The 144,179-nt window shown below is 38.8% G+C and overlaps 3 protein-coding genes across 6 annotated transcripts; 2 read left to right on the top strand and 1 right to left on the bottom strand.

The window, feature by feature from the left end:
- Positions 1-39,012: 39,012 nt before the first annotated feature.
- Positions 39,013-73,236, top strand: CCDC80 (coiled-coil domain containing 80). Its single transcript, XM_044251388.1, has 8 exons — positions 39,013-39,813; positions 40,258-42,161; positions 50,279-50,435; positions 60,185-60,321; positions 62,241-62,389; positions 68,621-68,724; positions 71,634-71,714; positions 72,733-73,236. Exons 2-8 carry the CDS (start codon positions 40,269-40,271, stop codon positions 73,077-73,079), a joined length of 2,868 nt encoding a protein of 955 aa, XP_044107323.1. The 5' UTR covers positions 39,013-39,813; positions 40,258-40,268; the 3' UTR covers positions 73,080-73,236.
- Positions 73,237-78,302: 5,066 nt separating this feature from the next.
- SLC35A5 (solute carrier family 35 member A5) lies at positions 78,303-105,118 on the bottom strand. Of its 4 annotated transcripts, none has more exons than XR_006384973.1 (9): positions 104,904-105,118; positions 103,686-103,834; positions 99,020-99,118; positions 97,565-97,695; positions 95,288-95,355; positions 87,290-88,070; positions 85,694-85,995; positions 84,279-84,385; positions 78,303-78,390 (listed from the first exon to the last, which is right to left on the bottom strand). XR_006384973.1 is itself a non-coding variant. In XM_044251385.1 (7 exons), exons 2-7 carry the CDS (start codon positions 103,813-103,815, stop codon positions 85,927-85,929), a joined length of 1,278 nt encoding a protein of 425 aa, XP_044107320.1. In that variant the 5' UTR covers positions 103,816-103,834; positions 104,904-105,118; the 3' UTR covers positions 84,503-85,926. The 4 variants fall into 4 exon arrangements, 2 of the variants coding, with proteins under 2 accessions (XP_044107320.1, XP_044107322.1); XR_006384972.1 differs by lacking the exon at positions 78,303-78,390 and adding an exon at positions 83,806-83,876; XM_044251385.1 differs by lacking the exons at positions 78,303-78,390; positions 84,279-84,385 and having other exon boundaries at positions 84,503-85,995.
- Positions 105,119-105,233: 115 nt separating this feature from the next.
- ATG3 (autophagy related 3) lies at positions 105,234-130,964 on the top strand. Its single transcript, XM_044251384.1, has 12 exons — positions 105,234-105,722; positions 108,019-108,060; positions 111,838-111,887; positions 114,611-114,681; positions 116,199-116,306; positions 120,134-120,183; positions 122,360-122,441; positions 125,426-125,460; positions 125,750-125,905; positions 126,674-126,801; positions 128,965-129,033; positions 130,694-130,964. Exons 1-12 carry the CDS (start codon positions 105,651-105,653, stop codon positions 130,773-130,775), a joined length of 945 nt encoding a protein of 314 aa, XP_044107319.1. The 5' UTR covers positions 105,234-105,650; the 3' UTR covers positions 130,776-130,964.
- Positions 130,965-144,179: the final 13,215 nt, after the last annotated feature.

The following is a 144,179-nucleotide window of genomic DNA, read 5'->3' as shown; positions in this document are numbered from 1 at the left end:
AAATTATTACCTGGACTAAACTGTTAATTTGTTCCTCCCCATCTTCATTGAAGAGCTACTTGTGCCGGATGTATGTTATGTCACTGCTATTCTGAATAACCTAGAGTCCCTCATAGAACAATCTGTATACAGAATTAAAACTATATTTACCTTGACTTTATTGCTGCCTCTTGTGCAAGATCCATTTTTCCATAGATTGGTCCTGAGGCCACTGACCTACATTCTTCTCCTGCTGTACCTTGACCTTTCTGAGAGAGAGGCACTGCTTAACATTACTGCAAGAAAACAGAGAGAAGATGGTAACTACTTCCCAGCGTGACCCTTCCTGCTCTAGTCTGAGCAGGGTCTCTAAAATTAGCTAGCCTCATTCAACACCAGTAGAAATCAAGACTATGGTCATTTGTCTACAATTGTCTGTAAGGCAGACAAGAAAGTAACAGGTGCTGAGGTTCCACTCCTGGAAACTGGGGTCCATAAGTCTAATGTGCTCCCAGGGTTGAGACTGCTGATGTAGACCCTTGTTTATAAATATAAATAGACAACCTAGAATCATCCAGCATTTGAAAAAACCAACAGCATGAGGGACATTAAAAACGGAAAAACCAAACACTGAGAAAACAGAAAATTTTAGAAAAATGTAAGATCTTAAAAATATATTCAGTACTATTTAAGAATTCTGAGAGGCCATCACATCTGTAAAATAAACAAAGCTGCTATAAAGAAAAGAAAAGCATTTGCATATAGCATCTAGGTGTCTTTTACATTTTTCCCTCTGGGTAAACACCCCACTTTTTCTACCTTAGGGTTTTTCACCTTATCACTAACATTTCAGGTCATATAATTCCATACAATGTAGGATTTTAGAAGTGTCCCTGACCTCTGTTCACTAGATGCCATTAGGAAGGCCCTGTCCCAGCTGACAACTAGAAGTGTCTCCAGACATCCTTGAATATCACTGGCTTTGACCCTGCACCATGAGAACCACCACTCTATTCCAAGCGAAAGGTAATGGCATTTAAAAAAGAGAATCCCAAAGAGAAGGGCCAATAGTTCATTTCACCAAGAAATCTTGCTCTGGATGAGCTTGTAAGCCTGAATGCTGGAGAGACTAGTTTTGTTTTAAGTTGTATTCCTAAGTTATGTGGTTTTAATACAGACACAGAGACTCTTCCTAATAGTGATAACAAGAATGAACATTTAGTGGCTGTCAGGAACTGAACCAGCATTTTCGCTTGGATTGTCTCATTTAATGTTTAAAACAGCAATCAGCCAATAAATTGGATATTATTACTGGCATTACATGTAGAGGGAAACAGGCACAGAACTGTTAAGAAACGTGTCTAAGTTCAGGCAAATACTAAGTGCTAGATCTCCAGTGAAAGACCAGGTGATCTGCTGCAGCGCACACTTCTGCATTACCTTCCTGAAAGAGTAATTTTAATAGAAAGACTATTTGACCCTGAAGGCTGAAGTGAGATTGAGATAGTTGTTCCTCTCTTTGTTCCTCTAACCACATCAGTACGCCATGGCCTAACCTACTCACGTCTTGGGAAGTCCTTCCTATGGAGGGACAGAAGCGCAGAGGGAAAGCCTAGAGAAGCACCCATCCTTATAACCACCACTGGACCATTTTCCCTTTAAGAAGAGTAGCCAGACATAGATCATCAAAAGCTTATCCAGTGGCATGAAAGCCATGGGAAGAGGGTGGCTTACAGTCTCACAGACTGTATGAACCAAAGTACAGTGTGGTCAAGGAGCTTCCATATCCAAGTTTTGGCTTCTTCACCTGCACTTTAGAAATCGTAAAGATGAAACCTTGCAGAGTTTTAATGTGTAGAACGTATCAAGCAGAGTGTCTGGCATGTAGTAGGTGTTCAATTTAATGGTAGTTATTCTAGTGGTTGAAAGGACTTTCCTCGATAATTTACCTCTGAAATTGGACTCATGGTTCTCTGTACTCTTACTTTGAACCCTGTCTTCAGTTTTGATTCTTTTTGCTGTTTGCTGCTGGCTGTCTCATCTGGCCTACATTCTACGTGTCTGGCCTATCACTCGTCTCTTATGCTCAACCCACCTCTGAGACTTTGTGTCTCAGGTCTTCTTGTTCCCATGTGACCTCTTCATTCAGCCTGCCCTACATTTTTAGTTTTGGTTTGGTGTCAGGCTCCCCAAACCTGTCTAAGGCTGCCTGAAAGCTAGAGCAAGTAGAATCAAAGGAACAGAAAAGAGAAGGTATAAGTAATGCTTACTAAAAGAGTTGAAGAAAAAAATAGCTACAGAATTAGAGAGTCACAAAACGGAAGCAGAAAAACCACAATGCAGAAACAACAGAAGTTGAACAACTTGGTATGAAAGAAAGCCGAAGGTCTTTTCCCTCTGACATCGATGTGGTTTCTGCTCTTAGTGCTCATGTCTTAGTGAGACCTACAGAGGTCAGAGAACTTGCACTGCATAAGAACTCAGCTCAAAAGGAATCCTTTGAAGCATGTTGAGTTTCTGCTGCCAAAGAGCAAACTGCTTGCCTCCTGTGGGCAGGAGCCGACAAAGCCCTGCAGACATGTATTCACAAAGCAAATGCTGGGTCTCCTGGATTTGAAAGTTGCCAGCAACAAATTCTTCCCTCTTTTGTACTAGGCTTCTTGCCAATACCAATAAGCAATTTGGGTTCTTAAAAACAAAAACAAAAAACCACCAGTTTCAGGTTGATCTTGCAATCTTCAACCACCACCTGCAGAACCGAAAACATATTTCCATAGGATACTTCCTCTCCCTCCTCAAAGCTGAAGGCTTTGAAATCCAAGGCTAGGAATGTCCCCTGTGATGGAACATTTCTGGTAAGAAGAAGTCAGGACATGTGCATCAAAAAATGTTGACTATAAGAAAGGAAACTTTAAACCTAGGATGATAAGAGATCAACATACTTCCAGCCCCCACGTGTTCGGAAGCAGACCATTTATTTCACTTAGCTGAAACAAACCCAAATCTGTTTAATTTGTGGTAAATCTTCACAGAAACGAGAAGAAAAGACTCTGGGTTTTATCAGTGCTTATAAAGCAGGTTGCCCCCTCAAGTCCCAAAGTGTAAAGAAGCAGGGCTTCTCCGTCCTTTCTGTTCCCATTATGCCTGTGAGCAAAGAAAACTCCAGAGGGAGAGAGAGAGTAAGAAAGGAATCAGGGGGAAAGAGTGAGGGCAATAAACACATAAGCCTAATTGTCTGCTTGTTGAGCATGGTCTTTTACATCCTACCTGGAATGAGTCACAAGAGAGTTCCAGGCAAAACTTGAGAGAAGCCTTTATGTTTCAACTTCAGTGAGTTCAGCTTAGTGGAACCCTGACACAGCTGGCCCTGAGAGAAAGAAGCACACAGAATTCGCATGTCGTGGACTTGGCCCTTCACCTGTCTTGTGCCCATCCTGGTTCCTGGTTGTGACCATCCTAGACGTTTAGCTACTCTTGGCTCTTATTTTCCAGTTGAGCTCTTAACGCCCAGCATTTCTCTTGACCAGCCCTGAAGGCCTGATACTGCAGCCAACTTCACCTACTCTTAATATTCTTTCCTCTGGCTCTGGAAGTTCCCTTGTGTTGTGAGAGCCAGGGTTTGAGGATCAGGGATTGGTGAGTGGACAAAGCAGGGAAAGACTCATAGCTTTATTCATTCAACAGATATTTATTATCTACCCTGTGCCAAGGGCTAAGACTTCTGTGGTCCATGAGGTAGACACCAACTAGGCTTTAAGGATCTTGCTCTTGGGTTCCAGTAAGACCACACGCAGGTTAACATCTCCTGAGGTTAATGATCCATGCCAAGCACTGTGCAAAGACCTTCATCTTACAAAACACCAACAGAAGCACTGTAAGGAGAAAACTTGTCAGTTCTGTTTTTTAAGTTGGGCCATCAGGGGGTGAGTAAATTGCTTAGGTTCATAAAGCCAGTAATGGATGAAGCTAGGATTTTATCCAAGCTCTAACTCCTTCCCCACTGCCCTTAATTTCCATGCTGCACTCTGCTAGTTGGGAATCACAGATCCTTCACATTGCCACAAATCCATTTGTAGAATTGGACCATGTATTCAGGGAAGTGTCGCAGGGTAACGTGAGTGAGGAGAAGGTGACATAGATGAAGATAATGTGATTGATTGCACATAACTTGAAATCCTGGCTTTGGGATTTAGTGTAGCAGGTGACTAATTACCTTCATTTTTAGTTCTTTTCCAAAGACTGCATAGCTCTGGGGTATGATGAAGGCTCACACACAAAGCTGAACATCTTAATGAGAATATTTTTACATCTTTCTTCCCCTCTGGAGCTAGTAAGCAACCTAAGAGAAGGGGATTTTGAAGAGTATTTAGAATGCTTTGATAACCAGTGAGTTTTCCATCACCATTTGAACCCCAGGGCTGTCCCTTGGATCCTTTTATTTAAAACCAACGAGACTTTGTGAGACCTTATATTTGGCAAGAGATTTATCTCAGATCATAGCATATCCCCTGGCCATTAGTCAGCATTTCTGGGAAACTCTCCATCCATCTGAGTTTGTGATAATCTCCTTGTTTGGTGGAATTGCCAATCAAAACAGCATCACCATCCCTGGTCCAACATGTTTTCCCTAGCATAGTGGAGTCAGTTCCCACTGACTTCACACAGGAGTTTTGGAGGGCTGCAATCACAGTCATCCACATTATACAGGAAACATACCTTCACCTGTGTGGGGAATTCTCTACTGTCAAGAGAACACTGTTTCACAGTAAAGCAAGGACCTAGGCAATTGGTTTCAAAGACACAGCCATTTTATTGTCCTGATCTGCAAAAATAAGCATGGTCTCTTCTGGGACAGTGCCCTTCTAATTCAGCTATTGTCTAAACTCCAAAGCCCTAGACATTTTGTTTGGTTAGTGGTTCAGCAGTGACACAGTTGCTATCAGACACAACTCTGTCTGGTTGGCAGGATAAAGCCCATCTTCACTGGGAAACATGGGATAGTTTCCCTAACATTATTTGAGCCAGGAAAACTCTATAAGAGAATGAAAATGTTAATTTCAGAACTCTAAGTTGTTTTCACCTGCTAAAGAAGCAGGTAGCTGTATCCAATGAAGTTCAGGTGGTAAAAAGATTAAAAATTCTCCAAGGAAATAAATTATAAAGTCTGACAATCTTTCAAATAATCTATCCAAGACATTTTATATCTTACCAACAAATTCTTCCTTTTGAAGGTTTAGCATAATAATAATTGATATTTACATAGTGCTTATTTTAGACCAGGCCCTAGTAGAAGTGCTTTTTAAAAAAATTATATTATATTATATCTTTGAATTCTCATAGCAACTCTATAAAGTGGGTCCTATTTTTACTCCTATTTTAAAAACCAGGCAACCAAGGCACAGAGAGGATCAGTAACTTGCCTGAGTCTTCACAGCGAGTCAGGGCAGAGTCAGGGGTTGAATTCAGACAGCCTAGCTCAGAGGGTTAAAATACTCCAAATGCTTTCATCAGAAAAAAAGAGAGATAGATATCAAAGGCAGATAAAGTGGTTTCTGTCATTTCTTTCCTTTGACTTAGGTGGTCATGCTTGTCTCAGTGACCAAAATCAATCCACACTGTTCTAGCCAGCACTAATACCCCATGGCTCTGGAGTCCACTTCTCTATCCCTTTATTCTTATTACTCCCTCCTTGATCTGACAGCCCACCAGAGTGTGCCAGCTGGTATATGTGGGCTGATTATATTTGAAATGATGCTGGAGAGTATGGCATATGTCCACTCATAAGAAAGCCACTCCACCAGAGTAGAACCCTCGTTGGGATTTCTGGGTGGGTTGGAGCAAATCATTTTCCTTTTAGGTCTGTTACAAGAGCCCACACATCAACTCTGGTTAGACAGTATGTCATTTTCCACAACTCAGCACGTGATTGCCAAACTTCTATTCAAAGGTGACATTTTATGAAACACCAGATGTTCTTTGGTCTCTGACTAAAGTTAAGGGTAAAAACAGCCATGAATCCATAAGAATCAAATAATAATCTCTGAAATTACTGACTAAAAACAGAGTTAACCAGAGGTGCCTGGGTGGCTCAGTCAGTTAAGTATCTGCCTTTGGCTGAGGTCATGATCCCAAGGTCCTGGGATCAAACCTGGCATCCGGCTCCCTGCTACGCTGGTAACCTGCTTCTCCCTCTTCCTCTGCTGAACCCCCTGCTTATGTTCTCTCTCTCTCTTTTTAATAAATAAATAAAATCTTAAAAAAAATAAAGTTGACCAGTTCAACTAGATGATAGTGTCACAGAGTGACGAGAATAGGCTAAAATGGGAAGAGATGTTAGCTAGCTGGACTCAACAAGGTTACAAAACAAGTCTTTGTCATTAGTTTATTTTCTCTTCCATTTTATGACTCCTTTTCCTACAATTTTAATAGTTTCTGTTTTATATTCATTACTTAATATTTTATATCATAGATTCATGGTAATTGTCTCTAGTTCTAGGATCTTTGAGTCTAAGAGTTTGGGCCAATCATCTTTTTTTGTGAATGAAAGGGCTGAGACCAAATCAGGTTAAGGGATTTTCAGGGGCAGTGAGTGAGATGGTTGGAGATGATGCCACCACCAGCTGATGGTGGTGAGAGCTCAGCTTCCCCCAACCAAAATTGGTGCTGGGGCAAAGACAGAGGAGAATAGCAGCAATTTGACCCTGGCTTTATCCCTTATTAAGTCCATGTGGTAGGTTACCCAGTTATGAACACCAGGAGCCATACTGTTGACTTTAGAAGTACAAGTGTGGGACAGGGTGGTACATGGGTGTGTTTGTTACAGAAGGACTACCTCCTGATACCATCTGTATCCTCACAGTATTCAGATCTTCCCTTCGGGTCATTTTTTTACCTAATGCTTTTAGCTGCTGGGATACCTACACTATGTCTTCCTCAGAGACAAGAGAAGATGTAGGGGCTTAAAACCTTCACTGTCTTGATCGTGGGCACAACAGATGATTAATCTTTTCCTTATCATTTTTGTGAAGAACGGCTTATTTTTTTATTCAGAAGCAATTAAGGGATCTAAATGACATCTATAATTGCATAGATCCTGTAATTTTCTTGTTCTATGTAAGAAACAGCCATAAGTGCATGTGTATATTTGTTTATTTGTATTTATAAAACTGAATCTAGGATAGCAGTTTCTGCATCTGGAAAGAAAATAGGATGAGACTGATTTTTAGGTTGCAGAGTTTGAATTAAAGTTATATTGAATTAAATGTTTTTTTGCAACAGTTGAATTTAGTGATAAGCAACAGTCTCTATGTAGTTGTAGAAATTCGTGTTTCTTCAAAGTCCTATTCCACTTTATACCACTCTTTCTGATGTGTAGTGTATACCTAGATATTAATTTCCCTCACTTTATATTTAACATGAAGTTAACTTTAAGGAAATATTTAATTGCATGTTCTTGCTTCATGAATTCAGGGAAGTATTATGGATCAAACATAATCATAACTATGCTGGGTGGCAGCTGCTAAGGAAACACCCTGAAAGAAAAATGGGATTTTTGTTTTTTTTTGTTTGTTTGTTTGTTTGTTTTTTAATTTTTATTATTTTTTTAAAGATCTTATTTATTTGACAGAGAGAGATCAGAAGAAGGCAGGGCAGCAGGCAGAGAGAAGGGGAAGCAGGCTCCCCGCTGAGCAGACAGCCCGATGTGGGTCTCCATCCCAGGACCCTGATATCATGACCTGAGACGAAGGCAGAGGCTTAACCCACTGAGCCACCCAGGTGCCCCTGGGATTTTTTTTTTTTAATCTGTAGCAAATACCATAAGACCCTTAAAAGCTGGATTTAATTTTATTGTTTCCAAGCGGTGAAAACAGAACCTCTAAGAGTTTCTTTGAACTATGATCATGTGACTTGCCAAAGGAGGAACATGCAGACTATTCTTGATATCAATGTATTCTCTTTACCTAGTTTACTTCCCTTCTATTTGTCAAACTTCACTAGCTTAGATTATTTCCTCAGATAAATAACCTAAATGTACTTGCCTCAGCATACTTGAGTGCACTATTCTATGAACTCCTGTATCTAAGATCATCAAATAAGGAAAAAACACCCCCAAACAGCTTCATGAGTTGGCAGAAGCCAGGAAGTATGGCCCTGTTATGGGGGGGAATCTCACCAAGATTTCTTAAGGAAGGGAATGTTTTATTGTTTTAATTTCAACACAGTCAGTGAAGGGGATGTTGGCTGGCTTCCAGATAAGGAAATGAAACCTGTAATGAAAAAAAAAAAAAAAAAACCCACCATCAGAAAAAAAACCACATCTATCCAAACACTCATTTGAATTTTATAAAACAAGTCTAACAAAGTAACCTGGTAAGTTTAAACATTACATTCATATGCACCTAGTGCTCAATATGTCTGGACTGGGGATGCCCTTCAACTCCACCAACCAGAGAAAAAAGGACATTCCTAACTGTATCCCAGCAAAATAATTTGTGGTCTGAGCCAGATGGAAACCCAAATAGGAAAGCTGAGCTCCAACCCTCATAGGCTACATGCTGCCTGCACAAGCCTACTTCACTTCAAAAGAAATTCCAAACAGCCAACAGAAAAACTTGATATCAAGTCCTGAAGGTTATTGCAATAATCTTAACTTAAATCTGGCTTAGTGTGTGTACCTAGATCAGTAAATTTAAAATGATTGAAATCATATGCAATATAGTCTTTGACTCTAATGGAATAAAATTAGAAATCAATAATACTAAGAAATTTGGGAAATTCATAAATATGTGAAAATTAAACAACACACTCATAATTAACCAAAGGACCAAAAAACTACCAGAACTTACTCAAGAAGAAACACAAAATCTGAATAAATCTATAACAAATAAAGAGATTGACTCAGTAATTAAAAACTTCCCAACAAAGAACAGTTCAGGACTTAGATGCCTTCACAAGTGAATTCTACCAAATATTTAAAGAAAAAATAATACCAAACCTTCTCAAACTCTTGCAAAATCTAGAAGAGGAAGGAATACTTCTTAACTCATTCTATAAGGCCAGCATTACCCTAATTCAACAACCAGAGAAAAACATTACAAAAAGAAAAAATGAAAAGAAAACCATAGAACAATATCTCTAATGAATATATATGCAAAAATTCTAAACAAAACGTTACCAATTTGATTCCAACAATATGTTAAAGAAATAATATATTATAACCAAATTATGTTTATCCCATGACTATAGTAGTGGCTTAATATTTGGAAATAAATCAATGTAACTAACTGTAGTAACAAATTAAAAAGAAAAACAAACCATGCTGTAACAATTGCAAAACAAAACAAAACAAACAGAAAATGAAGCTTGAGCCATATCTTATACCATAAAAAAAAAATTAACTGAAAATGGATCATAGACCCAAATGTAAAACCAAGACTATAGAACTTCTAGATAAAACATAGAAGAAAATCCTTGCTAACTTGGATTAGGCAAAATTTATTTTATTCAACACCATAAAAGAAAAAAATATATAAGAAAAGAAAAAAAATTTCTACATAAAAAAATTTTACACCATAAAAGAAAAAAAAATAATTGGACTTAATAAAAATTTAAAATTTTTGTTCTTTGCAAAACACTGTTCTTTGCAAAATGTTTTCATGTCAAGCCACAGGCTTGGATAAAATATTTGCAAAGCACATATCTGAAAAAAGAAAAACAACAACAAACTTGCATCTGGAATATATAAAGAATTCTCAAGCCAATAATATGAAAGCCAACTATCCCATTTTTTAAAAATTGGCAAAATACTTAGACACTTCACTTTAGCAAAGAATATAGATGACAAGTAAGTAAATGGCAAGATTAACTCAATGTTTTTAGTTATTAGGAAAACGCAAATAAAATCGTAATGAAATAACACTATGTACCTATTAGAATGGCTAAAATTAAAAAGGCTGACTATATCAAGTATTGATGAGGATGTATAAGAACTGCTGGTGGGAATGTAAAAATGACATAACTACTTTAGAAAAGAGTTTGGCAGTTTCTTAAAAAGTTAAAAATGAGGCGCCTGGGTGGCTCAGTGGGTTAAAGCCTCTGCTTCGGCTTGGGTCATGATTCCGGAGTCCTGGGATCAAGCCTCACATCAGGCTTTCTGCTCAGCAGGGAGCCTGCTTCCTCCTCTCTCTCTCTCTGCCTGCTTCTCTGCCTACTTGTGATCTCTGTCTGTCAAATAGATAAATAAAATCTTTTTAAAAAAAGTCAGAAATTCAGTGATCAAAAATATGAAAGTTTTAGTATTGTGTCTAAATATCCTTAATCCAAGGTATACTTGGTGAAAGCTTCCTATGAAGTATGCATAATTTTACGTACTTTACATGTATTCATTTGTTTAATACTCACAACATCCCTGTGAGCTAGACAACCCACTATAACATTTTATAGTTTGGGAAACCGAGGCACGGGTAGCCTTAATCCAAGGGTCACTGCTAAAACCAGGATTTAAATCCAGACTGGCTCTAGTATGTTTACTCTTGACCACTGTACTGTATAACCTTTCAGACAAAACTCTCAAATGGCTGTGAATTGAGCTAACTGGCTGGAAATAGAAATATTAGGACAAGAAGGGAGACTTCCAGGGAGCCAAGGAGGAGGGCTGCATGAGGTCCAGACAGAGTGGCCCCAGTCATCCAGATCTGGCTGTATGCCTGTCCTGCAAGGGTCCACCTGGCCTTGTGCATGATACAGGACCACCTAGGTCACAGGGTTTAGCCTACACCTTGATTCCTTCCCTCATTTGTGCCCGTTGATGGTTTCTGCCCTAGGCCAACCTTGAGCTTTCAGAAGAAATGCAACCACACTGAGAAAAGCCAGAATGTTTTTAGTTGTCATGAAGATCTGGGGATTCATGGGAAAGAGTGACACCTCCCAGAGCACAGCATTTATTTAATTCTTTCACATTATGCAACTTATCCAACTTCTGAGTCTCTCTTCTTCCTTCCCTGGCCAGTTTCCCACCCCACCCCCACTTCTATCTACCCTGCAGTGCTTGGTTCCAGCTTCTGTTTTACTTCCCTTCTCCACTTAAAACCTAGTCCCCAGGTTCTACCCTCCCCCCAAGCCTATCAAAGTCATTCTCTGTCAGTTGCTAAGAAGATAAAGTTGTCTCCATATCCTGATCGAAGCTCTTGGCCAACTTCCCAAGGCTGACCTGACTATGTGTTGCTGTTGTGAGCGTGTCTAAAAGAAATGCCTGGAGCACAGGCAAGGACCTTCCTTCCAGATAGAATCTCAGCCCTTGGGTACTGGAGCAAAAGCCCAAACTCCATACAACCCTCAGGAATCTCACTGAGATTTTCTGAGACTGATACCAGACATCTCCTGTTGGCTAGTGGACTTGTTGGGAAGGAGATAAAAGGGCTTGGTTCTGTTCGGGAGGAAATAAAAAGGCCTGGGTAGTTCTCCCCTCTCCAGGAGCTTTGTATAGCTGATCCCACTTGGGCTTGCAAAACAGCTGGCAGTGTGAAGGCAACATTGCCTGAGGTGGCTTTTATAACTCAGGATCTCGGGTCTCCGAGGGTGGGAAAAACAGAAGGAGCATGATCTCAGCCTCCCCACTGATCTGGATTACCCTGCCACCCCCTCTCTGTGATTGCATGTGAGAGAGTAAGGGGTGAGGGGGAGGGAGAGAAAGCAGATGGAGCCTCCCTCCAACAGTGTGCACAGACTGAGGTGTGGGAGCAGAATAAACTCTGTGAAAGCAAGTGAAATCCCCGATGGGACAGTCATGCTATGCCTCTTCTTTGCTGTGTCGCCCCCTCACTCTAGGGATGACTAAGCTGATTCATTCAGGGCACATCCATTTTCAAATGGAGAGGAACAGTTAGGGCTTGAGAGAAGGAGAGAGGCAGGGCTCGATGTCTTCTCCTGTAAGAGCAGAGAGATGTGTGTGCAGGACAGAAGGATCTGTAGCCCTGTCTTCTGATTAGTAATCACAGTGTTTCACACAGGCCTGAACTGTTGTCAACGTGTAAGAAAGGGAGTTGGGGGTTATTTTTACATAATAAATTAGAATTCATGAATATCAGCGCATCTGGAAATCTCACCATCTCATTTTAATAGTTTCCTAACTGGTTTCCCTGTTTACAGTCTGTTTTAAACCCGGCAGCCAGAGGGCACCTTCTACAGTGTAAATCCCATCATGCCATTCCGTTGACTGAATCTGCCCATTATGTCCCATCTCTTTCAGAGCAAAACCCCCAGCCCTAGAAATGCTCTGCAAGACTCTGCATAGCAGGGCAAGGATTTCCTTAGCTCCCTCCTCTTCCTCTTTCTCCTCTCTTCCTCTTCTCCCCACAGACTACACAAATTCAAGTCCTGACTCTGTTCTCTGTGTGTCTTTGGGTGAATAACTTAACTGGTCTGTGTCTCACTTCCTCATCTATAAAATGAAGCTGGTCATCTTATCTTTCTCACTCGATTCTTCTGAGGACAAAAGAAGTTAATATTTTAAAAGCCCTCAAAACAGCCTCACATGTGGTAAGAAGAATCCTGTTGCTCCTCTGGTCCAGCCATTGGGCTTCCTTGCTTTTCTTCAGATAAGTCCCATTTGTACCTGCCTCAGTACCTTTGCAAATGCTGCTTTCCCTGCATGGCTCTGGCTTCCAGAGATACTCACAAGATTTGCCACTCCCCACCTTCCCTACCACCTTCAAGCTTGCTTACCAGTATTTGGGATGAATCAAATTTTAACAATTCAAAACAAAAATGAACCAAAAAGAAGGGGGGAAAAAGCCAGTTCAGAGGAAATGAAATGGGTATTGACTGAATTAGAAATGAAATGGAAGAAAAAGACAGTTATTTCAAAATGAAGATTCTGTTACAAGGTGGCTAAAGGAGAAGAAATTCATATAAGAATTTAACAAGGAGCATTGAAAAAAAACACTGAAAAATAACAAAGACAATTAAAATATGTGGTAATTTTTTTCCAGAAAATCATAAGGACACCTAAAGGTATAAACTATATATGGATCAGTGTTGTCTCGTTTAGGTTTTACTAAACTGTTGTTCTAGATGTTCTGTCTGAGCATCCAAGACCAGCTTGTCACTGTCCTTGGCTATTGAAAACTTTTTGCCATGACTTCCATTCTGCTTCTTCCCCCAGTCCAAGCTGAACCCTGTGGCCTCCCAGGAAGCAGAGGGCCCTCACTCCCTGTGTCTATCCCTGGCTGAGATGCACCATCAGGCTCCCCAGAGTTTCCAAGCAGCAGATTATGCTGGGCTCAGCTCTTCGACCCCCTCTGCATTTTTCTCTCTCCCTCCAATCTCTAGGGTCAGGGTCAGGGTTAAAGTTAGACCCAGGGGCAACCTTTGCTTCTCTGGAGTATCACTGTCTCTCCATTTCTATTTGGCATGCCAGCAATGATTACTTTCATTCATTCATCAACAATATTTATTTTAAGCAATAAGTATCTAGTATTGTCTTTATTTCTAGAGAAAACTGAACAATTTTGTTTTTCTTATTTCCAAAGAACTCTGAACAGTTATAAATGGAAACCACAGTCTGAGTGCCTTAAATTAACATCACCTACTCAGAGACAGTAGAGGATGGAAGGAGGCACTCTCCACATTCCTGCTTTGGTCCCAGGCCACAGAGAGGAGGCTACAGAGAATTGTCTCTTTTAGGCAGTTTGGAAGATTACTTGTATCTCCTGACCCACCCTGCCCTTGGTGATGCCTCTTCTGGGCTCCTTGGCAGCATGGGGGCTTTCTAGGGAAGCCTGGTCCAAACTATAAGAGCAAAAGAGATGTTTTCTTGTGCTCCTGACACAAGCCCCCTTTGCACATTATCCGGAAGGAGTGAGGCTGAGGTCTGGGAGAACCAGAAATACTAGAGTGCATCTAGACATATAGGAGCTGTCAGAAGGGTGCCAGTGAACTTAATATGATTAAAAACTTTCCTAAAATACTAAACAGCTCAGGGTGGGGAAGGGAAACAAAAATAGAGGGAAAAAATGAATCTCCAGACATGTAAAGATTTTGTTTGATGTTCTTGGAATTAGAACTGGAGTTAGAGTAGAGATAGTAGTCACTTTTTCCCACCCCTTCCACCTCTTGCCCCTCACCCCAACACCATAGATTTGTTTTGGGGGAGGGAGGAGGCTTAGGTATCTCAGATGTCCACTAATTTTTTTTTTTCTTTCCAGGAAGCTTGTCTCCTGGTATCATCATCTAAAGGCTCTCTACCTCCTCAAATGAGATCGTTGTTTTGCTAACAAGTTTTGGAGTGGAAAAAAGTCTTGCAGATTTGTTCTAGAATATTGTCATGTTAGTGTTTTCCCTCAACCTGAAACAAAACCAACTTCCCCATTCTGCCATACCCCTCTTTTCTCCTCTCCTTTTCACCAGAAGCAAGGTTCTGTAACCACACTGGGAGGAAGTGAGCTAGTCCAGGGTTCCCACTTCAGCAGAACACTAATGAGCGAGCATGAAATGACTCTGTTCAGGATGCTTGGTGGCATTACCCATTCTCTCTTACCTGTGGCAGAAGGAAGAAGGTCAAAGAAACATGGTGCTGGGGAGAAGGATAAATTAAGAGGCCAAACATAAAGAACATAAAGGGCACTCATGAATGTTCTGTAATTAAAATTTGGGTTTATATATGTATAAGTCCTATAAATACAAATTTTAGGAAAAAAATTCTACATTTGCACATTTTCCCATCTGAAGACCATGTTAATATCATTTCTGTAGCCACATAATATGCTACTTTGCCTAGTTTTCCATTCAACCCTGATATTACTGCAGTCTGAGATTATTTAAAATTTTACCATTTGAGTTTTGACTTTTGAAATTAGATATGTTCGCGAATGTGAAATAAACTGCCTTTTAAAATCCAGAAGTGAGGGATGCCTGTGTGGCTCAGTCAGTTGAGTGGCTAACTCTTGATTTCAGCTCAGGTCATGATGTCAAGATCATGAGACAGAGCCCCCATCAGGCTCCGCATTCAGCGGGGAGTCTACCTGGGATTCTCTCCAGGTAGAGAACAAACTCTCTCCCTCTGCCCCTTCCTCCCCCTACGAAAAATATTAAAGTAAAATAAAATAAAATCCAGAAGTGAATGCCTTTCAGTCTGACACCCACACTGAGCATATCAAGGTTTCTGGGGGCACTTCTGAATATGCTCCCACTCTCATCAGGTTTCACCCCCTGTCACATGGATATACTTGCCCACCTCTGTTCTCACCTGCTGCCCCTGGATGAAGCCTGACTGCTGTTCACAATCTAGGATGTGTTAGTGGTAAGACCACATTCTGAGGGCTGACTGAATGAGATCATGGCATGGCTTTGCCATTTCTTGTCTGTGTGACTTTGGGCAAGTCACTTAGTTTCTCTGTGCACATTGCCTCATCTTTAATATAGGGGGTAATTTAGTCCTTATGTCATAAGGTTATTGTAAAGAATAAAATCATTTTATACGTGTAAAGTAATTAGAACAATGCCTGACAATGTTATGTGAATGTTAGCCATAATTACTCTTCAGTACTTGAGTTCATATTGTCTCTCTGTGAGCTCCTCCTGGGTCATTCCTTTCTGATAATCTGAACCCTTCCTGTTCCTTTTAATCTCAGATAAATCTCCTCTTTCCTATGAAGCCATTGTTAGTACCATGTACTTAATCCATAGCGTATCTGTCTTTATTGTATAATGAATTTTTCCTAATGTACCGTTTATATGCCTCAATTAGACTAAAGTATTTAAGGACAATTTAATGCTCTTATATGAGTTTTTTTTTTATCTCTTATGTCCTGTACAGTCTTTCACCTACATTGATCCTCAAGTAATTTTTGTTACTTGTTCACTGGGACTAGTGAAAACAGTAACAAAGATTTGAAGAGAATATGGCATAAAAAATAAACAAACTCTATTTTGGATGTGCCAGCTCCTATTCTGATACTGAAGAATGCAGAATTTTCATCCTTTCTGAGTTGGAGAGCTGGGATGATCATAGTTCTCTTTGTTGATACCATGTGGGTTTTCTTTGAAATATTATCTCTGAAACCACATAGGAATTTTCGTTTGTCTTCAAATTTATCCAATAAGAAAAAAGATGCTGACATGCATTAGCCAATACCATTCCAGTTTAGCTTTTCTCTCAAAATAGTCTACACATCCCTCTGCAGAAAGTTCTGCCGGGCTTTGGCAGGAGTGTTGCCCACCACTCGTCACCCCCCATGATTATGTAGCAGGGAGGCACTCATCCTGGGCCAGTGTTCCTGCGGCTGGCTTCCTGCTGAGATTCTGGTAGCCAGATGGATGCATGCAGGTAGTGCAGGGAGAGGTCAGAGAGAGAGAGAAGCATGAAGGCGGGCTCATACTTTCTCAGGCTCAGGTGGAAGAGCCTGTCTAGGCTGGCTTAGCTTAAAGGATGTGGGTTTGTCCTGGGGTGAACTTGATGGGAAAAGTTTGCTCTAGTTCTGAACTCAGCTCTTAGAAACTCTTGCCAAATTAATCTCTGCTGAATGAAGAAATGAGTCAGTGAGTGAGGAAGTGGACTTAAGAAAACCAATCTTGGTATAAGCCCTCAAACTGAAAATGTGAAAAAGAGTATGTTGGTCTGTGCAGCTATCCTAGTGGCCCAGGCCATACTTCAATATCCCCTGAGTTCTAGAATAAAATGGCATAAAAAATTATACAATCTTTCCACCCGGGTCTCTAAACCTTATACCATCCTCTCATCCATTTCTAGAGTTGTCTAAGGTGCAAACATGATCATGTGATATTCACACTTTCAGTGGCTTTTTGCCACACTCTGAAAATGTCCAAAGCCCTTGGCCCATCATGCAAAGTGCTCCATGTTTTCCCCTTTGACTTTTTTTGTCATTTTGTCTATTGCTCTTCAATTCAATATTTAAAGCTCCATTTCTTGTCCTTTTTTTTCCAATTTATTTATTTTCAGAAAAACAGTATTCATTATTTTTTCACCACACCCAGTGCTCCATGCAAGCTGTGTCCTCTATAATACCCACCACCTGGTACCCCAACCTCCCACCCCCCCGCCACTTCAAACCCCTCAGATTGTTTTTCAGAGTCCATAGTCTCTCATGGTTCATCTCCCCTTACAATTTACCCAAAAGCACATACCCTCCCCAATGTCCATAACCCTACCCCCCTTCTCCCAACCCCCTTCCCCCCAGCAACCCACAGTGGTGATGCAACATGGGGGCTTAAGTGGGTAGGAGAAGAATCCATGAAACAAGATGGGATAGGGAGGGAGACAAACCATAAGTGACTCTTAATCTCATTTCTTGTCCTTTGACTATGGAAAACTATTTGCTATCCTCCAATGTGTAAGACACTCTCAAACGTCTTCACCTTTTCATAATTTGTTTCTCTGCCAGGCATGTCCACCAGCCTTTTCTCCCCGACTACCATCTACTCATTCTTCAAGGATTAACCCAAGAGTTTCAAGAGTTCCCTCTTGAATGAATCTTTCTCTGATCCCCTTCTAAGTATTTAGGGACTCTCTACATTCTCCCGCAACTTTTACCAATTTCTATTTTAACACATTTTATCTCTTTACACACCTTGACCTACTCAAGGAAAAATATTTCATCGTACACATGAACATAATTCTGGTAGAAAGCTATTGTTGTCCCTAAGTATAATTATGTGATTATAATATAGTATAATGATGATATTATGGGTACTGAAGTTAGTATTGCCTGAGTTTCCATTATAGACACGCCCCATTTTCTGAATTGTGCTGGTTTTGTAAACTCTTTAAGCCTCAATGTCTCCATCTATGAAACAGAGATAATAATCAGCCTCCTGTGAGTATTAAAAAGAAATTTTGACTGTCAGCATCTTATTACAGTGCCCTGAACACAGTGTATATTCAATATTGTAGTACAGACACAAATGAAGATAAAATTTTTGTTTTCTCTGCTTCAGCAAAAAAAGAAGCTAGAAAAGCACTTTGAACTCAGGGAAGCTAACCTTATTTAGAAGGAGGTTGGGGTGAGGGATGTTCCTTAGAATTACTGTGAATGTCTGCCCTCAGAAGGGTAAAGGGATGGAGAAAACGACAGACGAAGACTGTACTGAAGCTGACACCCTGGGCTTAGAAGAAGGAAAAGGAGGATAGGGTTCTGGGTACGAGTAGACGGCTCAGCTAAACCTAACTCTGCGCTCCAGGTCTGACATGCAGTTAGAGTGGGGTGAGTCTGTACAAGGGAGAATCACTGATGTAAAAATGCAGGAATTGAGGGGCGCCTGGTTGGCTCAGTGGGTTAAGCCTCTGCCTTCGGCTCAGATCATGATCCTGGGGTCCTGGGATCAAGCCCCGCATCTGGCTCTCTGCTCAGCAGGGAGCCTGTTTCCCTTCCTCTCTCTCTGCCTGCCCTCTCTGCCTACTTGTGATCTCTCTGTCAAATAAATAAAAATCTTAAAAAAAAAAATGCGGGAATTGAGAACTAGCCCTACAACAGAATGCTGGGCTCAGGTGTCACAGCCAGCTTCTCCTCAGCTCTCAGTGTCTCACTACCCAGAGCTAGTGCAGCCAAGTGGGAGTGCTAGGCTGAAATGTACCTCACAGCCCAAAATACTTTTTTTTTTCTTGAATGAGAGAGAGTGCAAGCCAGGGGAGGGGCAAAGGGAGAGGGAGAGACTCTTAAGAAGGCTCATGCACAGTGCACAGCCCTACATAGGCTTGATCTCACCACCCTGAGATCATGACCTGAGTCAAAATCAAGAGTTCCGTCGGCACTTAACCAGTTAAGCCACCCAGGTGCCCCTCAGGCCAAGATACTACTTTACTGAACAAAAGAGAGTCCCGGTCTTGGATTGACTCCCATTACTGGTAGGTAGAAGGATGGGCTTCCTTATCAGGTCTCTGGATTGAAACTGGATCATATTAGTTGTGTAAGGACACTTAGAAAAGGGATGGGGCCCTCCCATTATGATGTTGCCATTAGTTGTGAAATGAATGGACTCCATAAGGTGGAGCTGATTTTCAGTTCCCTGAGAGTATCCAAAATTGATGGATATACCACAGGCTATGCAGGACAGTCCACTGAAGTGTGGGAAGAAAATATTAGAACTTCTATTTGTAATTTTAAATATATTATAAAAATATATCGTGTTCAGTTTAACATAGAAAAGCCTCACAAAATGAATAAGTAGCATAAAAAAGATTTTTGCAAAAAACCCTCAAATCCCCGAATCTCCACAATACTCCACATCTTAAAGATAATACTAACAGTATAAAAACTAACACATCAGAACTGACACTCTTCTTATTTTTAGTTGTTAGAAGATAAACTGAAGGCATACCAAAAATCTTTAGTTTATTTGAACAGAACTTGATTTGAATCCGGCAGCATCCAATCTAGCAGACAGAAAGGAGCTCTGAAGAGCAATACAAAGTGGAAGACTTTTATAGGGAGAACAGAATAGAAACTAGGAAGTTGTACTGGCAAAAAGAGGATTGGTTATTACAGTTATTTTCCCTCAGGAAATGGTGGGGGTCTATCAGGCAGATGACCGAACTGCAGCTAATCAAGAGATTCCTGATCCACTGGTTTAGATTCCATTCTGGGAGAGCTGAAACTGGAATTAAGTCTCAGTGTACTGATGTAGGGATAAGGATAAGCAACTCCTTTTGGGGTCTGTCTTCTTGTTTTCAACATAGTATAAACTTGTCAACCATGAAATTATATTAAAACGATGATTTAAGGAGATATGACAGTATGCTATATTATAGATATTTATAAATGTAAACTCAATGTCTTCTTTCAAGGTTAAGAAAGTATTTTAACAATGAGTGAGATGATAATTGCTTTTCAAAAGAACCCCATACTCTGAAAAATGCTTTATGAAAATGATGCTTCCATTAACAAGTGATTTTGTTGCTGAAAATGATTTCATCTTATCAGATACTGTTCTTTCTCTACACACCTACAAAATTAGAAAATACTGCTTTCTGAACTATTTTTTAAAGTTGTCCAAAAATGTTTGGTGTTGCTTTAACTCTTTTGCTTAAAATATATAAAAGCACAACACCTTGCAGTTCGTTTGCAAGAATAATTGATATCAGGACAAATGTTAATTTGCTAGTTAATTTCATTTTAGCATAATCTTAATGATTTGACTATCTACTCAATTTCTAGAAAGAAGGAAGAGTGAGCAAAAGTGCCCCCCCACTATCCTTACATTATTAGCTAACTTTTAATGAAGCAAATGGAGTCCATCTCTCAGTTGGAAGATAATTTTGTGTCTACATCAAATAATTTTTTTCCCAACAATTATGAAGCCACATAGGAAGCATGACCATACTGGTTACACTTTTTCTCCCAAATAAGAAATTTGAGCTACAAGTGTGTGAGTATTTTTCTTTCTGGGACTCCTCATTTCTGGTGAATTCGCCTTCAGAAATAAAGAGCTGATCAGCATTCAGTTAAAAGTGAACCCAGGAACTCAGATTCTAGGATTTCCTGTGGGTAAATCACTTAAATGAAAATTATTAAAAGTGACATTTTATTTAATCTTCATGAGAACATCAGAATTTTAATGTACTAAAAATTACAACACACACACCTTTGGAATTAAAAAAAAAGGAAAAATTACACAGATACACTTGACCATGTCTTTTATTTATTAGGGTAACAGGGGCCAACACAGCAGGTAATCCAGAAATTGCTTCAGTTTCTAGGTAAACTACTTCTTGTCCACCTTTTCTCTGTAGCATTATGACTACAGATTGTAGCTCAAATGAACGCCAATTCCTTCTGACTATGGGCTGTCCTGATTACTGCCCCACTCACCTCCAGCTGTCTCCCAGATCCAACATACATTCCAGAAGAGTACTGGGGATGGGAAAGTAAAACATATCAGTTAGGATTAGGTTCATCTGTGAATAAAACAGACCACTTTTCCCCCCTTCCCCCCCCCCACAAAAAGTTACTTAAAAAAGATAGAAGTATCACTCCTTCATGTGAAATAATTTCAGAAAGAGTAAGTCCAGGAATGATGACAACCTCACAATCATCAAGGAACCAATCTTTCTCCAAGGTTCTGCTTCAACATGATTAAGAGGTTGTCCTTGTTCTTGGGGTTCAACATGGCTGCTTGAGCTCCAACCATTGCAGCATGGAGGAAGCATGCAGGATGGAGGAAAGGCAAAGGAGGGCTTTTTAATTAAAGAGAACATCTGAAGTGTCACACAATGCATTTATGTCATATGGCCCCAAATTAATGATGTTGGCAGTCCTAGTTGAAAGGGAGAGTGAACATGTGCATTTTATACTATAATCTAGGCTAAAATATGTATCTCTTATTACTAAAAAAGAGGGGAGTAAATATTAAAAGACAAGCATCAGTATTTGTCATACCCCTATTCCTTTCTTTAATTATTTTAGGTTTTATAAAAACTACAAAGTCCATCTCAATTATATAAACGGGACCTTTTTATACTATGGAGTATTTAATTCCTTTTATTCCATTTCCCATAGAATTTTAAGTTATTGACCCTGAGGCCAAACTCCAGAAGTGTAAATTTCCATATGGCAGTGATCTCTAAATGTGATTCACATCTTTGCTTCCATCCAAAGGTCAATGATTCCCCAAACCATTTTGTTTATTGATCCCACTATTCATCTTTTTATTTACTTATTTGTTTTTAAAGATTTTATTTATATTTCTACTAAAACTTTATATATATATATGTGTGTGTGTGTGTGTTTGTGTGTGTGTGTGTGTGTGTGTAATGGAATATTACCCCCCCATCAAAAATGAAATCTTGCCATTTGTTCTGAAACAGAAGATATATATTTATTCATGGATATGTGGCCTCTATAATCGGGAATTCTTCTGGAAGTTTTGAGAAGAAGGTCTAAGATTTTAGGAAAATATTAAAAATACTAAGAAGATAAGTTAGGAAGTTAGCAATGATGAAGAAGTGGATTTAATAAGTATCAAATGAGAGATGACAGATTTTTTTAAAGATTTTTTATTTATGTATTTGACAGACAGATATCACAAGTAGGCAGAGAGGCAGGCAGAGAGAGAGAGAGAGAGAGAGGAGGAAGCAGCCTCCCCGCTGAGCAGAGAGCCCGATGTGGGGCTCAATCCCAAGACCCTGAGATCATGACCTGAGCCAAAGGCAGAGGCTTTAACTCACTGAGCCACCCAGGTGCCCCAGAGATGGTAGATACTTTAAATAGCTCACAAAATCTTTACAGAAGAACCTGAGATATCAAGATGATTTTTCAAAAATTTGGATTTGGGACAAAAAGAAATTATTTTTAGCCAATACCAAAAGTCAGAAGCTTAACCAACTGTGCTAGCTAGGCGCCCCTACACTAAGAGACTCTTAATGATAGAGAACAAACTGACAGTTGGTGGAGGGAGGCAATGGAGATGAGCTAGATGGATGATGGGTATTAAGGAGGGCACTTGTTGTGATGAGCACTGGGTGTTGTATATAAGTGATGAATCACTGAACTCTACTCCAGAAACCAATCTTGCACTGTATGTTAACTAAGTAAATTTAAAATAATTAATAATTTATTAATCGTTTGGTGCAATTACTTAGAAAACTCTATTTAGAAGGTGTGTTTTTATTGATTAATTTATTTTACAGTTTGCATTTTGGTGTTTCTAACTCCCTTCACAGATGTCTCTTTCAAGGGGGCCTTGGCTGTAAAACTGCCTGGCAACAAATTTGAAGTGAGACCATGAAAACGGTAGGAAGAAGACATGAGATATCTTTCCAATAGTTGTTTTCTTTTAAAAAGTTTGGGTTCTCAAGTAGCCATGAGAACAGAAATTTTTACAAAAGATTCTGTGTGATGTCAGTTTTGGATCACTTTGAGAGTAATGGTTCCATCCATGGATTTTTAGATGTTGCTAATCTGCTATGTTTTTAAAAGATCCATATCACAGTGATAGGAACATGCTGTGGGTAACAAGCAGGGCTCATGGGAATGGTATTAGAGCACAAAACTTTGGCCTTAAGGTCTTTGTTTTGATCCAATGCACTTTGTGAATGACTAACTGCATACCAGTAGTTTGGTAGTTGAGATCTACACAGATATAAAGAAAAACACATTGTCACTAAAGGCACAGTAGATATTAAAAATGCAAATTAGATGATGATTAGATAGATTAGATAGATTAACACAGATTTATAAAGTATTAATAAACTGGACTCCTTAGAAATCATGTTGAAACATGCTACCTTTCAAATAAAGGAGTTTCAGACATGACTTTCTAAATGTATGTTGAGAAAGAGAAGTCAAAGATATATATTGATCTTGCTATAAAAAGAAAACAAACATTTAAAATAATAATAATAATAATAGGCATTATTTAATTCTCATTTTTGCATACACACATTAACCAAATACACCATTTCAAGCCCAATGACTTGACTACTAACCACAGTATGGAAACACTATAAAGAAGACTCAGAAAATTACAAAGTTGAAAGATTCCCTTTTGACTTTAGGCCTGAGGAATATTGTTAAATTAGAAGAAAATCTTTTCCCAAATTTCACATAAAGAAAAAGGAGATTTGGACAATTCAATCATAGATTTTTCTTTTGAAATTCAGAAGATATAAAAATAAACCATTCTTTTTTTTTAGTTAACATATAATGTATTATTTGTTTCAGGGGTACAAGTCTGTGAATCATCAGTCTTACACAATTCACAGCACTCATCATAGCACATACAAGGCACTAACATTTTCCTTTATAAAATAGAGGTAATAATAATGCCTGCCTCATCAGGCTATTCACCTGAGAAGTCCTGGCATGAGGAGATTGCTCAATATAAATTCATTTTCTCTTTTCAAAGACAGTAATTAAAATGTAACTATGAATATTCGTCTGGATCACTTAGGACAAAGTAAATTGTGATGGGAACTTATTTTTTACTTTTAGGTCAAATTTTTTTTATTTCAAAAAAAGCAGAGAACTACAGTAGAGGTAGAGAAATCCTTGGAAAATTATTTCCCTTCCAAGTTCTTCCTTTCCAAGAGTACACCCCCATCTACCTTCACATAACGATACCACTGGACTCTGTAATTGTGACTAATAAACTTACCCACTATTTTACAACTATGATGTCTATAATTAACAGAGATAAATATTTAAGAGTTAAGGTAACCCTTGAAAATGTCTTTCTTCTTCTAGAATTACAGAGCAATTAAATGTAAAAATATAACTAAAGAAAGACTACTTAAAGGCACTTCATAGAAGGCTGATGGTATGAAGGAAAATACATCATATTTATAATCACAAAAACTAGGTTTCCATTTCAGCTGCATCTGTAAGCACTCTGTGCCCCAGAGACTAGATTTCCTTGCCTGTGAAATGGAGATGATACCTGCTGTGAGAATAAAATAGTGTGCATAGAACATTCAGCCTTCTATTTATCTCATAGTATTCACTCCTTCCTTAATTCAGCAATGTTTAATAAATTCTTATATTATGTCTGTCGATGTGCAAGGCACTGGAAATATAGACATGGTTCCTGCTCTTATGGAGCTTATAATATGGTGGAAGAGGCAGCCATTAAGAATGACACAAATCATAGTTTGATAAATAAGTGGAAGTTAATTCTGACTAAAAATTAGTTCTATTTCCCTTCTCCTCATTTATAATAAAGAGAACACTTGTTCTTTGTACTTTCACTTGTAAGAATTAACAGAACTGATGAATGTGAATCCTACTTGGAAATTCTACAGCTTTCTACAAATGTCCATTACTATATTTGCAACAAAACTTGATCATGCAAGGCCCTAGGGCAAGTATGAAGATTAACTGGACACAGGTTCTACCTGCCCCTTCTGGGGGAAGGTAGGACTACTGGGCACTGTGAGCTATAATTCCAGGCAGTACATCCTAAAAAATGTTTTGAGAGAACTTGAGGAAAGTGTTGGGGTCGATTACACGTTAAAACATGTCAACCCCCTAGGGCCTGCCTGGGCCTACTTAGCCATAGTGACTCCATGTTGCCTAGGTAGACATTTTGTTGTCTAGAAAAGTTACTGCTCTTGGTTCCAGGTAACTGTTACTAAAACACAACACATAAAACAAGGTAACTGTTACTAAAACACGCACCTAAAACAAGGCCATTTTATTGTTTAATAAACGCCTCAACAGTTACTAGTATTGGTTCCAGGTAACTGTTACTAAAACACACAGGTAGGAGACATCCAATCAGCCAAAGCCACATATGCAGATGTCTGCGATTGTGCCCTATAAAAACTAGCCTGTAAGACCAAGGGGCGTCGCTCTCTTCGGAGGCGGCCCTGGCCGGTCAGTCTGACTTCTAATGCTTGGCATAGAATAAAGCTTTACATAACTTTCACTTTGTCTCAGCCTCATTTCCCGGGCCGGTCAGTCTAACTTCTAATGCTTGGCATAGAATAAGGCTTTGCGTAACTTTGTCTCAGTCTCGTTCTTTTGATAACGGACCCAACAGAAAGTAATTAGATATTTGGAGGCAGCAAAGATGGGCTTGATTGAGAAGGCTTAGGGAGACTTTAATGGAGCAGGTATATTTGAACTGGCCTTGACAGGAAGCATTTGGATTTGAGGAGATCAGGAAAACAGAATAAGCAAAAGCACAGAAACTGGAGAACAAGGGGCAACAAAGAAACAGTACATGCTGCTTTATGGCTAGACTGAAGAAAGTGTTTTGGAAGTACTTGGCAATTAAGAGTTTTGACAAGTAGTTTGAGATCACAGCATAAAGGACCTTGAATGCCAAGCTATGGAATATGACCTCTATTTTTGACAGCTGCAAGTCATGGAAGGAATTTGAGTAAGACAATAACATGACTGGAGTTGTGAGTCAAGAAAAGTAATCATCCTATAATAGCATGTCAAAAGGAGTGTTACGACTATTGATATAATTTTGCTGAAGGGCCTGGAGAGGAAGATTTTGAAGTCTTATATTTTGTCTTCTTGAAATCCAGGGTCTTGAAGCCATCAGAGTCAGAGTGGTCTAGGGAACTTGAAGTATTCTTATAGTTGTTGGCACTGACACAGGTAGAAAATAGGCTTCCTTTTCCAAAGAGTATGGAACTCATAATATAGATCCAAAGAACATTTTTGTTTGGTGAAAAAAAAGCCCTTTTTGCAACCACATCTCTCATTTGCCTTAGCATGCATCACATTATCTATAATCTCATCTCACAGAAATAGACTAGAGAGACACCAGGAGGTAAAAACAATTGCTCTAAAAACCAAGCTGCGATGACTCACCATTCTAAAAGGTATACACCAGACCCTGTTTCACACCCACTCAGGGCTGTGACTTTAGCATTCAGTAACGGCTGATCAGAGCAGTTTAATGAAATATCCCTGCTTCTGGAATTCCCGTGGGCTGCGGCACAGAACAAGCTGACCCTGACCCTCTCCCTCCACACCCAAGAGCCTCTCAGAGCCAAAACAGCTGTGGGAGATGAGTGGCAGCTGGTCAGCCAATCAACAAACAGCTGGTGGGTTACAGGCTCCATCTGTGACTCTGCAGAGGTGGTGGGGGAAGCCAAGTTGCTCTGCCCAGCTGGGTTCAGAACCTCTTGACTGAAAGAGAATAACAGATGTTCATTTAAAAAGTCCAACTACAAACCTCAAACATAATTTTACTGCACAAATACATGCCAGTGAATATTTGGAGAATAAGAACATTTTTTTGCCAGCCCTCACAGGGCGCTTGGAAGACAGACACAGAGAAAGGTCTACATATTTCTAATCTTTATCACATTTCCATGAAGAACTCCAGAGAATGTGAGACACTGTCTTGGTATGTTCTACAGAGCTTTCAGGGCTTGCACTGGGTCTGTTTAGAGCTGGGGCAAACATGGGACTGGGCTTCTTATTCCCAAGGCAAGGAGAATTGATTAAGTAGGAGCGGGATAGGTAGCTATAGGCTTTGTAGTATTACTTTATATATAAGTTTTCACATTAAATAGACACATTTAGCATGAATTGACCAACATAGAAAAAAATGACACAAAGCCATCTACATAAGCTTTTAAAGAATTCAAAGTTCAAGATTTAAAATTCTCTTTATCCAGATAAGCAACTAGCAACTAGGGTTGTGCCTCATGATGAACAGATTATGTAATAAAGAGAGGCATCCAGAGGTTAAGCCCTTTCTCTCAATGACGAGCAAGAAAGTGGAAATCTCCAAGCCTGGAAAAGATCACCTGAAGGCCTGTTCTCCAGAAGCCTTACCTTGCTGCCTTGGCCCAATGTGTTTATAGCCAATGTGTGAAGTTATGAGTTCTCTAAAGGTCAAGGAAGTTGCCAGAAAGGTCTTAAAAGGTTTTTTTGGCTGGTCTTTGGGCTCTAGTTTGTATTTGTGGCTCTATCTTATCTGAAACTGCCTCCAAAGTCTTTTTAGTTCAATTATGAGAAGGCCTGAACCTCCACTTCCACATCAGGATTTCCTGCTCTCTCCTGGAGGACATTACTCTGTAATGAGGGAAGGAGAATATTGGCTTCGGGTAAACTAGAGGTTTTGGGTATCCAGGACAATATTCCCTAGTCCTTCACTTGAGGTAGAGTTAAATTTACTTTAAGCAGCCAAGTGATACCTGTGAGGATTGTGAGAGTAGAAATGGATTCCAATAGGCACTCAAACTGATGTGCTAGATCCCAAAGCACTAGAGGTAGGTCAGGAGACCAAGATAGGGTTCATGGATTAGAGATCACAGGCAGAGTTGAGACAGACACAGTTCAGGGTAAACACCTGAATCTTTTTTTTTTTTTTAAGATTTTATGTATTTATTCGACAGACAGAGATCACAAGTAGGCAGAGAGGCAGGCAGAGAGAGAGGAGGAAGCAGGCTCCCTGCTGAGCCGAGAGCCCCATGAGGGGCTGGATCCCAGGACCCTGAGATCATGACCTGAGCCGGAGGCAGAGGTTTAACCCACTGAGTCACCCAGGCACCCCATAAACACCTGAATCTTGGTATACTGAATCACCTAAAAAATATCACCCATTGTCACCCACAACTGCATTCAGTGACTGAGGTCCCAGGGCATGCTTCCTGCCTTGTGTTAGTTGTTTTGGGTATAATTGATTAGTGGAATTATCTCAGATTCCTAAAGAAGCTTCTGACACAACAGGCATGGAATTTTTCCTTTTAAATTGACATAACATCTGCTATTTCTACTGTGGTCTTGTGTAGGGTGGGAAAGTTTAAATAACTTCTTAAAAATTATTAATACAGTGCCTCTCATGGTATATGTTTTTTTTCAGGTTGCTTTAAGGACCTCCCTTGGAAAATACACAAAGTCCTTACTTCTCAACAAAAATGTCATTCTGAGAGAAGACCACCAAAACTAATCCATCTCAACAAGTACTAAATGCCATAACAAATAGTTCAAAATTTCTTTGCAACCTTATCTTGAAATCTGAGAGAAAAATATAAAGTTTACTTTATTTTAGGTGTAACATGCAATTGCAAATGTGAGCTACATTCTTAGGATGATGAAAAAATGACTCAGCCCTTGCTTTGGGATAGAGCACAATTTTCCCAACCAAATCTATAACGTGACCCAGCATCCATCACTTCACAGTGGACTTATATAGCACAGTCTCAAAGAGGATCACATTTTTAAGCTTATTCAATGACTTTTCAATGGCTTAACTGATTTTCTGAAAGATCGATTTCCAAATAATTTTCGTGCCCGGTACCAATCATTCTTTTTGCCCTTGTTGATTTTGTCTCCTGCCAGATCCATTGCATGTAACTTTAGCAGTTCTTCACTATTTCTTGTTAGATAAAGATGCTAATTGTTGGGCACAGTTGTCACACAGAGAACTTTCGGGAAATAACTTTGTAAGTAGACAGTCCACTATTTTTGTGTTTTTATGACACTTGCTTCTTTTCTACCTTTTTTCCTTAGATAACAATTCTGATGACAGGTATTTCATTCAATTTTTTTTTTTCTCAAAAGGGAGCCAGGGGGTCACCTGGGTGGCTCAGTGGGTTAAAGCCTCTGCTTTCGGCTCAGGTCATGATCTCAGGGTCCTGGGATCCAGCCCCTCATGGGGCTCTTTGCTCAGCAGGGAGCCTGCTTCCTCCTCTCTCTCTGCCTGCCTCTCTGCCTACTTGTGATCTCTGTCTGTCAAATAAATAAATAAAATCTTTAAAAAAAATAAAAGCGAGCCAAGGAAATTACTTCAAGTCATACACAGTAATTATAGTAACCATAGACTCCAGACTCAAGGCAAACTATTCACCTGGGGTAGCCACTCTCCAAATGTTTGAATTTTCTGTGAGGGAACCTCTATATTAACACTTTCTCCAACAGGATGCTTGCTGTCTCCTCAGGCACCTCGCTTTGCATTTGAACAGCTCTGGTGTTTATAACATTTTCCTTAGAGTAAGCTGAAATCTTATCTAATATTTGGGCATGTAAGAGTACAGCTGTCAGGATGCTGGAAAAAACACAGTGGGGAAAAGGGAGGAAAAAGATCAATAGGGTTATTTTTGCCATGGAGGCAAATTGAGTTTGAATAGTTGGGTGAACATTTAACTGGCTTTACTGCATTTGAAAACACAGAAAAGAAATTGTTCTTTTAAGCATCTGTCAGATTTTCGTGCTCTGAATATCTATAGAAAAAATAGTTTGAAATCTGTCTTTAAGTACTTGTGTATTTTCAATAAACTGCATAAATATTAAACATTTAAACATAATAAAGTATTTGTTTTTCAAAAGAAAAAACTCTAAAAAATAACCTGTGGATTTAAAATCCTTTTTTTCCCCCTCTATGTCCATCTATATTACTTACCGAGTCAGAAATGCTGATAATTTAGACATACTAGCTCACCACGAACAGGTGTACATGTGTCATGTTTTATTGCCTATTTTGAGACAACACTTAAATTAAAATAATTTAAAACTACCATATTTTAAAAATCAAAAGCATTATTTTATTTCTTCTTTTAAACTTTATTCTTTTTTTTTTTTTTGTTAAGGAAATGTTGAAAAAGAAAAACAAGACTGGGGATATCACATTGCCTGATTTCAAGCTTTACTACAAAGTTATGATTACCAAGACGCATGGTACTGGCACAAAAACAGACACATAGACCAGTGGAACAGAGTAGAGAGCCCAGATATGGACCCTCAACTCTATGGTCAAATCATCTTTGACAAAGCAGGAAAAAATATACAGTGGAAAAAATTCTCTTCAATAAATGGTGCTGGGAAAATTGGACAGCTATGCACAGAAGAATGAAACTCGACTATTCTCTTACACAATACACAAAGATAAACTTGAATTGGATAAAAGACCTCAACATGAGGCAGGAATCTATCAAAATCCTAGAGGAGAACAAAGGCAGTAACCTCTTCAACACTGACCACAGCAAATTCTTTTAAGACGTCTCCAAATGCAAAGGAAATAAAAATGAAAATAAACTTTTGGGACTTTATCAAGATCAAAAGCTTCTGCACAGCAAAGGAAACAGTCAACAAAACGAAGAGGCAACCAAAGAATGGGGGAAGATATTTGCAAATGACACTACAGAAATTATTTTATTTCTAAAAATAAAGTTAAAGGCATAATTTTCTTTCCTGCTTTTTTTCTTTTCTTAAGTTTTAAGTTATAGCCAGGTTAATTTAGGTGCAACATGGCAAAAAGAAATGATTTCCATCTTAATCCAAGTTTACACTCAGGAAAACTTTTATAATTACGTTGTTAAAACCCTTAATTAATGGAATCACTGCTCAATCTCCAATGCAACAGCACTGTTCTTTAATTGAAGACGGAAGCTCTGGGGCTCTGCTTTCTCTTCCTACGTGGGGATGTTCACCATTCAGTGGACCCCATAAGATGTGTCTGGGGAGTTTCATAGATCCCTGCATTTTGTGCAGCTCACATTCAAACATCTTCTTCTAAAGACTGTGGACCTGAAGGTCATGCATTTCTCTTGCTTCTCTAGGGTACCTTCACACTCATCTGTTGGTTAAAGTTCAAAACCTTCTTTGCAGGAGGAAATCCCAGGGTCCCAAGCTCCACTCAGGTATTATACTGAGGGCCTACCATCTCATGACCGCTTGCAGCTTGATCCAACTTCACACCATCAGCAGGTTTCCACCATTACTACTAAAATCAGTGCCCATCAGCAGGTTTCCAAGGTTACTGCTAGAATCAGTACCTATTTTTCAGCCCACTTCTAGACCAAGGGAGCCTTGAGTTTTCTCTCTAAAGTTCTTTGCTCACAGTTGAGGAATTTGCAGCAGGAATAAAACATTGATGTTTGAGGAAAATTATAGTGACAACCATTTAGGGGATAGATTAGAAGGATGAGTCTGGTGGCCAGAAGACCAACTGGAAGACATTTGCTGCTGTAGAGGTAAAAGCCAACAGAAGACACAACGTGTGAACACTACTCTGGCTTCTGATTTCACGACAGGTTGGCCCAAAATAGTTAATAGGTGACTCCTCCTCTAGTGTTTAACCATTTCTCTTTGTGTTTGGAGCTTAGCACTTCTGTCTGATCTTTTAGTTCCTTCCCACATCATTCCAGTAAGCTGTCGCCTTAGGCTGGATATTCTTGTGCAGTCACTGTTCCCCTCTGTCCTGATTATCTGAGAGTTAGCACTGTGGTAAGCACATCACATACATAAAAAATAGCCATTTACAGTCCAATCCATAAAGACGGGTCAAATAGTGGTTTCCAGGGACTGAGGAAAGGAAGGCAACAGAGGGAAATCGTTTAATAGGTAGAGTTGCAGTTCGGGAAGATGAAAAAGTTCTGGACATGGATGGTGGTGATGGCCGCAATGGGGATGCACTCATACTGCTCAACTGGATGCTTAAATATCATTAAAATTAAAAAAAATCATTAAAATGTAAATGTTATGCTGTCTATATTTTACCACAATGAACAAAGAAATAAAAGAATGAGAACTTCTGGGGCAAATCAATCCAGAATCTTGCTCTACTTCAAGATACTTTATTTGTGTGAGCTAACAAATTCCCTGTTGTTTTCAGCAGTTAGCTCTGGATTTCCTGTAAGTTGAACCATGAAGCACTCTAATAAAATTATTGTTAGAGAAAAATTTACCCTTTTATATAAAAAATAACCATTCTCATTTTTGGAGATGAAGAAACTGAGAGGTTCAGGGAGATTGACAGCTTGCCCAACCTTGCCCAGCTTCTCACACCATTAGTGAGCACGAACCTCGGATTCCAATCTAAGGCTTGTCCAGCTGAAAATTTTGTGCTGATGAATATATGGAACCTCCAAATATGGGAGCTGGGAACTGCTCCCCAACCAGAAACAGGTTTTTTTTTTTTTTTTTTTTTAAATCTAAGCCCTTTCTCTTGTTTTCGAAGCAGTTACTTACCAACATTTATTTGTACTGACTGAATTTCCTGATAGTTAACGCCAAGACTCCTGCCAAAATCCGTCATCTCAAATTATCTGTAAAGGGGACCACATGCTTTTATTTTCCATGCTTAACTTTTAAATAAAAATAACACTTAAAGCTTTGGAATGTTACCTGTTAACGTATTCAGAATGAATTTTGCTTTGAATTTTTAAACTCTCTTTGAAGACCACATTGTATTTGATCTTTATTCTGGAATTCTTGCAACAGATTTTGGTTAAGAATATTTAAGTTATAACAATATAGTTTTTAAACAGGGATTTCTGGGGTGTGATTACAAACTAATGTGACTTTTTAGAAAAAAGTAGAATCCAAATTCATATCATTGACATCAAAGCAAACATCTCGGGAAACTGTATATAGCGATATTTCAATTATCCATTCACTGAAACACATAAGAAGTACTTATTCTATGTCAGGTGCTCAAGAATCTTTGAAATTCTTTTTTTATATTTCTTCCAAAGCCAGTTAATGAACAATACAGAAAGCTTATTTATGTTTTTACTTGATAGAGAACAAGAAGGAGAACACAGAGGCAGTGGGAGAAGCAGACTCTCTACCAAGCAGGGAGCCTGCTGTGAGACTCAGTCTGAGGACCTAGAGATCATGACTTGAGCTGAAAGCAGATGCTTAACCGACTGAGCCACCCAGGTCCCCCAGAAAACTTATGTCTTTATAGTCATCTATTATTTTGACCACAGCCAGAAATATACAATTTTGTCATCTACTTTATCCAGTTGACTTGTCTTCTAGAGACTTCAGGCTATGACTAAAACCCAACTCCAGCTTCAGAGGCTGAAGAAGTGACAAAGTGGAGGGTATGCTAAGATTCCTCTACAGGTCGCATACAGCTACTCTGGTAAGGCGGGCACTTCGTAATATCTGATCACCCCATCTTAAATAGTACCTTTCTTCCTTCATTTGCTATTACTATTCCCCACGTTGCTTTTCTCTGTAGTGCTTATCTCTCACTGAGAGAATGTGAGTCTCATGAGGGCAGAGACTTTTGTCTGTTGCCATATTTCTGACACCGGAATAAGGCTCAACACACAAAATGTGCTCCATCTTCCGTGGGATTGAAGGAACGAATAAAACGAGGATTTACATTACTTGACACAAATGTTTTGCTTCAATTTCACAATTCCATGACTCAATGCAAGCATAAGATTCCATTTTGATGACTTACAATGCCATGTGCTCTGTTACTATTATGATTATTCAATAAATGGAGATAAAGTGATTGGTTCATTAGCAGTGTAGATTCTTTTCTTCTGTTCTTTCCTACTTTAAGGTGATAAGTCATGGTTGGGTTGTTTTCTGAAACTTTGCTGTCTCTCCTTTTAGCTATATTAGATCAGTACAAATGTCCCATTTTTGTACCATAACTGCATACAGGGTGCTAAGAATGCAAAATAAGTGTAGGGTTACTGAATGTTTTCAGAAGCTTAAAGATGTGCTTGGAAGTACAAAACAATTAGAAGAGTGATGTTCTGCAGAATACCTTCTCAGAGAAAGGAAAACGGTTTGTGCGGGGACTTCTCAGAAAACACTGTGAAAGAGATGGTACAGAGCGTGGACATTGAGAAATGAGCTGAATGTGGGCACATGTGGTTAGGACCTGTAGAGAAAGGGTCAGAGGCAATATGTGATTCAAGCTGTGGAGCAGTGGAAAACAGCACATCCTCTTGCCTTCCTCCTACCACATCAGCTTCTCCTCCTCCACAATCTGGATTCCTCTTCTCATCTTTTAAATATTGTGTTTTAGGCCACAGGACTGTTCCTCTCCATGTGTACTCCTTAAGTGATTTCTTCCAGCCTCATGCATGAAACAGCCTCCCAGATTTATAATTCTGGCCTCAGTCCTCCCTGACAGCCAGAGTCATGTACCAACTGCCAGCTTGACCTCTGTACCAGAGTGTCTAACACAATTTTCAAGCAAGACATTTGTCTGTTTACCAAAAACTAGTATCATCTCTGTCTTTAAAGTATATACCAAAGAGGATGACATTTCCGCACCCATACTCCTGCTAGCAGCCTAATGTAAGCTCCCACATGGTTCATTTGCTCTAGTGCAATGTCTTCCTAACTGGTCTTCCTGCTGCCATTGTCCATTCACCATGTAGTATCCATAGTGATTGCTTCAAATCATGTATCAGTTCTGGCCACCTCCTTGTTTACGATCCTTCAAACGTCACTCGTCCATGACACACTTGTATAACAGAGTCTTCTTCAGTGCCTTGTACCAGCTATTCCCTCCACGTAGAATGTTCTTCCCCTTCCCCAGTACTTGGGTGTATAGCTCTCCCAGCTTCACTTAAGACCATTATCCTTGACATCTGTCTAAGATGTCCATCCTCCCTCCATCGCTTTTTACACCCTTCTCTTTAAAAAAACAATCTCTTCCAAGCACTTATCTGGGTACAGGTGTATTTATTTTTTTATATTCTTATTGTCTGTTTCCTACTATTGGAATATAGTTTTCATGAGGTCAGGGAGTGTTTGTTCATTGCTATATCCCTTGTGACTAGAGCGATGTCTGGCACTCAATACATATCTGTTGAGTGAATGAATTGCCATCTTGTTGGTTAATCCCTGTCTATGTAAGGTAGTATTCTAGCAATGTGATCAAAACCCAGAGGGCAGGCATGGAAACGACAAGTGAAAGATGGGGTAATTCCAGCAGAGAAAGTGCAGAAGACAGAACGAAGATGGGGTGAACTGGGAAAACGAGGATAAAGGACTGTCAGGTAATCAAACACCTCCTGCTGCCCAGATTATCTTGGACTCATGTAGACTTTAGTGGATTCTAGGGCCAATGAAACATACCAAACAGGATTTTCCAGTGCCATGCAGTAGCTGCCATGGGAAGCCTCTTTCTGGGGAAAAGCCTGCTCCAGGGATAAAAGGAGCAGTCTCCAACAGGAGTGGACTCCATGCATATTGGCTGCAGCCATCGTCAGCACTGAATTTTTCATGAGAAAGTTGGCTGTGGAAATATAATTGACAATTGTTCCAGTGGGAACTTCTAAGCGGGAAGAGACTTCCTGGTTCTGTATCATTCCTGATACAAAGTCTGCACTCTTGGCAAAATTTGAGAGAATGGCTTCAGAAAAAAAATGGACCATTGGTCTCTTTTTGGCTATACCCACAGGTGTGCAGAGCAGCATAATTAGAATTTGCCTCTTTAAACCTGATTGATAGGAATCTTTTGCATGCATTGAATGGCCAATGGCTAAGACTTTGAACACAGTACTGTCTATCCCTTGCCAACCTGGAACTAACCCCCACGCAGCAAACTGATAAGCCCACAAATTTAAACTCTTGCACAGATGGAATGACAATCAATACCGATCTAAATTTCAAATCTTTATCATTAAAGATTTAAAATGAGCCATTAAGTTATTTACATAGTTCCTTAATCTCTGCTAGGACAACATCTTTCAATTTGTTCTAATTAGGAGTTCAACATTCTCTTAACTAAGTAACCTTCCACTTGGGGGGAAAAAGTGCCTTTATGCCCTCCTCCCAGCAAATTCTAAAGTAATTAAAAATAAACAAATAAAAAAAGAATATTTATAACTGCTCCCCAAGAGTTTGGGCCATTTTCCTGTCAAATATTTCTTATTTTTATTTATCTTTTTAAATACACACATTTATCAATTTTGGATTAAACATGTGACCCTGTTAACATTCCAGGAACAATTTCAGAGTTTCTTTTTGGGGATTACTCTTTCTCAGAGCTTCTCTGGGCTGACAGCCTCCTGAATTAGCACACCGCTGACTTTCCCCTGGTCCTGTTGTTTATTTCTGTCATTGTTCTGCCCCGTGAATAGTGAGAAAGAGTAGAATTCTTTCTCATGCTGAAGGACGTAATGTGGTCTTCATCCTTAAGACTGAATCTTTGATTAAGGTCTGCAAATGAAAAGGAAAAGCACATAGCAATCCTCAGTGTATAATTCCGTATCTCTGCCAAAAAAAGTGTGATAAAATGGCTCTGCTATTTCCCAGAAGTTTAGTCCCAGGTTGCTGAAGCCTTGGGTCATGTGGGTCTGACCAGTTAGCACACCTCCTTTTGGATGCCTCCTTCCATTTACTCCAACTTCCATCAAATGGCTACTCCCATCCCTGTGTCTCTAATGCCTGTGTCATTCTGTTTTGTGCATTCATTTCCTTTCCTTCCTCAAATCACTGTGCAGCCAGCGTCAGGCAGTTTCAACACAGTGAATTCCCAAGCTAGCATTTCTAAATTCTACTTTCAAATGTTACTCCTTTTACCTTTCTCTGACTTGACATCCATCTCTTCCAAATCTCTCTTCTCCGCTAATGGCTTAATGTCTCTTTTTTAAGTTACAAGGGAAGAAATGGAAAGATCTAAGAGGGAGATTTTTTAATACAGAACTCTTAAATCGTGGACTAGAAATTGAGAATCTTTACAAACCATGATAATGATTTATAGGATTTTCTAAAAAACCCATGCTTCTTAATTGCTCTTATTAAGTAAGTGCTTTATGGACTTCTGAGGTTTCAGGGAAGGCTTTAAGGCATTGAGGTTGGAAAAATTCTGAACAGGCAGAGAGAAACCCCACTTTGCTAGTCTGTCTGAGCAGAGAATGGGGAATGCTGAGAAGACCCGGAGGCGGTGCAGTGGGCTCTCTCCCGCCGATGTGTTTAGCGCGCCATCTAGTGAGGCTCACAGAAGGGAAGAAAGTCTGAGGGCTCCAGGAAGACACAAACAGCTCAAGGTTGGGCTGGCTTCCCCTCTGGGTCAAATTGCCATGGCAAAACTGTTTTCAACTCTACCAGTGCACAGCCGACAAATGTGCACATGGTCAGCAAGTTGGTGGAAGCCATGGGATATTTAAGGAAAAGGATAAAAGATTTTAAGGACCTCTTAAGAAAGGAAAAAAGTACTGTTATACAATTATTCCAGAAAGTGGGACTCTAAAAGTGCTCCTGTTGAACAAACCATTACTACTTCTCTATGAATACTAGAAACACAAAAAAGGAGTTGAAAGAAGAGAAAAAAGAGAAAGCATGGGAAGAAAATGAAAGAAGGGGACAGGAAAGCATAGTGCTTTCTAGGTAGTTTTAAACCTGGACTCAAATTTCAGAGCTTATGATTTGTGTGATGGTAGGCAATTTATTTAAACTTACTAAGCTTCAATATGTTCATCTATAAAATGGATATCATCCCACCTATCTCGTACAGATGATGTGAAGGATAGAGAAAGATATATATGAAAGCACCAAGCCCAGAGATGCATGGGAAAATGCTCAACAAATGGTAGGGTTATTAGTGGGGAAAAGGCAAAAGGAAAAGGGGAGGAAAGAAGTAGGCTCAGTAAAGGATAGCACGGAACACACTATGATGTGAGAAGGGAAATAACATCTACTACTGTCCAACTTAGCCAAAGGCATTATTTATTTGATCAACTGAGCAGATGTATCCCATGAGAGAGGATGTCTTCTCCAACTCTAGCAGACAGAAGTTCTCTGTCTGAAGTCCACCTTTGTTACTATACTCAAAGTGTCAGAAAGAGCTCCATAGGAGTGCCCTTCCTCTTGGCACCCCTTGGTCTCCAAGCTATGGGTTGAAAAGCCTACACTCAACCCCCTAAAGGTCTTTAATTCTGTGCTGGGGTCTTATGTGAAGGAAAGGTAAATGTGGCCAATCAGAGATGGGGCTGGTCAATGGGTAGCAATTAGGAACCAGGTGAGGGTAGCCACTGTCATGGCCTAGCTCGAAGGAGCCTTCTGAAAATCCTGGTTCACCGCTGCTGTAACAATTAATACTGACTGAATGATGCTCTTCAGACACTGGAAGAAATATCTGTATATCCTGAGTCACCTACTGTCACCACCAAAAGCTGATGCCCATGGCAGATCCAGGAGGTGGAGCCACAGAGTTGCCTCAATCTCTTCTTCGGAACTTGATCTGGTGACTTCTAAGGATTGCCTAAAACACTCCAGACTCCTGACATCTCTGGAAAGCACAATCCTGCACTGTTTCCCCATACTCCCTCACACATCCATGGCCTCAAGGAAACTTCTAGCTTACCATCTCTAGCCAGAGCCCAGGGCTGGAGATCGTAATTCTCTTCCCCAGATGTAATGACCAACTACAGTCTCAGGGGAACAGCAGCCATCGCCTGCCATCTCTGACCTTTTCCCAGCTTCCTTCCATGCCAAGGAGAAAACTACGAACAAGAACTCAGTAATATGATCCCCAATTAGCATAAAATAAAAACAACCCAGTCATGTTTTCCATAGGCTTTTCCAACCTCAAACTAAACACATAAAACAGGGAGAAAGAGATAAAATTATACGCACAGAACTATAAATATATATACCATCCGTAGACGTACAGCCAAGCACCCTGACCCAAATGAGTATCTGTCTCTAGGAAAACCAAGCAGCCAGATACAGAAGTCTGAGAATTTTCCCTTCTCGGTGTGCAATGTGAGTCCAGACAGGAAAGGAAAGTATCCTGGTTCCTTGGTATGGAAGGGGTTAAGTCCTCAGCCATCCTATTCTAAAGAGATTTATGATGATGTGTAGTGTTTCAAAACTTTCCCCCACCCCAAAGAACAGCCCTCCCCTTCCCCACCGAGGCCACTCTCAATGTGGCGAAGTGGGAAGGAGGTGGTGTTTTGCTGATCTGTTAAATTCTTAGTGAAGTTTCCTTGATTTCCAGCGGCTGCTGTTGTTTGAGTTTGGTTTGGATCAAAACTGAGGTTGTCCTGGCATTTCTGGGACTGGGTCCAGGAAAGAGGAAGAAGAAAAAGAAGGAGAAGGAAAAGAGGAGGAAAAAAAAAGTGGGGAGAAATAAAGGAGGGGAGAAGCACAGGAAAAGAAGAAAGTCCTTTTTCAACATCACATTCCTGTGTTTTGCCTCAGCCTGGAAAACATATTAATCCCAGGGCTTTCACGCTCGGAAACAAAGGGACTCAGCCAGACTGTGGGGGAAAGGGTGATAAGAAGGATTCTGGAACTCTAAAGAGAGAAAGAGCAAGATTCAAGAATAGCTGGGACTTCACTTTCAGGGGCGCCCTGTGTTGTCGGCACAGGGGACTGCTACGCACAGACACACGCACGCGAGCAGAAACTACAGCCAAATGGAGAGGCAAAGACTCACAAGGACAGCTCCTTTCCCCTCATCCTACTTGTCAAGAAGGTGAAAAGACAGCCAGAGGAAAGAAGAAAGCAGTTCGGCCCTCAGGTCAGGACAGGCTGTGGGTCCGTGGCGCCTTTGGGAGCTGGAGCTGCAGCACACCCCCCTTTGTACTGCTCAGCCGGGCGAAGGAGAAAGAGGCTTGGGAGGAAAAGTATTTCATCTAGGAAACTGTCCTGGGACCACACTTCAGATTGCCTTTTAAACCCTCTGCATTCCATCTCCATGAGCCACAATGTAAGTGTGTAATCCTTTCTGTCTTTGGTGTGTTTGTTTCTTTGTTGCTCCTTTGAAGAAATGAAATGGGAATGTTGTCACAATTAATATGCTCAGTGTGCCTTTTCTCTGGAGCATCAGAGAGCCCGGTGGAAACAGGGCAAGCATGCTGAATGGGGAGCGGACCTGGGTTTCCTACTTAATGTAACTGTCTCTGTTAAGCACTAACAAATTACAGGGGTTTAAAAGCAACAGGATCTCATCCTTTTTTCCATTCCCTGACCTCCTTGCTGCTTCTCTCACCACCCCTTCCCCCACCCTTTGGCCAAGATAGAGAAAAAGAAAATGCCCAGTTCTGTTTGCAATTAAATGATTTTCTTTTTTTTTTTTTTCCTTCTTCTTCTTCTTTTTTTTTCCCCCACTCCCCCGTCCCTTTCTGTCTTTTGACCCTGCTGCCTTTCAAAGTGGATTGCACAATGACATGGAGAATGGGACTCAGTTTCACCATGCTGTTGGCAATGTGGCTGGTGTGTGGATCAGAACCCCACCTCCATGCCATGAATAGAGGGAGCCCTGGAGGGCGGAAAGCACCTCTGGTTTCCCCAGCCAACAGAAGGCCAGCTCGGCTTCTGAGGCACACAGGGAGGTCTCAGGGAATTGAGAGAAGCACTCTGGAAGAACCAAACCTTCCGCCTCTCCAAAGAAGGAGGAGTGTGCCGGTGTTGAGAGTAGCTCCCGCGACAACTGCGCCGCTGGCCCCCCAGCGCATCACTGGGGCCCCAGTGAGACCTAAGCAGAGACCAGTAGCCCCGAGCTCTCCCCGTGACATGATCCGAGATGAGGGGTCCTCCGCTCGCTCAAGAATGTTGCGTTTCCCCTCTGGGTCCAGTTCTCCTAACATCCTCGCCAGCTTTGCGGGGAAGAATAGGGTGTGGGTCATCTCGGCCCCTCACTCCTCCGAGGGCTACTACCGTCTCATGATGAGCCTGCTGAAGGACGACGTGTACTGCGAGCTGGCGGAAAGACACATCCAGCAGATCGTGCTGTTCCACCAGGCAGGCGAGGAAGGAGGCAAAGTGCGGAGGATCACCAGCGAGGGCCGGGTCCTGGAGCAGCCCCTGGACCCCAGCCTCATCCCGAAACTGATGAGCTTCCTGAAGCTGGAGAAGGGGAAGTTCGGCATGGTGCTATTGAAGAAGACGCTGCAGGTTGAGGAGCGCTACCCTTATCCCGTCAGGCTGGAGGCCCTGTATGAGATCATCGACCAAGGCCCCATCCGCAGGATTGAGAAAATCAGGCAGAAGGGTTTTGTCCAAAAATGCAAGGCCTCTGGGGTCGAGGGTCAGGTGGTGGAGGAGGGGAACAATGGTGGAGGGGCAGGAAAGCCGGTGAGCAGTGAGAAGAGAAAGGAGGACCAGAGGAGAGCCCAAGTCCCACCAACCAGAGACACTCGGGTGAAGATGCAGAGAAAGCCAGCCACTACCACGGCCGCCCCTCCCCCGCCTCCTCCAACCCCAAGGGCCACCACCCTGCTTCCTGCTGCAGTCCCAACAGTGACCCGGGCCACCTCTCGGGTAGTAACTGCAGCTGCAAGACTGACCACCACCACGGCCTTTCCCACCACCCAGAGGCCCTGGACTCCCAGGGTGCACCCCTCCTCAGATGCCCACAGGGCCCCGGTGACGGTGGAGGTGGCCCCTGCCAGGGAGCCGGTGGCCTCAGAGAATCTCTACCCTCAGCCCAGGAAGGATCAGCACAGGGAGAGGCTGCAGGCCACCAGGAGGCCTAGCAAGGCCACCAGCTTCGAGAGCTTCACGGCTGCCCCTCCCACCACCGTCTCAGAGCACAGCACAAGGGCGGGCGCCGGACGTTTCCGGGACAACCGCACAGACAGACGGGAGCATGGCCACCAGGACCCAAATGTGGTGCCAGGTCCTCACAAGCCAGCCAAGGGGAAACCTCCCAAAAAGAAAGCCCAGGACAAAATTCTTAGCAATGAGTATGAAAGTAAGTATGACCTCAGCAGGCCTACTGCCTCTCAGCTGGAGGAGGAGTTGCAGGTGGAGAATGTTCCCCCCCAAAAAGCAAAGGAATCGAAAAAGCATGAAAAGCTTGAGAAACCTGAGAAGGAGAAGAAAAAAAAGGTGAAAAATGAGAAAGCAGACAAGTTACTCAAGAGTGAAAAGCAGGTGAAGAAGGAGAAGGCTGAGAAAAAGAGCAGGCAGGAGAAAGAGAAGAGCAAGAAGAAAAAAGCAGGTAAAACAGAGCAGGAGGGGTACCTGAAACCCACCACCAAACACTTCACTCAGAGTCCCAGGAAGTCTGTGACCGATCTGCTGGGGTCCTTTGAAGGCAGACGAAGGCTGCTTGTAAGTAATCTTCTCCCCAGCGTTGTTCTGTGGGCTGAGGTAGGGCATGCTGAAGTTTGCTTTGGTATTTTTCTTAAAATCATGTTGCTGGATGGCAGACTGTGGCTGATTCCGTGCCATGTAAGGGAGATCAGGAGGTTTGTCTAGAAGGGAAGCCAGGCCAGGTGCTTCTTTGGGTTTAGTGCTCTATGAACCTCAGTCCACACAGGTTTGTGACCTAAGGTCCAGACTTAATGGCCAGGAGCTCTTAGACATAAACCCAGGGAAGCACATATGCTCAGCTTCTTCCAAACCTGTCAGTATCCATCCCCTGTCTTTAGCTCTCTTCCAACAGATAGTTCTGGGTAGAGCTCCCTTTTACTAAGTTCAAAGAATAAAAGAAGATCAAAGGAGTTCCTAAAATGGCATGCATTGACTCTTGTCATGACTTAGGAAAAGGACATATCACTTCATGAGCTTAGGAACTAGAACCATGTGTATGGGGAAATGGTAAAATTTCTCCTTTTTCTCCAAATTAATTCTATATCAGGGTGGAAGCCTGAAAGAGGAAAGGAAGAGAGCTGGGGTGGGGAGTGGGTATGACTGGGCATGGGGAAGTGTCCTTGTTGGCGTGACCCTCACCAATGCTTTAAAACGAGGTAGTTGAAATCTTCTTTCCTTAAAGACTGCCTCCCACATCACTGCCCAACTTCCAGTGAGAGGCCAAAAAGACAGCATGGGGAATTGGGCTAATTGTTCCAATTTCCAATGTGCTAGGGAACAGATGTCAATTTCTCCTGAGCCTCTGTCAGAAGTGTCCCTCTGTGAGTGTGTGTGTGCGTGCGTGTATGTGTATGTGTGAAAGGAGACAAACAAACCTTGCTCCCACTTTGCCTGTGTTTCTGAAGCCACTGATACAGAGCAAGTCATAGATCCATCTCAGGAGCTCTCTCTTTTGGCCATTACTAGCCTCCATCCAAAGCATAACTGAAGAATCTAGTCAAGCCAAAGGAAGCCTTTGGACAGAAATAAATTCATCCTAAATGTAAGGGCAGTTCTCATCAGCCATGTAAGAATGGCTTCTTTCTGGGACGCCTGGGTGGCTCAGTTCGTTAGGCGGCTGCCTTCAGCTTGGGTCATGATCCCAGCGTCCTGGGATCGAGTCCCACATCGGGCTCCTTGTTCTGTAGGGAGCCTGCTTCTCCCTCTACCACTCTGCCTGTGCTCTCGCTCGCTCTCTCTCTCTCTCTCTGACAAATAAATAAATAGAATCTTAAAAAAAAAAAAAAAAGAATGGCTTCTTTCCCTCCCCATGTCTCCTTGTGCCCTCTTTTAGGGCCCTTCCAAGATTTCTACCCCTTCTTAATGTTGTCATTTTACTCTAGGCTGTCAAGGAGGAGAAGGTACAGCACAATCACTTCAGAGAAAAAGATCAGTAAATTAATGTCAGGCAATGTGGGTTAAGAAGGATTTTTTTTTCCAATACGTGAGTGAGGAGACACTTCATGCCACTGAGGACAGCATTTGTCCTACTAAAGGCACAGGGTGACTGCACGCTGCATTATTACCACCACCACCATCCACCCTGCCACCCCCCCACCCCCCACCCCACCCCTGCCAAGAGATAGGCACTTTTCTCTCAAGGCATCTTGGGGCTTTTAATTTTTCCAATCTGGTCTAAATTTGGATTAATGATCTGAACAGAGAGGCCCTGATGTCCATTTATCTTTAGTGGTTTCAAAAAGTTTAAATACGCATTTGAAATGTTACTCACAGCAGAGTTCCTAGTGGTGTTTATCGTGGGTAGGGCATATCCCCAAATTCTCTCAGCTGTTTCACAATGGTGCATCTATGCATTAGAACAAAATGTAAGTTTTCATTGATTCTACAGGTTTGTGTGTGTGTATGTGTTGTTATGCATTTTTGGTATATTTCGCTCATTTTTAACCAGAGCTTTAAAGTATATAAATTAGCAGAAGAGAGGCTGTCTGCTAGAGTAGTTTACTTGGTTACTAACCAGCTACTTGGTTATTTTCAGAGTACATAAATCTAAAGGAGAATATTTTAGTCAGAGCCAAAAAAGTCATTCATTTCAGAGGAGAATTCTACCTGGGACTTAAATGTCTGTTACAGACATTAAGGGAACCAACTGCTCTCTTTGAGGTGTGGGCAAGTCTGCACAGTGTGCTCCTCCCGAGGACCCAGGACTTTGTCCAGCCTGCTAAAGCTCATCACCCAACCCTGGTTGTTTAGCCAACAGGGCAGGCAAAGTTCTCTTCATGGGCAGGTTTTTTGCAGGGGGAAAATAATCATGGGTAAAATGTCGGGATTGTAATTGTGCACCCGTCTGGCAAATACTTCCATTGCCCCTGGTTTGTGAGTCCAAAGAAAGAGGTTTTCATACTCTATCCCTGATATTAGTCATGCCTTTCATTTCTCCCCTTTCGTTCAACTCCCTTAGTCAGGGATTTGAAAGCCCAGCTGGGTATTTTCTGCTTTAAACCGTGTCCCTGATCATAAATTTCTAGCAAATGAAAATTCAAACGACAGCCTCTGCTGATGTCATATGAGGCAAACCAGAAACCAACTGAGGTGGCTCATAGCAGCATTGCTCTTTGGAGCTGGTGAGAGAACCAGGTTTGTTATTAGGGAGAAAGTACCAACAGGAGGCTGTTCCATCTCACCATCCCACGTGTGCCCAGTTGATGATCATACAAGAAATGTGTTGTTAGAAGAGCTAATATCTAAAATACGTACTGATTAGAAAAGACAAGATGAAATAAACATGATATAATATCAAAAGATGGAGAGAAAAGGAATCTGTTTCGCCAGGCAGAGGGGAGACTTGGGTTTCTGGGTAAAAGAGCTGGTTGGTGCCATTTATCTTTTTTCCACTTATTTTTCCTATTACACATGCTGTTGTTATTCAGGAAGGGTAGGGAATCAATTAATATTCATTAAGGCTTCTCAGTCTCCGAGCTATAAAAGGAGGTCTGATGAGATACACCTCCAACCGGCCTCAACCGAACCCAGTGTGAGCAAACTGATGTGAGGTTACATTCTAAGAAGTCACACCGGACTTTTAGCTCCTCTTTCCATTTCTCAGTAATCAGCTACAATGTATCATAAACCCCTGGGGCTTTACATGTATTTATATCATTCTTTGGATGTGAAAACATCATGTAACTCCTCCTTAACCCATTTATTTAGAGAAACAATGGTCACCATGGTGAACAGCATCTGAGGGAGCTTCCAAGGAGCTGCAGGTAGAACCAGGTGTCCTATTCTGAGACCAGAGGACAGTCTTTCAAGAGCACATCTTGCAAGGCGCTTTGCCAAAGCTGTGTGGTTTAACTCTCATAACAATCCCATGAGGAAGGACTCATTAACTCTACTGTATAGTCAAGGAAAGAAGCTTAGAGAGTTTGAGAAATTTCCTAAGGTGCGTAGCTAATACATGGCCAAGTCAGAATTAGAACTCAGGTCCCTTTGATTTTAAAATTCATACTCCAGCCACTCCCGCCATTCTGCATCCTATGAGTGTAAGCCTTCAGTGGACATATGCCATAAAGTGAAGGAGAAACTGAGAAACCATCCTGTTAGTTAATCAATTCATATGTTTTAAAATTCACTTTTAACCTTAAATTACTCAGGTAAATGGTAAGGTCTAACAATTGTCAATATTTTGTGCTAAGCAACAGTGTAGAGTTTCCGACCTTATTGCCCAGCTGGGTCTCTGCACCTGAGCCCTCTGGCTTGCCTGGGGGTCAGTCGAGAATAATAGATTGAATCCCAGTTAACCTAACCCCTCAGACTGGTTGGTGTCAGTTTAGAGTTGACAACAGTAAGAATATAGAAACACTGTTTATCATTAAAACATTGGACTATGTGTTGTAGAGCTGAAAAGCCATCATTTTGTACCCTGAGATGTACGTACTTGTCACCTAGCAAGAGGCCTCACACTGTGGAATTACATAGACTCAAGATCAAGTTAAATGCTCTGGACACAATCTCCTGTAATTCAAGTAGCTTCTTCTTTTTTTTTTTTAATTTATTTGACAGAGAGAGGCACAGTGAGAAAGCAAACACAAGCAGGGACAGGGGGAGAGGGAGAAGCAGGCTTCCCACTAATCAGGGAGCCCGATGTGGGGCTCGATCCCAGGACCCTGGGATCATGACCTGAGCTGAAGGCAGAGGCTCAACCCACTGAGCCACCCAGGTGCCCCAAGTAGCTTCTTATTTTTAACACTACCTCAGAAATGTGGATATTGAAACAACAATCTATTTATTTGGTTTAATTTTAGAAAAGTATATAAAGCTCTGCTTTACTAAGGCATACTACTAGCTTGAATGTTATTTTTCAGAAATTTGTAAAAATCTAGTGTTTTGAGCTTAACACAGTGCTTAAAATAAGCTGAGACTTACAATATCTTCCCTTTAGCATCTTCTCATTCTTGTTTTTTCCCTTCACTTATGCAAACTGGCTCCATTATATTCTGAGGATCCTTGTGCCAACATGCCAGTTGGAACAGAAACATAAAATAGAACCACAACACAATTCTGAACCCATGATACATGTCCTGATTTATACCACCAAACTAGAAAGAGGCCAAGTGTCAGACAATAATGTTTAGGAAGAGAGAATTGGACCTGGTTACCATTTTTTTAAGATTTTATTTATTTATTTGACAGAGATAGAGATCACAAGTAGGCAGAGAGGCAGGCAGAAAGAAAGAGGGGGAAGCAGGTTCCCTGCTGAGTGGAGAGCCCGATGCAGGGCTCAATCCCAGGACCCTGGAACCACAACCTGAGCCGAAGGCAGAAGCTTTAACCCACTGAGCCACCCAGGGGCCCCGGACATGGTTACCATTTTAAACACCATTTGAAACACTGTCAAACTTAACAGCGAAGGGGAAGGAGATGTCAGCATACAGGGAAAGAGTGGCTGAAATATGTTCATATGATCAGCCTCTACTACTGTCCCTGATGCTAGCTTGAGCAGCAGATTAAATGCAAGGGGAAAGGGGTCTTTAGCAACTGGTTCTCAGGGGCCATCTAGACATTCTTAAGCAGGGGGACACTACACCTCACCTCTGGCTGAAGTGATCTTTGGAAACTAAGGAACATGGGCCAACATTTGAACAACAATTGAAAGGAGAATGTGACCATTGAGGGCTAGGAAAGATGTTAAGGAAGATGCTGCATTTGAAGACTTCTTACCTGTAGTTAAGGTGGAGGGGAGGGGAGAGCTTTTTGTGTGGAAAGGGTAATAGGGGCCAAGGCAGAGGAAGGAATGAGTCAACTCTTCAGAGGCAACATACCCATATGGCGCTTATGTGCACACAGCCTAACACACACACACACACACATAAAATTTTTTCCCCTTGATTCTCACTCCTATTTTCAGGGAAGTTGTTCCATTATAAAGATGCAAAAGCCAAGGTTCAGAAAGTTAAGTGGCCTTGTTAAGATAGCCAGTGTTGAACTAAGAACAAATACAGTCCCTTCCACTTTAACTACACTCACCCTTTCTCTGTGCCACTCTGCCCAGATTCCTTTCATTTCATAACAGAGACCAGTCTGGCTGCAGGGTGAAGAGGTCATATAAGGGAGGAATAGGAGGAAAGGTTAGCAAGAGAGAGTCTGGGGCCAGGTTGCAGGAGGGAGGACGTGAGTCATGCAAAATAAATGTCACCCCAGGGGTAGGTTAAGGCATCCCTGGGCACAGGTCCTGAGGTGAAAATAAACATCAGGGTTCTTTATTTATTTATGTTGATTCCTGCTGGGTATCTAATGCCCTAGGGCTACTGTGTTCAGAGGTACTGAGAGAAGCTGCCAGGCCCGGAAGGATGAGCTTCTGAATGATTCTATGTTGTCTGAAGTCCCGGTTATTCACAGGAGGGACAAACAGACCAGAGGGAGCTGTGAGGGCTCTTGAAATCCTGTCCTATCATGATGTCCATGGGCTGTAAAGGTCCATGTCCAAGTATGATAAGAATAAAATGGAATCTATGTATGGATTTGAAGTTATAAACGCAGGTAATTATCAGTCATCCAGCATGTGGACAGCTGTGCCCTAGAGACTCCTCGAAGTACATTCTAAATATGGACACATCCTTCATTTAGAGAAGGGAATCCAAAGTCATTACCAGTAAAGCTTACTTTTGTTTCTGGCTGTTTTGTGTTTTCACTTGAACATTCATTTATTTCAAAGTAGTGTGTTTGTGAGCAAAGAATGGCCTGGAAAAAAACCTTAAATATACCAACTGAAAATAAAACTCCAAGGTATGAGCCACTATTAAAACCTGAAGAAATATGTTCAAATGTCATAAAACCAATTGAAAACTAACAAACAAAGCAAAAATACCATCACTGTATCCTTTTATAGCCACCCTAAGTCTTTTTTAAGGCTAAGTATGAATCAATGAATAAGTTTGGGAAAATATTATTTTTCCTCTTCGGGAATTATATTTCTAAAATAAGCATGGTCTACCCACCCTGTCCACCTGAACAGGCATATAAACACAAAATCAAAAATACACAAAATCATGACCACTTAACTAAATATAAATAACAACCTGAGGGGGGAAAAAAGCTACATCCCAGAAAAATCTTTGTTAATGTCCCACTCAAAAGTTATTGAACACATTTTGATTTCCATGAGGGATAGTATTTTGTCTGGTGCAGGGAATTTATAAAAGAGAAAGCCTACAGGCACCAATAAACACATCTCTGACAGAAAAGTATAAATAGCAGTTTCAAGCTGGGAGCAGATTTATTAACCATTTTGATTAAGTGTTTGGAAGGGATTAACGACATGGCAACTTGCCTTCTGAAAAATGCCATGCTAATAGCCCCAAACTTCAGAAATCTTTTATAAGGTTAGATGAGTAAATAGAAAAGTGGCTGACAAATTTGAATATTGTCAGGTTTGAGAAAGGGTACAGAGGCTGGGCTCTAAGCCAAATGATGAGTTCGCAAAGGGTCATGCAGACAACAGTCTAGGGAGCTCTTTAGGGTCAGAGAGCTCAACAAAGACCTGCTCATCATCAGAATGAAATTCCGCATCCTTCCACCTCCAGGGTGAACAGCACCATGACCACCCACTCGTGGGGTGTGGTACATGTTCTAGTCTCTGCTCATGAAAAACCTGGTAAAATTGGAGAGGGCTCAGGAAAAGCCTACAAAAAGAATCAAGGAAGTAGAAAAGCTTTTATATCCAGTTAGATGGAAACATTGAGACATTCCTAGAGCATTCAACAGGAGCCCTACAAACGAAGGGTATCCTCCTTTTATCCAAAATTATAAAATCTGCCTTCCCAGATGTCTCTGGTGACTGTCCCATCTCTTTCTTTTGCTCTGTCTTTTCCTCTTTTTTCCCCAGAAGCCAGGGGTTGGCAGTGAGCTTCAAAGACACACAGGAGCTTGTTGAAAAATGCCAAGCCTAAATTATAGAAAGCTGAACCGAAAGAGCAAAATCCACCCTGTTGGGGGTTCTCCAGTGTCAAAGAGGTCTGCCACAAACCCTGTACAGGCCCAGTGTGGCAATGAATATATTCTGTGTGACAAATCATAGGTCAAAAGGCCATCCTAAAAACTTTCTGCAAGATTGCCTATTAAAGTAGGATTAAGAATGAAACAGAATCTATGTATGGATTTGAAGTTACAAAGAGTATGAAGCTCTCTCAACCCTGTGGGACATGAAACAAAAGAGTGGAAACCACTGAATTCATGAGAGCAGTCCATTAGGATAATAAAGCTCAAAAGGAAGGAAGGGGGATAGCACTTGCTAACAATGACTGCATGTCCATTATTCATGTAACAGCCTTGCAAAGTAAGTATTCCTGTGAAGAGTTCACAAATGAAAAAGCTAGGACACGTGAAGACTAGTACTAAAGATAACTAGTGAGAATAGAAAACTCTAAGGTATCTGGAGCCATTTTAAAAATGGGAGAGGGGGAGGAGCTTTCCAAATGGCTTGTTTGGGCCCTAATTACGATAACTGTCCAATAGAACACTTTAGTTGACTCTCATGTCAGTCACTCCCGGCCCTCTATTTCAAATTATCCCCTTGGACTTTGCCTCTGCGTACAACTATCACTGTGAATTAATATTTGCTTGCCTCCTCCCATCTCTAGCTGGTCACGGCTCCCAAGGCTGAGAACAACATGTACGTGCAGCAGCGAGATGAGTATCTGGAAAGTTTCTGTAAGATGGCCACCAGGAAAATCTCCGTGATCACCATCTTTGGCCCTGTCAACAACAGTACCATGAAAATCGACCACTTCCAGCTAGGTTCTCTTCAACATTTTAATGGCATTATTGTCTTTCTCATACCTAAGGTGGGACCAACTTTATGGGAGAGGTCCGTGGGGCATTAAGAGGGTCATTCAGTTATTTAGAGGGCTCTTTCCTGTGGTGACAAAGGTCAGTTTAACAGCCTATTTATATAACTATTCTGGATGGTTCTGGTGTACGTTTTTGGCACGTTACAATGAAAAAAATATGCAAGCATTCTATGGGTTGAAAGTCAATAAGGCAGAGAAAAATGAGAGAAGAAATACAGTGGTGGGAGAGCCAGAAAGGTATGTAGACAGTTTCCTCTGGCTCCGGAGTCATCTAGCCTGTGAATGGCACCATCTGATCTTCCTGCTGCTTTCACGCTGCAGGGGACTCACTCACAGATGGGGACCTGCCAGACCTTTGAAAGCCCTTGACTCTGGTCTAGCAAGCCTGGGGAGGGCAGAGAAAGGCTGTTCAGCTAAATGAAAAGTCACTGAAAATATGGACGGAACTGCACCCAAGTCCTTTTAGAGAGCCAAAGAATTTGGCTGACTGTAGAGTTTTCACAATTTTTCATATTAATGGTGCGTGTGAGGCCCATGAGGCATACAGCTCAGCGCTGGGCAGCTGCCTAACTCCTTGCAGTTCTCATGGGAATGTTGCAAGACTTACTGTGAGTGGTTTGGTTGCAGAGTCAGAAGCCCCAGATCTGATCCACCCAGTTTCTTCTATAATTATTACATCTCTGGGGCTTTATGTCTTAAAAAAACCCCAAAAAACCCTTTTTCCCTTCATGTATTCTCTACTTTTTAATTTTTTTTATTTTAACTACAACAGAAGTCCTTCATATTTCACATTTGCAGATCCTGCATATTTTTCATAAAATACATTTACTCAGAAAGAATATAAAACATATTTTCCCCATTAGTTAACATTTAACTTCAATACATATAACACATTATCTCACAGATTTTTCTGTCATGTGATCTTGATGTAATAGAATACATAGCAGTCAAAATTATGTCATATAATGCCAATTTGGCTTGGATATTGTCTAGCTTCTAATTCATATTTTTAAAAATTGTGGTAAAGAGGCACTTGGATGGCTCAGATGGGTAAGTGTCTGACACTTGGTCCCAGATCAGGTCTTGTTCTCAGGGTCATGAGTTCAGGCCTCATGCTGGGCTCCACACTGGGTGTGGAGCCTGTTAAGAAAAAGAGAGAGAGAGAGAGAGGAAAAGAAGAGGAAAGAAAAGAAAAGAAAAGAAAAAAGATAAGTTTTCATTTAAAACATGTGATCCCCAATTTTTTTTTTTAAAAAGGGAAAGAGACGGAAATGTGGAGAGGCAGAGGGAAAGGGACAGAGAGAACCCTAAGCAGGCTCCATGCCCAGCACAAAACCTGACACTGAGTTTGATCTCACAACTCTGAAATCATAATCTGAGCTAAAATCAAGAGTAGGATGCCTAACCAACTGAGCCACCCATGTGCTCTGAGCCCTATCTTCTTAACTAATTTTTAAGTGTACAACACAGTATTGGTAACTATAGGCACAGTATTGTATAGCAGGTCTCTAGAACTTATTCAAATATGATGTTTCAGTTATACTTTCTCTATTTTTATTACCTCACCTTTCCCTGAGTTAGCTCCAAAGGAAAATTAATACCATCCTTTCCAATGTCCCACCATAGAACACTGTGGATAGGTGATTGGTTTTGTGGACATCAATCCCTATGCTGCGTCTGTGTTTGGGAGGGAGTACAACAACAAAGCCCTTAACCACCACGACAATAATCATAAAAACAGAAGACAGAAAAGAAGTTCTAGAGTCAGACCAGTTCAAATCCACAGTCCTAACTTATCTGTTGTGTGACTTTGGGCAAGTTGGTTCCTAAACCTCAGCCTAGAAAATAATGAAATCTATTTCACGGGCTATGGTGAAGATTTAGGAAGATAACGCCTATAAATATCTGTCATATAATAAATACTATTATATGATCTGGAGATCGGTGAGCTGTCACAGGGACTAGAGCACCTATGATTAAAAAGAACTTGGAACTGCTTTCTGCTAATGACAGAATGTTGACAGGGAACCCTCACAACTGACCTTCCAGGTCACCAGGTGCATTATGATTCCTGGTAACAAAACCAAAGCCCAGAAGATTAAGACTGCAAAGCCACCTAGTTAGTGTTTAACTGAGATTCAGCCATTTACTTCTAGATTTTTCAAATAGTAGCAAGAGCCGGTGAGCTTAATTACAGTCCAGATGTCTAGAGAGGAAATAGGTATTCAGTCCAGCGCAGAAACTGGTGCTGGCTGGTGATGAAAGGCCTCCCCTGCCAGGTGTTCCCAGTGTCAACTGTGTTGCCCACCAACCCTCACACAAAGAATCCTCATTCCTCATTTCAGAGAAGCTTGGAAAAATCATTATATGTTCTACTTCAGCCTCTATGTGGTCCCAACTGTTAAAAGCATCTGGTGCTGCCTTGGCAAATTTTTAGCATTAATCCTGCTGTTTTTTAGACATCTGGATTGAATATGGGCTGTAGAGGCACCGAGGGATTTTTTCCTGCCCTATTGGAAGTCAGGTGTTGTGCGTTGGGTGTTTGCCTCTCACTGAATGTTAGCTTGGACATCATCTGGGGGGCGGGGCGCGGCTTCATTTTTGATCCTCATTTAATTCCTGGAAGGCCTTTCTCTCCTTGTGTTATGTCCCAGTTTACCCTCCTTATGGGAAAGGCTGTAGAACTTTCAGCCAAGACTGGGATAGAGCCATGGGAAAACAGGAATTGGCGTGCACCATGGACTCAGTGAACCAAACTCTAGCCTTGACCAATTTTCAGCTGGAAATCTATCAGATGGCTTTACTTTCTTTAAAAATAAATCAAGCACTCTCTACTCTTCCAGACTTTTACTGGGCCCTAAAAAGAGAGTTCCACATCCAACTACACTATGGGCTATACTCACCAGCTGGTCTATTTTGCTAAATGTATTTGGACTATAGGTGATGGACCTACAAATACCTAGAAATTTACCTTCAGTTTTCAGTCATTAGCCTAATGAAAGTCACTCATGCCTGAGCAAATTACAATGCAGACTAAGCCCCTGTGGTTTTGCCATCCAAAATAACATTATACAGGAGAGTTTAGAAAGATACAACACACAAAAGCATTCTCAGTTGTTATTGGTACTTAAAATATCAATTGGACAGAAAAATCGGTGTACATATGAAGAGGATGGATTATTGACAAAGAGTGCCAGAGAGAAAGAAGTAGCTGGCTAAAGGCACTTTGCTGGGGCGCCTGTGTGGTTTAGTCGGTTAAGCATCTGCCTTCCGCTCAGGCCATGATCCCAGGGTCCTGGGATTGAGCCTGGCATCAGTAGGGAGTCTGCTTCTCCTTCTCCCTCCCCCTCTGCCTCTCAGCTTTGCTGATACTCTCACTCTCTCTCTCTCATGCTCCCTCTCTCTCAAATAAATTTTTAAAAAATTAATAATAAAGGCACTTTACTGCAGAAGGGAAAGAGAAATATGGGGAAAACACAGGAAGTATGTTCCTCACTTAGAAAGATAAAGAGATAAAAAAAATATTTGACACTGATATCCAATCACCAGCTTTTAAGGGTTAGAACAGATAGGATGTTTTTATGGACAAAAAAAGTTCTTTGAAAACTTCCTTTGAAAGAGGAAGAGTTTGAGTGTATGAAAAGGGGGGTGGAAAGTTGATGGGAATGGGGCTGGAATGTAACAACAGGACAGAAAGTGATTCCATAGTCATACAAGTAAGGAAGTCATGGGTGAGTTTCTAAAATACCTTTTATAGGTGAGAACAACAGATTCCATCTCAGCCTAAATATTCCCTTTCTGTCTCTGATTCTGTTGAAGAGAATTGTTTCTTATGGACAAGCCTCACTGACTCCATAACAATGCAGAAATATCACTTTCCCTGGGGAGCACCTGAAAATTTGACCCTTTGCCCCAACTCTTCCTTTCATCATGGTGACAAAGTCTGGAAGTTGCCTTCTCTAGACTCTGCCACCTTGTGCTGGGAGGCCAGGCTGCGTGAGTGATCAGATTTCCAGATCCTGGCTGGGTGTCCCTCTCTGTTTATTCAGTCTCTGATTATCAATCACTGTGTGCATTCGAAGCTGGCAAGCATGCCCCCACCTTGTTCAGTCATCCCATTTCACTGCCTCCTGCCTCTCAAGTGTATCAGTGTCAAGATCAAGCCCTGATGATCAAGGGGCGAAAAGCACTTGATAAGTCAACCATACGAAACAAGTGCTTGAAGAATGTGATGGAGGGTTAAGCTCTTCCAATGGCAGAAGAAATTTTTTATTTTTGTTTATTATTTTGTTTTTGTTGTTGTCTCTAAGAATTGGCTAGCCTTGGGAGGGGCAGTCTCTCCCCAGTCAGAAAGGGTTTTTAAGATGTCAAAAGATCATAATATATAGAAAATAAAAAATATGATTAATGCCATTATGAGACCTCATACATGAAAACCCAGATTTAGAAAATAAATCTATAGGGTGAGTTTTCTCCTATTACACTTAGACTGGCTGTGTTACAGGCTCACAAAATAAAGGAAGTGCAAGGGTTTGATGGTGGGTTCTCTATAGAGACTCAGAATTGCTCACCTTCTTTACTCTACCCTTCACTACGTTTTTTGTTTTTTTTTTTTTTAATGTGACATCCTTCTTAGGGGAGAGATTTCATGATTATCAAATCTGTACCTAGTGTTTACGTGTGCCAGGCTACAGGATTTAGAAGGTGGCCAAAGTCAGTCCCTATTGATGAAATGCTCATATCTAGTGGGAAGGCAGATGCATAATCACTGGTTGCGATGCAAGGTGATAGGCATGATTGCAGAAACGTGTAGAAAAGTGTTGTGAGTACACAGATGAGGTAGAGACAAGTCGACAGGTAATTTGTTCCCATGTGGACAAGGATAGGAATAGCATTCCAGAAAGAGAAGGCATATTTCTAGAAACCAAAAATAGAGGCTGGAGCATATTTGGAAGAGTTAAGAGATCAGCTAGCTAAGATTGGCTGAATCTAGCAGAAGTGCCCTTGCTGCTAAGTCTAGGATTTGGATTTTATCCTGTCCTTGTTCTCTGTCCTTAGACTGCATAATAATCACCCAGAAAACGTGTTAAAATGCAGATTCCTGGGATGCCTGGGTGACACAGTGTCCGACTCTTGTTGTCCACTGGGGTTGTGATCTCAGTTTCGTGAGATCGAGCTCTGAGTCAGGCTCCAGGCTTAGCGTAGAGTCTGCTTGAGATTTCTTTCCCTTTCCCACTGCCCCTTCTGCTCATGCTCTCTCTCAAATAAATTAATAAATAAATCTTTAAAAGAAATGCAGATTCCTGGGCCTCACCACTAGCCACTCAGATCCAACTGGTCTGGATCCAAGGATTGTAATGTTAACTGGTGCCCCAGGTGATTGTGATGAAAGTAGACAGTGGAACATGCTTTGAAAAACTGCTGGAGGAGATAAACTCCTGAAGCAGCAGAGAAGCTGATGCTGTCCAGGGACATTGGTCAAATGCCTAAACTCAGGTAGGACAGGTGGGAGGAGGAGATATACCATGAATACCAACAGAGGAGAAGCCATCATGGATGGAAGCTTCGAACATAATGCCTGGTACACATTTGGTGATTAATAAGTTGTGGCTGGAGCTGAAATTTTCTGTGGGGTCATTACTGTCTGTAGTCAGACATGGAAGAACAAAGACATGAAGAAATCTACCACTACCTGAAATTGGCCACTGACTTTTGGAATTGAGGTCCTTCAAGGATGGAAAGCCAGGCTGATGCCCTCCTTGCAGGACAGGTTCCCACCAGCATGTAACAGAGTTCACGCTCCCTTCTGTCCCTCTTCAGTCACCTTGGGTCAGGGACAATGTTTGGGATAGACAAATCCCACCAAATGGATCTGGGTCTGGGAATCCATTTAGTGGGATCAAGACCATGTGGACTATTTATAGGATGTGTCCTAAAGAATGTTTGCTTCTAAGCCCTGTGAATGAGGACTGGAGAGCTTTGGCAAAACTTGGATAAATAGAACAAGAAGCTGGCAGATTTATGCTGCATTTCCAGCCCGAAGAGAGCCTTGTGCTCACCCAGTTCCATCTCAGCCCTGACTGAGAATGAATGCAGAGCGTAACAGAGACCTGGGGCAGGGAGGCAGCTGGAGCTGGGAGTTGGCCTCGCCTGTACCTTGCTCAGAATTGGGCCAGAGGGGAGCTCTGGCAGAGAGTTGCGCCCATCCTTGCAGCCACGGTTGATCAGTGCTTTCATTGTTTTTGGTGGGGGGGGGGGCGCAGATGCTCTTCCTTGACACAAACATTCATTTGGGATGTTAGCTATTCTGTAGTCTGGAAATGTAAAGTGTTTTATGTTTGATGTTGCATCAAAACGGTTTCAGAAAATATTTCAGTTGAAAAGAAAAACCAGACCATGAAATTGGTTTCTTGCTATATCCCAGTTAGAGCGAAGTTTGGCTTAAATTTTGGTTATAGGTCCAATCTATCCTTGAGTGGGACATATTTTGGCCAACAAAAGAGAATGCTAGAGAAGAGTGAGGTCATATTATCTGAGGCTTAACCTTCACTCTGTTACTAACTAGTGATGTGAACTTGAGCAAGTTGCTCCCCTCATGGACTCTGTGATAGGTTTATCCTCTGGTAAAAAAAAAACTTGAGACTCTGAGATTTACATGCACAGGGTGAATGGGGAGTATTTTCAGGAATGATGCTTATGAGAGGTGAGGGATACAAGAGAACAGAGAGGGAATTTTAATTGTACTGCCGTCAACTCTTTAGAGTGGTCCCCTTCGAGGCAAGGGGGACATCTTTTAGATCTGAATGTGGGCTGCCCCCTAGTGAGAGTGTGAGTTGGGGCAAAGGCAGCTCTTTTCTAAGGAGAGTGATTTCCAGACAGGGAGTCAGCTCTCTCCACAGTGACCTTGCTTCTGAAGGTGGGATCTGGACCGCAAACCACAGGGTCTGCTTTTGTTCCTGTTTCATATGTTCCCAATATTATTTTTTCTCAATAATGTGACTGGATTGTGCCAGATAATACTTGCACCACTTCTCTATTACCACAATAAGGTTTTGTAATGAAGACCCGCATACTTCAGTGGCATGTAATTATTAAATATTGAGTCACACATCTGTATGGTTCTGCTCATCTGGGTGGGGTTTGGTGGGCCTCAGCGAGACTGCTCCATGTACTTGCAGTCCTGCTGATTTTAGTTGGACTTGATCACTTCACGGGCCAACTGGTGTTGGCTGATCTGGAGTGGCCCTGTCTGGGCTGAGGCCAGGGTAAGTTGGTGTACCTTATCCTTCAGAAGGCTAGTGTGGGTGTTGTTCTCATGGCCATGGTAGAGGCAAGAGCAATCCCAAATGTACAGGCCCAGTTCTATTCTCTGGGTCATTCGTGCTGACATCAGTTAGCATTGACCAAAGCAAGTTGTATAGATGACCTGAGAATCAGGAGGCAGGACAGTTTAACTCATTCACCTTAATGAGGAGCTGCAGTTACTGAGCCAAGAGTCTAAATATGGAGAGGGTGGTGAATAGGGGCCGTCTTTGAAATCTGCTACAACCTCCAACTTCCTTCCATCTCATTATCCATTCAGTGGTTTTTGTAGCTTTCTCTGTTAGGTAGATATAATGGTCTAATTTTGATTCTAATTAAGAACTTGAACTCCAACCAAGTTACTTATCGCTGAATCCAGGGCCCAGCATAGACTTAGCTCAGGGCACTGACAACAAATATTTTGTTGAATGAACAAAAGCAAAAATGACTATATGTTGGGAGTTAAAAATGGGGATCCCTAGGTTCTAGATAAAACTTGGTTTGCCAAGTTTTAAAATAATCAGTTTTTAAAAACATTTTTGAAATCAGTGTTTAATGATTTACCTTATTATTAAGTATAAACTATGTTTCTTGTTAAATTTTTTTAAAAGATTTTATTTATTCATTTATTTGACAGAGATGACAGTAAGCAGAGAGACAGGCAGAGAGAGAAAGTGGGGGAAGCAGGCTCCCTACTGAACAGAGAGCCGGATGCGGGGCTCAATCCCAGAACCCTGGGATCATGAGCTGAGCTGAAGGCAGAGGCTTTAACCCACTGAGCCACCCAGGCACCCCTCCTTGTTAAATTTTAACTACTATAGCCATGTGTGGAATAAACAGTGAACGTTTCCACCTCACCTTTTCCATTTCCTAGAGGCAGCCGTCGTTACCAGCCAGTTGTCCTTCTGGACATTCTCTGGTGTCTATTCCTGTGCAGATGTGTTTTCTTTTGTTTTATTTCCTTTTAACCAAGAATAACATCCACTATGCATTTTCTTCAGCTTTTTTTTTTCCCAATGAGACATATTAAACAAAAACCAACATGAATCTGGCAATTCTTTTTCATCACATTGTAGTTAATTAATGGCAGCAAAAATGTGCATTTAAAAATAGTTTATATGCATGAAGCATGTCATTTTTCATTTTGCAGACAGTGCTTGGTCCTCATATAAGCTATCAGCTCCCATGCCTTTGAATCCGCTCCATAAAGAACTGTCCCAATCTTAGGGAGGAAAATTCGTTCTTTCTCTTTGTGTTTTGATCTTCTTTGGGGGAAATCAAGTTCCTTGTTGGTATACTCTCAGTGATCCTCATCAAATAAATCAAAGTAACAGTTAACTTGTAATCATCCCCTTTTTATCCATAAAAGAGTAATGGTCTATGGTACTCAAGCTTTATAAGCTCTGTATCTGCAAAGCTGAGGTTGTTTTTACTATCATATTACTTATTGGGTAGTAATGCGGATAGTAACTAGTAGAGTCTTTTCACTAATAGATCTATTATCACATATTTGCTAACTTTAATTTTTTTCACATTTTTTAAAGGACGGGGATTATTTTGGAGAGGAAAGTTTTTTATAGGGTTGAGGGAAACACTGGGACGTAAAAGGGGAGGAAGTAGCATTTTCATCTCAGAAATGTGAAAATCATTTCCAGAGACATAGGAGTTGCCATGTTCATACTTCTCATCAACCTAGTGACATCTTCAAGAACCATTTCAAATTATAATAATTTAAAAAATTATAATAATTTATTTTTAGGATTTAATGTTAAAAAATATGTAATGGTTAAAAACTACCATACATTTAGTAGCACTTGGCTGGAAATGGTATTCACTTACAACATTTGTATTATGAAAAGCCCTACATTTCTGGAGTTAAAATGAACCTGTGGCCAGGCTTGAACATAGGGTTATTTTTCTCTATAGCAACAACATAGTTTACTGCTTTCCAAAGCGATTCTCTAATAAAAGTGAAGAAAAGACACAGATTTTAGACTCAACTAAGTAAATAAAACTAAAATAAATTTAAAAACTCCTTGGTGAGGTGGAGTGATGACTCATTCCCAGGGTGGAATTGGCAGTCATCTTCCAGGGATGACTCAGCTGCCTTCACTCTCACTTTGTGCTTTCTGATTCACTACGACCAAGGTAGGCAGAGGTGGGGCTTGATCATCTGTAGAAGACTGACTTTCAAAATTAGTTTATTCATTTATTTCTGTATTTACTTATCCACTTGGGAAACTTATGTTCAAAAAGAATGTTAGTTGAATGTGTGCAATTAATGAAAGCTGTTCTAATTAACTCAGGATGGAGACCGGGAGCCATCACCCATTCGCTTCCCACTTATTTCTGTCTTGTCATATCTATATTTATTCATATTTCATTTGCCTTAAGATAATGAAAAACCCATGCGAGTGGTGGATGATGAGGACTTGGTAGACCAGCATCTCATCGGTGAGCTGAGGAAAGAGTACGGAATGACCTATAATGACTTCTTCATGGTGCTAACAGATGTGGACCTGAGAGTCAAGGTATGGGTTTCTGTTTTAGGTGATACAGTTATATGCCTTTGAATACAACTCGGAATTTTTTTGCCAGTGAATCTATTAGACATATGAATAAGCACAAATTATTTTATAAGTGGGAAGGTTTGGGAAAGGTTCAGATATTCCACATTACCTTATAGAATTTGTGCCTAGAAATGCAGTCTATGGAAAGAGCTTGGTTGGATGGCCTCCTGTGGCCCAGTGGTTTGACTCAGACCAAATTCAGTGTCAAGCATTCATCAGATACTGGTTGAATAGCTATGATTTGCCAGGCTCAAGGGATAAAAGGTGAAGAGTATTTGGCTTCTTCCTTCAGGAAAGCCAGATTGAACATGACCTACTCTGGAAGGACCTGGAAGTTTACCTTCTGATTCAACATGGACAAGATAGCAGAGTTTTATACCTACTTTCTTCCTATGCTTAGGAACAGAAGTTCTGAGGCATGAAAAACTGTGCCATGCAGTAACGATAATAATAATTATAAAAATAGTAGCAAAAATATCTAACTTTATTAAGTGTTTTCCACATGACAGGCACTCACCTCAACCCTTTACAATCCCTATCCCAAACTTCTGAGATAAATAGCAAGTATTACTTTTATTTCCCAGAAGAAAAAGAGAGGCCCAGAGTGGTTAAGTAACTTGCCCAAGTTCACCCAGTTAGCATTGCGCTTCCTACCCATATGGGTGAGCTCCAGATCGCATCTCTGAACTATTCTTGTACACCAGTAGCATACCATGCTACGTGAAAATCATCAGGGAAAAGGTCACCAGGGCTACCCAAATAGCTGATCCATCCTGCAGTATTCTTCTGGATCTGGAGAGCGGTCCATTTATTAATCCATTCCTCACTTGTGTTGCCCCACCTCTAAGGCTGGGCTAGATGGATCCAAAGGTCTCTGACAGCTTTCACATTGTAGTTTACTCAATTCCCGCTGGAGGCATATCTCCAAGGTAGGTCCAGACTTCTCTCTAGTTTACATTGCCTCTGCTCAGCCAGCCCTCAAATCCATCTTAGGTTGCTGTTGGAAGTCCAGACAGCTAGGATCCAAGAAACTGAATGGCATTATCTTGAAGTTGGATTCCAACTTTTTTCTAAGAATACATATACAAACATGACCTAATTTTAAGTGATGCTTGCTCAATAAAACAGTCTCTGGGAATCACAAGGAGAGTATATGTAGATTCCTGATGGTCAAAGAACAGTCCTCCTTATAGTGAAAAATTGCCATTATAGTTCATGTCAGGTGCTCTAAAAGGTTATTCCATTCCCAAGTTGGTTACAGTATTTCTTACCTTCTCTCCAGTTGTGCAGTGAATAGGAATCAGTTTAGTCCCAGAGATAGGGAAGCAAACCTAAGATACATGTAATGAGGAAGGCATGGACCCTTTCCAACAAACATATGCAATTAAGGAATTCTCATAAAAGGTAAGGGATGGTTGTTTCATGGATTCTGAACCTCAAAGCATCAGCAGAGGTACTTTTTTTTTTCTCCCAATTTATTTATTTTCAGAAAAACAGTATTCATTATTTTTTCACCACACCCAGTGCTCCATGCAAGCTGTGCCCTCTATAATACCCACCACCTGGTACCCCAACCTCCCACCCCCCCACCACTTCAAACCCCTCAGACTGTTTTTCAGAGTCCATAGTCTCTCATGGTTCACCTCCCCTTCCAATTTACCCAAATTCCCTACTACTCTCTAACGCCCCTTGTCCTCCATGCTATTGGTTATGCTCCAGCAGAGGTACTTTTGAAGAAGAGAGTTTAGTTTATTAATCAATGTACCCTCCAGGCTCTGATTTCTCCAGTGCTCTCCTGAGTTCTCCCAGGCTCTCTATCCTTCAAACATAGGGAAGAAACACCCTTATACACTATATGCTTTCTATTCTTTCTGAAACAGCAATACTATGAAGTGCCTATATCAATGAAGTCCGTGTTCGATTTGATTGATACATTCCAGTCCCGTATCAAAGAAATGGAAAAGCAGAAGAAGGAGGGCATTGCTTGCAAGGAAGACAAGAAGCAGTCATTGGAGAACTTCCTATCCAGGTATCCCACCTTTGGAGACCCTGAGGAGGCAGGTGGGAAGGGTGCTGGGTGAGCTAATAAAAAGATCAAGGAAACATGAAGTAGACCTGTGTGCAGACCCTCCCTGGTGAAATGTCTGTCTGCTTCATAGCCCCTGGCCACAGGGCTTAGTCTTTTCCTGTTGAAAGTGTTCTGGTCATAATGTTGACTGGGGTCAGCTCCAAGCTTGATTGTTGATTTGGTGGCTTTGGATAGGTCTTTTCTTTCTTTCTGCTCCTCTTGGGGAACAGAGTAGAGAATTCTGACCGGGGAGATTTCATTTATTCCACCAGTGAATTTAGAGGGCTTTGTATACAGCGTTTTTATTTTACATGTTTATTTATTAGGATACTCTGGTTCCAAACAGGATTTGGAACACTCTCCTTGATTTTCTGCTTCTTTCTAACTCTTCAGAATATAAAAACCCCCTCTAGGACAAAAAAGAAGAAATCCTCTTGACCCAGCTCCCTGATTCCCTGAGGAGTAGGGTTTATTGAAAACCATTGTATGAAAATTTCAATAAATACATGGAGAAGATTGTCTTAGAAAATTGCTCTACTTTCTTCCTTCTCCATCACTTCCCTCATGTTGGATAAAAATTCTACTTTTGGGGATCTAGAAGGTGAAAACTGCAGAAATTCCTCCCACAACAAATAAAGGCACAGAAATCTCAGTGTAACATCTCCTCTCCTCACCTCCCACACCTAGTTACACTGTGTGGCCAAGACACTCCAGAAATGGAGCAAGAACTTACTTAGAGACTCATTAACTTGGAAACTGTTAACTTCCTGTGTATTCTCCATTCATGAGTTGGAAAATCAAGAATGCTATGACTAGTAAGTGGATAGATCATCTGAATTCCTCTAGATTCAGGAAGCTTGGGTCTCTTAAAAGAGAACCTCATGATGTGTAAAGAGCATAGGACTTCTTGTTCATCCAAGTTTGGGGCCTGCAATTTACTAGCTATGTTGATTTCTCTATGCTTCTCAATTAACCTGCCTTAAAAATTTCACCCATAAAGGAGAATATTAGCAAGTAGATCTGACTACAGACTACATCCCACGATTGCTGAAAATCACTTTTTTTTTTCCTTTGAGAGAGTGCATGTACTGTAGCCGGGGGAGGGGCAGAGGGAAGGGAGAGAGAAAATCTTAAGCAGGTTTCACACTCAGCAGAAAGCCCAATATGGGGCTCCATCTCATGACCCTGAGATTATGACCTGAGCCAAAATCAACAGTCGGACACCTAACTGAGCCATCCAGGTGCCCCAAGTGACCACTTTTTGTATGCTCACCTCTGTGCCAAGCACTTCATCTTCCTTTCCAACTTTAATCTTTATAAACAACCCTAGGATCTGAATACTGTAACTGTTGCTATGGTGCAGATGCCTCAGTTGAGGCTAATGGAGATTAAGTAACTAACTTTCTGTCAACATTGAGCTAGTGCCAGCCCAAGGACTCAGTGGCCCCAGGAGAATCTGACTCCTAAAGTTCACATTCTTATCTGATACTCCTTTTGAAAATATAATGTGAATTATTTTTAGTCTTGGAGCCAGAAGCCCAGAGTTTAAAGCAAAGGGAGACATCCCTAAAACCACAGGATTTCAGAACTGAAAGGAACTTGAGGTTCTTCCTTCATTCAGATTTTCAGGGCTGTGCAAGCATCTGGACTGAAGACGGAAGGGGCGTGCCTTTATAAGAACTTAAGGTTCAACTCAGTCTTCAGGCCAGTCTCTTGGCTAAGAAAGGACTCTAACACTCCACTGGCAGATGGCTCTTTGTCTAGTGTTGGGGGCACTGAAACATTAGCTTCTGGTCCAGGGTCATCCCTCTCGATGGCACTGACTTACAGGATTGATGAGAAAACCTTTCTGTTACCCTTGAGGTGTTTTTCTTCCTTTTCCTTCCTTCCCCTGCACTCCCCTTCCTTCCCCCCCACCCCTCCCACCTTTCTTCCTTCCCTCCCCCTCTCCATTCCCTCCCTCCCTCCCTACATTCCTTCCTTCCTTCCTTCCTTCCTTTCTTCCTTCCTTCCTTCCACCTTTCTTCTGGCAGACAAGATTCTTAGAAGTTCACTTTTGACTTTCACAATTAGAGTCAAATATATCCAAGTAATAAATTTAAGACCACAGTTCTCTCTTAAACTTTTAAGTTAGGCTTTTAAATCGTATTATTCTATTTATAACCTACCAAACTTTAGCTATCATTTTTAAGGGGCTTTGAATAATGTTTGGTCTTGCTTACAAACGCCATAATTAAACAATTTTATTATTTCAAACAGCCATTTTTACATTTAATATGTATTTTTGAATTGTTTTACATAAACAAACAAAACCTTGCTGAATACTTAAATGATCCAGTAATCTTGTAAATACAGTGAATCCAACGTTTTCTCAGATAGTCCAGTAACTGCACGTGACTTAGAACCACACATCTAAGCCAATCACTCAATTACACATCCTAATTATAGTCTTAGGGTTGTCATTTTATTAAACCATATTCTCTTAAATTTCACAATAACATAAATTATGTATATAAAGACCAGGATCCTTCTTAGAAATATAGATTATCACTATGATTCTTTGAAAACCTTCTCTTCTTAGTTCTAAATTTTCCAGGACTAAAAGATGCTTTCCTGCTGAACCAACCCTGTAAACTCAAGTCGCCTGTCCTCAACAGCAGACAGTTACCACCCAGTTCATTATTGTTATTTATAGCCAAGGATTTGGGCCAGCTGGGAGACCTGCAGCTAGAGACATTCTGAGAGATTTTTCCTACCATCTCCAGGCAGGCTGTCTTTTTATAATTACTGTGTCATAGGTTTCAAACCTTGACAGGAAAAGCTTGACATTATCTCAATTTCAATCACACGCAAATCTTGCAGCATTCATTCTGGCTGATCACACATCCGAATCTGGCCTATCTTTGATTTTTAAGACTTATATGCACATTTTTCATCTAAAACCTTTTGTACTGACCAGGACACTATGATATGTAAATGTATTTTCCTTCGAATGTCAGAGTCTTGTACGTATTCGGTACTATGTCAGGAAAAGGCATCTGCTGCAGATACTCAGAATGGATGAAATTCTAATTTGGATGTCCTATAACTGTGCATGATTTGTGGTCGCAACTCATGCAATCACTGTGCTGATAATTATCATTGATCTTAAAAATCAAAGCGGAATTTTATATTATTACCTAGAGGCATGAGTAGATTCCTGAGTTAGATTCCTGGTATCTCCATGTATTAGCTGTGTGACCTTGGGCTGATGACTTAACTTCTCCATGTTTTAGTTCTTCATTTGCAAAATGTGAATAGTAAGTGTACCTATTCCTAAGATTGTTGTGAAAGGTAAATTCAGTACTAGAGGTAATGATGGGGGATGGGGCATCTGGATGGTTCAGTCCATTAGGCGCCTGCTTTAGCTCAGGTCATGATCCCAGGGTCCTGTGATGGAGCCCCGCATCTGATGCCCTGCTTGGCGGGGAGCCTGCTTCTACATCTCCCTCTGCCATTCCCCCCATTTCTGCTCTCTGGCTCTCTCTACCTCTCTGTCAAATAAATAAATAAAATCTTTAAAAAAAATAAACAACAACAAAAAAAAAGGTAAAGATGGACCATAAGTTAGTGCAAAGTGAGTAATCAACGAATGCTGGCTATTGGTAGTGTTAGGACCAGTTATTCAGCTCCTAGTTAGAAAATTTTGTCATGAAGGGAGAAGTCGGAGGAGATTTAGTAAACACCTCAGGATTGAAACCAGGCAGAGAGAACAGAAAAAAAAATTTTTTTTAAATAGAAGTTCTATAAATAAATGAATATCCAATCGGAATTTTCCTTCACATTTGCTGAGTTGTTGGTGAGTCTACACAGCCTGGTTTCAGCTGACCAGACTCTGAAGCTGGTCTGGTCTTCAGTGACACTCATCTGGTTCAGGCTATAATTATGTTCCTCTGAGACAAAAGCCCCAAAGAGTGGGCAAATGCACACTAATTTGGGAGTGCCAGTTAAGAGAAGCAAACACACATACAGCTCATAGAATTTTTATTTACTGATACGTTAAAGTGACAGGAGAACAATTTGTCCAAAATAAGGATCTGGGCCACATTGACATCTCTTGTTACACTCTGTGGAAGTTATTTCCTTCAGTGTTGCAAGCTGGAGCCTCATATCTTAATGTGAAGGTCCGTGGGAGAAAGAATCATTCCTTAGGGGAAATGACCTTTGCCTGGTTGTGTCTGCGACAGGGAGTCTCAGATCCTGTCCCTGTCTAATCAGGACAGCATCCAGTGGTGCACACCGGTAAACAAGCCAAAATATACCTCACCCAAAATAGCTCCTTCGAGGATACCCTACAGCTCTGTGTGAGGCCAGGAAGGCTGGCCTGGTTTGGATGCTGGCTGGGGGCCGGGTGGGGGCGGGGCAGTGCTGGGCTGGCATGTCTCCTAAGGAAGCAGGGAGGGTACAGGAGACCCATGTTTGTGATCCGACAGCAGTCACTGTTCCCTTTCCCAGGAGGTCTTGGACAGTCTCAGACATTCCTCTCCCCTCCTCCATGCTAAATACATTCATCTCCCTATTCTCAGTGGACATTTTAGTTTTTCTTTCCCTTTGAAGAGAAACAAGCAGAGGAAGCAAATGTAATGTCACAGCAAGCAGTTTTTGGCAAGCCTTGCTACAGGCGCCCATTGAGAGGTTGTATTTCATCAGACTATCATTTTCTCTCATTCACCCAAACCACTATTCCCCCAAGAGGCCATTTTCTTTGGGGTTGAAAACTCTCATGTTCACTGTGGGGCTAGAATGGGCACAGGGAGAGAAGTCGTGAATATAATCAACTGGCTTCCAGCTCAGCGAGGGTACTAACATCCCCCGGTTGTCTGCAGAGAAGGCAGAATGCAAAACCCCTCCCCTCCAGTGAAAGGGGAATTGGAGACAACTCCATACTGTTAGCCCTTAGATGCATACCCTCTCCTTCCTATCTCCTGAGGGACCCTGACTGCATCAACCAAGCACCAGGATCTCTGAGGGTGATAGACTAGAGAAACCATTAGTACCAACTGTTTGATTTACTAGTTTGGCAAATTACTTCTCTTCTCTAAGCTTCATTTTGTCATCCACCAAATGAAGACAATAGGCTGTGTCTTCACTGACCTCTAATGATTTCCGTGTAGATGAATGTGAGCTATGAAATGATACACAAAGGATTAAATCACTTACCATATGGCATTTGGTAGATAAATGTCTGAGGTCTCTTCATAGACAACACCCTCCATCTAGAAGGCCACAGATCAAGCCCCTATCTATATCTATGCCCTCGTGTGGACAACTTACACTGACGGGTTTTAATTTAATTCTTGGGTGTTATGAGCTCTTTGAAGTAAATGCTATTTTTGGTTCAGAGATAAGGAAAAACTGAGACTTGGATGAACTCAGTGACATGCTCAGGGAACCCAAAAAGTTAGCAGTGACAAAACATGAACTCAGGTTATAAGACAAAAGTTTTCTACTACCCTACAGTGTCAGAGCAGAAACAGGTTTACTGTATTACATGCTGAAATCCTAGGCTCAAGGTGTAGCCCCCTTCCACTTTGCAGGAGGGCTCTATAATGTTGGTTTTCTAGTTGGCAGGCTACCTTTTAGAACTTGCATTTGCTGATGGATGACCAAAAAAGATACCTAGGCTTTGTTTTTCCAGGAATCCTCCCTGACTCTTTGAACCACTTCCCCATTTTCCTTCTTCCTGTCACTGTCATCTACTTTAAATTTAGTTCTCTTTTTGTACTCTATTTCTGTCCCTACCTCTGATTCTTGACCCCCTCCAAGCCCTAGTGAACTCTATTAGAACTTGCGTTTTCTTCAGTTCTTCTGATTCCCTCTTTCTGTGGTTACTATATAACATACCATTTTGGCCAGTCTTCATGGCATCTGAGGACCTCATGTCTCCCCAAGTGACCCTACTGGGTGTGGTGGCCAGACTCATGCCTGATGCTTCATGCAAATGCCACCACAGCAGGCAGACCATGAAGTTATAACAGAAAAACTGCAAGAAATGTGGAAAGGAAGTTTAATGGCTTTGCGGAACTATGAGATATTTCTAAGGGCCAGTGTTTTTTATTCTGGGCATAGGCAACCCCAACAGACAAAGTGACTGCTTTCTTACATTAGCCTCTCTTGTTTGAAGCAGTAATCACGGCCTCCTGTTTTTTCCAGGTTCCGATGGAGGAGGCGGTTGCTGGTGATCTCTGCCCCTAATGATGAAGACTGGGCCTATTCACAACAGCTCTCGGCCCTCAGTGGCCAGGCATGCAATTTTGGTGAGTGGGAAGCCTCGTCATCACTGTTTTCCCATACCACCCTCTTCCTGGTCAATTCTAAAATGGAACATAGAAGCTTAGATCATCCAAATATTCCTCAGTCCAGACTGGAGATTCCCAGACACTTACTCAGTTGTATTGAGCATAAAGTTGCTTTCAGACTGGAGCCTTCATCAAATGCAGGGTTTTTTGGGGTTTTTGTTTTGTTTTGTTTTTCCTCAATATTCTCCTCTCTGGGGTTCTTCACTGAAGTGTTTGAAAAAACCTGCTGTTTTACTTTCAGTGATCTGTATTATGTACCCTCTGGTTTATTTGGGGGTTTTGTTGTTGTTGTTGTTGTTTTAAATTTGTCTCAACATTATAAAACTCAGGTATCATCATTTACTTAGGTAATACTTAGCTACAAACACTGGGTCATTCTCCGTAGGTTACATGTCTTCTGCAAAACAGGAATGGCTTTGAGAATTGATATATTAATGGAAGCATACTGTACTATATCGCTATTCCCTTAAAAAGGATTTTGATCTATAATTGGAAAGGAAATACAGCAAGGGGGCACCTGGGTGGCTCAGTGGGTTAAGGCCTCTGCCTTTGAGAGACTATGGACTCTGAAAAACAATCTGAGGCGTTTGAAGTGGCAGGAGGGGGTGCGGTGGGAGGTTGGGGAACCAGGTGGTGGGTATTAGAGAGGGCACAGATTGCATGGAGCACTGGGTGTGGTGAAAAAACAAAGAATACTGTTATGCTGAAAATAAATAAATTTAATTAAAAGAAAAAAAAAGCCTCTGACTTCGGCTCAGGTCATGATCTCAGGGTCCTTGGATCAAGCCCCGCATCAGGCTCTCTGCTGAGCAGGGAGCCTGCTTCCTCCTCTCTCTCTTCCTGCTTCTCTGTGATCTCCGTCTGTCAAATAAATAAATGAAATCTTAAAAAAAAAAAAAGAAAATACAGCAAGATCTGTCAAACAGAATCTTATTTTAGGACAAGTAGGTCAAAGAGAAACATAGTTTATTATTTATTTATTTATTTTTGTAGTGAACTACTCAGTGTTTTAAAAACTAACATTTGCTTTCTTTACCAAAATTATTATCCTAGTGACCTAAAGTATCATTTTGAATAAGGATGCATACAAAGGAAAATGCATAGTACATAGAACTTACTACTAAAATCAGTGGTGAAGCAAGGAGCTAAGGGCAGTTTCAAAACTGGAATTTACAATTGAAATCTCATTTAAAATGTACTTCTACAGAGGAAGAATTTTGACAGTCATTGGTGGGAGGGGGGTATCTAGAAGCCACAGACTTTAAAAATTCCATTTCTAACTGGATTACAGATGAATCAGCATTATTTTGATACTTCTGCTAGGAAGAAGAATCATTTATTAGTTATAAAACCGTGCTCAATTTATCTTAAAAAATGGGGGTATAAGTTTTGTAAAGCATTAACAGAGCCTGGGTCTTTACTATGACTCAGTATCTATAAATTTAAATATATTTTAGTTTTAAGATATAAAATAATAACTCAAAAGAGGTAGACAATGAGCTCATAACAGTAAAAACAACTAGAAAATTCATGAGTATTTAATGTATAGTCTTACTATCAAAGTTAATAAATAATGACTTATATCAATACATAAGGTTGGGTTTTTTTGTATTTTAAGTATATTTTAAACTATTTGTAGCCACCAATGTTGCTAGGTAAGGCAGAAGTTTAGAGCAGTTAGTAGCCCTTCACAATAAGAATGTAAATAAAATCATGGCTTACTTCAGCTGTCTAAAGACAGTTTTGGAACAGTTATTAGGTGATGTTTCATTTAATCTCTGCACACAGAACTTAAATCACATTAGTGCAAGCAAACCCTTTTGCAATATACAGGAAATGTAAACAAGTCTTATTTTCCAGGAATAATTAAATTCATGATCTTCCCTTTTGAAAACATGATTCAACGACATGGAGAACAGAATGCTTCACTTCTCTGGGAGAAGAGCAAAGACCACAAACTTTTTTTTTTTTTTTTTTTGGATAGCCGTTTGCTAGGATTTTAGCCCCTCCTTAAAACAGCCTCAAGCCATGGCAACTGTCAGTTTTCTCCTCTGAACAATAAACTCCATCGATATTCGTATTATTAGTCCCAAGTTATGACCCTGAATAGATTGGCATTTTGTCTTGATATGATATGAAATGATATGATATGAAATCTTGATATGATGAACTGGCAGCCCCCTTGTCCTCCAGTGTTTTTTCTCCTGAATCCCTTGGTGTGCACTTCATCCTCAAAAGAATTCCAACAAGCTACCAAGGCATGACCTTCTCTCCTTTCCTGAAACTTTAGCTGCGGGTGGGAAGCACGCTGTGCTTAAGTGCTTCTCCTTTGAGTCCTCTAAGTAAGTGGTAAAAACCTGCCCTTTACACTGACAAATTTTTGTGCAAGAAAGCTGGAAATATTCCTTTAACAATCACACTGGATAGATTCTGCTTTTTTCTCCAAGAGACAGTTGAATTAGCCCAGTAAACATCATCCACCTAAACTGTTATAACCTCTGGCATGACTTTTTTTCAGCACTCGAATCAGCTCAGATCATCCCAGATATTTAAATGTTCCGACAGCTTCATTTTTGTTTGTTATTTAATAGAACCACAGTTCAAGAGCAAATTCTTTTATTTCCATCTACAAACAGAGCAAAACAAAACAAAAAAAACATATCTGACCCTGTTATTAATCCTAAATCTGAAATTAGGTCTTTTTCAAGGTTTTAAAAGTATTTAATGACTCTTTTAATAGAAAAAAATGGAGTATTTTGCCTAATGAAGTTATGTTCTTTTTAATGTAGAGAATCCTAATTATCAGCTATTGGCCTTTGAAGGTAAAAGATGATTTACCAACGCTATGGTTTTCTTTCTTCTTCCAGGTCTACGCCACATAACCATTCTGAAACTTTTAGGGGTTGGAGAGGAAGTTGGGGGAGTTTTAGAACTATTCCCAATTAATGGTAAAGTCTTGTTCTTTTAAAACATTATGAACTACGGTTACATTAAATTAAATTATATTAAACGGTATGCAAGCAGTGAGGGACCGTTAAGGTGAATGCAGTTCACTGAATTCATCCACCTTGTGTGTGCACATGAGTGTATGTGCACATAAATGGGAAATAGGGTGCAATCATTAATATTGTTTTTAATAGAAAATCATAAGTGGCAGTAAAAGTAACCATTTTCTTAGCTAGAATAATGCTGTTTATCTGCATAGGACTGTATGATTTACGAAGCATTTTTATCTATGCCACCTCATTTAATTCTCACAATAATTTTATGAAGCTCATGGATCGTATCTTACTAATCCCCTTTTAATACATGGGCTCAGTACAGAAAGGCTCAGAGAAGCTGAAATTAGATGACTAGTGACTCGAGTTTTCAGAAAGCAAATCAGTTCTTCCTTGCAAGATCAAGATCTTCACCAGAGATAGTGGCATAAACCCCTTGGCACGGAAAGCTTCAATACCCTCCTCCTCCCCCTCCCCCTTTTCACTGACCATAATAGTTTAAATACATGTATCCACATCTTAGGTAATTGGTATTTTCCCCTTTAAGAAATTTTTTTTGTTATAAGATTTTTGTTCTAAAAAAAACATCAAAAGGAAAGCCAAATTTGCAAAGAAGTAACTAAGCTAATTGGAAATAAACTTAGAAATATCAACAATATAATCTTTGTTCGTGATACAGTTGAAAGAAGTTGATCTTGCCAGAATTAAATTAAAGGACTGGTTTTATATTTTGCAACATTCCTATAAAAAAGACATCACATGTCCCAAAGTTTGACACTAATAATATTGTAAAATATCAGAGACATTTAATTTCTAGTGGAAAAAGTACAGCAACCTTCTTTAATTGGACTCTGAACCAAAAGACTCATGGGTCCTCTCTCTATTCTCATAGTGATTTCTTCTCATTTTGATCTTTGCTCGAGGGCTGACTGTTCAATCCACTAACAACTTTCTAACTCTGTTCTAGGGAGTTCTGTTGTGGAGCGAGAAGACATACCAGCCCATTTGGTGAAAGACATCCGGAACTATTTTCAAGTGAGCCCGGAGTACTTCTCCATGCTTCTTGTTGGAAAAGATGGAAATGTCAAATCCTGGTATCCTTCCCCAATGTGGTCCATGGTGATTGTGTATGATTTAATTGATTCCATGCAACTCCGGAGACAGGAAATGGCCATTCAGCAGTCACTGGGAATGCGCTGCCCAGAAGATGAGTACGCAGGCTACGGTTACCATAGCTACCACCAAGGATACCAGGATGGTTACCAGGATGACTACCGTCATCATGAGAGTTACCACCATGGATACCCTTACTGAACAGAAATGCGTAACTTTAGCCCCAGTCACTTCCCCCCGCAGTTGTTAAAGCCACAAGTGGCCAGCTATGTGAAGGAGTTTTGCCACACTGCCTACATTCCCCGCCTTTTTCTTGATGTGTTCTTTCAAAATTAAATAAATAGCAAACTTTTGCCTACTCATGAGTTGTTATTAAAACCTTAAATCATAAAGATGTTTAAAAGAATGTTCCAGTTCTCTAACTGGAGGGGATCTGGTGCTGAATGGATAATTCCCTCTTCTTATATGATAGATACTATTTGGAATATGAAATTCTATATATTAGTATTTACACCTCTCATTTACTTTTTAAAAAGTATTCATTGGTAAGTAAAACTGATAAAGAAAACTAAAGATCACAGTGCAGATAAACTTCAGGAAACATCTGAACACATATAACAGAGGAAACAGCTTCTTAACACTTTTGGAAATGTCAGTTTAGAAATGATTGAGATGGCTCTGCTTTATATTGTGAGTTTCTTTCACAAAGCTTGATACCATCGGAATCCAGTGGTATTGGCCACCAAGTCAGGAAAAGCACCAAACCCAGCTTTGCTATCATGACCTTTTCCTGCCCTGTTTCTCTTATCTTATTGTCTTTTCAGAGATAGATCAGAGAGCCAGGAAAAGGAATCCCTACATCATCACCAGAATCTGGCACTGCAGCTGGAGATGATACTTTCGGAATTTTGGCAGGTGCCATAAAACTGCTGGCACGGAAAAACGTGACCCTTCACACCTAGCACCTCTCTACTTACTCATTAATAGAACTATTACCATACTGGCATCTTATAAAAGAAAACTATAAAGAAGGAGATTATATCCAAGGGTTCTTTTGTCTTCAGAGGTAAATGTTACGGAGTTACAATGGACAGAAGTGTAGCTGGAGAGCAAAATACAATCTTTATCCCTGAAAAAGAGGATATGGCAATTCAAACTAAATATGCTCCCTTCCTCCCTCCCTCTTTCCCTGCTGTCTTTCCTACTTTTCTTTTTTTCAACAAACAAACAAACAAACACCAAGTAATACTACCAACAAATATCTGTGAACTTGCCCTGGGCAGTCAGTCTGATTCCCAGGCCTTTAGCATCCTAATGGTGCCAGCCTCTATCGATAATGGGGCTGCTTATTTTTTTTGCTCCTCTTATTAATCATTAATTCTCCAAATCATCTTGGTATTGGTTATTAACTCTAACAAGCATAGATATTAATAACTGCATTCAAGCCCCATGTGAACATTAGCTCTTAACTTATCTTAACTATTTGCGTAAATTTGTTTTTATATCCTCTGGACTTTGTTATACATAACTTTATTGTAAAAGTGGAATTTGTACCTCAATAAACTTGAGAAATTCCTTATTTTGCCCTTCGTTCTCCATGAAGACCATTCATTCTTACCTGTTTCATAGACAACTGAGGTCCAGAGAGTTCAAGTGATTTTAGAACATAGTTCCCTTATTGGGTAAATTATGCTCCCGTCCTCACCCCATTCCAACATGAGAAGCTTTCTTCATCTCACTTTTTAGAACAGTCTATACCAGCTGCACAAAGTGCGCTGGTGGGAGAACCAGGATGATGTAATTGCTCTTAGATTACCAAGGTAATGAATAGCTTAAAATCACCAATAAAAAAAATGGATTTTATTACCATTGCTTCTGAAATTATGTAGGGACAATTTCTAAGTAAGAGGCCCAAAGAATCTCAAGTTCAGGAAATATAATAATGAGGGAGTTTCATCTTCCAAGGAAACCAGATAATAGAAAATTTATTTACAGAATAATATGAATAAGATTCTAGCTTCCACAACCAAAGAAAGACAACACTTTTTCATAACACAAGATGACTTTTCACTGGCACTGCAATAATAATTAGCAATGTGTCTGAACTCTCTTTCCTCCTGCGAGTAGAGCCAAGAATCCATGAATCATCATTTGCCGTGCTATAGATAAGCCATAGCTCAGCAAAGGGACTGAGACACATGTAGAGGAAAATACTATTGGTAAATGTCCTCAAATCCTGTAATCTGGAAAAATACAAAGTACAAACAGGGGGATTAAAGAATGAAAAATTGAACAGGAGGATTAGAGAATGAGATCACCTGAATCTTGGTCTTCTGGGAGTCCAGATCGGGTCATTTGTAATCTGGGTATTTTTTGCTCATTGTTTGTTTGTTTTTACATTTTTTTTAAATTTTATTTATTTATTTGACAGACAGAGATCACAAGTAGGCAGAGAGGCAGGCAGAGAGAGAGAGGAGGAAGCAGGCTCCCTGCTGAGCAGAGAGCCTGATGTGGGGCTCAATCCCAGGACCCTGGGATTATGACCTGAGCCGAAGGCAGAGGCTTAACCCACTGAGCCACCCAGGTGCCCCTCGTTGTTTGTTTTTTAATGTTCCTTCCAAACAACAGCAACAAAGAAGACATAGTTTTTGAGAATTATTATGGAATTACAGAATGTAGAAAGAAAACACCCAGGAGAGTGAGGGAAATCTGGAAGACTCTGAGGAGGCCAAAGTTGCTGGTTGTTGCAATTCACTTTCATGAATTTCCAGGAATTGTTTTTCACTGGAGAAATCACAGGGCAGAGAGATCCTTCCACAGAGGCAGAGACAGAAGCAGGCAGTCCAGACAGTGGAATCAGTAGAGGCCAGTTGGTCTCATTTTCTGGAGTAGAGTTAACATTGAAGTTCACACTGTCTCAACTTTTAGAGCCTTGGTGATAAAAACAGCTCAAAACCAGGGGCAGTAATGGCTCGATGAGCACTGATGGATGATCTCAGTGTTCAATAATGTATGGAAATTCTAGAAGAGAAGCCTCTTGAAAAGAACCCCTGTCTGTTTTTCTGCCACCACTAAGTCCCTTTTCCTGCAGGATTGCTTTCCTTGCCTCCTTTTTCCACCTTGGGGGCCCTGTACTTAGTGATTTGGGGGGTGCAGATAGTGGGGTGTGCCTGATGAGTACTCTTAACATCATGACAAAGTGAAGCACAGTTAAATGCTACTTCTCTTCAGTTCTCTCAAAGTTGGTGCAAATGTCCCAATGCCAAACTTTCTCTTGGTTTTGGACATGTTCTTAAGAACTCAGGAACCAAGGTTAGGACAGTGAGAGGCAAAGGGTCAGTTGTCGTGGAATTCAAGGGAGTCATAAAATGGCCACCGGACTTGGGAAAATAGCTGGGCCTCACTCTGCCACAGACCGACCTGTATGACCTGAGATGGGTCATTCTACCTGTGGGACTCAGTGCCTCATCTACAAAATGAGAGAGTAGGAATAGATATCTAAGTTATCGTCTAACTCTATGGTATTTATGACTCTTTCTTGGCCTGTAGGGAGCAGGATGCTAAACTCAGAGGTTTCCTCTAGTTGAACTAATGTTAAATTCATAGAGAACCCAGACTTCACTAAAGCGGATAGAGACTCCCGGGCCCCAGCCCTTTCCCCACTTCCCGTCCACTGCTCTCCATTGCTCCTGCTGAGGTGGAAGAAAAAGACCAGATGCCTGTCCTGTTTGATTAAGAAAAGAAAAAGAAACAGTCCCCTGGGATGATTTACCACTCTCCTGAGACGCCTCCGCATAGATTTTTTATTTATTTTTTTATTTTTTTTCTCCGCATTGATTATACTTCCACATGAAGGGGCCATTTGGCCTTGAGAGACCACGAAAACATCCCGTTCCCATCCCCCATCACCGTAACCATAAAAACTCACCCCTAACCCAGTCAGGTGCTCAGCCTTTGGGAAAGGATCCCGCTGAGCCTGCCGGTGATAGATAATAAAGCTGCATTTTCCCTGATTTTCGTGTGCCGCTTGAGATTCCTCGGTCCCTTCAGATTTTCTGCCACATCATAGTTCAGACTCCAGTTCCAGGTTCCTATGGGAATGGAGAAATGTATTGAATAACTTCTTTCCAGCATGGTGCTCTGTAGCTGGACCCAGTGGGCTCATCACCTCTAACTCAGAAACCCTCATTATCTCCATAGAGCCAGACTGGAGCTTCCAAGGACATTCAGGCTGGCAAAGACTGAGCATCTTTAACACTGATGGAGTCTCTCCAACAAGGCAAAACCTTGCTCTCTAACACAATTTCCTAATGTGGCAACCATAGGCATCACCTCTCTGATATCCTGAAGTTTGGACAAACTGGGCCATCCCTGATCAGACTGAAGAGATCTTAAATAATAGCACATTCCTTCTAGAAAGCAAAAGAGTGATTCCCTATTCCTCTAGTCTATGGGTTGATACCCATAGTGACAGGGTGAAGAGAGAGGGTGATTTTAAGTAGCTAAAACTGACCCTACACAAAATTTTCTTTGGCTTTCCATCTCTTCCACAAGAGCCTTTTCCTTTCTTCTGGCCCTTTCCCCTTTTCCAGCCACTTTCTCATGACCTATTCTGGCTCAGGGATGGCTACAATTGATTAGGCATAACTGATAGGCTAAAGGTGCCATGCTTTCCAAGAATATCTACAATGCAAAGGAAAATCCTTGAAGGAGAGAGGCAGGGAACAAACCACTTCTGGAAGATTGCCAATCCCTAGAAGAAGCCTCACTTTTCAAAAATGTTAGGGAAAGAGTAAATTCCTCTGCAGACCTCACTGTCATGCCATTTGTCTCCTTCAGTCCTCTTTTTTATCTTTAGCTTACTTCTTTGTGATGAGCACTCTTTAGAGAGCCAAAGTAGTGTAGGGTAGGCAGAGGCTGGCATATTCCCAAATTTGGCAAGACCGGATCCCCAACAGCTGGAAGCCTTGTGTATGCAAAGAACCATCTGCTCATTCTGGTTCTTAATCCAAGACACTAGCTTGTAGATTAGACTCAAGTTATATAATGACTCAAACATTCATTGTATTTATACTATTTTCTGTGTAGTCTGCTAGAAACCAGGAATATAAAACCAAAAAAAAAATTTTTTTTCCCCTGCACAGAAGCTCACAGACTAGTAGAGAACAGTCATATGCACCATTCTGAAATACTATGCATGAATAACCAATATTGGGTCCTCATGTGGGGGGTAAGGAGTGCAGAGGGAACCAAGGAGAGATGAGTGGTGATAGTTCTTCAGTCTTTTGGAGCCTAGATTTATAAATTGTTCTTCCTCTCAAGCTCCACATGATGTGAGCAAGTGCCTTATATTGACTCCATGTCACCATGGTCAAGGGCTTTGGATACTCACAGTGCAAGCACTGCTTCTCCTGGGAACTTCTTCCCTCTCCCGCATTTTAGAAGTTGTCTAGATATGAAGTTATCTATAGAAGATGGCAGCATTAATTCATTCGTAAACACCACACATTCCCTGAGATAACCAAAATGAATAAAAAGTAGTGAATTTATAGGCGAAAACTTCATCAAAATCGAAACTAGAGAATGGCTTTACTCTTACAGCATAAACTTTGAGTTATGCATACCTATTTACTATACTGAACTTGGGAAAACATGGCAGGAGGAAAGATAAGGAATACACTTGTAGTCCATTGCCCACGCAAGGGTCAGCTAGCTGTCTGAGAGGCCAAAGATAGGCGACATGGCTGTGTCCTCCTAATGTGCCCCTTCTGACTCACCTAGCTTCCTAATTGGAGGAAGGAGGTTTGGAGGTGAGGGTGTATAAATGGAGAACAGAGCTGGTTTACAGAGAGGCTTAGAAATGCTTCATCTTTATCTCTGGGGAGATAAGGATGTCTGGTTTTTGACCCGCAGCCAAGATTACAGGAGTGGGATTTATGATGTGCTCTTTAAAGTCTGGAACTACTCTGGTAATCCCTAGGGTCAGTTTCTTTAATGATGGTTTCCAACTGGCCTAAGGATTGAATAAATCCAGCTGATTACATGGCCAGCGAAGCATAAAAATCCTGGAAAATCCTGCTTTGAGCTTCCCAAAGTCAAGATTCCTCACACAGATCCTGGCAGTTTAGGCAGGAGACAGTGGAGACAGAGCGGGCTGTATGAACAGATGAGAACCCTGCAGAGCGTAGTCATGAGCTCTCTCTTGGACCACCAATGTCTACGCTCTCCTTTTCTTATTGCACTGTATCCTTGGCCTTTAAATAAAAGTGAGTGTACTCTGTGGAGTCTGGTGAGTCCTTTCAAAGATAGGAACTTGGGAAATCTTTGCAGGGTGGTGTGCGTATGTGTATATGTATGTATGCATGTGTCTATAGATATTTAAGTCCGTATTTGTATACATATATGTGTATATATAAAATATAAAAAATATAGCATTTTATATAGCATAGTAGATGTAAATAGGGTATTAAATATAATATGTAAAATATTATATGATATAGAAGTATATGATATAAAAATTCTAGCATTGAATTTCACAGCTGTAGGGACAATTTATGTGCTACTTTCAAGGTACTTTGCTTAACCTGACTTCTTAACCAAAGCAGGACGTACCACCTACCACAGAGGAATAAGCCAGAACTCAAATGACACCTCCTTCTCACAGATAGGAGACTGTTTGCCCCCGTATTTGTGGATCTGGCCCTAAAAGCAGAAGTTTCAACCAATATAGAAGGAAAGTATCATCTACAAAATTCCCTCATTATAATTTTCTACAGTCCTGGCTTCCTAGAATGCAGGTAAAGAGCGAATTCTACCTATGCCATTTTGTGGCAAATATTTGACTCAGAGTGTTAAACTTAGTTTAAAAATGAGTACACAGAAACCTTAAAGAAAGGACCCATGCAACAGGCATTCAATCACTTAGGCTTAGAAAACAGCTCACCTATAAAAGGAAGAAAAAATACACAAACACACATCCACACACAATAAAATAGCAGCGAAAGAAACATTTAACTTCTTGCAACACTAAATGATAAAAAAGAGATTTCTGATAGTAAAAAAGGGTGACTCAAATATTTTCCAGATAAGATGCTATTTATGTTAAATGAGTATAGAAAGTAATTAAAAAATGTAATTCTTATTTGAGCAATGTGACTAGAAAAAGTGCTGTTAGTAAATAATTGCTAGATGCTAAAAGAAATAAACAACCCAAACCTCAGGGAGTGTATCAGTCAAAAGGCCTTTCAGAAGAGAAAAATCTATTTCGTGGCAGCTTCCAGCTGAGAGATAACTTAGCATTAAAAAGTTATGAATGAGGAAATTATGTCATGAACAAATTAAGCTTAATTAGCTGTGATAATTGGGAATACTAATTGTTGAAACAAAAGGTACAAAACAACAACAACAAAAATTGAATGGGGGCGCCTGCGTGGCTCAGTGGGTTAAGCCTCTGCCTTCAGCTCAGGTCATGATCCCAGAGTCCTGAGATTGAGCCCCACATCAGGTTCTCTGCTCAGCAGGGAGCCTGCTTCCCTTCCTCTCTCTCTTTGCCTGCCTCTCTGCCTGCCTCTCTGCCTGCTTGTGATCCATGTCAAATAAATAAAAAATCTTAAAAAAAAAAATTTGAATGAACTTCCAAATTTCACCATGCCTATGACCTTAATTTCAAAAGGAATCAATCACTATTTTATGCCCCACAAGAGAACACACTGTCAATGAAACATATTACTTTTCATGACTTAGAATTTTTACTTTACATTTCTTTAAAGAGCTCCTAAAGACATATGTACAATTTTCTGGTTACATAAAAAGGGAAACTGAAACTTAAATAAATTAATTAAGCTATTTCTAAAACATCTTCCCATTTTGAGCCTAAAATCTTTTAAGTCACTTTCTGACAGAGAGCTACAGATGTTTGAGGTTTTCCAGAGTTCTCTGGGCCCTTGAAAGAACTGATGATGATGATGTAGGATTTCTTCAGTTTCTCTGTCTCCAGGGTTTTCAAAAACTTTCAAGCTATTGATACCCATTTTGTAAAATGTGATCCTGGCATGTTCCTGATCTTACCAGGAGGTCTCATTGGAAGATTTTTCAGACAACAACCAGGACTCTTAGCCTCTCCTCAAATGGTTTGATTTTTCTTTTTAGGGGGCGCGGGGGGTTGCAGAGGGAGAGAGAGAATCTTAATGAGCTCCACGCCCAGCACAGAGCCCTACACCAGGCTTGCTCTCACAACACTGAGATCATGACCTTAGTTAAAATCAAGTGTTGATACCAAACCGACTGAGCCACCCAGGCACCCGTCTCTTCAAATGGTTTTAAAGTGGCTTGTTGACTGAAACTTTGTCCAGTCACACCAAACGCCTGCACATGCAAGCAAAGACAACTTCATCATTAGGCCACAAGACAGTAGCTATTTTAACCTACCATTGCTTAAGGCATTCCAGTTACAGAGATGGTAATGTGAAAACATAGAGGAGTCTTAGAGTAGACAAAATACCATATAGCAGACCAGGATAAAATTCTCAAGTTTATTAGGAAAAACTGGGTGAAAGGAGTCAATGACTGTATTTTAATTTTTCAAATTGATAAATCTATAAATAAGGTTCTAAATTTGGTTTTTTAAATGTAAAAGTAATTACTGGTGATGAAACAGATTAGAAAGTTAAGTAGAATAAGTGTCAAATATCACAAGGAACTTTCAGACTCAAAATGTCAAACCAATGGTTCAAAATGGTTCAAAATGTCAAACCAATATCAATTTTCTCAAAAAATTTATTGCATATTAAAGGACCACCCAAATGACAAATTATGCAATAAAAATATGCAAACAACAGAAAGAATAAAATCTCATTTTCTAATCAGGTGTATGAAAAGCAGAAATTAACAAAAGTATGAATAAAAGCCTCAATATCACAGTCTTTGACTCAAAACAGATTAGTTAGAAAATAGTGATACCATCATATTTTAAAGTCTTTGGGGATTGGCTTGACTCCAGGAAACATTTCTACTGGTTACAAAAATGTTCATTAACAAACAAGAAAGAAAACAAACGTATTTCAAGTACATAAGATGGGAAAAGAACATAAGACAAATCTTAGAAAAATGGAACACAAAAGGCCAATAAAATAAAAACCAGAAACTGCTTATTAACTTATTTTAAAAGGAATAGAGAAACTGTTCATACACAGCATTAAGAAAATAGAATTATAGTAACAGAAGAAATTAAAATAACTTTGAGAATGATTCAAAAATTCCTTCACAAATAAATTTGAATATCTGGATGATTTTTTAGCAAAATCGAAGTGACAGAGAGGACCCAGAGGAGGACGAGGAATAAGTAGAGAATGTTCTAGGGGGAAAAGGGGACTCAAAAAGTACCAAGCCTTGGTAATTTTATTGGAGAGTTCTTTCAGAACTTTAGGGAACACATAAAGCTGATGTTTTAAAAATCTTTCCCAGGCACCAAGGCCAGTGGGAGTTGGCAGCTTGACCCACACCACATCCGTATGGGATTGTCAGGGACGTGGGCTGATAAATCCCAGCAGGATTAAATGCATTACTAGCAATGTCAGCAAGTTTCAGTCATCTTGGCAGAGACAGGATGGTGCTTAAAGCACATAAAATAGCGAGGGCAAATGTTCTGCAGGTCTGTTAAGGGATTTATTGTGATTTTATTTGAGCAAAACAACACATGCTCACTATATTCGTATTTGAATCAGAAGTTAATTGCTTTTATAGCTGTATTTCTATTCTAATTTGCAAATGTGTTTTGGTTTTCATATAAAAACTATAAGCAAGGAAGTTTGTACTTCATATCATGTTTGATGAGTTTAAATAACAGTGAAGGAGAAAAAGGCCAGCACTGAGATCTGTGAGGAAAACACTTTTTTTTTCTCTTAAAAGAGGAATATTATTCCATTTCATAAAGTCAGCTTTAAGTGTTAGAGAAGGAAAGCCACTGTCTTTCCTTTGAGTTTGGCTTTCTCTGTCTCTTCTCCACAGTGGAGTGGTAAGAGTTGGTGGGAAATATCAGGACTTACTGAAAGGAAAGGAGCCAAGGAGGACCTGAATTGTGTCATGTCAAGCCTGTTGGGCTGTTCGCAAAAGTGCAGGGATTCCCTGCAGCTCCCCAGTCAAGTCCAGCTAGATTAGGCTGCAATGGGACTAACATGCAACAGAACATCCACATGGGGATGGAGAGGCGAGCCTTAGAGCTGTAAACAAAGGAATCTGGCTGGGAGTCTCCTCTGCTTGTGGACCATGAAAACCTACAGAAGCAGGACACAGTTGGCCAAGGATTTGGGATCCTAGGTCTAGGCCATCTTACCCTCTGTAGGCAGCATCCACGTCCTGCTACGCCTCAGGATTAGGCACACTGTGGGACCTAAGTTTGGTCCCGGGGACCATGACAGAGCTGGAATCAGGTCACTGGAGGCCACACTTGTGGTCCAACCAAAGGCTATACAGAAATTATGAAGCTAGCAGATTCACCACATCAGTTGTAGGTCATAACTGCTTAGAAGAGCAGTGAAAAACAGGAAGGGACTCCAGAAATCATTTAGGTCAGCTTCTATACCAATGAAAGAATATCTTCTAAAACATCTTGATGGTACAATCTCGATCTTCAGCGATCGAGAACTCACCACTACTCCCCACCACTCTTCAGGACCTTTTCTACTGTTGAAAAGGATCGTTTATTAGGAGCATCTTGCTTATAAGAATAACCGTCACCCTATTAATTTCACTATAATTTGGTTCTTTAGAGTAGGAAAGACTACTTTTTCCACGTGACAATTACTCTTCTCCCCAGATTATACACTTGGCACCAAGAGCACTTGGGACGATAAGCTATGGTTTCTGGACCTCTCACCTTCCAGTGATTCTCCTTTTAAACCATTAGTGCCCACAAAGTACTACAGTGCATCCACACTGGAACTTCACATCTTAGTTCCATCCTTCTTTATCCTATTAATCGGTCAGTTAATGCAAGTAAAGCTATAATTACAAATAAAGTTGTTGTAAGAAAATCAAGCTCTGTGAACTGGTGAAATCTCCTATTTAATGTAATGTATTTAATGTAGGCAATACCTTTGTCAATGATATTGTTGTAATTTTTTCTATTCCACAAGGTAGGTATATTTATGTATTTTCTAAAAGTGAGGTCTTTATTTTTTTAAGATTTTATTTATTTGACAGAGAGAGAGAGAGAGATCACAAGTAGACGGAGAGGCAGGCGGGGGGGGGGGGGGGGAAGCAGACTCCCCGCTGAGCAGAGAGCCCGATGCAGGGCTCCATCCCAGGACCCTGAGATCATGACCTGAGTCAAATGCAGAGGCTTAACCCACTGAGCCACCCAGATGCCCCGAAGTGAGGTCTTTCTATACCTGATTTCCTTACCTTTAAAATGAATAGCCATAATGACATAATCTCCCTTGTTCACAACATGGAGAGGTACACCTATGATAAGATGAATTCTCAGTTTTGCTATTCTCAGAAGTCAAGATCTATGGAAAAAAAAAAGTTTTACAATTTGTTTGGATTTCTTGCCTCACTTCATTTTTTGAGATGAAAATGAAAAGAACTCCATGTCCCACCTCACATGACAGTGAAAACTCAAGGCACAGGTTTAATAATTATTTTATTTATACATTTTCACCAATTCTTGCCTGCCATATTATTCCAGATATCACAGATGGATTATTCACAGTATTATCACATGTTCATTGCATGAAAATTAGGAGAAAGAAGAGATGTACAGACTGCATGAAAATAACACCTTAAAGTTCACATCTACAGTGTAATGCTCTGTAAACATGCGGGCCTATGAGCTAGGCTTGTCCTATCACCATCCAGCTGCATGACCTTGGGCAAGTCACTTCTGTTTTCTCACTTTTACAGTATCTATCACCTGACTTATCTACCTCACATTCAATTAGCTGCATGCAAAAATATCTCAAAAAATATCATGCACTTGTACTGTCAATATTATTACGGTAGTACTTTATTTATTAAGATGTTTCCTTGTTTCTGAGTAATACCATTCACATTTCAGTGAAAGTCATTTGTTTGCAAAGTGACCCTTTTAAAAGGAACTCTCAGGCATCAGTCTTACTGATAGTCTGTTATGATTCTGAAGCCAATGTCTCAATTCCTAGGTATAGGGTATGACAGTAATATATATAACAAGTTATATAAGTCATAATTAATAACTAATATAATGAAATGGTTCATTGGTTCTCTAAAATCTAATAATCCAAGAGTAATGAGGCCAAACCGAGGAAGGAAAAAATCCACCATGGCTTCTTTAAAGTGATTTAAAATCCAAGTGAGAATTGTGGTAATTGGGAACCAACTTTTATGTAAACTGAAGCTTACTTGTGTAGAAAAACATCAAAAGATAATCACTAAATTCAAATTCCCTACGAATTTCTAAAAATAAAAATTCTAACATTTTGTTTCTGAAAAATTGCTTCTTTGGAAAAACATTTGGTACAAACTACACTGCCCTCAAATCAGTGTTGGTCCAGATGGTAAGATCCTTCCACCAAACTTTTCAGAAAGAGTCACACTGCTTTTTAACTGCAAAGTGAGTATTTCCAGGGCTTCAGAATTCAAGGGACAACCTAGGTGATATTTATAATAATACATACAGGAAGACTTTAGCATGCAGAATGAAATTACATAATTATTAATATATGGCAAACTGATCACTATTTGTGTATTTATAGGGTACAGCCAAAGTGATTATTGCAAGTTTTTTGGAACCTTGGAAGACAAGGAAAATAACTTGGGAATGTGTCTTGTCGACTTACCAAGTACCATTAATGCAGTCTCCATACTATTACTCCCATGTCAGTTCCGTAGAACATTTTAGCCTTTGGGTACTCTAAGCCTTGGATGGAACTGTTTAGGGAATGGTTAGATATATGCAAAGAGTATTATGCTTTAGAAATGTTCTTGTTTATCAAAGTGAAAAGATAAATATGACACATGCTGAAAATGAGAAAATAAGGTTTTTGAGAGCTGCCAGTCATTTGGATACCAATTAGAAAGTATCTTCATCTGACTCAATATCACTTTTTGGTTTGGTAAGTCTTTCCAGTTCTTCCCCATCCTAAAAAGAAATATGAAATCAGTAATTACTTAAAATACTAGGAATGTAGCATTTGTAATGATTACTATTTATTTATTATTATTACTAGTTTATTTCATTAAACCATGACTATAACCTAGTCAAATGAAATTAGATAAATACTTATGTTCTTGGAAAGCTAATTTTAGACACATAATGAGATCACAAAAGATCTACCTGCATCTCAGTACTTGAATTTCAAAACTAACAACCGGAACGCAGTATGGAGCACCCTCTGCTGGTCTTGAAGGGAAATAACTAGTGGTTGGAGAAATAAGTATGAACTAGGCCCTTACCTAAAATTGGTAAATTTTACCTAAAAAGTAAGGCAAACGGTGTTATTGGACCATTGGAAAAGAATACAAGACTTTTGAAACTGTACTCTGGCTGAGGTCAGGGCATTTGGGACCCACCCTTCTAATTTTTTCATCTTAAGAGTCTGTTATGTCACTACTTCAGAGACATTATACTGATGAAAGCTCCACCACGAACTAATAGGCAAGAGATTATTTTCCCAGAGAGTAAAATGTTCATTTTGTGAAGTACTCAATATTTTGTGTGTTCATAAAAACTGTAAATTTATTTCGCCCTTTAAACATATACTTAACTCCTGACTTCAATCTCCAAAAGACCATTATTAATCTGCTAATACCATGACTGACAGATCTTCCTAGAAGAATTATAGGCAACTGGCAGAATACTAGAAGATATTTTTCTCTTACTTATGAAGATCCTTTTGAAAATCACCTTAACAAGATAAGGCCTGCCCTTCTGACACATTGAGGTTCATGAATAACCCAGGGAAAATCAAGGAGGCAGGACTTTCACTTAGATTTAACAAGATGCAACTAATGTCAAAAACCAACTTTTCTTATGGACTAGGAGTCAGGCCTCATGGGTTTAGTATAGTTTTTTTTTTTTAATGTACCATCTATAATCCACTTAGTCTGACTCTGTTTATTCATCTGCCAACCTATAAAGACTGGAGAAGATAACCTGTGGCACATCTCCCAGCTCTGTGGCACTAGAACATTCTAAGATACAACTAACACATAAAGTCCTCAAGACTGTGATTTATACTTTTTCTTGACCCTTACAGCATTCTCACAAGCCCTTGCACACCTAAGTCCAGTGAACGTTTGTTGAATAATTTTTAAAAGTCATAGAAATCCAAAACATCCCTTGAAAAATGAGCAAGTGACCAATTTCTTTTCTTGTATAACCGTGTGCTGAATTCAGGAAGAACAGGAAAAAGGCAGTATCCTGACAAACTTACCCCACTGGAGCGCTCCCAGAGACTGCCGCTTAGATCCCGGACTCTTTCTTGCCTAGGTGTGTACTCCAGACCTGGAGGCTTGCTGGCTTTGTAAATAAATATGGAGAGAAGAACTGAGGGTGCTTCTAAGAAAAACTGCAGGGAGGGCCTGAAGTCAAAGACCAGGACAGACACTGTTGTGATGATGACAGTGGTGACCTGGGCCATCAAGACGTGGAACATGTTATCCAGGAACTTGAGAATAAAAGCCACTGAGAGACCCTGGAATGCAGTCACAAAAATGAGAGCAACTGAAAACACATTGTGGCCATAGAACACCCCGCAGTTCTTAATCTGATCACGGTTACTGCTCTGAAGGCCCAGTGTCAGTCCATTAAAAAGAATGCCAAAGAAATAGAGTTTGCTGTTCTGTATGAAGATGCTTTCAGACAGCTGGCTCCCTTCCTTCAATATCTTTTCATTATAGATATTGGCCATTGAAGAAATAAAACACTGGACTATAATAAGCACATGGCCCAAGCCGAGATGGATGTGACTGAAAACCATGGCTGTGGTGTTCCATTTAGCTTCAGGGAAAGTCCATGCCTTTGCTGTGCAGTTGCCTGTGCTGGGGCACTCACTTCTGAAAAGGAGGCAGGCATTGGATGGGCTGAAGAAGGCATCGTGATGAAATCCATGTCCCGGCAGGTTATGCTGTGAAGTTTCAGTCCCAGCAGTGAGGGCCACAATAGACAAGAACAGAATCAGGAGGGAAGCCCATTGTATCCAGTTTAGATGCCTCCTGTTCAGAGGAAAAACAAGATTTTACTACTGCTCCCCCCCAACTCCTTTCCCACAGCAACTGTTTCTACTGAAAATGCAGATACTTAAGTACTTGGTAGAATAAACTGTGCCTAGTTTTTGCCAGCATTCCCAATTCAAGTTCAAAGGAAACCTGTTGGTGTCTCTGCATCTTAAGTGTGATATTTTTATTCACCTTTGTAATAGATTGTCCCTTAACGCCAGTCATTTCTCATTGTTAAGTTTCCTTTTAACTTTAGATTTAACTAAATATTTTTACCTCCAGAACTGATCAGACCTTTGTAACAATGATTTTTACTTTGCTATGAAGTAAGTATGGCAGAGAGTCTCGACTTGATTTCCTCAATTTGGAGCTTTAGAAATCCATGAATCCTTGCAGTAGGAATCTTCTATATAGGTGAATTCTCGGCCCTGCCCACACCAATCACACAAGACCCTTCAAAGCTGTCAAATTTCAAAGGTGTTCATGACCCAAAAAAAGATTTAAGGAGGGAGCCTGCTCCTAGATCTGTGGCCTAATCATAAAAAATTTTATAGTAAACTACTGTTTGGGACAGTAAGGAAAAAAAAATTTAGTAGTCTCAGTTTATGAAGTCTTAACAATGCTTTATTTCTTTACTTATTTTGCCTAACCACAAACTTGTATGAAAATAGAGCTACTCTATGACCCAGCAATTGCACTAGAGGGTATTTACCCCAAAAATACAAATGTAGTGATCTGAAGGGGCACGTGTTCCCCAATGTTTATAGCAGCAATGTCCATAATAGCCAAACTATGGAAAGAGCCCAGATGTCCATCAACAGATGAATGGATAAAGAAGATGTGGTGTGTATGTAGGTACACACACACACACACAATGGAATACTATGCAGCCATCAAAAACCACAAAATCTTCCCATTTGCAATGATGTGGATGGAACTAGAGGGTATTATGCTAAGTGAAGTAAGTCAATCAGAGAAAGACAATATCACATGATCTCACTGACACAAGGAATTTGAGAAACAAGACAGAGGAATCATAGGGGAAGGGAAGGAAAAATGAAACAAGATAAAACCAGAGAAGGAGACAAACCATAAGAGACTCCTCAACTCAAGAAATAAACTGAGGGATGCTGGAGTGCAGGGGAGTGGGGAGATGGGATGGCTGGGTGATGGACATTGGGAAGGGTATGTGCTATGGTGAGCACTGTGAATTAAGACTGAAATCACAAACGTGTACCCCTGAAACAAATAATACATTACATGTTAATTTAAAAAAAGAGAGTAATATTAAAAAGAAAAGAAGGCATGCTTTATTGTCAATCTATTTTGTGGATTCTTTCAGTTCAACAGACATTTAAATAAGCAGCTACAGTGTACCAGTATACTATGAGCCTGGGAGATAAGACTTGATCTCCATCTCCAACGATTTTACACTTTAATAAGGGAAGAGCCTTGAAACTAAACAATGCAAAACATAATGTGTGACAGGTGATACACAGAACAACTGGGGAAGGAAACCTTGAGTCTGTAAGTGGAGTCAGATATTGTTTCAAAGAATTGTTGTTTGAACAGATATTGTTTTCACTCGAGGTGAAAGATGAAAAATAAACTGACATTTGCCATGTGAAATGGCATTTGCCAATATACCCGGGGAGAGGGAGGAGACTATACAAAGGCAGTAAGAATGTACAATGCTGACTAAGGCGAGGGGCAGCTGATTCAGGTTGGGGTAAATATGGAGATCTGAAGGGGAACAGAATCTTCAAGTTTAAAGATCAATTAGTTAGATGAAGAGGGAACACACATGCACACACGCACACACACACACAGACATATAAACAAATAAAGAAGTGTAAAGCAACAGGTAAGAAATGGAATTTACAAGAACTTTGGAGCATTTACTGGACACCTACTATGGGTCAGTTTCTCTTGTAAGGAAGGAAACAGTGCTCTGAGAGGTTAACAGACTTCCCTAAGGTCACATATTTATGAAAGAGCAAGGAAGGTGGAGAGCCTATGTGACTCAGTCAGTTAAATGGCTGCCTTAGGCTCAGGTTGTGATCTGGTCCTGGGGTCCTGGGATCTGGTCCTGCATCCGGCTCTCTGTGCAGCAGGAGTCTGTTTCTCCCTCTCTGTGCTCTCCCTTTCTCTCTCTCTCAAATGAAATCAAGAAAGAAAGAAAGAGAGAGAGAGAGAAGGAGGGAGGGAGGAAGGGGGGAGGGGAGGGGAAGAAAGGAGAAGGAAAGGAAAAGAGGAGAGGAAAGGATCTGAGCCATGGTTTGAATGTCTTCCTTTTGGACCTATGTGCCTCTTAAGTACAATGTTCAAGTATAATGAATTCCCAAGGTGCATACATAGGAAGAGGTGTCTGATTTCACCAATGCTTCCATAGAGCTTCATTAATTGAAACTGATATGTGCACAGACCAGCCTAGACAGCAGCACACATGTGCACACTATCATGTCTTCTCATGTATGTACTTTAAAATATCCAGATCTAGCACTTAGTTATGACTCTAGCATAGCCCTAAACCACAAAGTCAGAAACTGTGTACTAATCTCATAAATTTCTAAAGGTGTAGATGGTACACAGCAAGTGGTAGAAAGTAAATTGATTGGACTCAGAAAAGACAGATGAAAAGTATATGCCCTATTTATAAAAATCATTATATAACCAATATTGGACATCAAGGCAAATATATATTTTAATTCTATATAATATAATCTATAATTCCTTTAAAAGTTTTCAATCCCAACAGCTATAGTTTTTCCATTTACATTGAGAAAAAAAGAGCCTAATTAAACAAACCCTTAAACAAGTTAATCGGTACCACTGAAAATATTGCTCATTCAAGGTAATGTTCTAGAAGGTAAATGTTATTAAGGGGTTAGGCTGGAAATGGTAGATTTTCAGCAAAGAAAATAAAGCTAAATAAATTATCCCATAAAGTCAGCTGAGGATAGGTGCTCTTATAAATGACTGTGCATGAGTTTGCTTCTCACAGTTTCATGAATACAACAGTAGAAATTCACCTAACTGATCTCTCTACTGCCCCAGTAAACAAATCATTTGGACTGCGGATCAGAGCTGAACGCTTACCGCTAGAAGGACACTCTACCTGAGGGCTTCTGCTTCCAAATGAATTCTTGCTCACAAAGAGTCTCTGTTCCTAACTGTGTGTTTGCCAGGTGACTTCATTATTGTAATTAGATATTTAATGATTACATAAATGACAAATTATGAGCAAAAGAAAAGGGTTGCTTTTTTATGAAAAGTTGAATGCTTTGGAAGATTAATTAAAGGCAAATTATTCAAACTGGGTACAGAGGAGCTAATTATAAGATTAGGAAATAAATAACAAAAATCTATAATAATCTACTTTAAAAGTATTTTTAAGAACTAACTCTACTTTAAGAAACTAAAATCAGAAAGCAAGCATGATGCATAATGAATGTAGCTTCAAGAACAAAGTCAAAAAAAAAAAACTTCTCATCAGCAAATCCCACACATTTCAAAGGAAAGGCCTGAGCTCTTCAAAACACTGGTGAATGGACATTTACACATCTTAAGCTGTTTAAAGTATGGGTTTTTCTTTAAAATGATTCACCACTCTGAGTTTTCCCAGTAACAATGAAGTCCAAATTGCATCAGATTAAAAGCATCTCTACCATACTTTGTGGTAGTAAAACAGAGCAGGACATGAAAATAAAATTAAGCGGAAAGACACAGGACTTAAAAAAAAATTGTACATAAAACATTTTTTAGTTACACAGAAAGTGACCAGTGGCATATTTATAACAGGAAATTATAAAAAAGAATTATCAAGTGAATGATTCTGAAGAAATGCTTGTACCAGTGAGGCGCACTTTTTTTCTTCTAAGACACCCTCATGTGCCAAAAATGTTTTTCACTGATTGTTTTTTTCTCAACAGCTTCCTTTTGAAGATATCAGAGAAATTTATACACATTTTTTAGATAAAAGTGCTAGTTTGGTTATCTTTTGCCCCCAGATCTCTATGTTCAGGTTGAGACTACTTTTCCTAAAATCTAATTAAACAAGATAATACAAATTTGCCAAGCCTTAAGAGCAAACCAGTAAAGCTCTGAGGCATGATGTCTGCCACCAGTTTCCACTGTGGACCAGTGGCTACAGTTCGAAAAACGAATCTACACATTCACATGGGGTTTCTCTAAAACATCCAGTAAGGCATTTGATTGGTGCTATTTTTCTTTTTACCACTTTCAAATACTTCCAACTAATTCTTGCTTTAGTCACTGGACTTTTTTTCTTACCTGTGTAGTTTTATACTCTTTATCTGTATGAGAAAGGTATTTGATGGCTCTGCTAGAATCAAGTATAAGACACAGTTTTAATATTCTAAATGCAGGGGGTTGGGGGGATGGCCTAACAGGGTAATGGACATTAAGGAGAGTACATGATATAATGAGCACTGGGTATTATATACAACTTGAACTCTACCTCTGAAACTAATAATGCACTATATGTTAATTAACTGAATTTAAATTTTAAAAATTCTAAATGTAAAATGAGTTATTTATGGCAAACACATTAAGAATATGTAGTAAGACTCAAGCTGCTACTCCTGGGTCAAAATTTTATTGCTAACGAACGGCAAAAGAACGTTAAATGGTTCACAAAGAGTAGACTGAATACGGAACACCAAACAACATAAGCCACCAATGACAAAAAGATCAAAATAGAACAAAATTGACTTAAAATGTAATAAAAAATACACAATTTAAAAAAAGAAAAATGTAATAAATAATACAGTACTTGGAAGACATTCTCATTAAGACAGTAGTAGATATATTCTTTTAGCAATATTAAGAGTAGCTCCAGTGCTGATTTGTGAATCAGTCAAATTAAAACCCCCTCCAGGAACTAAATTAGTGTCTGCAAAAGCAATACAAACAGTGATTTCATTGTCTGTTTAATTAACCTTGAAGGATTCAAAACAGAGGGATACTAACAACAAAGCAAATACATGTCTAAGAATATTACTGCTCTGATTATTAAGAGGTAAAATTAGTGAAAAGGTTTTTTGGAATTTTAGTTCGTAACATTAGTTATTATTAAAACTAGCAACAGCATAATGTTATAATTAATAGTATTAAAAACAAACATTTTATGTTTACAGTGTAATTAGATTTAGATTTGGTTACACTAAGAGCTAACTTTCTTAATACAAATAGTTAAGTGCTTAAAACTTTTAAGAGGGCCATCTCTGCCCACATGCTAGCTCTCTCTCCACCCCTGACAGGGGCAGTTCACTTTGGGTTGGTCTCTCTGCCTCTAACCCTGCTGCCCCACATGCTCCCTCCCCTCTGGTCAAAGCCACCTAAATGCTGGTAGCTCTGTGCTGTGGGCTGACTCAGCTTGGGATGACTCTACTGATGAAGAGGGACAGTAACTCCTGCCTCCTGGTGTTGTTGTTGTGGGAGTAAGTCTAGTTAGGGGAAAGGCCCTCAGGTTGGCCCTTGGACCAGCCCTTTGCCCTAATGAGTCCTTACTCGGTTATCTTCTCACTGTCCAGCTGAAAGCTTACCTGCCCTGTCCCCTGCAAACCCGTCAGGCCAGCCCTGGCTATGGCCTTTCTGAGTGGTCCCTCAGCTCGACCTCTGCGCCACAGCTCATGCTTTGGAGTAAATTAAAACAGATGAACAAACAAAAATAAAAAAAATACCATACACAATTAAGGGCACAACTAGAGCTATGGGCCAATTCCAAGCCTGGCAATATATATTTTATACATTTTTGCATTCGCAAATTCAATTTTAACTTGATGTAATTTTGACACAATACCTATGTATTGTATTATGTAAGTAGAATACCATGTGTAGCCATAAATGTCATTTCACAGGAAAAAAAAATTTACTTAAAAATAAAAAACTTGTTTTTGAGACCCTTTGTGAGACTCCCTTATCAAATAATGAAACTTTTATTATGTGGCAGGGAAAATTTTATTCCTCTGTGGACATGTACCTCCAATTTTACCCAGAAATCAATATAAAGATATTACTGTTTATATAAAATTTCTCAGAAGCCAATTTTTTATCCTATAAAGTAACTTTTACGTTGATTTTAAAGACTTCAAAACATTTTTGGAATTAGCATTCTTTAACTTGCTAGTTAAATTATTGTCACAACTCATAAACCAAATGAAGAACCTGATACAAAAGCAAATTTCAGTGCACTCTAACTTTTAACCTGGACCAAATGTAATGTTCATGTTCTTTTTCCTCATCTCTCACATGAGCTGTTAAATTGAAGGCTTTCCTCAGGGTAATAGAAAGTCTTTCAAGAACTCCATATAATTAATGTACTGAACCCACCATGGATTCAACAAATATTTACTGAGTGCCTATGTACTAAGCCACTCACCCTGTTGTACACGTAAATTATGAAAGCACATACTATGACATGGCACATTGAGAAATAAGAAATTAAAAGGGGAAGTGAATGCAAAAGAAAAAAGAAAATCACAACAAATATAACAAGAAGTTAATTTTATTTTTATCATCATCAAGTAACAAACTGGAGTTAATACCCAGATCCCATTACACCTTAGAACAGTCTGGTCTTTGCTAGGCAGCAGAGTCTGTTTACTTACAAATGTTTATTTTATTCAAAGATCTTCCTGGAGAAAGGAAACACTGGTGACAGCATTTTTCAAAATTTAAAAATCTATCATTCTTATTAATTGTAATTTTGACTAGATTCCACATGCAAATCCTCTGCCAATCAGAGCTTAAATCATGTACTCGTTTCAAACAGTTTAATAAGGAATTTGCCACTCTTCATCCTCTCAAAACTACAAATAACAAATGCATTAACAATATTTAGGAACTTCTTGGTTCCCTAGTAAAGTACAGAGATTCTGGGGAAAAAAAAAAAGCTCATGAATTCTTTAATTTGGCACTAAAAATTAAAATAAGCGGGTTAATTATCTTTTTTTTTTTTTTTGAGATGCTAAGAAAAATCTTTTCATGTATCTAGTTGCAAAGATTTAGATGGGCCAGCAGTACTGGAGCTGCTTTTTGGATGGGTTAAACAATTTGTCCAAAAAACAAAGGCAGTTAGGAATAAAATCCCGGCCCTGGGATTCAGAGGGCTCAGTGCTCTGGGTATATCATCTGAAATAAGGCTGTGCCATTTTAAAGTATGATATATGCTTTCAGAGCAAGTTACTTACTTCAGCACTATCCTGAATAGAAGAGCTGTTGTTATAATGCTAAAATTTGAGAAGATAACAGCCATGGCCTGGAAAGAAGGAGAAGATAGAGTTACAATCCAAACAAAGTAGTGACCTCAGAAATCTCCCAGCTCACTGGTTCACCTGACAAAAAAAGCTTTTTGGTAAAAAAAACCTGAGGGGTTATTAGGGCAGCTATTTCACTAGAGGATAAAATTCCATTTTTATTGGTTGTTAAATGTATGCAGATATGACCAAATTATTGTATAGGCTTTGAAAACGTGCTTAAATTCAGCAAATGCCTCTGTAAACAATCCGTATATGCAGATCTGGAAATGCTTAGAAACTCTAAATGTTCAGGTCTAGAAATAACAGCTACCTTGCCTATGTAGCATACTGTTTAGCTCTTCAAATGCTTTAGAGACTTTTCACACTATTTCCAGGGGTGGAGGGAAGGCATGTACTGTTAGGCCCCTTTATACAGTAAGAAAATTGAAGTATAGATTTTTAAGCATCTTTACTATTCTAAGAATTCAATCAGTTCTCCTGGCTCAACTGCAGTGACTCAGGACCAGTGATTCAATACCAAACTTGAATTTGACTGTCCTTTCATTTATTCACATTGTTTTCAACACTTAGAAATGTGTTAGCCAGATTTCATAAAAGTCTCTTCTCATGAATTCAGTCATATTCACAGGCAAGAATATTAATCTGAACATGTATATATTTTGGCTCAGAAGGTACGAAACTTCATCATTGCTCCCCATGACTGGATCTCACAATATTAACGACTTTTAAAAACAAATCTTACTTGTTTACTTCACTCTGCTTTTTTCCTTGCTGTCAGTTTAGGATGACTGAACTCCAAGGAGTATTTTTCAGTAGTCTTATATAACCAGCAAACACAGCTAACATGTAGGTGAATTAAAGAAATAAGAATAAATCCAATAAAAACCAATAAAAAATTAATTTAAAAAAATCTAATAGAACAAATGCAAAAATATATTAGTCTTTTTTCTACTGAATTTTTTATGGAAAGCGCTGTTTTAAGGATTTCTCAGTGTCCTCTGGAGACGAATGTTTATGAACCCCTGGTAGGAGAAGAGTAAGAGTTGCTGAGGAAAGTAAATGGCTGGTAAGAGGGAACAGTCAGTGGCTCTGATTAATTACAGTTATGGTGCAGATCCCTAACCAAGCACCTGGCTGCCCTGATAAATTCTGAAACAGCTTTCCATGCAAGAGCACAGAATAAACAAAACACCAGAGCTCTTTGCCCCAAAACTTCCAAGCATCTCTATTTAATTCTTTCCAACTAGACTTGGGGCACAGCAATATACAGAATATGCCATGTGAACTGATTTTGTAATATTTATGGTTGTGCACAATCAGGAAGGAAGAGCAAAGCAATAAACTAGAAGAACAAGGAAGCTGCAATCTTGCTTTCATATGGAGGACAGAGAAAAGGGATATAAGTTTGAAGCTAAGCTCAATAAAATACAATACTATGTACTCATTGATACAAATAATTATGTTCCTGGGTATGAGAATTCTTAGATCTGAAAAACAACCAGGAAGAATGTAAGACAGAACACAAACTAGCATTCAAAACACTTGCTAATGACACGGATGACGCAGCTGAAAGGAATTTCAGGGGATCACCTGGCCCAGGTTCCTGCCAATCTTAGAGTTAGTATGGTAACGTTACTCTATTTCACAGATGGGCAACTGACACAGTAGTTGGGGGTTGCCTAATTAAACAGCTTCTAAATTGTGCAAAAGAATCAAATTCCTGTTTTCTACTTGTTGGTTAAATGATAGGACTAATATGAAAAAAAAAAAAAAAAGATCATACAAAAAATGCATATAGTACATTAAAGCGGGTATAGGAAAGAATAGGGCTCTGAGTATATGATTTTCTGAGTCAGTAATGGAAATCTGTTTGGAGATAGTGAATGCTGAAGTTAACAGAGGTTGGTGACCACAGGATGGCTCAGCAAACAGGCAGACTAAGGTTACAAACAGAGAGATGGCTCCATATTCACTGGCCAGTGAGCAACTCCTGCTAGTCAGCACAGTTTTCTACAGCAATCTTTAAGAGTGAGAGAATGTGGCAGGCAGATTGGTAATTCCATATTCAGATGATTCGGGTCCAATCTCAGGAAAACCACTGGGGGGCAAAGAGAAACTAACACTGACAATGAAAATGATAAAAAATATTAGTTCTGGGATTCATTTCTTTGTATTTTTCCAACGCTATTTTCTATCATATTTACTTACAGGCTGAAGGTAGGAAATGACATAGAAGACGATCAAATTATCCAGGAAATAAAGAAAGGCAGGAATGGACCACTTCATGAAATTAGAGAATTCCTTCCAGGGAGCACATCTCAAGTTTCTACTTTGATGGTCTTCAAAAGAAAGAAAGACAGTAATAAACAAAGGATCTTGATGAGAATGCCTATATTTTTAGACAAACTAAGTTGTATTTGATTACTGATACAATTCTTTGAAAGAGGCTTTATGAACTTGCTTTCATCAGTGACTATTAGCCTTAAGAAATCAAAGGCAATATAGGATTTCAGCATTGTCTCTCTTTCTTCAACCCACCAACCACCATGCCTCATCACTGACAATCAGCAACACCCTTAGGAATACCTAATTCCTGTTAACTTGAAACATCTCAGGATACTCAAGGTTTCTCTTACTATTATGAGACCTAAAGTCGAGAGAGAGAAAGATGTGAGAATACAGAGAAAAAAAATCTAGCATTTATGCTGGGATTATTTTTCCCCCAGGGGGGATCAGAAAAAAAAAAGATACTAGGTGAAAATTTATAATAGGGGAGTAGAGAAAATTAAATTTTACTAATCCTTATATGAGTAATGATCCCATCACCAGATCTCCAAAAACTTAGGAAGGTGCCATAACAAGAGAATGTAAAATAACATGCAAAAAGAGAAAACAATTTAAGTATAAGCCCTGTAAATAATGCATAAATTTCATGAGATTAAGAGATGTATTCCAACAACTAGAAACTCTGCACAAATTGAAACTTTTTAGAATAAAAAGAAATCTTCCTGGAAAAGACCTTTAATACTTTAAATTCTACGCTTACCTCACATGTCATGGCAGATCAAAGAACAAAGCCATAAGGCTCAAGAACTGGGGAACTAAGGTGGAGAATGAATACCTAATACATACAAAGAGCCACAGAAGGCCAGCTGCTTCAGGTGTGAAGAAGGGATGAGTATCTGCTCGATAACTGATGAAGCTGGAAGTCAGAGAAGTTAAAATAATCTGACCCAGAATATAGTCTCCCTGACTCAATCCACTATACCACCTCCCCTGTAGAAAATGGGGACTGTTTTGGCAATGTACTAAGTACCAAATCAGACAGCAGTGATTTAGAAAACCCTGAATTTGAATAAACACTAACTCACTGTGTGACCCAACAAAGGAACAAGTAACAAGGCAGAGTGATGGCCAAGACACAAGGCAAACATGGGCTTGAGCCCTGGCCCTGCCCCCTCCTACCTACCACACATAACGTTTTCTCCTTTGGCCTGTTTCTTCACTTGCAGAACATGGGTAATCATACTTACGTTTGTATATTAGTGTCCTCATATATAAAATTAGTGGGCTAGACTAAATGACATCAAATGTTCTTTCTGGTTCTGAAGTGTTTTGATTCTGTGATTTTTAACAAGTATAGAGTACCACTTCAAGACTCACCTTTCTTTACAACCCAGAATGACACAAGCACGCAGAAAACTAGCTTCACCAACTCTGAGCACACATTCACGGTAGTTGGAAGATAATCATACTTGTTTTCTGAAATGTAACAGACATTTTTTTAACTACAAATTTTGTTCTACATAATGGTTATATACAGTTAATAATTTACAGCTATTTTTAAACTTAAAAGTTGGATTTTAATACTGTTTATATTAAACTTCATCCAGTTGGCTTTGTTCTCTCTTGAATTTTTCAATCTGTTCATTTAATGTTATTAGCTATCCCCACTGCACTCAGTGTTTTATTATTCTTGAGTCTGATAAACAGCCTTCTGATGTTTTCTCTAAGTTGCTGATAAATATGTGGAGGACGTTAAGGCTATCGGCAAAGATGGCTTCAGGATACAGCATTAAAGATGGGCTTCTAGGGCACCTGGGTGGCTCCGTGGGTTGGGCCCCTGCCTTAGGCTCGGGTCATGATCTCAGGGTCCTGGGATCGAGTCCCGCATCGGGCTCTCTGCTCAGCAGGGAGCCTGCTTCCCTCCCTCTCTCTCTGCCTGCCTCTCTGTCTACTTGTGATCTCTCTCTCTCTGTCAAATAAATAAATAAAATCTTTAAAAAAAAAAAAAAAAAAGATGGGCTTCTAAACTGACTGCTAATTAGCACTCAGGGCTTGACTCATCAAAAGCCATAGATTAATCTGGCTGAATTAGGACCCAGCTATGTTTCCTCTTGTGTAACCTGTCTGCTAGAATCAAGGTACACTGTCTGTGATACTCCCTTACAGCATTCCCCTCTGTTTCACATCATGGCACGAACAGAAAACAGTATTTGTTTGGCACTCTGGGATAAATGATACATTGGGGTAAAAGAAGGAAGCTATTAGAGCCAAGAGGCAAGTGCCCAGGGCTCTGGCTACCTCTAGAGCTGGAAGGAAATGTCTGACATAATCCAAACCCACTGACAAGCTGGGAAGATGTATCTTAACTTCTAAATCAACTTAATTAGGAAATGAGGTTAGGTCAGTATGCCTTGGTCTTAGCTGTTACTTCAGCTGTTACCTTAGCTGTTACCTTCCAAATGCTGACAAACAACTTGCTGTACAATTTTGCCAAGGACAAACATAAACCTTATTAGGTCCTATTTGAAGGACTGAATTTTCCCCCCTTTTGAAACATTTGCTTGTTTCCCTTAGTCATTATATGAAAAACCAAAACTGGCCAAGTACAGAAGAAAAATGCCAGCTCAACATTCTTTCTATCCAAAACACCTTTTTGCTTTTTTCTGTGGTTTCCCTTGACCTTCTCAACCTAACCATAGTCAATTCTTTGTTCATCTCAGATCCTGCTGCACTACCTATAAACCCTCATAACAGTACTTATTTCACAGTATTATAGTTACTTCTTCTGTGTAAGTCTTACCTTAGAATGTAAACTTCTTATGAGAAAGGGCCCACATTAGTCATCTTCATATAACTGGCAGGTATTCTGCATTTAATAAATGCTCACCTGACTTACCTGCACTTAATAAATGTTCACCTGACTTTAGTACTTACCTGTTAAACTTTCTCAATCCTTCAAAACCTAATGAAAACTTCTCCTCCCTTTTCTAAGCATAAAGGCTGAAATCACACTTTACTATCTGCTAATGATACTTTGCACTGATCACTATGATACACACAAGCAAACATGCACACCCAAGAACTGGGGAGAGGCCTTTAGATTACAACTCTCAAATTCTTGCCACTGCTCTAGAACTCACTTTGGCTTTTATTTATTTTTAAATTATATTTCTGTCATGGCAAATCCCCAACTGTGACTCAGCATCATATTTGGCCTCCTTGCACTTCCTTTCTGCCCTCACTCATACACCTTATTTACACTACATCCATCCTGACTGGGCTCCCTTTAGTCCAAAGAAAGGGGCCATGATCCCACTATGACCTGTTCTCCCCTTTAAAACTTTCCTTTCTCTTCAGGAACTTTGCTCCAATAAGTATTTTCCTATGTCTTCTATTAACTGGCCTCCTCTCCTTGGCCTGTAAATATGCTCAAACTGTCCCATCCAAAAAAACCAAAATGTAAGATCCTACCCCTGCACCATACTTTCTCCTTCTTTCCCAAAATAGCATCAATATTCATTATCTCCATTTTACCCACTTTCCATTCAGGTCTTATTCCCAAGCAATCTGGTTTCTTATCCTATCATATTATTCAAACTACCTAGTCTCTCAGATTATCAAACATCTTCTAACTACTAATTCCAAAGGGCATGCTTTAATCCCTATCTTATTATAATGATACTATTTCCTTCATCTCCAAATCATTTCCTTTCCTTCTGTAAGTCATGTGCATTCAGTTTCCTTATTTCTCTAATGATTCTTTCTTAACAACTGAGCATCAGCATGGCTCTTAAATGTTGGCATTCCTGGTAGTTCTAGCCTTAGCTCTTATTTTCTCCTTCTGCACGCTCACCCTGAATGAGCCCTCTGCTCTTATGGTTTTGAATGTCAATTTAATATTAATGTCTCCAAATCTGTATTCTGGAACATTTAATGCTCACTAAACATATTCACATAAATAACTACCTCTTATTTATAAATTTAATTGGTATTTCCTTCACATATGTGATGTGCTATGTCCTTGTTCTGCAATATTCTGCAATATTCTGCAGTGAACAAGGACATAGCTCCTGGCCTCATGGAACTGAAACTGAAACTCCATAATCTTTATGAATTCTGTCCATACTGCTTCTTCCTACTAATAGCTTCCATCTGAGCTGAGAGCACGATCAACCTATTTGGCACCCCAAACCAGAAACCTCTGAGCTATACAGTATTTCATGTTCTTTAGTCTCCACATTCAGTACATTCTCTGAGCCCTGTCTTTTCTATGTTTAGAATATTTTCTGAATCTATCCTCTCTTTATTATTACCTCCAAAGTCTTGGTTAGACTTCATCTGTGGCTCGAATTTACAATAACCCCAACTGGCTACTCTGCTTCCAGTCTCTTCCCAAGTCCATCCTCTATCCAGCTACCATAACATTCTCTCTCCTTTTGTTTGTAATTTCTCAGGCATTCCCTATCCTCCAGACTCTCAGACCTAAGAACAAAGTTAAAGTCCCAGCTCCTTAGCATGGCATATGAAGTCCTTAAGTATCTGATCATAACATTTCCCTCTGGTTAAGCACCCCTTGACCCCTCCTCCAAGTCCTTAAACTTTTTGCTCAGTAATTCTTAAGTATGTGTTCTCACAATTCATCCTGCTTTCTTTTTTAATGTGTCTATTCATTTTTATGGATCGCTGCTTCTGTTTTAAACACCCGTGTCCACCAGTCCTCTTATGGATTAAGTTCACCTTATCAGGGAGTGTTCCCTGATCCCTCTGCACTCCGTATGATCCTCTCCCAGAAAGAATATATCACTTCCTAATCTAAACTATCCCTGCATCTTTGGTATAGAACTGCACATATCCAGGGCGCTTGGGTGGCTCAGTGGATTGAAGCCTCTGCCTTTGGCTCAGGTCATGATCCCAGGGTCCTGGGATCGAGCCCCGCATCGGGCCCTCTGCTTGGCCAGGAGCCTGCTTCCCTTCCTGTCTCTCTGACTACTTGTGACCTCTGTCAAATAGATAAATGAAATCTTTCAAAAAAAAAAAAAAAAAAGAACTGCACATATCCTACCATACTGTCATGATCTTGCACACGGACAGCTCTCCTAATAAACCCAGTTTTTTAGAATGTCTATGTTTTACACACTTTGAGCACTGCTACTTAATACTTGGCCTAAGTGCCCAAGAGATAAATGTTAACCAAAGCAAAGACTTATATATACATCGGACTCCACAAGCAAACCATTAAGGGTGGTGATGTCATGACTTTATGCATCCTCAATAACTAGAGAAAGATTGTCAATATAGCTTTGTAGAATTAAACTGTGTATATAAATACAAATTACTACATTAAAACAAACAAACAAACAGAAGAGGCACCTGGGCGGTTCAGTTGGTTAAGTGTCTGACTCTTCATTTCAGCTCAGCTCATGATCTCAGGGTCTTGAGAACAAGCCCTGCATTGGGCTCTGCACCACACATGGAGACCACTTAAGAGTCTCTTTCCCCGCTCTCTGCCTCCTCCCCCACACTGTGCACATACAAGCTCTCTCTCAAAAAAAACAAAAACAAAAAAAACAAAAAAAACACCAAACAAACAAACAAAAAACAAAACAAAACAACCCAGAAGACTTCTTGAGCTAAAAATTTCAAAGCTAATAATCTCTACTCCCACACTAGTATAGTAATTAAGACAGTACCTCACAAATGCGAAGTGACCAAATATATGCTCCTATTTCGAACTAAGTTAAAATTACACATACCGCTACAGACTGAGATATCTGTTGATTAAAGCTACAGTCAGAGGTTATGATCTGTTCTCTAAACGGTTCAACGCTGTACTTCATTAATCCAAATTTCACTCAGCAAAAAAACATTTTTCTTGCTAAGGAATGAAAGGTTACAGAATCAAATTTAAACATATTTTATTGTTTACATGAAGCAGAGTACTTGAAAGTATATGATCTCTATTTTACACACAAGGAGACCAAAGACAGGAGATGTAATGTGTAATTAGCTACAAGTGCTCCATATATTCCGAGGCTTAACTTACCTTCATTGGCTGAATATTTTACCAGCAGGATTCGACTTGAGCTTAAAGCAATGAATATGGTGCCTAGCAGGAATGTATACATGGTTGACAAGGAGCAGAACATGGGATGACCACAGCACTTGCTTTCCATTCCACTGTTTTTTAATTGCCTTAAAGAAAAGAACATATCCGTGAGCAACGCTGAAGGCAGATAAAGCATAGCACAAATACCCTGATTAGTGAAGAACAGAAATTAGGTAGATGTCTGGCTACGGTTATATCAAAACCAAGAAAATTGAGAAGAAGAGAAACTATGCGGAAAAAATTAAAGTCAGAAATTGATAGAAGGGGAAATTCTAGAAGACAGAAAAGGCAGGGGCGGGGCGCCTGGGTGCAGTTCTTAAGCATCTGCCTTCGGCTCAGGTCATGATCCCAAGGTCCTGGGATTCAGTTCTGCATCAGGCTCCCCTGTTTCTCCCTCTCCCACTCCTCTTGCTTGTGTTCCCTCTCTCACTGTCTTTCTCTCTCTCTCTCTCCCTCTCTCTCTGTTAAATAAATAAATAAAATCTTAAAAAAAAAAAAGTCAGAAAAGGTAGTGCCGGATTATAAATGCCGTTTTATAAATTATTATAAATGCTGCCAAAAGCAACTGACATTTTGGGACTGCAGAATTTTGCAAAAAACAATTTAACTTCCATTCCTATTAGCAACTTTGCTCTAGACGAAGAGAATTTCAGATTTCTATTGTTCTCCTCAGTAAGCAGCTCTTTTCTACAAAGTGGGAAAAGGGCTTGCTAGGAAATATTTCGTTACAATAATGAGCCAAGTGGAAATATTCGAAGCAGTGCTGTGAATTTGTACTTGAACCAGTGCTAAAAGGTAAAAGAACCTAGAAATCAATGCCTCTAAGGTCGTCTTTTGATTTGTCGAGGAAACTAAACTCAAGGCTGGGTAACTTCTTCAAAGGCTCCCACCGCAGGGATGGTGCACAGGGCCTGGACATTGGGGACAGGCAGGCTTGAGACGTCAACACGGACAGCCCACCTGCGCGCAAGCGTAGAGGTCAAAGAGGTACCTCCCCTACACGAGGAAGGCAGGTTTCCCTCTACAGTCGGGAGAATAGGGGTGACGGGGGGGGGGGAAAAATCTCCTTGTAACACATGCGCAGTAGGAATCTCGAGCAGCGCGCGCCCTCCCCTCAGACGCACGCGCACTTGTTTGCCAGCTGGGCGAGGTTACCTCTGTCCGTTCGAAGGGTTTTTAGTGGAAGAGCGCACATCCTAGAGCTGAGGCAGTAAAAGTGTAGCTCCGCAGAAGCAGCAGCATTTAGGGTCCATAGTTGGGGAAGCTATAGGAAGGAAAGAGAGGAGAAAAAGCCTCTGCCCCCCAGCCTCCTATTCCGGAACAAAAAGCCCAATAACGTCCCGACTGGGAAAGAGCGAACCTGGTACCCATTGCGCAGGCGCGGTCAGTGTTACGCTTCCGGAAGGAGGGAAGAAGCGGCCTAAGCCCGCCCCAGCGCGCCCTTTCTCGCGTCACGTGTCGGGAGAGTCCTGAGTCACGTGAGGTCCAGGTGGCGGCGGTGGTACGGCGAGAGAGAGAAGGGGAAGCCGGAAGGGGCGCGAGTGAAACCTGGGGGAGACGATAGCTCCCGAGAAGGAGAGGGGTGCGCGTGCGCCCGCCTCTCCCCCTAACTCTCGCCTGGTCCCTGCTGTCCTCTCTTGCGGCCAGGTGACACCTAGGCCCGGTCCGCCACCCACTGCCTGGGTGGCGAGCAGCGCGCGCCCTGCCCTCGCGATTGGCGCCAGCCGCCCCTCCCCCTCGTCCAGTCCGTCCCGTCGCGTCCCGTCGCGTCCCGTCCCTTCGGGTGCCGCCGGCCGGGTGCCGATGCGCGTCGGCTGCAGCGGGGCGTTTTTCTGACTCCCGGTCCCTTGCCCGCTGCCCTTCCCGCCCCGTCGCGGGGCCGGCCGCTTCTCCGGCCCCAGGATGCAGAATGTGATTAACACGGTGAAGGGAAAAGCACTGGAAGTGGCTGAGTACCTGACCCCGGTCCTCAAGGTAAGCCAGGCCGGGCTTGCCAGGGGCTGTCAGGTACACGCTCAACTCCGCAGGGATTGAGGACTCGGCGCCGGGAGGGACACCGTGTTTTCCGGCGGGGAAAAGTGTAGGAAGGTGGTGAGGGAGGGACCCAGAAAAGGGTGCAGCCCCACTGAGGTCTTAGCCAGCTGTTCTCTAGGTGTTCGGGCTCCTCAGGTAAACTTGGAGCGACGTTGTGTGCGCATTGCTGTCGCCACCCGTCAGAACCCGGCGCATCTGGGTACGTCAAGTTGGAAGGTGGTCGGCCTCTAAGTGGATTTCAGAACGTTAAGTCTTAACATTGGAAAGTCTTTTAAACTTTTTAAATGAGGGTTTTGCTTACCTTTTTAAAAACGCAATCAGAATTGGGTACTAAAATGACATGTTACTATTTTCTTTCAAAGTTCATAGAAAGTCTCTTATAAAAATAATTAAAATATTATAATAATTAGGAGTTTGAAATAGTAAGTGGTGACTGAGGTCCCCTCTTAGATTTCAGAGGAACAAGGTGAATGGCAGCATTATCTCTGTCAGTATGGTTGAACCCAGCTAACAGCAAAGCTTCCCTTTCCGAGTTTTTAAAATAGACGAAAAACTATTTGTAAATCCTGGACTTCGTGGCTAATAAGCAATATTATCCTAGATATATTGATGTATTTACTCGTTTGTTTGTTTGTTTTGCTTTGTCAACCATACGGCGTTTTTAAAGTAAAAGTTATAATAGATTAGCTGTTTTAACGGTGACTAATTTTCAGAGATAAACTTCTAGAAGTACATTCAAGTTTTTAGTCATTGTAACTTTTTCCTTTCTGATAAGTGAACAATTAGAATACATGAATAAGGAGTTCTTGCTTAAGTAGAGGTCCTTATCTCAACTGCTACTTCATTCCTTGCTCACTTTTGCTTGAGCCAGTCTGACCTCTTTTTTACTCCATTTAATACTCTGTTGCCCCAGGTTTTTGTATTCGCTGCACCATCTGCCTAAAATGCTCTTTTACAGCCTTCTGGCTTGTTCATTTTAAGGTCACTGCTCAGTAGTCACCTATCAGTGTTTTCTTAACCATCCTATTTATTTATTTGTTTAGGTTTTTTGTTTTGTTTTGTTTTGTTTTTTGTTTGTTTTTTAGTTTTAAAGAGGTGGGAGGAGGGAGGGAGAAAGAAACTCAAGCAGATTCCACACCCAACGTGAAGCCCAGTGCAGGTCTTGATTTCATGATCCTGAGATTAGACCTGAGCTGAAACCAAGAGTTAGACACTTAACCGACTGAGTCACCCAGGCACCCCTATTTTTTTTTTTTTAAGATTATTTATTTTAGAAAGATAGTGCCTATATGTGTGAAGAAGGGGAGCAGAAGGAGAGGAATACAGAGAATCCTTAAGCAGACTCCCCCCTCTGAGCATGAAGCCTGCCTTGCCTTGGGGCTCCATCCCAGGACTCTGAGATCATGACCTGAGCAGAAAGCAAGAGCTGACCACCTAACCAACAAGCCACCCAGGCGCCCCACCGTCCTAATTTAAATAACCATCGTCTCCTCCGCCCCTGACTAGTTTCCTTGCTGCCTCCTTTTTTTTCCTTGTGGTTTTCATTACCATTTGGCTTTCCTCACTCCACTAGAGTTTAAACTCCTTATGAGGACAAGGAGGAGTTTGGTCTGTTTTATCCGCTCTATATCCCCATTACTTCAAATAGCGCCTGGCATATAATGGTTATTTGGTAAATACTTGTTGAATGAATAATCATCAATGAATCCTTCCATTTTTGTAGCCTGTACTACAAAATCTTACATTTAATTTAAAAATTAGAAACATCTGGTAAATAGCATCTTTGCTTTAGAGGAGAGAATATTGTATCAATATCTTAGAGATAATAATGAGAAAGGATTAAATGATTTATGACTTCTAGATTTGGTTTCTAATGTTACTCAATTGAAATGAGATGTTGAAGATGTTGGCTGAATAGTAAGATGTTCCTAAACATTTTTAAAACATTTTTACTGTTCTGTAAAATAAAGATATTTGGTCATTTAAAAAAATCATTGTATGGCTTAATGTTTTTCCAAAGAGCTTTGCTCTGTTAAAGCGATGATCATATTGTAATTATTTTAATGTCAGTTTCTTTCCTTAGACTTGTATATTCTTTGGGGTTAGGTACCAGTGATAGATTCTTTTTTTGTGTGTGCTCTTTTGCCTGGAAGGGTGCCAGGCAAATACTTGCCCACAAATATTTTTAATTTGAAAGTGAAAGAATATAATATGTTGTTCTTTTTGTTTTCTTTAGGAATCAAAGTTTAAGGAAACAGGTGTTATCACCCCAGAAGAGGTGAGTGTTAAAGATTTTCTGAAGCTAATATATTTTATATTTTCCTGGGAGGTTTTTCTTCTTTATAAGAAAACATCTTAAACTTTAATCTTGATTCTTTTGGCTTTATTAGCAATTTAAAAGGGATTTCTACTTCCCATAAGAGGATGTAACTTCCCTCTCAGTTTGCCACTTCTCATATTTCTCTGTAGTTCCTCTTTATTTATAAATGGAGGTGGAAGAGGGAATGGAAAAGATTCTGATGGTCATTTACCCTTCACTCATATTTGTGTTATATTGAGGCTATACAGTGGGCTGTGTGGTGTTTGCTGTTGTCTTTCCTCTGTTTACATCAAACGTGAGTTTTTGTGGTTTTCATTTGTAAACTTTGGCTCATTGCTTGGGTATTAAATTTTCTTTCAGTATTTAGCTTATTTTATTGCTACATACTTAATGCTGATTTTTTTTTCTCACAATTCTTTTACTGTTTCTGCTAACCAACTAATGTTGAATCTGTTTAATGCTGAAACTGATGTCTATTTTATAGGCGAGTTGTGTTTTATTGAACTTTTAACATAGAACTTTGTTTTGAGGAATCATTTCACTTGTTCACCAAAGCTATATAATAAAAGCTTTCTTTTTCCTTTAGGTAGTTTATTCTGTTACCCTTCAAGAAATAAATACTGTTCTAAACATCTTTTTACATTCTGGTTTCCTCAATAGTTATGGCTGCCTCAGACTTACTTTTTAGTCTTAATAAATAGCAAAGAATTTATTTAAGTATCACTTTAACTTTCATAAAATTACCACTCATTGGCAATAGAACTTTACTTACTGTTTTGAAAAAACCATTTTGAATTGGGGCACATTTTATGATCTGGCCGTTGCTGTAAATTCTAAGACCTCAAGCCTAAAAATTAATGGATTTTTCAGTTTTCAATAGTGATGTAATCTCTTGAGTCCCAAATCTTTGTGAATTCTGAGAATGGTTGCTGAATTAATCTGTTATCTAAAAATATCTTTTTTTTTTTTAGTGAAGACACATGGTGGTATAGAAAGAACATAGGAGATCTGCTTTCTAGACCTATTTTTCTTAATTTCTTCTTTTCTGATTTGGGCAAAGCTAAGCTGTGACACAGGCCTCATGTTTTCTTGTCTATAAAATGAGGGGTTTTGTCTAGACATTGTCTAATGTACCTATTCTGCCTTAGGCACAATGAGTTTAATACCTGGAATGCCACATAAAACTAAGTTGTTGTTTTTTTTTTCTTTTTTAAAGATTTTATTTATTTGACAGAGAGATCACAAGTAGGCAGAGAGAGGGAGGAGGCAGGTTCCCCAGCTAGCAGAGAGCCCGATGCAGGATCCCAGGGTCCTGGGATCATGACCTGAGCTGAAGGCAGAGGCTTTAACCCACTGAGCCACCCCAGCACCCCAAAACTAAGTTTTGATATTGTTAACTTTTCTTGCCAAACAGAGGTGTAATTTAGATTTGGCTCTTAAAACTATCTGTAATCAGGAGCAGGGATGGAAGTTTGCTTTTCTTCTTACACTCTTTGGCTTTATCTATGGGAGGATGACTAATGGGTAAATAGATGGTTGACCTTAGAGATGCAAGTCTGTGGTCATTGGATAGACTTATGCTGTTTTAAAACAGCTTCTAACCATAGAATGAATAACACTTAATGTGTATCATTAAGTAGTTTATGAATTTCCTTCTTTTAAAAAAAATGCAAGGCAAAACTAGGTCAGCTGGGTACCCACCTCATATGCTGGATTGAGATAGAGTACAGTTACCGGATTGAGTTAGAATGAGTCCAGAGGACGGAAAACAAGAGATAATTTGCTTTTGATAACAGATAGAGTTGATCTATTTATTTGTTTTCTCTTACTGTTTCTGGGCTTCAGCTCTCTATGTTTTCTTTGGAAGTACTGTGTTTAAAAGAGGTGTAGGCATTATAGAATACAGAATTGCCTGACTAAAATTACTTTAATATACATACGTATGACTTAGGTAGAGTATTAGTAGTAGAATAGCTTGAAGGGTAAAGTTGCTGACCAAAATGTTAATAACTGGTTTTATCTTGGAGTTATTCAGTATTGTATTTAATCACCAAGAGAAAGCTGCTGCAAGTGATACTGAGAATTGAGAAATTTGAGTCTGCCTTATGTTTTGTTTCATTTGAGCATGTGAAGCCTGCAATAATGACCATTGCTAATGAGGGCAGATGTACACATGTACTAATTATCTGCGCAATTCTATGTTCTTTAGAGTTTTTCTTACCTTCTGGTGTTTTGTTATTTTTAAGGAATTTTAATTTATTTTTTAAATAATCTCTACACCCAGCGTGGGACTGAAACTCACAACCCCAAGATATGAGTTAGATGCTCTGCCATCTAAGCTAGCCAGGTGCCCCTATTATTTTTTTAATAGATGCTCCTGGAGGTATTAGGGAATAAAATATTAGAGTCTTGTGACAAGGCAGTATCATTAAAGAATTTTTAAATTTTTAACTCTTTGTTTTGCTTGCATTTTGTTTAATTAAATTCTCCTTTTTTGGTGATGACAAATAGTTCTTGGTAACCACAGAGTTGAAGGTAGCATCTGGTTACAGTGACCTAAAATCCTTAAAACTTAGGGAGGGAGTATTGTTTTCACTTGGGTTTTTTGTCTTTACCTAACTAGTTTAAATAATAATAAGATTCTTTGAAATAAAAGAACAGAAACATTCGGAAAGTTGCTGTTGAGAATATGCTGCTAAATCTTGTTAATGTATCTTCTTGAAAGAAATTACTCTTAGAAAACTTACTTTATAAAATTTTACTCTCAAATGAAAATAGAGTATTATATATAGACATTCTTTTCTGAAACAAACATTGGAAGATTAAAGGTACTGTTTTGTTTTGTTTTTGCTTTGTAATTAACCACAAACAATACATGAATTTAAGTTAGAGCTATTATAAAATAGAATTGGGAAAGTATGTGTGTGTATTGCCCGAATTGGGACACTGCACTTAACCCTTAAGAGACTTTCTTTCATTTTCTGCTCTCAAGAATAAGCAGGATTTCTGTCTTATAAAAATATCAGGTCATGAGAATGGAAATTCTCAGAAAGTTAAACTCTTCCTGAGTCTGTTTTTGATTCCTGAAGAAAAACAAAAACTTGTTCAGTGTTCAACCTGCCCAGAAAGCCTAAGGTGTTAGAGGATTCAGTTTGCTTCCAACTTTTCCCATTGTTTGGCATTACATTTGTTATTCTTGTTAATGTGAAAAAGCTTACAAAATGGGCTTTATCCGTATTTAAAAAAAAAAAAGAGAGAGAGAGAGAGAAAAGTGCACTATGATGTCATAAACTTCTTATATCATAGGCCTATATCCTTTTCTCAAAGATCTCCATTGAGTTTTCAGCCCCTAGCAGGAATCTGTCTTCATCTTATTTATCCATAAAATGGTTTTTCTTGAAATTTAAGTCCTGCACTGTTACTTTTATTCATTTCATGATGTTGTATCCTTTTGGCATTATTTAATCCAATTTAAAAATTAAATTTAAAATCAATAGCACTCAATGTTTTTTTCTTCCAAAATTTAAATTTTACAGATGTAAAAAATTTTGCAGTTTTAATAATAATCAAGAGCCATCACAGTGGTAGAGCAGGTTTGGTGCTGTTTGCATTTATATGATTATTGGGTATCAAGCTTACATGGGATGATCACTTTGGTATTTTATCATCTTATATTCAGTGATGTTAATTTTTCTTTTTCTTTTTTCTTTTATATTCCTTTTAAATCCTGAATAGTTTGTGGCAGCTGGAGATCACTTAGTCCACCACTGTCCAACATGGCAATGGTAAGTAATCTTGAGTCAGGAATATAAGTTAGTAAAATGTATGACATTATAATTGCAGCAGTTTGCAAAATGGATTAGGGCATGAACTTCAGAATGACCAATTTAACTCTGTTCTAGTAGATTTTTCTGTTAAGCAGTTTGACCGTGATACTTAAAATAAAGGCATACTTAAAATAAAATAAAGGCTGACTGACAAATTGGCTGTTATACCTATTTTGATTTACTCTGTTAAAGTAAAAGAGACATTTTTAAAATAAATGCCTTTACTTCCTTTGTTAGTATTCCCTTTCTCTATAGTGTCTAGGTCTGATTTTGTGGTGGATCTTTAAAAAACATTGTTTAAGACCAGCTCATTTTTTTCAAATTAAAATGTCTCCCGAATATTTTTATAACATTAATAAATCCAGATATTTTGCAAAGCCTTAGGATTTTTAGTCATAAGACTTTCTATAAGGTTCAAAGTATGCTCCCATTTTAGAAATTGACTGAAAAGGAAGGTTCATGATACTCATTAAAGTTTGTAACTGGAAATCTGCTTGGTAATAGATTTTTTACATTTTTGGTTTTTTCACTAAATTGTAAAAGTAACGTTAAAAAAAGTAATTTAAGCAAATTACCAGATCTTATGACATATTTTAAGTATTCTGAATAATAAGAGGATGTTTTAAAACAAATGCTGTTTCATTACGTTCAAGAACTTAGGGTAAAACCACCTGACTATGGCTGAGAAAGTGATCCTAGTACTGGCAGAGCTATTTTAATTAGGCTAGAATTGTTTTGGAATTATCATCTTGTTTGGATATAAATAGTTCAACTTGTTATATTCTTTTTTCTTTTCATTATAATTCCCTTAATGACACTTTTTCAGTTGTGGTTGAAAGGTATAGTTTTAATTTGGGAACAGAGGTTCTAAACTTAATGAAGTTAGAACTGATAATGTTTTCCTTCATATTCAGAGCATAAATAGTTAAAACTACTTTAAGCCAAAGTTGGAACTCTCTTTTATCTGTGGCCTATTCTGTTCTCAGTTTTTGTATTTGACTCTTAACCCAAAATAGTTTTATTGCTTTTTATCAATTGTTCTTTATCTTTCAGAACACTGTTTCTTAATGTACCAAGAAAAACCAAAATGTCAGTTTTGTTTATTTTTATGCCCTTGTCTTCCTTAACGTGCATTTCTATTTCATATTTAAAATTGAGTTAATACCATAGCAGCTCTCTGATGATTTAGTAAGGATGATTGATTTTTTTGGATTATAAATTATCTATTAAAATTATATTTGGCTTTATTCTAGTCTATAATTTTTATGTATTTCAAGTCAAATAGGTATATAAAATTAAAAATAATACCTATTTTATAAAAGGAACTAATTTGGGATTTTCTTCAATATAATAAACATTTTCTTCAGATTTCTTTGTGATAGTCCTTATTTGTCTGATTAGTTCAGACATACAATTTATAGTATTGTTACAGAAATATGTTATATGGATAGGATAGTTTCACTTTATGAATTGTGATATTTGAGGTAATATTTAGAGCTCACCTATACCCTACTCCGGTGTCCACACTTCTGGCTAAAATGTAGGGGCCAAAGGAACATTTCATTTTAAACCTGTGCCAGTAACAGGTTATTTCCATGTTATAGTTTCATGTCTACCAAGTGTCATCATGACCGTATTGTATGTTCTTCACTCAGAACTTCAGGCATTGCCATGTCATTATTGATTTTGACACTTGAGAATGGTCTAAAGAAGTCTAGAAGGCTGCTAAGGTAGTAGATCTTTTTCTGGCTTTATCTTGTGCTCAGATCTATGGTTTCAACTTTAGACTGAAGCTTTGATAAGACGGATTTTTGTTCAGATGTTTGTGACAGGTAACACATGCCCCTCGTCTCCGGCCAGTTCCATTAGGTTACCTGCAGAAGAATCTTACAACAAATTCTTAGTAAGATAATCTAGAGTAGTTATGAAAAATCAGAAATGGTGTAGCTGCTTCTGACACACAGAGACTGTAGTGTAAGAGCAGGAGCCGTGGATTCACTTGCTTTTCTATATTCTGGTTTTCTGACCTTGAGCAGTCTGATTTTTTTAAGCTAAAATGGGGACATTAATATTACCTCTTAGGGTTCTGAGGAGTAAATAAGAATAATGCATGTTAGAGTTCTAAGTTGTATACTTAGCAAACACTCAGTGAAAGGGTTTTTTTTTTTTTCTGTTTTCAGTCATATTTTTTAATATTATCATGTTGTGATTCAAAGCATCTTTTTTCTCTTTGTTCCAGTTTTAATCGAGTGGCAGAACAGGGATTTTGCCAGCCACCTACTTTGTTATGTAATGTCCTACAGATATTTTTCTGCCTCCTCTAGATCTGAAGATGAGCAGTACTTGAGAATTAAAAGTCTGAGATTATACTCCCTAGGGAACAATGTTTTCTTTTTGTTTAGAGGCAAACATAATAGTTTCTTAATAGTTCTATATTATTCTGTCTTTTTTGTTTGATATTTAATCTAAATCTCTCTGAGTCTCTTAGTATATTTCACTTAAAATACTATGTTCTTCCATACCCTAACATACATCACTTAACAACATCCTTCTGAAACTAGTCCTAAAACAGTTTTCTCAAGAGTGTGGATTGTGTAATTTTGATATTTACATGTGATATCTTCTGTCTTTGCTTTTTAAAAATAGTTCTTGTATTTTGGTGCTCTTTGCTCTTTTTAAAGGGCTACTGGGGAAGAATTGAAAGTGAAGGCATACCTACCAACAGGCAAACAATTTTTGGTCACCAAAAATGGTAAGAATTATATTGCATATATTAGTAAATTTTACACAGAGTTATATTTTTAAAAAATAACAGAAGAAAGTTAGCTATTTTTTTTTTTAAAGATTTATTTGAGAGAGACAGAGAGGGAGAGAGAACAAAAGAAACAAGAGAGAATCTCCAGCAGACTCCTGCTGAGCAGGGAGCCTGATGTGGGGCCCAATCCCAGGACCCTGAGATCATGACCTGAGCTGAAACCAAGAGTTGGATGCTTAACCAACTGAGCCACTTAGGCACCCAAAACCTTAGTATTTACTGATCTTAATTTATGATTGAGCCCATAGAGAAATTTGGAAATTTGATGGAACTCTGGGTTCTATTGCTAGAGTATTTTTTTCCTTATTTCATTTTTACCTCCTTCCTTTTTGTTGCTACTTTTTGCCAAAAAAAGGTCTAGTTTTAAGATATGGAAAGAATGGAGCCCAGCAAATTTGGAATTTGGAATTGCAGTTGCCTTTTTTTTTTTTTAAGTTGACTTTATAATTATAAACTTTTTAGCTATTTTATTTTTATCTTCTTTAGACGTAAACATTTGTCATGAAAAATGAAACTGATACTATCTTTGACGGCTAAAAGTTCCAAGCTAAAGATTTATTATCCATTGTGTCTTTGAAAGATTGTCTTTAGGAACAAAAAATGTTTTTTAAACTACTAGTTTCTCATTTTATGAAGTTAATTTGAAAACAGCTTGAGAAGGTTATAGTCCCTATCAGATCACATAAAGTGCATTGGTTTTTTTCTAATCTACTACAGAAAGGGAAAATATGTATAACACATCAGTTTTCTTTCCTACAGCATATGTCTTATTAGAATTGATCATTTATTTCCTTCTTGTTTTTTAAAAAAGTCAAGAGGTTAATAGCCATTTCTGGGCTCTACCTTATCATGGTTTTACATTATAATTGTTCAGTTTTAGACTTACGTGAATAATACCTGTTAATTGACACATATACCATATGAAAAACTTGGCTCCAGTATTGTATAAGATGGTAAAATATAGCAGTTCAGTGAATTTTTACATTGACTTATCCATTATAAATGCCTGAAACTTAAATGAATTATGAAATACATTTTAAAACTTACTATAACATTGCAAACTGGAGGTCACCTCTACCACCCCTGAGAATGACAGGTGGTCCCTTCCTGTTTTGAGAGTGAAGCTATTAAAATAAGGTTTTATTATTCATTAGCCTGAAGTTGAACAGTATCATCTCTAGCTGCTATATCATCTGTAGCCTGCTGTTCTTCAGAGACCATCAGGGTAAAGAATACATAGAACATTTCCTTTCTACTTGTGTTCTGACAAAAGCTATTTAGGGAAAGACAAACCTGATCATTAATATGTCTGTGGGCTAAATACAACTTTTTAATCACTTTTATTAGAAGTGAAATATAATATTTCCTTAAAATAGAATAAATTATCTTTTTTCTAATAGATTTATATGAAGCAAATTATGTGCCAGTAACTGTATTTGTCATTTTTTTTGTAGTGCCATGCTACAAGCGGTGCAAACAGATGGAGTATTCAGATGAATTGGAAGCTATCATTGAAGAAGATGATGGTGATGGGGGATGGGTAGATACTTATCATAACACAGGTAAGAGGAGAATAGAATACATATATTAGTTTAAATTGTTTTAAACATTTTCTAATCTTTTATTACAGTGTTGATTTAAAAACAACAAAACAAAGGATAAATAAGGCACAGTTGTCTCAGTAGACTTTTATTTTACCTGAAAGAAGCAGGAAGACAAATTGGAGAAAAAGAAAAAATGCCCTTGGAGTATATACCAAATTTCTCTAGTATTGCAGGAAGACAAGTTGGAAAAAAAGAAAAAATGCCCTTGGAGAATATACCAAATTTCTCTAGTACTGCTACTTTAGTAGCAATTTGAAAATACCTGTATCATTTTCTTTATTTCTAAAATAAGAAGGACAGAATTGCTGAGTATGCATACAGCTTGCTTTAGAATTCCTTATTTACATGTCATTCCATTGCTGAATGATTAGCTTTAGGACAGGAACTATATGTGTTTATTTTACTCAGAGACCTGACATTTTAAAGTAGTTAATAATTATTTGTTGAATGACTGTAAGAGGATTGTAAGGACCACGCTCCTTAGGTAGAGAGTCAATGTTGTATCCTCAATATCTGTCACAGTATCTGGTACAGAAGTTGTTCAGTAAATTTGTGTTAAAAGAATTGACTAAATTCAAGCCTTTTGTAAGTGTATGTTTGCAGAAGTTGTTTGTAAGTCTGAAGATGAATTTTTATTTCAAGTCCTAAAAACCTAGTTTGCCACTATGTTTATATAACTATGTAAATATTCATTAGCATATGCTGCTATGACTATACTAACTTAGCCATACTAACTTAGCTAAACTAACTTAGCTATAGCAGCATATATTAATCTGCATTTACATAGTTATATAAATATATAAAGTACTATGAGTTAATGTCAGTTCATAGTTAAGTATAAGTTAATAGTTAATTTGCATAGTTATATAAATGCCATTATGACTTAACTTTAATGAGGAAAACGTGTCCTGAGTTTAAATTGAGAATACTAAAACGTAAGTTTTCTCCCTCGAAGTCCTAGAAAGTATACCAGAAGTAGTACTAGAACAAGGTTTCTCAGCCTTAGCCCTACTAACATTTTGGGCCACGTGATTCTTTGATGTAGCATTTTCTGTACATTGCAGAATGTTTAGCAGCATCTCTGGGCTTTGCTCACCAGATACCAGTAGTATTCACCCAGTTGTGATAACTCAGAATCCCTCAGACAGTGCCAGATACTCCATGAAGGGCAAAATTGCTGCCATCAGTTGAGACCCACTACAGTAGTCAGAGGGCTAAGTAATTTGCTCAGGAAAAACTACCTTCTGAGGACAGTTTTCCCTCTACTTTTAAAAAAGGACAGTATCATGTGTTTGTGATGATAAAGGCATAGATTCAGGGCTTGGGCTTCTTGATTTGAAATGTGTTTGTTTCTTGATGCTTAGTGTTAATGTCAAGGCCTTGAGAAAATAGTAGATTGAACAATTTTTTTTTAATGATTTCAAAAAATCATCCTATTGCCCCCACTGAGAGACTGGTAGATGGACTTTTTATCTTTTGACCTTTCCGAAATTGTTCAGCTGCTCTGCTTTAGTTTTCCTATGGTGGAAGATATGGGCAGTGGACTAACTAACTAGAACCCTTAGTTATAGCACTGTGTTTCTAGTGTCAAGTAAATGACTTATTCTGATGTCTGGTTGTATTCTGTTTCTTAATCACTAGCTCAAAATCTAGGTGCATATTTACAAAGGCATTCTTTACAGAAATAAGTAGGCGTCAGTGTAATTGGATTGATGAAAATCTATTACAGAAATTCAAGAATTGAAAAATGTTTGCCCTGCTGGAGAGCTATCCTTAGAATTTTAGTTTAAACTATATTGTGATTTGATTAAAACACTGCTTCCAATTAACTTAGAAGGTCATGTGCCTGGTTCCTTATTCACCTCAGTTCTCTTTGCTTCATCCTTTTCATAGGTTTCTTTTATTTCTCTTAGCCCTTGTATTGGTCATGGTTCTCCAGAGACACAGAAAAATTGGATGTGTATATAGATATAGGTATATAGGTATAGATAGATTTATTTTGAGGAATTGGCTTACATGATTGTGGGAGTTAGCAAGAATGCAATTCACAGGATGAACTGACCAGCAGGCTGAAGATCCAGGTGAGGACTGATTGTTTCAACTCAAGTCTGAAGACAGTCTGAAAGCAGAATTCTTTCTTTTTCCTGAGCACCTCAATGTTCCCTTATAAGGCCTTCAGCTGATTGGAGGAGGCCCACCCATGTTATAGAGCGTAACCTACTTTATTCAAAGTCTATGAATTTAAATGTTAAAATCTAAAAAACACCCTGACAGCTACATCCTGACTGGCATTTAACCAAACATTGGGACAGGATAACCTAGGCAAGGTGACATAAAATTAATCATCACAGTACTTGAAAATGTTACTCTCATTAGAGTCATTTGAGCTTTTTTTTCCTTTGCCAATATGTCCTCCTACTCTTAGAAGAGTCTCGTTTAGTCAGATACTATTACATTATTATATTTGGATGGATTGAAGAGGTTTTATTGTTTTTATCTATGTACTGGATTCAGTGAATCATTTGTAATACCAATTCATTGTGCTAAGATTTGGGTTTTATTGTTATGAAATAATCAGATCTATTATTTAGTAATTTATAGAAAAACTATGAAGTAAAAGCTTTATGTTAGAGCTGTGGATTTTGACCTTTTCTATTAGTGAAAGTGAGTTATTCTTTAGGTTGGAGATTTTGAACAGATAAATAAAGGTTTTAGAAGATTAACAAAGGGGCAAAGCTTATTTTGTATGTAGGGTTGTTTTTTGTGGGTTGTTTTTTTTTTTTTTCCCCATTAATGTACTTCATCCTGTTGAATTTCCAAATTAAAAACAGTGACATGGGGATGCCTGGGTGGCTCAGTTGGTTAAGCAGCTGCCTTCAGCTCAGGTCATGATCCCAGCGTCCTGGGATCGAGTCCCACATCAGGCTCCTTGCTCATCAGGGAGCCTGCTCCCTCTGCCTGCCATTCTGTCTGCCTGTGCTCGCTCACTCTCCCTCTCTCTCTGACAAATAAATTTTCAAAAAAGAAAAAAAAAAAACAGTGACATGTATTTTGAGTTAGAAATATTATTTAGCTGAGTTGTGGTGCTCCCATCTGCTTAATGCCACCTTCATTGACACAAGTAGGTTCAAGGTGGTTGCTTAATGAGGAGCAGTGAACAGAATATTAAACTAAAAGTTAGCACATGTGGATTTGAATCCTAATTTCTTCACTAACTATGAGACTCAAGTAAGTTATTTCATCTCTGGAAACTTCGTTTCTTCACAGGGGAAATGATTGATTAATTACCTCAAAAGATAGTGTTGGTAAGGCTGAAATAAGCTATGGAAACAGTAAAATAGAAAACCCCATATAAATGTGATATGGTATTACTACTTCTGGATGTCCTAGATTTCTGAAACAAATTACATTAGTATCCCCTTAAGAAAATTTGATGTGTTTTTGAATAAAAATAAATATGAGTCCTATAGTCTAATGTGTTCACTTTGAGAATGAGTATGTATTGGATAGAGACTCATACTGGGAAAGTAAATGAGGAATAATAAATGAGTGATAGAGTAGAATATAATTCATAGTAAAATATCACAGCTGTTTTTTTTATTTCAATTTAAAAAGTGCTTTTGGTTTTACTCCTTTTAGAGTTCATTTATAAAATGCTACTAACATTGCCTCCTTGTTTCAGAGCAGTTATGAGAATTTAGGTAATTTTAAACATTTATATCTTTCTCGAATCTGGTAAATGAAAGATGTTTACAATTTTATTTGTTTTTTTGAATTTTAAACAGGTATTGCAGGAATAACCGAAGCAGTTAAGGAGATTACATTGGAAAGCAAGGTACTGGTTAATTAGTTACATTTGTAAATTCAGTGACATAATTATTTGTGTGTGTGTGTGTGTGTGTGTGTGTGTGTGTATTCTTATTCAAACTGATTATTTTCAAGCTTTTTAAAATTCCAGTTGATTTTTTCTTCTCTCACTTTCCTATATCAAAACTGCTGTTTCCCAGCACTTATTTTTTTAGCCTTTTGTACAATTAAACAATTTTTTTTGAGATTGTAACTGGTAAAAACTACTAATTTTCACCAACTGGGAAGGCTCCTAGGCTAGTTTAAAAGAAATCGCTTTTTATTTTTAAGTACAAGTACCAAATGTTCTGTAAATGGAGGCTTTTGAGGTTTATGTACTACGGTTTCTTAATTTACTGCTATTTTGAATGGATGATTTTGTTTTTGAAAATTTTAAGGTAAAACTTTAACATCATCCAAAAAATAATGTGTTTTGACTGAGTGGAAGCTAAATCGGTTAGGTTTTATTGTATGGTTTATTACGGGGTGGGGAGTAAAAATCTGTAACTGAGTGAAATTTTTCTCCTTGAAAATTTTCTATTCATACTAGAAAATGATTGCAGTTGTTTTCATATATTTATATTTGTTTGAAGTGATTTGAAAATAATACAAAATGCCTTTACCCTTATCTTTGCTTAATTATTTTGTTAACAGATCTCTTCGAGGATAGAATATTTGGACAGAGTAATTGACTTTTTTTTTGTCCTTATGAAACATTTACTACAAGAGTTACTAGTTTTAGATACTCTCTTTTGTGTGTTTTTGTCATTTGGAACTTTTGGGATTCATAACTGGGTCTTAACAGGAAGTGTTAGAAACTAAAACAAGTGTTTTTCTTTTTTTTTTTTCAATGTACAGTTTTATGCTTGCTAGGGATTAAGTTTCAGTTCATTGGCCTGAAAATTCATCTTTCTGAAATTCTGCTTTTTGGAGAATTTGAACAACTAAAGAGAAGTCTCCAAAATGGCTTTTGCTCCTTCAGAAAATCTTGTTTACTCCAGCCGTTAATTGTATATACTTCAGACTTTGGGAATGATAAATGGCAGAGTGGTGTGGATAGCATTTGTTGATAGGTTTATGGTAATTCAAGAACTTCTTAAAAATGCAATAATGGTTAATATGGTACTTGATATCCCACTTAACATTCTTATATCATACTAAAGGGTGACTGCTTAGAATAATGTACAACTTGAATGTCTTTCCTGTCATTTCCTATTTAATATAAAATTTACATTATTTTTTATAATTTCTTAAAATACTTGTTCAGACCCAAGTATTAATCTTTCTTATTGGTTTCTACTGTATTCTTCTGTTTCAAGTATGCTCACCATAACATCAACATGATTAAAATTTCCTTTAATGATTAGTTTGTTAGATACTGGCTCATCTAATAATTACCCAGATACTATCGTCTATGGTTTCACATTTTGGGTGTGGTAATGATAACATACAACTTAAGTTTCTAGTGGTAAATGGAGTCTTCTCTAAGTAAAATTGTACATTAGGTGAAACTAGTATGCAATTTTTTTTACTTTACTGCATTGACTTCAGATTTTTAGAATAATTGATTTTGTGAAATGATAATTATGTATTAGGCTTGTCTTTGGTATTATTCTTTTATTGTAGTGCAAATATGGCTTAAAAAATGAACTGAAATCTTACAACTAAAGTCTGGTAATTTTATTTAATTAAGCCTAAAGTATTGTTCACAAATTAGCATATGTTTCCCTTATAATAGTTTAACTAATTACTAATAATTTGTAAGTTTAACTTACAAATGTATTGTGATTTACAAATATGTATCTTTTTTCTCCTTTAAATTATGTATGTAAATTATAACTCTGAACCAGTTTCCTAATATTAATGAATTGGTTAAACAAAAATACTGTTTTTTGGAAGTGCAAAAATCATTAAATTGTTAGCTTAGGTGATTCTTGGTGCTTCTATGATATTTTTTATATTTTTCAGTGACAGTACTTAGCACATCACTTTTCATATTTGGTTTATGGGTTTGTCATCTCCACTGGAATAGGAGTTTCTTGACGATAAGAACTGTCTTTACCACTCTTATTTTCTCAGTGGTTTACACAGTTGTGACACATGAGTGTTTGGTGTTTGAACTAATGAACATACTTGAGTGACTTTAAATATAATTTATTTCAAAGGACAGTATAAAACTTCAAGATTGCGCAGCAATATGTGAGGAGGAGGAAGAAGAAGATGAAGGAGAAGCTGCAGATATGGAAGGTATTTATGTTCTAGATTTTCTTTAATCACACTAGAATGTTGATTTTGGAATATTTATAATTGAAGTGGACAAGAATTGTACTCCATTGAGTTCTAGATTTTAACATTAAACAGCCTAGAGAGAATTTTGTTTAGTTTAAATTTAAATTTAGTGCAGAGCAGTCTTGGACTGTTGTACTTTACTTAGGACATAGCCTTGAAAGCATTCTTTCCAGTGGGATACATCCTAGGCATAAATCTTTAATGCAGTTAAAAGTTTGAAGATGCAGATTCTTAAGCTAATTCTTAAAAACTATTTCAGAGCAGAACAAAGTTTGCTCATTTACTGTGTATTTTCTTTTTCTTTTTTTCCTTTTTTTTTTTAACCAAATACATAGAATTTATGGTGAGATAGAAATGTTCTCTAGCATGCAGAAGTGGAAGATGGTGCCAAGTATAGCTGAAGCACCAAAACAGCAAGTAGTGTTTGTGGATGAGGAGGTGACACATAGCCAAATTGCCAGAGTAGCCTTGACTCAAAGTACCTTTTCTTTGTTTGTTTGTTTGTTTGTCAGAGAGGGAGAGAGAATAGAAGCAAGGGGGAGAGGCTGAAGGAAAGGGATAAACAGGCTCCCAGCTGAGCAGGGAGCCTGACTGGGACTTCGGGCTCAGTGAGATCCTAGAAGCCCGGGATCATGACCAGAGCCAAAGGCAGACACTTAACCAACTGAGCCACTTAGGTGCACCTTAAAGTACTTTTAAGTTTTGTTTCTTAAATTACTTTTAAGTTCTCATGAAACCTAGGTATAGATCTGTTCCTGAATTCTAGTAAGAGTTTTATCCTTATTTTTCTTTGAAGAAATAAAATGAATTACTTGTAACCCAAATTGCTCACAGCAACCTCACATACCATCTCTATGATCAACTTCATATCTAAGGCTCCAGTCCAGATCTCCTGAACTTCAGATGTACATGTTTTTATTTTCACTTGCACCTGAATGTCTTATAATTGTCAGCACCACCTTCTTATACAAGTAGTTTCTGGATTCCATCAGTCTGAATTGTGTACAGTTACCTGAGCTGGGGTGAAGGGTAGACAGAATACTATGAGTAAAACATTCTTTTTAGAGTACAAGCTGTGGGACTGCCTTAAATACCTGACAGCTTTTTAGTGTGTTTTGTTACATTTCTCTTGGACAGAGCTAAAGAAAAAAAATTGCTTTATATGGGATTTTGTTTAAAAAACAGTGTTGATGGTATAGCAGGTAATATAACAACAGTTACTTTAACAGGCAATTTTCATTCCCTGTTCAATAAACACTGGGCAGGATAGTTATCTATATATCAGGTACTATTCTTGGTGCTAGAAATAAAAGAGTAGATGTGATCTTATGGAGATTATATTCTAGTTATGAGAGACATAGAAAAAATAATAGATAAGCAATACAGATGCTGTATTAGATGGTTATAAGTGTTAGGGAGAAAAATAAAGGAGGGGAATGGGACAGAAGGTCTTGGGAAAGGATGAGTGTTATTTTAATAGGTTGGTCAAGAAAAACCCAGTTGAGAACATGAGTTTTATGTAAAGCCTGGCAAGAAGTGAGTGAACAAGCTATTTGGATATCTAAGGAATTATGCAAAGGCCCTGAGGTAGGAGCTTGTGTGGTGTATACAAAATACCCATGAGCAGGAGCATCTGGCTGTTTCAGTCTGTAGAGTGTGTGACTCTTGATCTCAGGGTCATAATCTCAGGTTCCAAATTGGGTGTAGAACTTACTTTAAAAAAATAAGTATGCTGTGTTCAGAGAGGAGCAAGCACAGAAGCAGAGAAGTAAGGCATGGAGTCAGCGAGATAACCTTGGGCCCTGGCTTTAATGTAGTGAGATGAGAAGCCATTAGAGGGTTTTTCTAAGTAGAAAATGAACTTAGAATACCATACAACATTTTAACAGAATCACTGTGAATGCTGTATTGAGAACAGATTGAAGAGGTTTAGGGACAATAGTTAGGCTGTTTTGATAATCAAGGCAAGAAATGATAACTTAGGCTCAAGTAGTAATATTGAAAGTGATGAGAAACAAAATTCCGGACATATTTTGAGGGTAGGGTCAAAAGGATTTGCTGCTGAGGGGGAGTAGCATGAGACAGACAGAGTAGTCAAGTGTGACTCTAAGGATATTTGACAGTGTCTGGAAAGATGTCTTAACTGAGATAAGGAAAATTATAGGACTAGAATAGTTTTGGAGGGGGAGTTTGGGAGTTCAGTTTTGGATGTGTACTATTTGCAATGTATGTTAGTCATTCCAGTAGAGCTCTAAGTAAATAAATATCCAAGTGTGTAGCCAATGATAAATTTGGGAATTATTAGCATTTAAAGCCATTGAGACTAGATGAAATCATCAGAGGAGTAAGTGGATAGAGAAAAGACAAGGTCCAGAAACTGAGCCCTTGGCTGCTGTAGAGTTTTAAAAAGCTGAGCTGAGAAAGAACCAAGCATAGAAGATAGTAAAGGAGAAGCCTGTGAGGTGAGAGACACAGCCAGAAAATATAATATTTTAACAGCCAAGGAAAGTGTCAAAGAAGGTGGGGCTAAATCATCCAGATGGCCCTGTGAGATAGCAGTTAAGATGAAAACTGAGAATTTACCCCTGGATCCAGCAACATGGAAGCCTATGATGATTTTAATCAGCACATTTTATGCAATTATGTAAATAGCCTTGTGTATGCGATGGAGTCACTGAGTGTCTGCAGTATCAGGATGCTGTTCGGAATTGCTAATAGACTGTAGCTTGGACCAGGCATTGGCAAACTGACTTTCTCTGGCTGTGTCAGTTAAAGAATCTGCTGCTTTGGAAGTGTAAAATCAGGTCCCTCATACCTTTTCGATACCTTCAGTTAAAAACAAAAGCAAAAGCCCAGGTTTTGAATGATACTCTGAAGTAATACATAACTTGGTTTAGGAAATTTTCTTGAACTTGATTAATCTTTTGTTGCTTTTTAAACAGAATATGAAGAAAGTGGATTGTTGGAAACAGATGAGGTTTGTAAATTGAATTTTTAGTTAACATTTAGTTAACTAAGCTTGGGAATTATTATTCCTAATAGTATTTTGATCTTTCTAATAAACCTTTATTTATATGTTTGTATTGGTTATAGTATATAATGTTATAGTTATAGTATATAATATATAGTTATAGTATATAATGTTTCAGCTTTGGCTTTATGTTCTGTTTGTTTTTTAAAAAAATAGATTGGGTGGGAAAAATATTTTCCTAATTGTCATATTCATACTAATTTTAATGGGTTTAAATTTCTTCCTGTATTGCCAGGCTACCCTAGACACAAGGAAAATAGTAGAAGCTTGTAAAACTAAAACTGATGCTGGAGGTGAAGATGCTATTTTGCAAACAAGAACTTATGACCTTTATATCACTTATGATAAATATTACCAGACACCACGATTATGGTTGTTCGGCTATGATGAGGTAAAAACAGAAAATATATTTTAATGTAAATGTTTCAATTTGTTGGATTTAATTTCTTTATCATTAGGTCTGTAGGTATATATTGTTGCCTTTTAAATTTTAGAAGTCATTTGTTTTACAATTTCATGATTAATACTGAATTTGATTCTTACTTTTAAGCTGTTAATTATTCTGTGTGACAATAACACTACTAAGAATCAAACAAATATTCTGTTAAGTATTTATTGCTTGGTCCCTGAGGGTTACTCCTTCAAAATATAAGGGAAATTGAACTTAATTTATTATATTAAATTTGATGGATATATAAAGCATTTACAGAATCATATTGGCATGTGTTTTTTTTAAGACAGAAAACCGTTTTTTAAATTAATTTATTAATTGAATTAAAGCATAACTAAAATAAAATTAACTTGCTTTAACCATCATTCTTACGACTCTGAATGAGAAGCAAAAAAGTAAAGCGAAATACACCCAAAAGATGAAATAGAAAGTTATAAAATGTTTGACAGCCATGAACTTGTTTTTTTGTGGGATCTTTATTGCATTAGGTGTGGCTGAAGTCACATAGCATTGATGTACAGACTCCTCCACTCTCCTCCCTTCCCTGATATAAATGTATTATAAACTCTCTCCCCAAAAGTCTGGTAATTCTAAATAGTCCGGAAATCTGTATTACAGGTGAGGTGGAGATAAATATATTCTAAACATGAAAATCTAGGTCTAAAATTTTTTAAACAGTGATTTCAAAACATTTTTTTATTGTTTCAGCAAAGGCAGCCTTTAACAGTTGAACACATGTATGAAGACATCAGTCAAGATCATGTGAAGAAAACAGTGACCATTGAAAATCACCCTCATCTCCCACCACCTCCTATGTGTTCAGTTCATCCATGCAGGTATGTATGTGTGTATGTGTGTTGTGTGTACTTCATGGATTTATTACCTGGGAATCCAAAGTGCCCTAACAGAAGAAATGCAGTAAGCAAGTATAGTTCTCTTTTGTCTTTCTTAGAAATGTTCTTATGCTAAAACATAAAAGAAAAAGGAAAAAGTCACCAATTTAAGTAAATTCATTAAGAATTTTTTTGCTCTCTCTGTGTGTTTAATTATAGTATAGATCTTTATGATTTTAGTACTATTTTTAGCTCCGAGAATAATTTAGAAGATGCTTTTTAGATTAAAAAAATACCCATCATTTAGACTTGGTTTGCCCTATCATGATGTAGCCGCCGATGAATGTGGAATATGAAGTTATCTTTGTGTTTTTCTCCATGACCTATTTATCTCTTTTTATTGGTTAGTAAAGGGAGATGTATGCAGAGTTCTCTTTTCCTTTACTTTTCAGTTGAGAGATGTTCAGCCCTACTAAGTCAGGTGCATTTTATAATTTGGGATTTTCTTTTTATCATCGTGTTTTTTCAGGGCCAAATGAGTAAACGGAGCCTGTATGCATGATTTATTCAGTTATTTCTAATGGGTAGCTTTCGCAAAACATTGAGAAATTCTGGTAACAATATTTTTGAGATGAAAAATTTGGTATTCCATTGACTAATTTGATGCAACATTCTAGTTTTTAAAAATTCTTTAATATTTTCTCATTTTTTGCAGCCTCTTGATTCTCAAACTTTATCATATAAAAATCCTTGTTCATTTTTCTAGCTTTTTTTTATGCCAAGAGTTGTTAATATTGCTAACTGAAAAGTAATTCAAGAGTCATTAGTTTAGTTTTATATTATCTAGAAGGTTTTTATTTTACTCTACCCATTCCTTTAGTGGTTTGAGGTTTTAGGACAGTGCTTATCAAAATGAGGCATGTCTCTCTCAGGTATAAATTTTAGTCCAGAAAAGAAAGAAGAGGTTTAACTGGTAATTAATGTTAAACATGTTAATAAATGACTGTTATGCAATGTAATGTAATAGGACAAAAATGCTGGGGGTCTGTAAGGTGAGATTTCAAGTACATTTTAGGCCTTGCCATCAGATTATGTTTTTGGATTCTTGGACCTGATACATTTACTCTTATCTTCTAAGTTGCCTGCCTCTGTCATGAAGTTTATACTCATAAAAGTTGAAGCAGCATTATTTAAGCCAGAATATATCTAAAAGATCATTCTTTTGTGCACTGCCTTTTTCTCAGTTCATATACTTAGGCAATTACTTTGATATCATTTTTCTGTAGCAAAGGAAAGACACTGGTTGACTGTGAAGAGATTTGTGGATTGGGCAAAAACTTCAGATAAACATATTTCTTTATATAAAGACAAAAAATCATTTCTAAATAGAATCAGATGGTGCCTGGGTGGCTCAGTCAGTTAAGCGTCTACGTTCGGGTCAGGTCTACCTTCGTCTCAGGTCATGATCTCAGGGTCCTGGGATCAAACCCTGTGTTAGGCTCCCTGCTCACTGGGAAACTGCTTTTCATCTCCTTCACCGCCCCACCCCATACTTTTTGTGTGCTCTTTGTCTCAATTTTTTTTAAAAAAAGGAAAAGAAAATCAGATAAATTTTATAATATGCATTAGGACAAAGACAAACTATATAAACTTCTTAACTCTAACCAAGATAAATTTTTTTAAAACCCAATTTTGACTTATTCTCTTCTAAATATTTGAATAGTCAAAATGACAGCATTTTAAAAATGTCCTTGTTTTATTGATTAGCTGTCACCATGTAGCTTTTTTGAATTTTCCTGGTCTGATTCTTGTTTGTTTCTTAGAGCAGACAGTCCTTGCTGTGCAATTATACCCTGGCATGATTTCCCTTTCTCTGGCTTTCTGCTGTGCCCCCCCCCCAACTCTTCCCACTCCTTTTACAGGAAATCCAGTGCTGTTGTGTTTTGACTATGATTAGCCTTTAAAAATTTAGCCTGTGTTCCAGTAAAACATTGTATATGACTCTCAACAACCTGACTTGTTAGAAGGAAAATATTTTATAATATAACGTTAAAATTAAATCACTGACACTAATAAGGTAGATTTCTTCACAAACAAAAACTTACTTTTCCTATTTTGATCTAATTGATCTATGCTAATAATATTTATTTGTTCTTTTGCTTTTAGGCATGCTGAGGTGATGAAGAAAATCATTGAGACTGTTGCAGAAGGAGGAGGAGAACTTGGTGTTCATATGTATCCTTACCTATATTTGGTTCCTAGGATTTTTTTTTTCCTCTTTGGGAAATAGTGGTACAGTGTTAGTGCCACAGTACCTATAACTTATTTTAGCCCCTCATAATGGAAGACTTAGTACAAGTCTTTATTTGGGAAATGTTACATTGTGATAGTTCTGCTTTGTTCCGTTGGTTAGCACATGTCCCTGTGTGCACCAGTCAGCTCTGCCTTGTTACAGAGCCTCAGGTCAGTATGTGCTTTTCTAGGCAGCAGCTTGCCAATTCTTTTGTTTGTCCAAGAGGCAATGGCTAAGAGCATTTGAATATAAAACCTTTGCTCTTGATGGAAAAGAAACTCAATGGGCATAATTTATTGATGAAAGAAGAGTAACCTACTAATTTAGAAGATAACATATGAGTATCTTTCCCCTAAGTATATTTCCAATTTAACTGTTAACAAAAAATGTGCTTCCCTCATGTAAAAGTAAACTTAGGTTGTGTCATTCTAAGGTCTCTGAAGCAAAGAATTCAGTTTAACAGATAGGTTAATTAAAAAGTAAAACACACAAAGTGTATTTCAGATATTCTTAAAATACAGTTTTCTCCAGATAAAAGCACCCTTCTCACATCTTACTATGATTTTCCTACTTAGTTCTCTGTGGTTGACAAGAGGAAACTAAGTCAACTGCTGGATACTGAAGTACATATATCTAGTATGGCTTCATCAAAAGAAGCCCAAATCAGTGATTTAGATGCCAAATAATTTGAATTAATTTGGTGCTAGATTGATGTTACATTTGACTGTTCATGCCACTCAGTGTTAGATGTAGACTGTGAGGGGTCACCCCTGTCTTGGAATTACAGATAAACTAAAGAGTTGCTAATAATATTTGACATTGAAAGAAACCAAGAACTTTTGGTCCAAACCAGATTTACTCCTGAAACTGTGTGATGCATAACTTGAGCATTCGTTTCTGTATTGGAGGCTAGGTAGCAACTTGGAAGATACTGTAGCTACAGTGGACTCTTTCTAATAAAATCTTGATTTTTTTTTTCTGTGTTCCACAGTACTTAGAAATATTAAGAATTTAATGTTTATTGGGGGAATTGATGAGTCATTATTAAACACAGAGTCTTCCAAGTTTATGTACATAAACTTAGAATCAGTCCTTACAGATGGTTTCTGCTTTATTTTTTTCTCTTTTGCTTCAGTGCTTTTATATTCTTTACCCTGCCTTATTTTCTTTCTTTTTTTAAATTTTTTAAAAAATTTTACTTTATTTTTTCAGTGTTTCAAGATTCATTGTTTAGAACGTGGTGCTAATAATGCGAAGGTTGCCTTGTTTCTAACATAACCTAGCAGACTAACAGTAAAGGAACCATTTCCCACTTACTTAAATATGAACACCCCTGTCCTTATTTTTATATCAAAATAATTGGGCTCCTGTGAACTCATTAGGAAGTTTCACATTCAATATTAAATGGGAATGGGTCAAGCAGTCTTAAAGTTAAAGAGAACCTCATGTTGAATAGACACAAACTTGCATGAGTGAATTTTTTTAATATACTTGATTTAAGATTTTATCTTACACATTTTTTCTGAGAAATAGGATAACTACATGTTAGTTTAAATTATAGTACCATTTACCAGTATGTTTTCCTTAGCTAAAGACCTTTAGGTATCTTCTAATTTTCTTGAAGTTTGTACAAGCTGTCATTCCAACAATAGAATATGACTACACAAGACACTTCACAATGTAACGGAGAGAGCATAGAATCTATCCTAATTATTGTTTCTGATTTTTAAACAATTAACCCATAGATGTGACCATTGACCATATTCACCAATATGTACAATTTCTCTAATAAAGGGACTTATATGTTTATGCATTAAATAAAAAAAGTTCCACTACCAGACTTATTTGTTTAATAAAAATGAGTGTAAAGAGACTGTTTTTCTTTCTTCTTATCAAAATGTGGTAACAGTGTTTTCTTTAAATAAGAACTCTGGAAATGAAGAAGCATCTCCTACAGGATAAGAGTATTTTTGGTTTGCTCTTATGAGGAGGGCATTAAATGTGTTGTGATAGTGCGAACTAGAACTAAAAAATACTGCACGCTAGACATACCTTCCCTTTCTCTTCCTCTTTGTTCTTTTTATTTTCCGTCTCCTCCCTTCTTCCCCAAGTCTCCTACCTGCTAATAGCTAATACTTATGAAGCACTTACTGTGTGGCAGGAAATGTGCTAATACTTACCTTGTTTCCTGATTGTTTTAGTAAGTTGATACCACCAAAATTACTTTATATTAAAGATTCAGGAATATTTTTCCTCTTGTGATTGCATGGTAGAATATTACCTTTATTTGGGTAATCTGGGTGTAGGAGTTCAGAAAGGCCAAATGCATTCTATTGTGGGACAGCCAAGGAGTAGGGCCATAATGCCCATTAGAACATTCTCTTTATTCATTGCCTCTTGTCCCTGTTCTTTCCAGTCTGCACATAATGGAGTAGCTAACCTTGCCTTTAAGGAACGTTGGTTGTTTTTTTTTTTTCTCTTCTCGTCGTTCAAGAATACTCTCCTTACTTTCAGTGCCCCTTTTCTTTTTTTTCCAATTGTCAGTCAGTTCTTGTATTGCAAGGATGTCTCCATAGTAGAGATAATGACTTGGTAGTGTTAAGGTGCTGTCTGATACGGTGTAATATGGAGATACAAACATAGGCATCATCCTCTAATATACTTCTGGTATCCTGCTTGCTCATAAAGCCAGCAAGCTCTTTTCCTTTCTTAATTTAGTTTTCCAAACTGATTTTACTGATATATTCTATTTTTTAGTACCTTCAGTCTAAATGATATCCATTATTAGATATTATCACATTGTCCACATCTTTTCCCAGTCAAAGCTAACTTATCAAAAGTACAGATAACCTCAAATCTTTTTAAGTTATTAGTCATATTTATCTCAGTCATTACTGGGTAGTATAAAAATTTTGGTGGTCAAACTTTTTTAGTTTCATATGTTTTTTCCAATTGAAATCTTTGTAGGGATTTTAATATGTACAACAAAAATGGATTTCTTAAGGATATAAATGTGTTTTTATAAGTTCATAGGAGTTTTATGACAACAGTGGGTAGTTTTGATGAAATTGAAGTTAGATAATGGATGACAATCTTAAAAGCTTTTGCAACCAGTTTACTTTTTATATTAACTTCTTGGTATTCTATAATGTCTGATTTGTATAAATAGTAGCAAATGGTAATAGTCTTTTTCCTCTTTTTAACTTTTTCTTTTGAAATAATTGTGTATTTACAGAAGTATCACAAGTCCTGTATACCCTTCCTTCAGCTTCCTCTAGTATTAATATTTTACATAACCTTAATATGTTTATCAAAACTATTGAAATTGGGGTGCCTGGGTGGCTCAGTGTGTTAAGCCTCTGCCTTTTGCTCAGGTTATGATCCCAGGGTCCTGGGATTGAGCCTTGGAACTGGCTCTCTGCTCAGCAGGGAGCCTGCTTCCCCCTTTCTCTCTGCCTGCCTCTGCCTGCTTGTCATCTCTCTCTGTCAAATAAATAAATAAAATCTTTAAAAAAAAAAAACTAAGAAATTAACATTGATACCATACTATTAACTAAACTGCGTATTTTATTCACATTCCCTCAGTTTTCCCACTTAATGTGTTTTCTGTTCTGGACCGTTTCTGTCTTTGTCTTTCATGACCTTGATACTTTTGAAGAGTAATGGTCAGAAATTTTGTACAGTGTCTCTCAATTTGGATTTACCTGATGTTTTCTCATGATTGGACTGAGGTTAAAAATTTTGAGGAAAGGGATACCTGGGTGGCTCAGTCGGGTAAGCATCTGCCTTCAGCTCAGGTCACGATCCCAGCATCCTAGTATCAAGTCCCACATCAGGCTTCTTGCTTAGGGGAGCTTGCTTTTCCCTCTGCCTGTTTTTCCCCCTGCTTGTGTACACATTCTCTCTTTCTCTCTGACAAATAAAATCTTCAAAAAAAATTGGGGAAGAATACCACCAGAAGCAGTTGGTTAAGGTGGTGTCTGCTAGGTTTCTTATTTTCAAATTCCAGTTGTTTATTGCTCATAATAAGAATACAACCGATTTTCATATAATGATGTGTTCTGCATCCTTGCCAAATTTATTTTTTTATAGATTATTTTTTTTTCAAAGATTTTATTTATTTACTTGACAGAGATCACAAGTAGAGAGGCAGGCAGAGAGAAAGAGAGGAGGAAGCAGGCTTCCTGCTGAGCAGAGAGCCCGATGCGGGACTTGATCCCAGGACCCTGAGATCATGACCTGAGCCTAAGGCAGAGGCTCAACCCACTGAGGCACCCAAGTACCCGCCAAATTCATTATTAATTCAACATTTAATAATGTTGATAATAAATGTTAATAACATTTAATAATGTTTGTTGCAAGTCCTTTTAGATTTTCTACATAGATAGTCCTCTCTTCTGCAATTATAGTTTTACTCCTTTCTTTCCAATCTGTGTATCTTACATTTTTCTTATCTCATTCATCTGGGTAGGATTTCCAGTAGTGTTGATTAGGAATAATGTGAGTGGGCACTCTTACCTATTACTGATCTTTGGGAGAAAGCACTCAGTTTCTCACCATTAAGTAGGATATTAGTTGTATATGCCCTTTATTAAAAGGTTAAGGCATATTAACCTTTTAACCATGTTAAACCTATATTAACCTTAACCATATTAAAGGGTTAAGGCATCTCACTTCTGTCTCTAGTTTGCTGTGGTTTTATTATAAATCTTTGATTTGGTCGAATTTGTCTTTATCTGTTGAAACAATCATACAGTATTTTGTGTTATGTCTGTATTAGAGGTTACATTGGTTAAGAGAGCCTTGCATTCCTCAGACGAACCATGTATTATTTTTATATACTGCTGGATTCAATTTGCTGAAATTTTATTGATGAATTTTACATCTTGTTTATGAGGTATATTGTCAGTGGTTTTCTTCTTATGTCTTTGATTTTGGTTTATGGTAATGTTAGGCTTAGTATGAGTTGAGAAGTGTTCCTTCTCCATTTTCTTGAAGATACAGTATAGAATTAGAATTTTTCTGTGAAACCATCTGGGCTTGAGAGTTTTTAGAAAATTTTAAATACAGACTCAATTACTTTCTTTATACTTAACTTATTATTTATTCTTGAGTTTGATAGCTTGTATTCTTGAAGGAATTTTGTTCTACAGTGGAGATAGAAGGGAAAGGTCTTGGTGGTGCTTCTGCCCCTTGTGCAGAGCTGTTGTTCCCCTACCCTGGTCTGCACCACAGAGGATACTTCTTAGGGCTCCCGATCTTTCTGTGAGTACCAGGTAGAGTTCATGGAAGAAGAGCCTGTGAGACAATGTGGACTCCCCATAGTATCTTTGGCCCCAAGGGTTCACAGTATTCTGCCATTCTGGAGTCTGCCTTCACGTTTGCCAGCTATATTAACTGTACTACCTCATGTGGGCTTGTGTCACCTCTCCTTTTTCCTGAAGGGAAGACTTTGTATCAGTTGTTTACTTTGCAACCTTAGGTCTCCTATGGAATCACATAAAGTCTTAAGTTGGAAACTAGTTTTGTTCTTTTTTTGCTGCAGGGATAAAAGAAATACTTTTTACAGGTCTCTACATCTTGAGGCAAAAGTCTTTATGTTTTTTAAAATACCAGTTTCAAGATATATTCAGTTAAGCCAAGTGGTGGAATGTTTATTCTGACCTTTGCACATAAATGATTTAACCTGGAAATACATGATAGTGTGAAGATGACTTGAGAGCTCCCAAAGCACTCTGCAAAATTCCGTTGTCTAGAGAATGTACATTATTTTGTAGGATTTGGACTTCTATTTGCAGTAAGGAGAGACAACCAAGCAACTTAAGCCTAGATTCTCCTAAAGTATTAGGTAAGTAAGAAAAATAGGCTTGTTAGAAGGAATTCTATAAGTTGATTTCATAGGTAAAGCTTAATACTTGTTAAGCTACTGGATGGAAAATGCTTTGTGTTTATTATTTATACTCTTTCTACGTTCAAACAAGGGAGCATATTCTTGCAGTAAAAATTATATATATCTGAATTGAGGTAAACCTGGTCTGATGAGAGTATAGAAGTAGGACAAAAATACCTATAGAGGGTGAAATTAAAAACTTTGTAGAAGAAAATGTAGGAAATATATTGTGACCTAGGATGTAGAAGTCTTAAACACCAGCCCTTAACCCTACCCAGCATGATCCAGAATGCAGAAAATAGATGAATTTTACTATATCAAAATTATGGATTTATTTAAAAGAGACAATGCAGACAAACATAATAGACATGGTAGTTTGGACGAGGATATTTATAAAGTATAAAACTGACAGGGGACTCATCTTTTTAGACTATGCAGGGAAATCCTACAAATCAACAACAGAGAACAATCAGGATGTCAGTTAATTTTTTATATAACAAATTACCCCAAAATGTAGTGACTTAATAATAAGCACTTATTATCTCTTACAGTCTGTAGGTTAGAAATTTAGAAGTGACTTAGCCCTGTTTATGGGTCAGGGTCTCATGATGTTGCAGTCAGCATGTTCGCCATGGTTGCAGATATTTGAAGGCTTGACTTCAGGTCCTGGAGGATCCACTTCTAAAACAACTCACTCACTTGCCAGATGACCAGGAAGTTGTGCTAACTGGTAGCTATTTTCTCACCTTGTGACCTCTCCATAAGTTTCCTTGAATGTTTTGACATGACAGCAGGCTTTTCTTGGAGAAAGTCATCTAAGAGAATAAAGCAGAAACCACAGTTTCTTTTATGATCTACTCTGAGAATTTATACACCGTAATTTCCTTAATATCCAGTTGGTTACACAGATCCACCCTATCCAGCCCTATCCTACTCAAAGATGTGAATGCTGTGAAGCAAGAATCATTGTGAGCCATCTTGCAGATTGACTAAGTCCACAGCCAGGAATTCTAATTTAAAAAAAATAAAATAAAATATGTATGAATAGGCAATTTATAGGAGAAAAACCCCAAAGCTAAGAAGTATATTTAAGAAAAACTTACCAGAGAGATGTTAAAAACAAGGTGCTTCGTTATACCCATTTAGTTGGCAAACATTTGGTTGGATAATGACAGGCATTCAAAGACTTGTGAAGATATTGGAACCAACCCTATGACTGCTGGAGTGTAGACCGATATAGCCATTTTAGGAAAGAATCTGGTATTCATCTAATTAAGAATGTCTCACTCCTGTGTGTATAATCCAAGGAATGGATGCAGAAGACTTTATAGGGATGTATTAGACAAACTCAGCTTTCCACCTGTGTTTCTTACGTAGAACACTTCAAGTCACCAAGTGTGAAGAGATTTTTACCCACACCAAGCTGTTTTCTGAGATAATAGTTCAGTATCCTGCAATTTAACTCCATTCTCACTACCTGGAGATAGTAGAGACCCACAGGTTAAGAGCTCAGTCCCACAAACATGTGCCCACCATACTTCAGATCCCAATATCAATCATTGGTCCCCAGGTTATAACTTATGTCTGATTTAGTTACAAAATTAAAATTAATTAATCATATTCAATTAATTTGCAAGAAGGGTTCACAGAACTCACGTTTACTGGTTTATTAAAGGAACAGATGAACAGCCAGATGAAGAGATACATAGGGCAAGGTCTGGGAGGGCCCTGAGCGCAGGAACTTTTGTCCTTGAGTTGGAGTGCCTCACCCTCCCAGTGTGAATGTGTTTGGCCAACTCAAAGCTCTCTGAATCCTTTACTATTGAGATTTTGTGAAGATGTGCTCACACAGCCATGATCAATCAACTCTATTTCTTGTCCATCTCCCTTTCCTGGAGGATGAGGTATGGTACTGAAAATTCCAAACTTCTAATCATGGCTTGGTCTTTCTGGTGACCAGCAGCCAACCAGGAACCGACCCAGAATCACCTCAGTAGAAAAAAAGATGCTCTTAGTGCTCTTATCACTTGGGAATTTCTAGGAGTTTTAGGATCCCTGTTGTCAAGAACTGAGGACAAGGACCAATCTATTATTATTATTTTTAGGGGACAGTTGGGAGGATGCCTTTGCTATATTGTTTGTAGTAACAGGAATTGGAAGCGATCTGGCCATTTTCATTGGTAGGGTTTCAAGGTACTATACTGCAATTAGATAAACATGATCCAACATGGTTCTTAAATACAGTTCTGAATCAAAAAATTGGGTCTCAATTATTTCCTTTGTAGTTTCTGTTGTTTTCCATTTTTATTTGGCTACCTATTAAACATAACAAACTTAACATGTCTAAACCAAAACTCCCAGATTTATATCCACTACCAAACACCAACTACCACAACTGAGCTGCTGCCAATAAAAACCCATTACCTGCTAACAATCTTCCATTTCAGTTAATGTCGTTACTACCAATACAGCTACTAAGCAGAAAATCCTAGGAATCATCTCTCTTCCTTCTGTCCACCCCTACATAGCAACACATGCCGTGTCTCAGTAATAGGTCCTGTCCTCTCTACCTCTACAGTACAGCCTGGTTCCTGGGATTCTTCATATTGAACCAGCAACTCACATAATTCTAATGCAGGAGATTCATGGATCACACTTTGGGAAGCCCTAAGAAATACTTTGTCCTGCTCTTAATTGAGTAAATTTTTCCTTTTTAAAATAATTTTAGGGCTCGAGAGGGAAAAATTAGAAGATATTTATTTGTGCTTTTTAGAATAAAAGTCATTTTCTTGATTTCATTATTAGTGAATCAGCAGGTCTCAAATGACAATACCTTTCCAGATTTATCTCCAATAAGGTCTCAAATGACAATACCTTTCCAGATTTATCTCCAATACAGTTGGTAAGCATGAAAGTTTATATTTAGTAAACAGGAGATAGCTAGGATCTGGGCTCTAGAGTTAGTATTTAATTCCCAGAGCTCTTACTTTAGTTGTGTAAAAACTTAGTTTGCTTGCCTTTGAACCTCCAGGTTCCTCACCTATAAGAATAACATTTTCTAGCCATAGGGTTATTAAGAGGATTGAATAAGATAGTACATGTAAAGCACTTAGCACAGTGCTTGACCTTTAATGCCACTGCTAGTATAATAATGATCACTGTTGCTGCCACTCTAACTTAGCTAGCTTTGAGGTTACAAGTATCGCAGATCCAGCAGAGGGCAGTAGAATAGCACAAGATTTAAATACTACAGCATACTGGGGATGCCAGTTAAAAAAATCACTTCTCCCTCTATTTTTTGTTGTAATGGAGGAAGGAAATGGATGATGTTGGTGAACCTTCAATATGTTTAAGATTCTCCTCCCTCCATTTACTGAAGAACAGCAATGCACCCAGTTTATTTTGGTTATTAACCCTTTATCAGCCATGCGGTTTACAAATATTTTGGGTTTTGTTTTTGTAAGTATTTGCAGTTTCAATCTCCTAACACCTCCCTTGTCCTTCATATCTATCTTTCTATAATGAGGGAAATGGACTAAAATTATTTTTGTCTTATCAAGGTATAAGTGCTCAAACAATGATGTATTTAAAGTATACAAAGTGGGGGCACCTGGGTAGCTTAGTCGACTGTCCAACTGTTGATTTTGGCTCGGGTCTCCATCTCTAGGTGGTGGAATCAGGCTGCATCTGCCTCTGTGCCCAAAGGAATCTGTTTGGGATTCTCTCTTTCCTCTCCCTCTGCCCCTACCCCTACTCATATGCTCACTTGCACTCTCAAATAAAATCTTTTTTAAAAAATATACAAAGTGATGATTTGATATATAAACAAATTGTAAATGGATTCTCACAATTAATACATGCATCACGCTCCATATTTGCCTTTGTGGAAGGTGATGAGAACTCTTAAAATCGACTCTCTTACCTAAATTTCAATTATACAATAAAGCATTAGCAATTATAGTCACCACACAATACATCTTGATACGTTATTTATCTTATAACTGAAAGTTAATATGCCTTTTCACCAATCTCTCCCTATTTCCCCTAGCCCCTGGCAACCACCAATCTATTCAAGTACTATGAGTTTGATTTTTTTTTTTTTAAGATTCCACATATAAGTAATAATGTGTGTTGTCTTCTTTCTGGCTTATTTCACTTGGTGAAATGCCCTCCAGAGTCATCCATGTTGTTCCAAATAACAAGATTTCCTTCTTTTTGAAGGCTGAACAATATTCCGTGTGTCTGTGTGTGTCTTACATTTTCTTCATCCATTCCTCCTACAAAGGACAGGTTGTTTCAATATCTTGACTATGAAAAATAATGCTGCAACGACCATGACAGTACAGATAGCTCCTTGAGATAATGATGTTTCCTTTAGACCATACCCAGAAATTAGATATATGGGTCATATGGTAGTTCTGTTTTTAATTTCCTGAGGAACCTCCGTGTTGTTTTCAATAGTACCTGTACCAGTTTACATTCCTTCCAACAGTGCACAAGGTTCTTTATCTCCACATTCTGATCAATATTTGTTATCTCTTTTTGTAGTAACTGTCATAACAGGTATAAGATGATATTTTATTATTGTTTTGATTTGCATTTCCCTAATGATTAGTGACATTGAGCATCTTTTCATGTACCTGCTAGCCACTTGGATGTCTTATTTGGAAAAAAAAAAAGTCTTTTCAAGTCCTTTGCCCATTTTAAAAAATTGGGATATGTGAGGTTTTTTTGCTATTGAATTAAAGAAGTTCCTCATATAATTTGGATATTAACTCTTTATTGGATATGTGGTTTATAAATATTTTCTCCTATTTCATGGGTTGCCTTTTCCTTTTGCTCATGGTTTTTTGTTTGTTTGTTTGTTTTGTTTTTTTGCTGTACAGAAAGTTTTTAGTTTGACATAGTCCAACCTGCTTATTTTTGCTTTCGTTGCCTTAGCTTTTGGTGTCAAATCCAAAAAAAACATTGCCAGACCAATGTCAAGGACATTACCTACTGTGTTTTCCTCTAGGAGTTGGTTTCAGGTCTTATTACAAGTTTTTAATATATTTTAGTTGACTTTTGTGTATGATATAAGGTAGGGGTCCCAATTTCATTCTTTTGCATGTGTCTATCCAGTTTCCCCAATATCGTTTATTGAAGCAACTCTTTCCACATTGTTTATTCTTGACAGCTTTGTTGAAAATTAATGGACCATGTATGTGTGGGTTTATTTCTGGGCTCTTGATTCTATTCCATTGGTCTGTGTGTTTGATTTTATGCCAATACCATACTATTTTGATTACTATAGTTTTACAGTACAATTTGAAAGTAGGCAATGTGTTGTCTCCAGTTTTGTTCTTGCTCAAGATTGCTTTGGCTATTCATGGTGTTTTTGTACTTCCATATGAATTTCAGAATTGTTTTTTTCTATTTCTGTGAAAAATACTGTTGGAATTTTTATAAGGATTATATTGAAAATGTGGATTGCCTTTGGTAGTATGGACATTTTAACAGTATTCTATCAATCCATAAAAATAGAATATCTTTCCATTTATTTGTGTCATCTTCAATTTCTTTCATCAATATTTTATAGTTTTTGTGGGTACAGATCTTTTACCCCCTCAGTTAAATTTATTCCTAAATACTTTATTGGTTTTGATGCTATTATAAATGGGATTATTTTATTGATTTCTGTTTTGGATAGTACACTGTTAGTATATAGAAGCACAACTAGTTTTTGTGTATTAATTGTATATCCAGAAACTTTACTAAATTTCTTTATTAGTCTAATAGTTTTCTGACAGAGTCTAGGGTTTTCCATATATAATATTATATCTTCAGACAGAGGAAATTTACTTCTTCCTTTACTATTTACATGGCTTTTTTCTTTTTCTTGCCTGATTACTTTGGCCGGACTTCTACTGCTATGTTGAATAGAAGTGGTACCAGTGGGCCTTCTTGAATTGTTCCTGCTCTTAGAGGAAAAACTTTCAGCTTTTTGCCATTGAGTATGATGTTAGCTGTGGGTTTGTCAGAGATGACCTTTATTATGCTGATATGCAGTCCATCTGCACTCAATTTTTATCATAAAAGGGTGTTGAATTCTGTCCAATGCTTTTTCTTCATACAGTGGGGTGTTCACATTATTTTTATCCTTCATTTTATTAATGGGTTGTAACATATTTGTCGATTTACATTTTTTGAACTTTTCATCAATAAATCTCATTTGATCATGGTGTATGATTCCTTCAATGTACTATTAAATTTGGTTTGTTAATATTTTATTGAAGATTTTTGCACTTATGTTCATCACAGATATTGACCTGTAATTTTCTTCTGGTGTCTTTGTTTGGCTTTGATATCAGGATATTGTTGGTCTTGGAAAATGAGTTTGGAAGTGATCCCTCTTTTTTTTATTTTTTAGAAGAATGTGAGGATTGGTATTAACTCTTAAAATGTTTGGTAGAACTTACCAGTGAAGCCAGATAGTTCCTAAACTTTTCTTTATTGGGAGATGTTGGTTACTGATTTCATTTCCTTATTCATCATTAGTCTATTCACATTTTCTATTTCTTCAGGATTCAGTCTTGGGAAATTATATGTTTCCAGTAGTTTATTTCATTTTTTCTAGTTGATCTAATTTGTTAGCACATAACTGGTCATAGTAGTTTCCTATAATTCTTAGTATTTCTGTGTTATCAGTTGTAATGTCTCCTTTCATTTGTAATTTTGAGTTTTCCCCATTTTTTTCCTTAGTGTAGCTATAGATTTTTCTATTTTGTTTATCCTCTTGGTTTCATTGATCTTTATAATTGTCTTTCTAGTCTCTATCTCTTTTCCTGCTCTGACCTTTGTTTTCATTTTCATTTGTCTTGAGATGTTTTTAAATTTTTTTCTGATTTCCTTTTTGTTCAATAGTTGTTCAGGAGTTGCTTATATTTTCATGTATTTGTGAATATTCCTGTTTTCTTGCTGTTCCTGACCTATTTTCATTCCATCATCGAATGTGTACATGAGAAAAATCAGGGAAGGGCATTGTATTAGTCTACTTGGGCTGTCATAACAAAACATTGCACGCTGGGTGGCTTAGGCAACAATTTACTTTCTCGCAGTTCATGATCAAGATAACTGGCAAATTCCGTTTCGTGAGGAGTCTTTTAATGGTTTACAAATAGCTCTCTTCTTGCTGTGTCTTCATATGCCCTTTCCTTTGTGGTGTGCAGGGAGAATGAGAGAGAGAGATTGAGAAATGTCTTCCTCTTCGTTTAAGGGTGTCAGCCCTATTAGATTAAGGCCTCATTGTTACTACTCTTCTTAACCTTGATTGAAAACATCTGTATAAGTCCTGTCTCCAAATATAGTCACATTGGGAGTTAGGGCTTTAACATATGAATTGGGATGAGGAAGGACACAGTTCAGTCCAAATAGGCATTTTTTAGAGATGTAACTCACAACTCCTTTAGCAAATAACAGGAAACAGGTAATTTCTTCACGGAATAAGTGCTAGGGGACATGAATAAAGCAGAAGTTAGTGTCAGTCTGGGGTGTGGAAGGCTTTTGAAGGATGTGAGGCATTCACATTCGTTCATCTGTTTACTTGGGAAAGAATTGTTGGGTACCTACTGTATGCCTAGCACTATGTTTGGCATTAGCATATAAGATGAACAGGATATGATAAACGTCACTGACCATCTCAAGTTGACTGGGGCATGTGGAAGTGCGCACACTGTAGCCTGGAATCCTGAGCTGGTGAATCATGAATCCTGTTGTGTAAACTGGGCCGGTGGTTCAGGTTAAGGTTTTGTCTTAGGTTTCCTGTGGTTTTGATGTGGCATGATTAGAAACAACTAGAGTTAGCTCAGAATAGTTTTGCAGAAAATCTGGCTCCCTGAAGTCCTTCCTGACCAGCCTTCCAGCCTCAAAACATAGCAATACACTTCAAAACATTAGGAGGTGGGGAAGGCTCCCAGAAGAAAATAGCTCCTTCCCACTTAGGCATGAAAGTGAGTATGGCAGAATGATAATTTAGACCATTTCAGTGTCAACGAACATTTAAACACCATATAATCTAGACTTTGTAGAGTAAATGTAATCGTCTTACTCTACAAACAAGGGAATGTAAGCTCAGAGAAGTTGAGAGGCTTGCCTGTTGTCACAGTGCTAATAATAGAACTGGAAATAGCATCCTGTCTTGGTGTCAGTTCCTCAGATATGTTGGTATTTATATTTACCACAATGTAAGTACAGAAATTGAAAGTAAGCTTTCAGAAAATTTCACGGAAGGTTGACATTGCCAAAATATCCAAGCTCTTGATCATTTGTTTTTTTCATGATTGATTCTTACTAATTTTACAGAAGTATTTGTTCTGACAAATTGGAAAGAAAAAACTGGTCTTTCATCACAGGTTGTGAAGACTGCTCTGCAGCGTGCCATCTCTCAAGTAGTGCCTGGTGGAAAGGGTAGGTTGATAGAATCTACATTGGGGGGCAGCCCAAGCTCTGGGAGATTGACATATGCCAGAGAATTTGCACTAGGTCTCTGCCCTACCCTCCATTGATTCCTCTTGCCCTCACCAAATGTCAGCCTCTCCTTAGGGCCTGTCACTGATTCCCTTCTTTTCTTCCTCTGTACTCCCCTTGAGTTCTCATTTATTCCCCACCAGAGTTGCATCATGAGCCTGTCTCAGAAAACTGTTTCCTCCCCAGCACCTTTCTGATTCCAGTTTCTCATTTCAATTGTCCTGCTCCTCCCAGTCAGCATACTTCAAGTTTAGGATGCACAGATTTCTCTCTTCCACAGATTTCTCTCTTCTCCAATCATAGCCCTTTCCAGTCACATAGATTAAGTTATCCTTACCTGCTTCAAGTTCCTCAACTCCTTATCTAATCATTCATCCAAAATCTATTCTGAGTTTTCATTCACAACATTTCTGGCTCCCCCGTCTTCCTTTCCATCCTCACTGCCACCATGGCAGCTCAGTTCTTCAACAACTACGATGGCCTCCTCACTGGTCTCTGCTTCTGCATGCTCTTTCTTTGAACATATCTTTCACGTACCATAAAATGCTCTTTAGCTGGTAGGACTTTATCCCACTTAAAAACTTTCGTGACTCTCTCTCTCTCTCTCTTTTTTTTTTAAGGATTTTATTTATTTACTTGACAGAGACCACAAGTAGGCAGAGAAGAAGGCAGAGAGAGAGAGGAGGAAGAAGG

The sequence above is a fragment of the Neovison vison genome, chromosome 6 (genome assembly GCF_020171115.1).
Source record: "Neovison vison isolate M4711 chromosome 6, ASM_NN_V1, whole genome shotgun sequence".
NCBI classification, from domain to species: Eukaryota; Metazoa; Chordata; class Mammalia; order Carnivora; family Mustelidae; genus Neogale; species Neogale vison.
This window is presented reverse-complemented; position numbering and strand designations above follow the sequence as displayed.

Bases quoted from the DNA above. Each gene is read 5' to 3' on its own strand.
- ATG3 (XM_044251384.1), top strand. From the start codon at position 105,651: ATGCAGAATGTGATTAACACGGTGAAGGGAAAAGCACTGGAAGTGGCT. The intron at 111,888-114,610 runs GTAAGTAATCTT...CTCTTTTTAAAG, and splicing joins CACTGTCCAACATGGCAATG to GGCTACTGGGGAAGAATTGA. The intron at 125,461-125,749 runs GTTTGTAAATTG...CTGTATTGCCAG, and splicing joins GATTGTTGGAAACAGATGAG to GCTACCCTAGACACAAGGAA.
- SLC35A5 (XM_044251385.1), bottom strand. From the start codon at position 103,815: ATGGAAAGCAAGTGCTGTGGTCATCCCATGTTCTGCTCCTTGTCAACC. The intron at 95,356-97,564 runs GTAAGTAAATAT...CCTTCTTTCCAG, and splicing joins TCATTTCCTACCTTCAGCCT to GCCATGGCTGTTATCTTCTC. The intron at 88,071-95,287 runs GTAAGTAACTTG...TCCTCTGAACAG, and splicing joins CTATTCAGGATAGTGCTGAA to GAGGCATCTAAACTGGATAC.
- CCDC80 (XM_044251388.1), top strand. From the start codon at position 40,269: ATGACATGGAGAATGGGACTCAGTTTCACCATGCTGTTGGCAATGTGG. The intron at 62,390-68,620 runs GTATCCCACCTT...TGTTTTTTCCAG, and splicing joins TTGGAGAACTTCCTATCCAG to GTTCCGATGGAGGAGGCGGT. The intron at 68,725-71,633 runs GTGAGTGGGAAG...TTCTTCTTCCAG, and splicing joins TGGCCAGGCATGCAATTTTG to GTCTACGCCACATAACCATT.